Source organism: Scyliorhinus canicula, chromosome 11 (assembly GCF_902713615.1).
Source record: "Scyliorhinus canicula chromosome 11, sScyCan1.1, whole genome shotgun sequence".
Classification (NCBI taxonomy): domain Eukaryota; kingdom Metazoa; phylum Chordata; class Chondrichthyes; order Carcharhiniformes; family Scyliorhinidae; genus Scyliorhinus; species Scyliorhinus canicula.
In genome coordinates this window covers 27,117,516-27,261,694 of record NC_052156.1, presented here as the reverse complement: position 1 = coordinate 27,261,694, position 144,179 = coordinate 27,117,516, and the positions used below count along the sequence as shown (strand labels likewise).

Here is a 144,179-nt window from a genome sequence, read left to right as displayed (position 1 = left end):
GGTGGAAAATATTACAAGGCACAAAAAAGAAAATCAGATATTGCCAAAGCAAAATGACTTCAACTGTGCCTAATTAATTTATTCATGAATGACCCCAGTTCGTTAGGTTATCAACTCACATTGCTAGGTTGCAAAATCAATTCAACAAGTTACAAAATTAGGTAACCGAATGACAAAGTTTGTGTCAGTATTCATTCCCATGGTATGGCTTTCTATCGTCACAATCTCACAAGCTTTCAAACCAATTCTGATTTAATAGTCATTGTATTTCTCATGGCCAGGCTTTTACTTTAGGTGCAAAAAGCACTCAGGAAGCTTTTTAAAGCCGTATCATTAAAATGAATAATAGGTAAGATACAATCTACTTGTGCGAATACTTTTAACTGAAAGTCTTCTGATTATGTTAGATGGTTTAAAATGCAGTGCATTTTTTTTTATGAAGGTCACTTTCTTACATCTCTTCCTTCAAGGCACCACTTCCAAATGAAAAGGACAGTGTATGGTTAGAAATTGTTTCCTTCACCATTTCACTAAAAAATTCAAGACTGCAATCTCGGGTAGCTGTTCGACTTCCCCTGTTTGGTGCCTTCCACTTGTAAATCCACGGGCCGGATTCCCTGAGCCTCTGTGCGCAATCTCGCTCGGCACTGGGGCGGCGAATGGGCGTTGACGCCGAAATTTGGCGTGACGCCACTCCCGCGATTCACCACTCACCGGAGAATCGCCACCAATTGCGCGTGGGCGGTCGACGCAGCGCCGGTCGGGGGGCCATTGAAAAAGGTCCCCACGGCGATTCTCTGCCGGCAATTGGCCGAGTTCCCGCGTGGTTCTTTTTAAAAAAAAAAAATTTTTTATTGGAATTTTTTGAAAATATACAGCAACAGAACAATAATAATAACAATAATAAACACCCCCCCAGCACCCGTAACAACGCATGTAACGAACCCCCCCACCCCCCCAAACCCAATAAACAACAAAATAAATTAACAATAAGCAAATTAACTTAAACAATAACCCTCTGAGAACCCCACCCCCCCCCCCCCCCCCCCCCCCCCCCCCCCCCCCCCCCCCCCCCGGGGTTGCTGCTGCTGCTGACCTAGTTCCTTATCGTTGAGCCAGAAAGTCGAGGAAAGGCTGCCACCTCCCAAATAACCCTTGTACCGATCCCCTCAGGGCGTATTTGACCCTCTCCAGCTTAATGAATCCCGCCATGTCATTGATCCAGGTCTCCACGCTTGGAGGTCTCACATCTTTCCACTGCAGCAAGATCCTCCGCCGGGCTACTAGGGACGCAAAGGCCAAAACATCGGCCTCTTTCACCTCCTGCACTCCTGGCTCCACCCCAACCCCAAATATCGCGAGTCCCCAGCCTGGCTTGACCCTGGACCCTACCACCCTCGACACCATCCTCGCCACCCCCTACCAGAATTCCTCCAGTGCCGGACATGCCCAAAACATATGGGCATGGTTCGCTGGACTCCCCGAACACCTAATGCACCTGTCCTCATCCCCAAAAAACTTGCTCATCCTCGTCCCGGACATATGAGCCCTGTGCAGTACCTTGAACTGGATGAGGCTAAGCCTCGCACATGAAGAGGAGGAGTTCACCCTCTCCAGGGCGTCCGCCCATGTCCCCTCCTCAATCTGCTCCCCCAGCTCCACTTCCCACTTAGCTTTCAGCTCCTCTACCGATGCCTCCTCCACCTCCTGCATCACCTGGTAGATGTCAGACACCTTCCCATCCCTGACCCACACCCCCGAAAGCACCCTATCCGTTACCCCCCGTGAGGGCAGCAAAGGGAACCCCTCCACCTGCCGCCTAGCAAACGCCTTGACCTGAAGGTAAATTAACATATTCCCCAGGTGGAGCTCAAACTTCTCCTCCAGTTCACTCAGACTCGCAAACCTCCCGTCAATGAACAGGTCTTCCAACTTCCGTATGCTTGTCCTGTGCCACCCCAGGAACCCGCCATCAATGTTCCCTGGGACAAACCGGTGGTTCCTCCGCAGCGGGGCCTCCACTGAGCTCCCCACTTCCCCCCGTGTCACCTCCACTGCCCCCAAATTTTGAGGGTAGCCGCCACCACCGGGCTCGTAGTGTACTTCGTTGGAGGGAGTGGCAACGGCGCCGTTACCAGTGCCTTCAGGCTCGTGCCTCCACAGGACGCCATCTCCAGCCGTTTCCATGCTGCCCCTCCCCATCCATTACCCACTTGCGTACCATCGAGACATTAGCCGCCCAATAGTACCCAGAGAGGTTGGGCAGCGCCAGCCCCCCTCTACCCCTGCCCCGCTCCAAAAAGACCCTCCTCACCCTCGGAGTCCCCGTGCGCCCAAACAAATCCCAGAATGCTGCTGTTCACCCTCCTAAAAAAGGCCCTCGGAATGAAAATGGGGAGGCACTGAAACAAAAATAAAAACCTCGGCAGCACCGTCATTTTACCGGACTGTACTCTACCCGCCAACGACAGCGGCAGTATGTCCCACCTTCCCGCATGGTTCTAACATGGTACCACCTGGCGGGTACTTGGAGTGGCGGCTGAGTCCGTGAGGCGTTGGGGGGGGGGGGGGGTCCTTCGGCGGGAGGGGGGTGGCTCCAGTCCGGCCAGGCTTGCGGTCAGTCTATATTGTGGGGGCCGGTCCGCTGTGTGGCTCCGCCATGTTGCGCGGGGCCGCTGCCACAGACGGAGGCCGCGTGCATGTGCGGACCCCCGGCCGGAATTGCAGAGCCCCATAACGGCAGTCGGTACTGTGCGGAGCACTCCGGCGCCCTGCTGGCCCCCTTCAGGTCAGTGGATCGCTGGGCCAAGGGGCCCGTTGATGCCGGTGTGAAAAGCTCCGGTGTTTATGCCGGTGTCAACACTTAGCCGCCGTTTTGGAGAATCCCGCCCCACAGCCATGGGGCAGAATTCTCAGAAAATGGGGCTATGTCCCCACGACCGCGAGAAAACAGGCGCAAATCACTCGGGAATTTCTTGGAGAAAGTCCAGAGTGATTCTCTGGTTTGATGGGGGCCAGCAAGGCCCATGAGCACTGCATGTAACTCTGGCTGCCGATACGGGGCCCTGCACTTCCGGCGGCCCCGTGCAACATGACGGACCCACACAGCAAGCCGGCCGCAACAATATAGCCCCCCCCCCCCCCCACCCTGGAGGCCACCCCCGCTCCCCCTCCCCCCTGGTGACAGATACCCCCACCCCCCCACCAGGGCGGCTGCGGACTCAGCCTGCAGCCGCCACTCCGAGTGCCTGCTGGGTGGAACCATGAGGGAACCACGTCACGGGAACTCGGCCAGCTGCCGGCTGAGAATTGCTGCGGGAGCTTCTTTTAAAGGCCCCTGACTGGCACCGCATCGACCGCGTGTGACTGGCGGCGATTCTCCCGTCCATGGAGAATCGCAGGAAGGCGTCGGACCAGATCACGGGTTTGACGCCCCATTCTCCGCCCCGTGCCTCGCGCGCTTTCGGAGAATCTCGCCCAGAGTCTTTTCACAATGGGATTTGAGTTGAGCTACAGAACTCAGTGTTGTGGGGTTTATTATGTTGTCCCTCCCTCACATCGTACCTCCTCCAGCCCCCCAACTCACCAAGGTATCCATACTTATCTAATTCTGGCATCTCGTCCAACCCTTATTTTAATCACTCCATCCTTGGCAGTCAGGCCTTCAGCTACCAAGACCCTAAGCTCTGGAATATCCTCCCGACACCACTCCATCTTTCTACCTCTCTTTCCTTCTTTTGACAGGCCTTAAAACCCACCTCTTTAACCAAGCTTTTGGTCCTCTGCCCTAATAGCTCTTCATGGTTCAGCGTCTTGTTTTATAATGTCCCTGTAAGGCAGTGTTTTAAAAATGTTTTTTCCCGGACCAATTTTTACCAAACGGCCGTCCTTCAGGTCCCACGCCAGCCGACCATCGTGACCCATGCCACCCAAACTTTGCGACTCACCTTTTTCACTTACCTTTAATACAACAGGTGAGCCTGCTTGGTCCTCAGGATCTCACTTGCTTTGTCATTCAATGTTATATTTCAGCTCCGGTCTTCAGGTGACGATTTAAGTTCACACTGCACCCTTTGAAAAAAATCAAGAGGTTTGTCCTCAAACTCCCCATTCTTAGTCTTCAAGTGCCTTTGAAATTTTGAGCGTTTTAATCTTCCATTTGCCAGTACTTCCCTTCCCTGCATATAACACTCATGGGCTTTGCATCCTGATTTGATTTGGCACAATGAATGAAGCATACCTCAAGAAATCGTCTTTTAGCTCTTTCTTAATGGGCTGTTCATCAGAGGCCCTGGAGCTCACACCAGCACTACTTTGTCCTGCTGTGGACTCTCCTGTAAAGCTGTCTCCAGCAGATTCAGTTGTGAGATCAGAGAATCACAGAATTTACACTGCAGAAGGAGGCCATTCGGCCCATCGCATTTGCATCGGCCGTTGGAAAAAGCACCCTACTTAGCCCATGCCTCCACCCTATCACCATAACTCAGTAACCCCACCTAATCTTTTGGACAGTAACGGGCAATTTAGCAATGCCAATCCACCTAACCTGCATATCTTTGGACTGTAGGAGGAAACCGGACCCCAGATCCCCCCCCCCGCCCGAGGAAACCCGCGCAGACACAGAGAGAAACTCCACACAGGCAGTCACCCGAGGCCGGAATTGGACCCGGGTCCTTGGAGCTGTGAGGCAGCAGTGCTAACCACTGTGCCACTGAGCCGGCCACGATCCTGGCCTGTTTGTGTCTCTGGCCCTCTCCTCCTTATTGCAAATCAATCCATCATCAGTTCTTCACACAGTCCCATTGCGTACTTGTTGGCAGTTACAAAATGGAGGAATCTCTGCTCCATGATTTCGCACCCAGATCACGACATCAGTGTATGGGGCGCATGACCTGCTCTCTGCCGCCGCTTTTGGAGGGAAGGCTGAATAGATTAAAAAAATAATCTGGTTCTGGACCAACATGCTGATGCCAGGAGGAGGCGATCTGCCCCACTGGGCTCTGGGCCTGTGCGCTGCAGTTTGGCTGAGGAGGCACGCATGCGCGGGATGGCCGGCATTCTTGAAAGCCGGTCGCGGCCGACACTTTTAAAAGCCGGTCGCCTCCATTGGGCACTCCTTCCCGTGATTGGGAACGCCGCGCCGACCACTCCGCGACTTTCCTGATTCCCCGCCTGCGATCCACCTGCGGATCCCGACCCTGGGTTTGGAAATGACTGCTGTAAAACACCTTGGGGTGTCTATTCAGCCTTCCCTCCAAAAGGTTTAAAAGTGCCGCAGAGATACCGTTGTTGTTGTTGTTGCTGTCCGCTCTGAGCACTAGAGGGTGCTCACATGCAAGTCAAGACATTCTGAAGTGCCCAAGTGGTTCCTCCTTCACCACAATTTGTATTTACATTCTTCTTCAAAATGTATTTAATTCTGGATTAATCATGTTCTGGGAAAATCCGATGAACATAATAAGAATACAGCTCGTCAAGTTCATGCTAACACACTGTACAATTTTAGGAGCCATATGGTTCGCTAAGGAATGATCTCATTTATTCAGTAGAGACTTATTGATCCGAACGTTAGACAAAAGTAGTTAATGGTTTGAAAGAATAAAGAACACAAATCCACACATTGGAAAGCTGCACATCCCTGTATACTATCTATTAAATATGACTGCAAAGTACAAGCAAGTATTTCCCCAAGGCAATGTATAGTTCAGAAGATACAGTCCTAGACTATTATGTATTCCACATTAAAGGTCAGTTGACTGATATCTTTTGGAGTTAATGCTACTTTACTGTCAATGGTAGCAACAGTCAGATTGACAGCTGAAAGATCTTACTGAAGGGATTTTTGTAACTGTATTTAAGTAATAGATTTAAACCAATGTAATGTTGGTTATGTTGATAATTATTTTTCAAATGTGGTCGTTATGGAGGGACTGAACATTTCAGTCCAGATGTAAGTGAACAGGAGCAAAGTGGAACTCCAGTGTTTATACTCAAATCTTGATCCATATAATCCCTGACCCAACAATGAAATCTATGGATCTTTAATAATTCACTCCAGCTATTCATTAATATCAACTGGATTCTAATTGTTCTTTATGAAAATCACCAATTTATTCTCCTTCGACGATTTATCTTTTCCCCATTTTGGATTATTTTTCTCCTTCCTTTACTGGCTCCATCAGTGGGGGTGTCATGTTACACAGTGGTTAGTACTGCTGGCCTCACAGCGCCAGGGACCCGGGTTCAATACCGGCCTCAGATATCTGTCTGTGTGGAGTTTGCACGTTCACCCCGTGTCTGCGTGGGTTTCCTCCGGGTGCTCCAGCTTCCTCCCACAGTCCAAAGATATGCAGGTTAAGTGGATTGGCCATGCTAAATTGCCCCTTAGTGCTCAAAGGCTAGTGGGGCTATGGGTTTATGGGGGACTGGGCCTGGGCAGAATGCTCTTTCAGTCTCGATGAGCCATATGGCCTCCTTCTACACTGTAGGGATTCTATGAGTCATGTTTGCCAGCCAGAAACTGCCAGACATCAATGTCCCAGTACTTAATAATAATTTTTATTAGTGTCACAAGTAGGCTTACATTAACACTGCAATGAAGTTATTGTGAAAATCCCCTAGTCGTTACACAGCGGCGGCGCCTGTTCGGGTTCACAGAGGTAGAATTCAGAATGTCCAAACTACCTAACAAGCACATCTTTCGCGACTTGTGGGAAGAAACTGGAGCACCCAGAGGAGACCTATGCAGATGCGGGGAAAACGTGCAGACTCCTCACAGACAGTGACCCAAGCCAGGAATCCAATCTGGGTCCCTGGTGCTGTGAAGCAACAGTGCTAACCACTCTGCTACCTTGCCATCCATTACTTTGTTAATGCTTGTCTTCAGCTTGTCTTTAAACTACATGTTGAGCTTTACAATGGAGTTGTTTTCCACCATGGTGTCATAATACAGTTTAGAAGTGACTGACTCCATATTTACTGGTTAAACTGAGTGTTTGGTGCATTTAACAAATATTATGGTGCAACTCAATAGTACCTTCTAACACATACGCAATTTAAAATTATTGAAGAATAAATGTTCTGTTCATTTGTTTATGGATGTCTTTTGTCTTTGATGTCTAAACATTAGCTATCATGCAGATGAAATAAAAATGACAGCTTTAAATATTCTAATTCTATTGATTAATATGACTTGTTTATTTAAAGTAGTTTCTGTTTATTCCGCACTGTAATAAGAACATGAGATTATTTAATTAAGAAACGATTTTAGCCAAAATAAAACTTTTGCCACTGGACTTGATGTATGGCCCACATGTATTTTTTTTATCGTTGGGAAGAATAAAAGAGGAGCTGCCTCTTTAATAGTAGTATGGTTCAGGGTGAACTCGAGAGAAATCAATGTGCTGATCAACGTTGATACCAGAGAATTTCTTCATGGGGAGATCTCGGGGACCTCCTGTTGTTCACAGAGTTCCATCAAACCCAACTCACTCGGGGAAACCTTTCTCTCACACTTGAGAATTGGCCTGGGCTGGAACAGCCAGCATTTCCTGTCCAATCCGATTCCCATCGAGGGGACGGTGGGAAGCTGCCTGGAACCGCTTCACTCTACGCGCTGAATGAGCTCCCACGGTGCCGTGAGGGCATCCCAGGACTTTGACCGTCGATGAGGAGCCAGTGGCTGTTACAGCAAAATATAGATAGATTGGAGAGTTGGGCAGAGAAATGGCAGATGGAGTTCAATCCAGGCAAATGCGAGGTGATGCATTTTGGAAGATCGAATTCAAGAGCGGACTATATGGTCAATGGAAGAGTCCTGGGGAAAATTGATGTACAGAGAGATCTGGGAGTTGAGGTCCATTGTACCCTAAAGGTGGCAACGCAGGTCGATAGAGTGGTCAAGAAGGCATACAGCATGCTTGCCTTCATCGGACGGGGTATTGAGTACAAGAGTCGACAGGTCATGTTACAGTTGTATAGGACTTTGGTTAGGCCACATTTGGAGTACTGCGTGCAGTTCTGGTCGCCACATTGCCAGAAGGATGTGGATGCTTTAGAGAGGGTGCAGAGGAGGTTCACCAGGATTGTTGCCTGGTATGGAGGGTGCTAGCTATGAAGAAAGGTTGAGTAGAATAGGATTGTTTTCGTTGGAAAGGCGGAGGTTGAGGGGGGACCTGATTGAGGTCTACAAAATTATGAGAGGTCTGGACAGGGTGGATAGCAACATGCTTTTTCCAAGAGTGGGGGTGTCAATTACAAGGGATCACCATTTCAAGGAGAGAGGGGGAAAGTTTAAGGGAGATGTGCGTGGGAAGATTTTTACACAGAGGGTGGTGGGTGCCTGGAACGCTTTGCCTGGCGGAGGTGGTAGAGGCGGGCACGATAGCATCATTTAAGATGCATCTAGACAGATCTATGAACGGGCTGGGAACAGAGGGAAGTAGACCTTAGAAAATAGGCGACAGGCTGAGATAAAGGATCTGCATCGGCGCAGGCTGGGAGGGCCAAAGGGCCTGTTCCTGTGCTGTAATTTTCTTTGTTATTTGTTCTTTGTACCAAAGCAGCAGTGTGTGAAATTGTGAGAGCCAGTACATTGCGAAAAGACACGGTTCAATTCTAACATAATTTTACATCTTAAAATGTCAATAAGATAGTAGGATTTGAACTTTGTGTTAATAAATCATAAACCTGTCGCTTAGTGAAGTGTGATAAGTGTCACCACATATCAGGCACACTGGACACCTCTTGTAATGATATCATGGTTGTGTTGTAATTCACTGACTGACCACTCGGAGTCTCATTAGTATATAAGTGAATGTTAGAGTCAGGTGAGCTCAGACTGACTAGGGAGCTGGGAGAGAGAGAGGTTGCTTGTTCATGATCATACTGTTATTCATCTGTTGTTTTGTATATAGTTGACCCACAGTTAATGTTAATAAATCATTTATAGATTTAGCTACAAGTGTCTTTAATATAAACGTTCTCCCCGTGTCTGCTTGGTGCTCTCCCCTTGTCTGCATGGGTTTCCTTCCATGGTCCAAGCATGTGCAGGTTAGATGGATTGGCTGTGCTAAATTGGCCTTAGTGTCTAAAAATGTGTTGGGTTAGGTAGGGTTACAGGGATAGGGTGGAGGTGTGGGGATGGGGTGGAGGTGTGGGCTTGGGTGGTGTGTTCTTTCCGGGGGCCGGTGCAGACTCGATGGGCTGAATGGCCTCCTTCTGCACTGTGGATTCTATGAAATCAGGCTATCTGACAAGAACATTACACCTCCCATGATGGTTTAACCCATTTATGGCTTTATGGTGCACTAAGTTATTGAGATTTTATCATTTCTGCCCCACATCAGGAAACAAAGATGCAGATACTTTGAATGACCTTGTCCATAAATTATGTTAGATATCTGACTGGATTTGAACATTATATATTATAGATTATAGAGAAATACAGCACAGAACAGGCCCCTTCGGCCCATGATGTTGTGCCGAACTTTTGTTCTAGGTTAATCATTGAATTTTGGACACTAAGGGTAATTTATCATGGCCAATCCACCCAACCTGCACATCTTTGGACTGTGGGAGGAAACCGGAGTACCCGGATGAAACCCACGCACACACGGGGAGGATGTGCAGACTCCACACAGACAGTGACCCAAGTCGAAATCGAACTTGGGACCCTGGAGCTGTGAAGCAATTGTGCTATCCACAATGCTACCGTGCTGCCCTTAAGAAGAAATTTATCTACACTCCATTATTCTACCCTAATCCATGTACCTATCCAATAGCCGCTTGAAGGTCCCTAACATTTCCGACTCAACTACTTCCACAGGCAGTGCATTCCATGCTCCCACTACTCTCTGGGTAAAGAACCTACCACTGACATCCCCCCTATATCTTCCACCATTTACCTTAAATTTATGTCCCCTTGTAATGGTTTGTTCCACCTGGGGAAAAAGTCTCTGACTGTCTACTCTATCTATTCCCCTGATCATCTTATAAACCTCTATCAAGTCGCCTCTCATCCTTCTCCGTTCTAATGAGAAAAGGCCTAGCACCCTCAACCTTTCCTCGTAAGACCTACTCTCCATTCCAGGCAACATCCTGGTAAATCTCCTTTGCACCTTTTCCAAAGCTTCCACATCCTTCCTAAAATGAGGTGACCAGAACTGTACACAGTACTCCAAATATGGCCTGACCAAGGTTTTGTACAGCTGCATCATCACCTCACGGCTCTTAAATTCAATCCCTCTGCTAATGAACACTAGCACACCATAGGCCTTCTTCACAGCTCTATCCACTTGAATGGCAACTTTCAAAGATCTATGAACATAGACCCCAAGATCTCTCTGCTCCTCTACATTGCCAAGAACCCTATCATTAACCCTGTATTCCGCATTCATATTAGTCCTTCCAAAATGGACAACCTCACACTTGTCAGGATTAAACTCCATCTGCCACTTCTCAGCCCAGCTCTGCATCCTATCTATGTCTCTTTGAAGCCGACAACAGCCCTCCTCACTATCCACCACTCCACCAGTCTTCATATCATCTGCAAATTTACTGACCCATCCTTCAACTCCCTCATCCAAGTCGTTAATGAAAATCACAAACAGCAGAGGACCCAGAACTGATCCCTGCGAGATCAGTTGTGAATTATGCCAGAATTGGGAGAGGTGTCCCACAGACCAGACATGCAACAGCCTGATGTAGTCATATTTACTGAATCATACTTTACAGACAATGTTCCCGATTCCTCCATCACTATCCCTGAGTATATCCTGTCCAGACCAGACCCAACACAGTGGTCTATATTTAAGAAGGAGTGGCCCTGGGTGTCCTCAAATTCTGAACCTCATGGTATCCAGTCAAACATGGAAAAGGGAGTCTCCTGTTGATCACCACCTACTGGCATCCATCTACTCTCAATCACAGACAAAGTGAGGTGTCATCGACAGTGCTATCAAAATGCACTCAGACGGCAAGCATCTGCTTATCAATGGAAGGTTTGGTTCTACCATACCCACTCAGCTCCTGACTTCATTACATCCAGAAGTGATAGTAGAGTCACTGCCCTTGACATCAAGTCCAGCATTTGACCAAGTGTGGCATCAAGCAGCCCTGGTAGAGTTGAAGCCATGGGAATTGGGCTGGGGCAGGGGACAGTAACTTTCTATTGACTGGAGTCACCACTAACATAAAGGAGTTCCTGAGGGTAATATACTAGGCCTAAACACTTTCAGCTGCTTCATAACTCATCCATTCTCTGTCATGAGGTCAGAAGTGAGATGTTCCAGGCAGCACGGTGGCACAGTGGTTAGCATTGCTGCCTCACGGCGTTCGATCCTGACCCTGGGTCACTGTCCGTGTGGAGTTTGCACATTCTCCCCGTGTTTGTGTGGGTTTCGCCCCCACAACCCAAAGATGTGCAGGGTAGGTGGATTGGCCATGCTAAATTGCCCCTTAATTGGAAAAAATGAATTGGGTACTCTAATAAAAAAGAAAAAAAAGAAGTGAGGATGTTCTGTGAAGATTGCACATCCTCAGAGAATGAAGCAGTGTGTGCCCTCATGCACCAAGATCTGGTCAGCATTTAGGATTGGACCAACAAGGAGGAATTAATATTCATGCCACACAAGCACTAAGCGATGACTATCTCTACCAATAGAGAATCTAACCATCTCCCCTTGATGTTGAATGGCATTACCATCACTGTATCCCCCATCATCGATTTCCTGGGGGTTACCTTTACCAGAAACTGAACTGGACCAGCCATAAAAATACTGTGGGTCTAAGAGCAGAGCAGAGGCTGAAAATTCAGCTTTGAATATTCCGCAAAGCTTTTTCACCATTTAGAAGGCATTAATCAGGAGTATGATGGAATTTTCCCCACATACCATGAAGCATCTAGCTCCGTAAAATCTCATGAAGCTTGACATGATCCAGTACAAAGAAGCTCACTTGATTGGCACCCCATCCACCACCTTAAATATTCAATCTCTCCATCACTGGCACACAGAGGCAGCAGTGCATGGCAACAACTTGCCAAGGCTCATTCGACAGCACCTTCCAAACCCATAAACTCTAGCACGAGAAGAAAAAAGGACAAGAGACGCACTGAGAACACCGCCACCTGTGGGTTCATCTTCAGGTCACACACCATCCTGACTTGGAAATGTGTATTTCGCTATTCCTTCACTGTTGCCAGGTCAAAAACGTGGAACTCCCTTTGTAACGCTGTGGGTGTATCTGCACTACATAGACTGCAGCAATTCAAGAAGGTTAATTACCACAACCTTCTCAAGGGAAATTAAGGGTGGACAATAAATACTGGCCTTGCCAACAATCCTTAAATGAATTGAACAAAAGCATCTCATCCCAGCCTGGAACATTTCATTTCTTCTAGAATTATAGCAGAAGAATAAATCCATATCTATAGCACCTTATCAACATGCATGTCGTAGTTCAGAGATTTAAAAAAAAAATTAAAGTACCAAATTATTTTTTTTTCCAGTTAAGGGACAATTTAGCATGGCCAATCCACCACATCTTTGGGTTATGAGGGTGAGACCCACGCAGACACAGGGAGAATATTAAAACTCCAAACGGGCAATGGCCCGGGGTCAGGCTCGAATCCGGGTCCTTGGTGCCGTGAGGCAGCAATGGTAACCACTGTGCTAGTGAATAGTGACGGCAGAGGCTCCGTTTGTTTCCTATCACATCCAGGAACCTTCTTCACTCTTAGTGCCTGCCATCTGCATGTGTTGAAAGGATTTGCAGATTGGTACTCAACATGTTTGGCTGTGTTATGAACACATCGTCCTTGGCCATCAAATTCTGGACCTGGGTTTGAACCCAGAGGCAGCGACGCTATCCACTGCACAAGATCTCCTCAGCCAGCTCATTATTTAATCATAACTACGGTAAGTCGATGACATAATGCAGCTAAAACCTGATCAATATGTAACCAGTCTGCCAGGAAATGTTACACGTGAATGGGCATTTCTGTGGACTATTTATTGGGATATTGAGTAGTTGTGATGTTTGCCTCTAGGTTAATCATTCTGTTATAACTCTATCTATTTTTCAAATATATTCCATGTGGCCAGTTGTCCCGATGGTGCTCTGTTGAGGTGGGACCTCTGCCCATCGATCTGCTAGACCGCTGACCACCCCCCCACACCCCCATCAATCTCAGGGTCATAATGCCCAACTGTAACTCCACATGCCATGGGATTGCTGTGCTAGGAGAGGTACTCAAAATCTCAAGTGCAACCCTGCCCTATACCCACCCCCACCTCTTTTCCTATCCACCCTTCTCCCTCCAGCACTAGGCTGCAGCTGAGGCATTTCAGGTAAAGACCCATTCAAGGGGTGGGTAGACAGGGGCATAGCCCGGGCCAGAGGCCCAAAGGCCAGGGGCAGTCCTGGAAAGGCTCGGAAATACTAGGGGCCTTTAAAGCAACAGTCAAAGATTTCAGTAGCAGGCTGGGGAGCAGCAGGTTGATGTTACACTTACAGCAAGGCTTTTGTCAGCTATTCAGCAGCTCTAATAGATGGCTCAGGAAAAATCTTGTGGCACTTTTATATTCAAGGATATGTAGGTGGTTACATTTCATTGATTCTGACTTCCATCCATTGATTCTGCAGAAAGTTGAAATAGTTGAAATTTGTATTCTCCCAGTTATTTGTCTTATTAACCTTAATCTTGACTTTTGAGAATACATTTGCACTTAGCAGCAATGCGTGAGGTGCCTGCACTTCACACAGGAGGATCTATCAGACCTGAGTGCTCTCTGAAGACTAGCTGTGGGAACGGACTGCTAGATAGACAAGCTCCCTCACCATTCCCTCTTCCCAGTATCCTACCTTACTTCATCCCTCCACTTGATCTCCTTCACTGCATTCCCCTCATCACTTTTTCACAATTCCCATTTCCTCACTGCACCTTTGTTTTCCTAAGCCACCATTCCTAAAACCTATATTTCCCCCATCCAATCCCACTTCTCTTCTTACTTGCCCTTCTCCCGCCAGCACCCTCTCTTCGCTGCCTTACCATATAGCCAGTTGGGCGTTTTTCTAAAACTGTTTCTTGCAGCTTTGATCGAAGCATCACTGGTAAGGGCCCTTTCCAGGAGTGGAATGGCCTAGCTCAGAAGCCTAAAGGTCAGAGGCATGCCCAGGAAGGTTGAGAAATAATTGGGGTCGTGTGGAGATTGTGAGAATCAGTGTGAGAGTGTGAGAGGGGGCACCAGAAAGTCAGAAATCTCACAGCCAGGAAATAATTCTGTTCTGAGAAATTCAATAGCTGAACGAAACTTTCCTGAAGACTGTAGCGGAAGCCTGAAGTTGCCCTGAAACTGGTTGCCACAGTAACATCAGAAGGCATATTTGGGAAGCAATAGCATCACATCCCTCAGAGACCAGGCCTCAATCAGAGAGAAGTAAAATCAATTGAAAAACTACAGAAATATAGCACTGTAGGTGATGTGATAGTTGTGACTATGATAGCAAAACGTTACAAGAAATAAATGACTGAAGATGCAAATACTTTTAATATATAATCGATAGACCTCAGATTAACTGGCTTGTAGTTAATTTTCAACAGTTTCCGAAGAATTATAAGCTCTGATCAATGCTACACAAATGGGGACAATAGAAAAGCTCAGAAATGGAATCTAGTCACCGCCCTCACTGAGTAGCTCTGTCCTAATTTTTGATATGATGGGATATGATAATCTGCTGATCAGCCCCCATAGTGCTACAGCACTATGCTACCTTTTTAAAGCTAGCGCACATCAAGTACACACCAATCTTAGGCCAGGATTCTCCAATCCCACGGCCAAGTTCAGACGCCGGCGTGAAAAGCAGCGCGAGCCACTTTGGCATCAACGCGCTTCAAGTGGCAGGTATCCACCCCTTCCTAGGGGGCTAGTACGACGCTGGAGTGGGGTCCGCAGCTCCGGCGCCCAAAAGCCGGCACGAGTCCACGCATGCGCGTGGGTTCCCGTCTCCGCACTGGCCCCCGGGCAATATGGCAGAGCCCTACAGGGGCCCAGCGTGGAGGAACATAGGCCCCCCACAGAAATAGCCCGCCCGCTGATCGGTAGGCCCCGATCGTGGGCCAGGCAACTGTGGAGGCCCCCCCAGGGTCAGATACCCCCCCGTCCCTCCACCAGGATGGCTCCCGCAGCCAGAAATAACTCTGAGGCCCCGCTGGGTGGGACCATACGTGACCCACGTTGGCGGGACTTGGCCGAACTCGGCGGGCACTCAGCCCGTCGAGGCCCGTAGAATTGCCGGGCCAACCACTTTCAACAGCCTCCGACTGTCGTGGCGGCGCTCCCACGGGCGCCTGGGAATCGGCACCAGCGAGTCGGCGGGGCGGCGTGGCGTGTTTCATGCGCCCCAACGGTGATTCTCCGACCCGGTGTGGGGTCGGAGAATCCCGGCCTTAGTGCCTCCTCAGTAAAAGATGTAGGCCGGGATTCTCCGCTATCCGGTAGGGCGGGCCGTACCGGCACGAGGAGTGGCATGAAACACTCCGACGTCGGGCCGCCCGGAAGGTGCGGAATCCTCTGCACCTTCAGGGGCTAGGCCGGCGCCGGCGGGGTTGGCGGCGCATCAACCGGCGCTGTAGGGGTTGGCGCCGTGCCAACCGCCGCCGAAGGGTCCCAGCTGGCCGGCGCGAGTTGATGCATGCGCGGGAGCGCCAGGGTGTTCTGGCGTGATCCCAGTGCATGCGCAGGGTGGATTCTTCTCCGCGCCAGCCATGGCGGACCTTTACAGCGGCCGGCGCAGAGGGAAAGAGTGCCCCCATGGCACAGGCCCGCCCGCAGATCGGTGGGCCCCGATCGTGGGCCAGGCCACCATGGCCCCCCCCTCCCCCCCTCCCTCCCGGGGACAGATCCCCCCCCCCCCGTGCCCCCCCAGGACTCCACAGGCCACCCGCAGAGCCAGGTCCCGCCAAAAAGGACCTTGTTTGATTTACGCCGGCGGGACTGGCTGAAAACGGGAGGCCGCTCGGTTCATCGCGGAGCGGAGAATCGCCAGGGGTGGCCACTGCCAAAGGCCCCTGAACGGTCGCGATGTGATTCCCGCCCCCGCCAAAAAACCGGTGTCGGAGAATCCGGCAGCCGGCGCTGGGCCGCACCCCCGGCGATTCTTCGGCTCGGCAGGGGGGGTCGAAGAATCCTGCCCGTGATTCAGAGCAGGGCTTCAATGTGGTCTCAGGATGTAAAATGAGTGGGGGTAAAAAGATTGGCCTTTTTAGCCAAGTTGGTTATCATTTCTACATTTGAATCCGCTTTGTAATTATGTAAAGCAGCTTCAAGCGCACTCGTGGGTTTGATTGCTTATTTCATGAAGCCCTTGGCAGCTTTTTTGTAATACATTTTATTAGATCATAGATCATAGAATTTACAGTGCAGAAGGAGGCCATTCAGCCCATTGAGTCTGCACCGGCCCTTTGAAAGAGCACCCTACCCAAGCCCACACCTCCACCCTATCCCCATAACCCAGTAACCCGACCCAACACTAAGGGCAATTTTGGACACTAAGGGCAATTTAACATGACCAATCCACCTAACCTGCATATCTTTGGACTGTGGGAGGAAACTGGAGCACCCGGAGGAAACCCACGCACACATGGGGAGGATGTGCAAATTTCATACAGACAGGGAACCAAGCCGGGAATCGAACCTGGGACCCTGGAGCTGTGAAGCAATTGTGCTAACCACCATGCTACTGTGCTGCCCACAATTAATTAGAAATGGGTGTTGCTGGCAAGGACAGAATTAATTGCCCAATATAATTGTCCTTGAGAAAGTGGACAAGTGAAAAAGTCCCCAGCTTCCCATCGGAACTTTCTACACTTTCTTAAAGCTGCTCCAGTCTTTAATCATGGGCGTTCCCTGCGGGAGTATTAACTTCTTTCTAAATAATCTCTGGGGGTGGAAATTTGTTTGGGCCTGTTTCTGGGTTCAGTGTAGGCAGTACAGGCTGAAAACACATGCCAGGAGCCTGAGGCACATTTGAAATTCAGCCCATATTATTTTACAAAGCAGGATTTGTGGCACTGTGGGTACCATCCCTGCCCCTGAGCCAAAAGGTCTGGTTTGAGACCCACCCCAGGGCTTGACGGCCAAGGAAGGTGCGTTCATAAAGTTGCCAAACAGGTTTGAGAGTGTCAACCTGCAAATCCTCCCAGTGCACCATCATGCGCCAATGGCTGGCGATAAGAGTGGGAGAGACTCCTGGTCAGCCACACTTGATGTGGAGTGGCGCCCGTCAAGCTATAAGCCCCCAATGACAGACTAGAGACCTCGACCGGGATTCTCCCCTACCCGGCGGGGCGGGGGGTCCCGGCGTAGCGGAGTGGCGCCAACCACTCCGGCGTCAGGCCTCCCCAAAGGTGCGGAATTCTCCGCACATTTGGGAGCTAGGCCTGCGGCGGAGTGGTTGGCGCCACGCCGACTGGCGCCAAAACGGGCGCCAACGGTCGTTGATGCCCGCCAGCCGGCGTCGGGGCTGGCCGAATGGCCTTCGCCGGTTGACGCATGGCAGGCCGTGGCGGCGGCGGAAGAAAAAGAGTGCCCCCATGGCACTGGCCCGCCCGCCAATCGGTGGGCCCCGATCGCGGGCCTGGCCACCGTGGGGGCACCCCCCGGGGTCCGATCGCCCCGCGCCCCCCCCCAGGACCACGGGGGCCCGCTCGCGCCGCCAATCCCGCCGCCACCAGAGGTGGTTGAAACCACGTCGGCGGGATTGGCCTGTCAGCGGCGGGACTTCGGCCCATTGCGGGCCGGAGAATCGCCGCAGGTGACTCGCCGATCGGCGCGGAGGGCACGCCGATCGGCGCAGCACGATTCCCACCCCCGCCAATTCCCGGGTTGCAGAGAATTCCGGCCACGGCGGGGGCGGGATTTTCACCGGTCCCGGGCGATTCTCCGACCCTGCGGGGGTCGGAGAATTTCGCCCCATTCCGGGAATTACAAGCTATGGAAACAAACAAAAGTCTGCCTTAGTGCCCCACTAGGTGCAGGAAGAGAATTGGAATTGGAAAATGATTTTACAAACATATAACATCTTTGTATTAAGTACATCTTAATGCAAGTTATGCCCTGTTGATTATAAGTGCACCAATGTCACCGTGCAGACTAATGCAGCCATCCCACATAATTAGACTTAGAAAATCCGCATTGTCTGAGCCAAAGTATTTAAAACAATTAATAGGCATACAGAAATAAATCAAAAGAAGATAAAATTCAGGAACATTCTTACCATTTTAAAGGCAAACTAGTGGTGAAATTTCCTTTTAAAATGGTTCCAACTGTGCATCACCTTGATTAAAACAGGGAATAAAGAAATCCATGCACTGTTAATTGAAGAGGTTAAGGTCAAGGCATTTCTTTGTACAAATATCTTCCATTGTTGAACATGTCCATAGGGTTTGTATCAAGTTTTTATCCTATTGATCAGAATATTGCAGCATGGCAAGACTGGCTAGTTTCTTGGAATGAACAAAAATAAAAGCAACATAAGAATTATGCTTGCACTTTGTAGTCATGGGTATGAATGTTTGCTTAATGTTTCTGAGGAAATCATGAGTGATGGTGTAAAGATGTATTTTCACAGACTTGGGACGGGATTTACCAGCTGTTCATGCCGGCACACGGGTTTCCCGTCACAAGGGATGCTGTCACCGGGAAATCCCGCTGTCAACGGAGGGGTGGGTAGGTAGATCCCTTTTCCAGGCCGCCTCTGCCACCGGTGGTTGGTAAAATCCCACCCTTCATTTGTGAACACCAAAAGGATTTATTAATAAGAAAACAGCAGACGAATGGCTACAGCTCGTCCATTTATGTTTCCTGCCTAACAGGACTCCACGTCCCCTGATGATACCCACTCTGAATCCCAAATGGTTCCCCCAAGCAAGTTGACCCTTACTCTGCTGTGTTGCCCTTAAAGGGACAATCACCACAGATTGTCGTTGATATTATCGAGATGACTCTGTAAAGATGATCTTTACTCTGTGTAATAATGTAGAGTGGGTGATTGCATACCAGAATTCTATGTTATCTCTTCACCCATTTTTATTTTCACCAAATTCAATGGAACAAAAATCAGGAGAGATGTAAAATGGCTTGCTGATATATTTTTTGCCCGTTTTATTCCCAGTCACTCTGAAATCCTGCTACTCTTCTGAGACCTGTGCCTAAAACATTGCACCGGATTTAGAAGCTATCACATCAAATGATATAAAAGGCCATAAAAGTTATATAGAACTGCATATATAACTACATCACTGCATAAGCTGAGTCTAAAACATTTAATGGGTTCAGTGTTGCATCAGAACGGTGCATGGTAGAAGGACTATTTTTAATTAATCAGCACATTTTTATATCTGCAGTTGAGGTGTTTAGTTGGAAAAATAATTGCTCATTTTGACTCCTGCAAAAGCATTCAAGGTATTGTTTTCCACATCCAGTAGTATCTTACGAGTATGAGAGAGGAAAAAATGTACAGTCAATATAACTTTTGATCATAAGGGCTAAATAAAATCCAGATGTTAAACTTTGGACTTTAAAAACTCTCCCATTTTTGAAGGGTAAGTTTCAGCAATGTGCTCTTTTCTAGAATAATGAAGAGATTTCCTTAACTCTTATCCTCATTCTCTTTATTTCTAGCTATGTTGCTGATAAATCTGGTTAAAAAAAACTTTTGTTTTGGCCGTGGAGGAGTTACTGAGCCTCAACATGTGAGGGAACTGAATTATTCAAAATGGTGAAGCTGGCACATTCCAGGGGTCCCTTTATCAGAGAGCTGGGCATGTGGCCATGTTAAACAATGGTAATTGCACTCACTTTAATAAAATTGCACCCCATTTTCGACACCACTCACTTAATGTCCAACAAGTGACAAACTAGGCAATTATTTTGGGTGTACCATTTTAACAAGTCAAAATGAATCGGGTGCAAATGATGTGATTTGCACTGGTGGCAGTACAGCACAGTAAATAGAGGTGGTGAGAGCCATGGGTGGCACGGTAGCACAGTGGTTAGCACGGATGCCTTGCAGTGCTAGGGACATGGGTTCGGTTCTGGCCTTGGGTGACTGTCTGTGTGGAGTCTGCACGTTCTCCCTGTGTCTACATCGGTTTCCTCCGGGTCCTCCGGTTTCCTCCTACAGTCAAAAGATATGCAGGTTAGGTGGGATAAGGGGATAGGGCTGACGAGTCAGCATAGGTCAGGTGCTCTTTCAGAGAACTGGTATGGGCCAAATGGCCTCCTCAGCACTGTCGATGATCTTTTATGATTCTAGAAGACTGAAATTCATCTCCAGTGAGCAGGAATGGATTGAAATAATAACGCAACACTTACCACCATGACCTCACCAACATCTGAGTCACCACCATTTTGGATGGGGACTTGAAATGGAGGACCAAAGCTCACTTCAAAGAACTAGACATTATTGTTGCTGCTTGCAACTGATAATCACCTTGAACAATTTCTGACCAGTGAGCAATGTGATCAGAAATAAAGCATAATACAAGCTGCCTGTTCAAATTTGAAAGAAATAATTTTAGCACACTGATGGTCATCAGTTTTTAACAGTATACCTGAAAGTAATATAGACTCATAAATCCATAAGTGTAATGCTCTGTTCCTATGGCCATTGAGTAGTTCCTTGTGTTTCACAATGGTGAACCTCATTGCCCCTTTTACAGACAGAGGGAAAATTAGCCAAAGTCCCAGCTCCTGGTCTTTAGATAGTGACCCCCATCAGGAAAGACTGCAGGGGTCATTTTAACTCATTCTCAGGGCAGTAAATCTTTCAGATCAGTGTGAATGAAAGGTTATACTAAATATTAACTTCAGAGTTACTTGGGATGTAAAATCAGTGTTGCCTCCAATCCCATTAGTTTTCCAACTGGCTGGCTTAGATTAAAATTCCCCCCTGTATGTAATCTGGTCAGGCGCGTGAGATTGGGCATCAATTGATGCCCTCCAACACTGCATTAGATTTCCACATTCACTTTCACTTTCGTGATGTTTGGTCAGTCAGTTGGAAGATGACAGCTCCCATATTCCAACGTAAGTCAACAGAGAGAGAGAAAATAGATATGTACAAACTAGCAACCTTGTTAATTTTACAGTTTGTTTGCAGTAATAAAATATTTAAATACCATTTTAAACTAGAAACTGCAGCGCAGGAGGTCTATACTTTTTTCGCCATCTGTGTTGCGTAATGAAGTTCATTAAGAAAATCAGGAAAACTGTTAAATAGTGGGGGGTCACCATGAAGGAAGAAAATGATTGGACTCACCATGGAGAACATAAGTTAACCATTTTACTCAAGTAACAAAGATCTCTGCAGCCATGAAGGATTGTGCGTCCTGCTCTCTGAGCTGGCAGATCCCAGCATGGTGGTAAGTCAAGACGGAGGGGGGGGGGGGAAATAAACTTGGTTCTTCAGGCAAAGGTATAGCCATTGATCGGGGGAAATGCTGTGGAAATTCCTGTTCAATTGTAACCAAATCCCGATTAAAGAACATGTTATTCCCTGACGTGAAGTAAACAGTAAATCAACAAGTCACAAAATAACGTGGAATGATTCTTGGTCTGAATTTACTCAGCAACTCAAGAATGCGAAACCTTCAATAAAACCTTCCTCTCATTCAATTAAATGTTGGGCAAACTCCCAAACTCTCCCAAATCATTCAATATTTTTTGCGCATGATGAACACATTGACACACAGCTTCCCTGGGGATTAGAAACACACTTAACTGCCCCAAGCCACCTTTTCCCATTAAGATTCTAAATGGATGTGGAGTACAGTATTTTTACCCTAACACCTGTTTCACATGCACGTGGATCGTTTGATGTGCTTCTGTTGCTTCAGATTAACTACGTGCTGGTGAATCGTTACTGCTTTGGGTCGACTGCTTCTATCAGCTGGCTTCGAGGCAATTTAAAACAGGAGTTTGGTTACAGCACCAAATGTCTTTTGCCAATAAATCAATGCAAAATTATTCACCCTATGTAAAGGAGCTTGCTCTGAGTGTTCCATAGCTCATCTAATAAGTTCATTCATTTCCCACTTGGTGAACGCCTTGTAGTTTGTTCTGATTACATTTTAGTAAGATAGTTGAGGTAGGAATTGCCCTAATTTTTCTGGTGAAAAGTGGGGTGACGCATACCAATTTTAAAAATCTGCGCTGGCATTGGTTTCAAAGCTAAATTTCTAGGGGGGGTGTCTTATTTAAGAACAAAAGGAATAGGAGCAGGGGTAGATCATTCAGCTCTTTGAGCATGGCCTGCTATTCAACACTATTTTCCTGCACTATTCCATTATCCCTTGACATTTTTAATATGTAAAAATCTATCGAACGTAGTCTTGAACATATTGCTGACTGAGCCTCCACAGCCCTCTGGGGATTTCCAAAGATTCACCAGTCTCCAAGTGAAGATATCACTCCTCATTTCCATTCTAAATAGTTGCCCCTTATTCTGAGACTGTGCCCCCTGTGCTGGACGTCGCATTCAGGGGAAACATCTAACCAAATCGCAGTTGACACCGGGGCGGAGAATCCAGTTTGACGCGGAAATTGGGACTGGAGGCGGTTGGCTGATTCTCCGGGCACTGAAAAGCAGCGTCACCGGAGAGTACGCCGCGCCGCCGGGGGCCATTGTCAGAGGTTCGCTCCGACATTCTCCGTTTGAGGGTAGGGCGCGCGGCCGATTGGTCTACCTTTGTGGGTCTACCTCCGTGGTCCAAGTCCGCCATGGAGCAGGGCGCGGCCGCTGGAGGCTGCCATCGTACGCATGCGCGGGGCCTCTGACCCGGAACTGTGGGGGCTCGTATCTCAGCAAAAGCTGCAAAATTTACACCGGGTCCCTGCCAGCCTCCTGCAGGGCTGGGAATCTGTGTCCCTTTAATCCAGGATTTTCAAGAGTAAAACTCCACCTTTTTGACGCTGGCATGGGGACATAGTCCCAAAAACTGAGAATCCAGCCCCTTGTATGTTTGAAATGAGATCATCTCTCATTCTTCTAAACTCCAGAAAATAAAGGTCCAGTGCACCTAATCTTTCCTCCGAGGAACATCCCTCCATCCCAAAAATTAGTCCGATGAACCTTTGTTGAATTCCCTCAATGGTAAGACTATCTTTTTTCAGATAAGGAGACCAAAACTGCACACCATAGTCCAGGCGCAGTCTCACCAAGGCTCTTTATAATTTCAGTGCGACATCTTTACCCTTTTATTCAAATCCTCTTATAATATAGGCCAACGTACTATGTGCCTTCTTAATTGCTTGCTGTACCTGTATGTTAGTTTTCAGTGACTCATGAACAAAGGCACCCAAGTCTTCTTGATGTTCAACACTTCCCAGCCGATCGCCTCATAAGAAATACTCCGCATTTCTGTTTTTCTTACCAAAGGAGATACCTTCAGATTTGTCCACATTGTATTTCATCAGCCAATTTTTTTTGCCCACTTGTTTAACCGCTCCAAATCTCCTTGAAGCCCCTTTGCTTTCTCCTCACACTTCCACCTCCCCGAACAGGTGCCGGAACGTGGCGACTAGGGGCTTTTCACAGTAACTTCATTTAAAGCCTACTTGCGACAATAAGCGATTTTCATTCATTTTCATTTCACCTAGTCTTGTGTCATCTGTAAACTTGGAAATATCACGGGCGGAATTCTCCTCAAGGTCCGCGCCGTCGTGAAACCTGGAGAGGTTCACGACGGCGTCGGAAGCCTCTCCCGGCCCCCTATTCTCCCCTACCCGGGGGGGATATGCGGGCCGTACCGGGAAACTCGGCGGCCGGGCCTTGTCCCTGGCTTCAAGGCCCGGCGTGCCAAGTATGACGCCGCGGCGGAGCCTAATGACGTCAGCCCCGCAAGACGTGGCGGCCTGATCTTGCGGGGCGGTGGAGGGGAAAGAGTGCGTCCCCTTGAGACGCGGGCCCGACGATCGGTGGGCACCGATCGCGGGCCCGCCCCCTCCCAAGCACGGTCGTGGTGCCCGATCCCTGATCCGCCCCCCCTAGGCCCCACACCTGGCGCGCCATGTTCACGGCGGCAGTGACCAGGTGTGGTTGCCGCCTTCGTGAACAGGTCGGGAACGGCAGGCCGCTCGGCCCATCAGGGTCGGAGAATCACGACGGCCCGCGTTTCTCTGAGCGGCGTGTCGGAAAACTGGACACGCCATTTTGAGGGGTGTGTGTGGGAGAATAGCGGGAGGTGCGGGAGCGGCCCTCCCGCTAACCCATCGTGGTTGCGGAGAATCGCGGCCCACGTTTAGTCCTCATAACCAATTATATGGATCTGTAGATTGTGAATAGCTCCCCATCTCCACCCAGTCCTCTCCACTCCCCACCAACACCACGTCACTCCATCCATCTATCCTCCCAAGAACCATTTGATGGCCACTGTGACTGTGCTAGGTGGCTTGACTATTATGTCTTGTCTCAGGTGACCTGCCTGAGGGGACATGACCAGATAAGCAGCTCACAATGAGTACACTACGAATGCTCGAGGATTATTGCACAGGTCTTCAAGTTCAGAAACTTCAACATCATCAGTTTATTCCCAGTTTATTCAAAAACAAATAGTAAATATTAAAAAAGCACATTGATGCTTGGCCGTGATCAGAATTTCGAAGAGCCTAAGTTGTTGCTAATAGCAACCCTAGTAATCAAACGTAATGGCAGGATGCAACACCACCAGAATATTTACAATAGCATTTTCAAACAATTGAACCTTTATCTGGAACATTTCTGGAGCATCAAATTCTTTGAACCCTTCCAAAAAAAGATTGCAAGTTTCTTCCAGTCGACAGCAATTTAAAATAAATAAATTTAGAGTACCCAATTCTTTTTTTTTTCAATGAAGGGGCTATCCACCTAGCCTGCACATCTTTGGGTTGTGGGGGTGAGGTCCACGCAGACACTGGGGCAATGTGCAAACTCCACACGGACAGTGACCCGGGGACGGGATCGAACCTGGGTCCTCAGCACCGTAGGCAGCAGTGCTAACCACTACACCACCGTGCCGTCCTCTCTGTCTATAGCAATAATGTATATAGCAGGTGCCTTATTTTGCATCAGGAATTGCCTGCGGAACATGATCCAGGGGTGAATGACGGGAGGCCATTTGACAAGGGATGGCGCTCGTTAATTGTATGGAAATGGGTCTCAAGTGGTGACAATTGGTTTCTCGCCATGCTAGGGCGAGATACCGATTTCGCTTATGGGAGCGGGCCGGTTGCATGGCAACCGTTTGCACCTCTCCCGCTAATCACCAGCCTCGTTTTGCTTGAGATAGATGCAGCGAGGATGGAGAATTTCGCCCTTGAATTGTATTCGTTAAGTATTGTGGGGAGGCAGTGGTGTGGTGGTATTGTCGGGGCCGGTGTTGGTTTGACGCCGGTTATTCATGTTCCGCCATCTCCATAATGTTGACTGTGTCCATTTAAAAAATTAATTTATGGGAATGCAGACACTGGCATCTCCTGCCCGTAATTATCCTTTGAGCAGTAGTGCATGCTGGGTCATTTCAGAGGAGGGCTAAGAGCCAACCACATTGGTTTGGATCTGGAGTCACATGTCGACCAGACCAGGTAAGGATGGCAGATTTCCGGATGGGGTTTTAAAATAATCGGCAATGGATTCAGTCACTGTTAGACTTTTAATTCCAGATTTTGTTGCATTTCAATTTGAACCTACACCCAGAACATTATTCTGGGTATCCAGTGACAATACCACCACACCACTGCCTCCCCACAATACTTAACAAATACAATTCAAGGGCGAAATTCTCCATCCTCGCTGCATCTATCTCAAGCAAAACGAGGCTGGTGATTAGCGGGAGAGGTGCAAACGGTTGCCATGCAACCGGCCCGCTCCCATAAGCGAAATTGGTATCTCGCCCTAGCATGGCGAGAAACCAATTGTCACCACTTGAGACCCATTTCCATACAATTAACGAGCGCCATCCCTTATCAAATGGCCTCCCGTCATTCATCGGCCTCCCCAGCAAGTTGGCACGCGGGTGTTGATTTGTACTCCTTTTTAAACCCGTGAACCTGGCAGAAGGGCTTCTGTCAGGAGCCAAGGTGGTGAGTAGCCATCTTTGCTCACAGGCAAAGAGTCCCGGGCCGCTGGGCCTGCCACCCCAGTGCTCGTTGGAGGTTGGGGGACGCTCGACTGGGGATGGAGGACCACTGTCTAGGGGCGGGGGACCCTCCACAGGGGAGGACTGTCATGGGAGGGGGAGGGGAGACACTGGGGGGGGGGGGGCAACCACCCGCAGCACCGCTATGCTAATCCCTGGATCATGTTCCGCAGGCAACTCCTGTCCCTGCCCACCTGCCCCACCGACCAGCCATAACCCCCACCGACTGCCCAGGCCTCTGGTCGTGCGGCTCAAAGCTATCACTAATTAGAAATTGGCAATCATGGTTAAGTGAGCACTTCACACAACCCAAGTGGATCCCTGGGGGCGGGTGGGCCATGTATCATGTGGGAGTCATTGCCTACCATCCCAATAACACCTTGATGCCTGGACACTGTGCTTGAACACTTCGGAGGCAACACCACACGTGCAACGTCCGGGATGGGACACAGCTCTGGGGATATGTCCATGGTCCGAGGCTGGATGAGTGCCACGAGGAGTGGGGGAGGAGATACCTGCAGAGATTGGCCAAGTTTGGAGGTCGGCGTGCATTGCGGAAGAAAGCGAAAGTGGCATTATACTAGTTGTGCACAAAGGCGTTTATTGTGTTTTACAATTCTCCACCCTCTAATAGTGCTTCCTCCTCCCCCACCTCCAGTACCCTCACCCCTACTTAACCCACCCACCCCCTCCCCATGTGCTCTCAGTGATCCTCGATGTGCTTTGCCCTCCTAGCTCTACCGCTACTTGGTGTCTCCCCAGGATGCCCATCTAAGGTGGAGGCAGCCAGCTGCTTACCTCATCACGTGGCTTTCAATGCCCCTGGTGGGCGTCCTCTGGAGGCTCTGGGACCGTAGGGCCTGGCTCACTTGTCGGTGGCACATGTCCCCCCCCCTGTGCTGACCTCAAGATGCAGTCTCATCAGAGAGGTGGAAGTCGGAGGAGCTGGTGGCCACCATCGTCTCTTGGTGGGATGGGTCCAGGTTGGCACCCGGCGCCCCCTCCTCCTGCTTGGTGCCCATAGGGGTCTGAGGTTCACCTTGGGATGGAGAAGGAGCTGGTCCAAGCCCCGGTGCCCTTGCATTATCCGGCTCTGCCAGCCTTGGCGGTTCCCCATGGTCCGTACCATCGTGTCGCCAGCCTCGGCGATGCTCCTCAGTGATTGTGATATGCTCTGCAGGACCTCGGCAATGCCCACTGTGACTGTGACAAGCTCTGCAGTGCCTTGGCCATGCCCATCTGAGAGTGGGACATGTCCCGCAGAACTGCATCAAGGTTGAGCTGGTACTGGGTGACATCCCCCAGCGAGGTGGACATTCTGTCTAGATCCTCAGCCATAGCCGTCACCGACTGCGTGACGCCTTGGACCCCTTCACGCATGGTGCCGGCGTCACGCACTAGGCTCTCCATTGCAGTCGTCACCCTAGCAGTATTGGTCCCGGTGCCACGCATGGCCGGCGACAGCTGCAGCATCCGTAGCCTCTGGGACTCCTCCCAGCGGCTATGGATCTTCTGGACTGATGCTGACATATCCCCCTGAATGTCCCAGCTGAACCCCTAATGTCTCCATCAGCTCCGGGTAATCCTGCACCAGAGGCTCAGCATCAGGCTGGGACCCAGCTTGGTCCTGGGATCCAGCAGTCCTCTGACTGCTGTCTTGCCTGGGGGGTTCCTGCCTCCACCTGATGTACATCAGCAGTAGTGTAGTGCTCACCAGATTATGCTCCAGAAGCCTGACCCACTAACATTTCCCACCGGGGTGCTTATATCTGTGCTAGTGGAGGGTGGGGCTGCCAGCTGTGAAGCCCCAATTGTGACGTTCGGAGGGGGGTCCGACCTGGTGGGGGGCCTCCGATGTGACCTGGCCCGCGATCGGGACCCACCGTTCAGGGGGCCAGCCTCTCTGTCTCCCGGCCTCCTTTCTTCCGCGCCGGAGCCTGTACTCCTGTGCCACATTGGGTCGGGGCCAGCACGGACATGGGAGACACCGCACATGCGCGGAAATCATGCCGGTGGGACTGCACATGTGCGGTTCCTACTGCATATGGCGCCCATTCCACGGCCGGATCAGCAGCTGGAGCGGCATGAACCACTCCAGCGCACTGCTGGCCCCCTGTAGGGACCAGAATTGCTGATCCTGGGGCCGTGCTGACGCTGTCGAGAAACGCGACGGCATTTACGACGGGGTCAACACTGAGCCTCAGGATTAGAAAATCTCGCACCATGTTCGCCGATTGGGTGGAGAATGGGCTCCGATGCTGAAATCGGGACCGGCGTTGGTTTGATGCCGGTTAGTCATGTTCCGCCATCTCCATAATGTTGACTGTGTCCAGTGCCACCATACTCTACCAGGACCCGTGCAGCTGGCCAGAAGGGCATCTGAGAGGGCTGGGGGGGGGGGGGGGACTGGTGGGGGGTGGCCAGTGCATGGGCTGTGGGGGTCATGGATGATGGGTTGGGTCCGTGCACGGCTATCGCCATGTTGTATGGCGCGACTGCTGCAGGTCATCCGCCGTGCGCATCCGAGGTCTGCTGGATCCCAGGACCTGGCCATTCTTCGCCGTGGGTGGCGGGAGTTTCAGTCGGCGCTGGTGCTGGCACCTCACTGGTGCTGTCATCAGTAAGGGGTTCACGCTGAATTTTTGGTCGTAAAGACCACACATGCTATGCTGGCACTGGCACTTAGCCGCTGAAATGGAGAATTCATCCCCCGGCCAATTTATTGAAGACTAGTAGAATAATGGCCGGGATTCTCCCCTACCCGGCCGGGTGGGGGGTCCCGGCGTCCCGGAGTGGCGAGAACCACTCCGAACTACGGCCGGAGTGCCTCCCGCTCCGCCGACCGACGCAAATGGCCTTTGGCACCCCGCCGATCGACGCGAATGGCTGGCCGAAAGGCCTTCGTCGGTCGGCGTGAGTCCGCGCATGCGCCGGAGCGTCAGCGGCCGCTGTGGTCACCCAGGCGCATGCACGGTGGAGGGGGTTCTCTTCCGCCTCCGCCATGGTGGAGTCCGTGGCGGCGGCGGAAGAAAAAGAGTGCCCCCATGGCACAGGCCCGCCCGCCGATCGGTGGGCCCCGATCGCAGGACAGGCCAGCATGCCGGCACCAGAGGTGGTTTAAACCACGTCGGCGGGAGAGGCCTGACAGCGGCGGGACTTCGGCCCATCGCGGGCCGGAGAATCACCGCGGGAGGACCGCCGACCAGCGCGGAGCGATTCCCGCCCCCGCCGATTCCCGGGTGGGAATCCGGCCCCGGGCGATTCCCCGACCCTGTGGGGGGTTGGAGAATTCCGCCCAATATTCCAGAGGCTGGTACTGAAACCTATTGCAAAGTGGAGATAGGTGATTCATTCTGAGCGACCTGACAATCTGGAAAGTGATTTAGACAGAAACTTTTTTGTAAATTGTCTTTTGAGGCTCATAACTGTGGTAACTACCTGAGGACTGACAGATTAATTTGTTAAATTTAATAGGATACATTAAAGCAAACAGAAGCAAATTAGGTATGAATAACCCAGTGGAAACTAAATCCCCAAACTTGTTCTTTTCAGAGATCACGAGATGAAGCCAGAGTGAGATAATCAGCGAGGGTCTGCACTGGGACATTAAATCCGTCACCCCAATCTAGTTACTAAAAGGGAGGTCATCATGAAAAGTGTATTGATGTTCTGTACAGAATAAGAAATGGAAGCCTAAAGCTAAGTGATGGGGTTTTTCTGTGAGCAAACTACAATATGTTATCAAAGGATAACATAACATTTGAAAATTCTATCTGAGCTAAAGCTGCTTCATTAGCATTCAGAAGTCACAGTCCTCTCTCTTTGTATTTCACTACAAAAACTACTTGCAGATTTAACTGCAGTGCAGACAACACATTTTGTTTTACTCAATCAGGCTGGCAGTGCCAAGGTGGGGAGCACCTCAGAGGAGTATCCCAGGCCATTTGAGACCCCGTGACCCACCCACCCGGGGGTCTCTAATGGCCTGCGAGATTCCCCGAGGTGCCAACATGCCCGGTCCATGTTTCTGGAAACCAGTGTTAAACGCCGCTCAGGTGAGGTAACGCAGGCGCGGCCGTTGGCTCCCGGGCAGCAGGTGCATATGGCATATGGCCATCGGGCTGGAAAATCCCATGCATAGGCCTAACTTTTCCATCCCTATTCGCGGTTGGGATTTTCTGGTGCCGCTGAAAGTGAATGGAATTATGGCTGGAACGCCAAATTTTCCGTTCTGACTCGCAACGGGTCCTGCCACAGACGAGACTGGAGAATCCCGCTCTTGGTCTCATTCGTTAACATGGTAAGATGATCCTTCTTGTGGATACGTATGCTGCCAATGCTGCTCCTTGGGTAGACTTTTACAGCTCCATCATGGCGGGACGGGGACGGAAAATACACGAGCCATTCAAAAGTCCATTAACGTCGGCGGGCCTGGAAGATTTCCGCTGCTAGGTTTGGGCTGCAAAATTCTACTTTTAATTTGAGCCATGCTCGAGTAATCTGGTGAGGAATTCACTATTGACCTGATCTTCCTACATCCCACAATGAGCCAGGAAACAGGGAAAATCCCAGAAAAATGTGGCCAGGAAGACAATGTGACCCATTTTGCTGGGGATTCTGCAGCACTCCTGTGAAAGATATGGCGGGAGGTTGGGAGAACCTGCATGGAAATCCTTCCCCTTTACAACTATCCAGACTGAGGCCTTATTGGAGAAGGATTCTTGAAAGCATTGTTTGGAAATAATGGCAGACATAGGAGCAGTGTAATTTACTGCTGATTTGTAGGTTCCCTGTGGTTCCTATCCAACTGTGTTGATATGTGTTAGACATTTAATCCAAGGCACACAAAGAACACTGTGGAGGTCTGTATAATGCGCTCTTCACACAAATGAGACAATTGCACAGAACACACGCAACAGAGCCATGAAAGAGTTGTGGGAACGAGCCAAATAACAATTTAATTTAAAAGCGAAGTAAAATGGAACGAGGGTTCAAGTAAATGATAATGTTCAGTGCTTCACAGTCACTGTAATGTACAGACTTTTCTTCCCAGGAGCTGTGGTTCGATTGCCAATGAAACATCTCCTGTCGGCGTGGGTGCTGGGGGGCAGGTATCTGCAAAAGGAGTTGCTGGAATGCAAAAGGTCAGAAACAGGAATCAACAAGCAAAAATACATCAAAGACAATGCAGATAAAAAGAAAATATTAACGCATGCTAAAGCACCCTTCAGAATTTAAATTTATAATGGGTACGGTAACAAATCCCAGGAGCATGTCATATTTAAACAGGTGAGCAACACTGAAAGGGTGAACACATGAAGTGGCTTACCAATTTTTGCAGATGACCAAATTTATGCTAAGATCCAGACATCTCATGAGACTTAAAGGCATTCTGGTCAAGGGCTCCAAAAGGTTTGCAATTTTTGAACTCAGTGAAGTTGGCACCTTGTGAATTAGGCTCCTGGGCCTACTTGGGCTGCAGATTCATTAAGGCATTTCCAGGATGTTAAGATGCGCTCTCGCCATAATTGAATCAGCCTCATGGTTTTATTAAGGCATCTTTCATTCCCAGCAAGAAATAAATATCTCAGCTTCATTCTTCCAGATGATTTTTAGTGTGTTGCAGCAAGTGCCTCCTCCGAAATCTTCATAAAAAAGGAAATATCCAATTTAATTTAACCTTTCCTTCAGTTTTAGACTGTTTAGTGCTCCATATAAAAGTTTACATTCTTAATCAACAGTACAGTCTATCTAACATTGCAAGTAGTGTTTTGAACAAAATAATACAAATTGGCACCTTTCTTCAAAATATATCTCTAACCATGAAAATGTGAAAAAAAAACAAAATATGAATGTTATTAATATTAAATAGCTGGTGGCTTGAAAGCTATTGTTAAAATTGGAAGCTACAAGTTTAATATAAGGGATAGATAAAAGTCAAACGTAGATTTATATATTCAATTTTCTGCGATCTTCATTTATGATAGATAGAGATAGAGAAATACAGCACAGAACAGGCCCTTCGGCCCACGATGTTGCGCCGAACTTTTGTCCTAGGTTAATCAAAGAATTTCGGACAATTTTTCATGGCCAATCCACCCAACCTGCACATCTTTGGACTTGAGCATATGCCTCTTTTGTAAAAAGTCAGCAAATTTAAAATAATATTTTGATTTGATGTGTTAGCCTGAATGGAACCATCTAAGTGGTTCAATAAACGTTTCTGGGGATGTTGGGAGGCTGTGCCTAACTGTGAGAGACGGAAGGGTGCAAGTGTACTCAAAGTAGGTATTAAAAAGCTATCCATCATTCAGATGTAATGTGAAAGGTGCTTCTGTTTGATCCCTCAGATGAATGTCAACGAAGAACATAAGCATTCTCTGTGATGTCCGAGTTAATATTTATGCCTTAGCATCGCTAAAAGCATATAATCTTATTACGATCACATTGCTATTTGCGGGAGTTTGCTGTGCACAAATTTCCTGCTGCATTTCCTGTGTTGTGCAAAGGATTAATGATAAATATGTAAATAGACATCATCATCATCAGTGGTGGATCATCACATGACAACAGAGCCTACTGAGGGATGGTTCTGTGTGAAGCCTCGTGCTAAGCCTTGTCCTACATATAGCTTGAAGAATGTTTAATGAAAGGTAAAGTTTATGAACAGCCTTGTCTTCAGCAATCGCTGGACAATATTTTCCAAAAATCGCAGAGAGCTGGACCAGGTGAGAAATGCAATGCTGCCTTTTAAGCCAGATCGAACGGCACTCTGCGCAAGTTCAAAGAGTTGGCAGGGATTACACAGCCAGCAGCGGGAGGGGAGGGTGGGGGGCACTAGACTCATCAGCAACCTCATGGTGAAGTTATAGGCCTCCACCATCCCCCCCTCTCCAGACGCCCCCCCCCCCCCCCCCCCCCCCACCACCACCACCCCCCCCCCGGCAGACGAGAGGAAACACCCCGAAATCTCCAACTCAGGGGACAACTTCCCCCAACAGCTCAATTGTCGGGTCAGTCCCCACACCACGCAGGCATCAAGGTGACCTGACAGCATTACTTCACACTAGTTGGGGAGGGGGGGGAAGGAGGGAAGATCTAATGATCCCAAAAGCAACAATGTTAAGATGTTTAATGATATTTAAATTCATGGTAATCAAGGGCGGGTACCTGATTAAAAGCTAATTACTGCGGATGCTGGAATCTGAAACCAAAAGAGAAAATGCTACAAAATCTCAGCAGATCTGGCAGCATCTGTAAGGAGAGAAAAGAGCTAATGTTTCGAGTTCAGATGACCCTTTGTCAAAGGGTACCTGATTACATTGCCAGTGGGGGGAGGGGGGGGGGGGCAGGGGAGATCTCAGACTGAGATCTCAGCGGCACAATTCCCGTTATGGACTCCCGCGAGAGTTAGCAGCCATAACGCGATTTGCGCACGAGGCAAACGGGCCCTGAAAACTTTGCCTACTATCTACCATAACCAAGGATAACATACGCTAAGACCCATAATGGAAGACCCACAATGGAAGACCCATAATGGTGATAACAAATGGTGGCAGTGGGAAAAACAATCGAAAGATCATCGAGTTAACATCCAAACATGACTGGAAATGGAGGGGATAAAGATTCCAGTGGCTGATTAGCAGCAAGCAAAACATATGTGAGGAGAGGACAACCTGAGAACACGCAGAGAGAACTTGAAGAAAAGTTAGAGTGGACAAAAGCCATGGGGAAAATCTTACCTTTGTCAAGATGCTTTGATCATGTAGAAGGGTTGGATTAAACGATGAAGAGATGGAGCTGGCGATATAGATTTACCAAGTACAGAGCTGCAGGACTAGCAGAGAAGCTGAGCAAGGAACAGGTCAATACTTTCCCTTCGCCATTGGCTGTATAGTAAAGATAATATATTAGTCACACAGTGTATTAATGAAGACGGAATGACATACAAAGGTGTTATAAACGTTTTTGATACATATTTCAGCCTGAAGGAAAATTTCAATAGATGCCCCCAAAGATAGCATAGATTCCTTCATTAACGATTTACACCAACTAGCTGAGAATTGTGAATATAGAGCCCTGAAAGATCAATTCAGTTGGCATCGCATTGTTATCGGAGACTTTATCAGATTTTCCACAGTTGAGACAGGATTTAATGCTTTCACAGGCTATGCAGCTAACAAGGCAAGCAGAATCATAGAATTATAGAATTTATAGTGCAGAAGGCCATTCGGACCATCGAGTCTGCACCAGCCCTTGGAAAGAGCACCCCACCGAAGCCCACACCTCCACCCCAACCCCGTAACCCAACCTAACCTTTTTGGACACTAAGGGAAATTTTTTATCATGGCCAATCCACCTAACCTGCACATCTTTGGACTGTGGGAGGAAACTGGAGCACCTGGAGGAAACCTGCAGACACGGGGAGAACGTGCAGACTCCATACAGACAGTGACCCAAGCCGGGAATCGAACCTGGGACCTAGAGCAACTGTGCTAACCATTGTGCTACCATGCTGCCAGAAATGGGAACTGTCATATGAGTGTCCTTTTAAGTAAGGTTTGGTCTTACCACATGGCTTCTAGGACTGCATCAGTGATGTCATTCGCGGGTGGTGCTGGGCTGTGGCTGTCTGGTGAGTGGGGGTTCAGTGTTTGGGTTTCGCTTTCAGTTTGTCGATTTGGACTGCAGAAGAGAAGCAGTGTTTCCCTGTTTTCATTCTAAAGCTGTTCCAGTGAACTGAAAGCACATTGGGTGTGACAAACTGCCATGGTAACTTTAAAGGTAGAGTTGCTTTCTGTAAGGAGTTTTGAATCTGCTGGTTGGAGGCTGGATCTCAGGGAAAGGACCAGTCCCATTCAAGTGAGATTACAGTGTGCTGGGCCACGCCCTTGAAAGGGGGTTTGCTTTAATGGATTTTGTATTGAATTGGAACAGCTACTAAGGGGGATTCATTAAGAGTTATATCCGTAGATTACTGTAGCTGTTGTTTTTTTTTCATGTTTGTAATTGAGAACAACGTCTTGCTAACTGTTTTATATATGTTAACTACATTCTTATAATAAACTTTGTTTTGATTAAAAGCACCAAGGAAGTCTGATGAATTACACCTGAAGTGAAGGCTCTTGGGCTCATCGTAGCCAAATTCAACATAAAAGTTATAGGTCAGCTGAGCTTCATAATGTGGATAGAAAAGACTGAAAGTGCAGTTTGGAGGACACAGGAGTGGCAGCACATCTACTCAATAACAGAGAAGGAGCAGAGAGGGTGTGGTAGCCACAATTACTCAGGTGTTCAAACTGTTGCAGGAAAAGGCAGTATTCACGCAAAGAATGCTGTGTCGAGAATGCAACGTGCCATTCTCGAAAAGAAAGGATGCTTTCAAGCAGCAAAAACTCCCAACATGGAAAATTATGGAGAAAATAATCAAAGTATGCAGCATTCAAGAAATGGAAGATGCGAAAAACAATGAAGTACCATCCTTGGGAAAAATTACAGGATTTTTTACACAGAGGGTAGTGGGTGCCTGGATCTTGCTGCCGGAGGAGGTGGTGGAAGCTGGGACGATAGTGACGTTTAAGGGGCATCTTGACAAATACATGAATAGGATAGGAATACAGGGATACGGAAGTGTAGAAGATTTTAGTTTAGACGGGCAGCATGGTCGGCACAGGCTTGGAGGGCCGACGGGCCTGTTCCTGTGCTGTACTTTTCTTTGTTCTTTGTTTGATCTAATGGGAACCATTGGAGTGCAGACATCATAGTTAACGGACACAACCCAACACAAACTTCAAATTCGACACTGGAGCAGGAGTCATTCAGATCTTTCAGACACAAACCAGTGGCTAAAGTAAGATTTTCTCCTGCCACTGACCATACAACTCCACGATCCAGGAGTCACTCAGCTGAAGAGTGAGAGACAGTTGGCTGTTACACCTCAGTACGAAGGAAGAGAAATCACAGAAACTTTGTACATGATCCAAAAAGAAAGCTGAAAAGCTTGCATGGATTCGCAAATCATCCAAAAGGTAGAAGGACTGGGAAGCCAAGACAAACCAAAAGGATTCAAGACAGAATTTCCAAACTTATTTCGAAGTTTTGAGATGCGCAAAATAGTTGACCATGTCACATTGAGGCCAAATGCCATTTCAGTGTGCTTGTTCACCCAAAGGAAAGGTCCACACCCACCTTTACAGAAGTGAAGCAAGAAATGCGGTCACCACATTACAGGAAGAACCTTATTACTCTGGAGAGAGTGTAGATAAGATTTACTGCAAAGTTGCCAGGGCTGGAGAATTGTAGCTATGAGGAGAGATTGGAAAGGTCGGGGTTGTTCCATAATCAAAAGCCAGTCATAGTGACCATGCTGGAGGTGCGTGGAGCCCCTGGGATTGTGGGCTGAGGCTGGGCAATTCCCCCCGGCACCCTGGCATTGCCCCCGCCTTTTTCGAGAAGTCATTCAAAAATGTACATCTAAGCATATTTATTCCAAAACTGTTTCCAAATACTTTCATTGGCTTAGGTCCTAACCATACTCCTGCATCCAGACCGTCTTCACTCCCTTGGTAATAACAACATGCTGTTTACCACGAGCAAGGGCATGGGAGGTCTACGACTGCTCTTCTTTATATTCATTTTCGAGTACCAAATTATTTTTTTCCAATTAAGGGGCAATTTAGCGTGGCCATTCCACCTACCCTGCACATCTTTTTGAATTGTGGGGTGAGACCCACGCAGTGGAATTGGCCAGTGTTCTGATGAAATGCCTGGGAAGGGTATAATATGCCCTCAAAATTGATAAATTAAACAAATTATTACAGAGAAAATGGAATGGAGTTGAAAATTAAAATGAAAACTTCCTTTACTATTTTATTTCTGGGATTGATTTAATGTTTCCACCATGTGGTAAAAACAGAGGCTTAACACTGAAATCCTTTCCTAACATTGAGCAAGCTCCATAACCTTCTGCGTAATTAGAGTGCATTTTATTCTCGGAAGTCAGCAGAAAGCTCATGTTAGTTCACAATGGGGCCGCTCGTCACAAGAGCTGATGAGCATCTGTAGCTCCCTGTGGCAAAATGTGGGTGAGCATCAAAGTTAGTTGAGGAGGCTGCAATGTGTTTAATGTTCGATTTTCATTGCAGCTGTACACAATCCCACCCTCGCGATCCATTTCTTATATTTGTCATGAAAGGCAATGCCATACAAAATAACCCAGTAAGGATATCATTTGCTGTGTTAATGAAAATCAGATTACCATTTAGCTGATTTTTCTTTGCCCTGGGCTTTTTGACTGACTGAATGAATTAAATGACTTGGTGAGCAAATGCCCCCAGCCACACAGGAGTTAGAAACTTTTGAGTTACATCAGCCCGTTGTAACATGAATGTTTCGTGACATCCTCTTCGGTAGTAAATTTGGGAGGCGGAAGAACGTGTTTCATTGAAAACTCGTTCGAATGATTAGGAATTATTGTACCTTTGTAGGAGCCGCTGTGATAGGCCTCTCCATTGTTGGTGGTGTCATGATTTTTGTAATAATTCATAGGATGTGTGGTCTTCATTGGTAATGGCAACTGTGGTGGCTCGAGACAATGCACTTGAGACTTCCAGTAATGAACAAGGAGGTTTATTACAACAGGGAAAGGCAACTATCTACAGGCACAGACCAATGATGACTAGGTAGTATCTCTCTGGCTCCAGGATCCACTTCGCCTGGGCCCTTGCTCCCAGGGCCCAGTGCTTTCTCCCCATTGGTTAGGGGTCGCGCGCTCTTGCATGGTAGGCCCCAAGTGGGCCGCGAGGGCTCGCTACTTAAAGGGGCCGCCCTTCCATAGCAACATTTATTTGCTGCTCCTAATTGCCATTGAGATAGCTGTGGTGAGCCACCTTCTTGAGGCTTTTGTTGCAGCGGTTTGAGAGGGCAGGAGTGCAGTGTTGGAAGAAGATGAATGAATCAGCAAGGGTACGTGCTCCCTGTCTCCTCTTGATACTTCACCATTCCGTCACCCCGGAATGTTACCTCGCAAGTTTCCAGCATCCGACCACCCAACATCGGACTGATAGCACACCCTCCGACACTCCTCATCAGAACCCCTTCCTCCTTACATGCTGGTTGTCATCAACCTCTAACTCACCAGGCATCCAGTTCATATTAACCCCTTCTGTGTCCCTGCAGGAGAAGATGTCCCACAACCAGAGAGAGATGGAGAAAATGGGCAGTGAAATGCCGGAGCTGAGGATCCTGACTCCATTTGAGGAGACAGCCTTTTGAGGAGACAGCGTAGACCTCTCAGGGGAGGAGCAGGAGTGGGCCTGCACTGACAGTGAGAGTGAGGTTGACCCGCAGGAGAAAAGTGAGGAGCCAATGCACCTTCATACAGATGATCAATCTCAAGTGAGTGCTTTGTTGCCAACTCCTTGACCAGGCCATGTACTAAAACCATATCGCTTGCCTTACGCGAACATCAAGTGAAGAGCCTGGCCCATCAACCAGCAATCCCCCACTGCCCACCCTCGAAAGCACCTTGGTTGAGATATCGGAGGAGGTCACGGATGAAGCGTCGCCGCTATCACCCGCACCATCCACCAGCGCAGAGACACACACCTCGGTGGACAAACATAACAGGCAGGCTTCTGGGTCATTATCTGGTGAGCACCACACTGTTTTTGATGCACATCAGGCGTAGGTAGGCTCATCCCATGTATAGGGCAGCCGGGGTCTGCTGGAACTTAGGACACAACTGTGCCCCAGCCAGGTGCCATGCCTCTGGACAAGTTCATCCCTCAGATGCTTCAGATGCAAAGGGAGAGCCAGGAATACCAGGAGGGATTGGCAGCGACATTCTTATGGCTGGTTAAGGGAGTGGCTGTTTGTGGGGTGCCAATCAAGTGGGTTACATTACCCTGGACAGTGTTGAGCTTCTTGAGTGTTTTTGGAGCTTCACTCATCCAGGTAAAGGGAGTATTTCATCACACTCCTGACTCGTTCCTTGTAGATGGTGGACAAGATCTGGGGAGTCGGGAGGTGAGTTACTTACCGCAGGATTCCTCGCCTCTGGCCTGCTCTTGTAGCCACAGTGTTTAAATAGCTAGTTCAGTTCAGTTTCTGGACAATGGTAACTCTCAGGATGTTGATACTGGGGCATTCAGCGATGGTAATGCTGTTAAATGTCAAGGGGCGATGGTTGGTTTCTCTTCTGTTGGAGAGAGACATTGCCTGGCACTTTTGTGACATGAATGTTACTTGCCACTTTTCAGCCCAAGCCTGGATATTGTTCAGGTCTTGCTGTATTTGGACATGAACTGCTTCAGAATCTGAGGAGGAATGGTGCTGAACATAGTGCAACCATCAGTGAACATCCCCACTTCTGACCTTATGATGAAAGGGAGGTCATTGATGAAGCAGCTAAAGATGATCGGGTCTAGAACACTACCCTGAGGAAGTCCTGCAGTGATGTCCTGGAGCTGAGATGATTGACCTCCAACCACCACAACCATCTTCCTTTGTGCCAGGTATGACTCCAACCAAGCGGAGAGTTTCTCCCTTAATTCCCATAAACTCAAGTTTTGCCAGGCTCCTTGATGCCATACTCAGTTAAATGCTGCCTTGATGCCAAGAGGAAGCAAATGCCACTTGGTAGCACCCCTGTTGACCCCTTCCAGCACTTTACTGATGATTAAGAGTAGAGTGATGGGGCGGTAATTGGCCAGGTTGCATTTGTCCTGCCTTTTGTTTATAGGACATACCTGAGCAATGTTCCACATTGTCAGGTAGATGCCATTGTTGTAACTGTACTGGAACAGCTTTGCAGGGGCGTGGCAAGTTCTGGAGCACAAGTCTTCAGCTCTATTGCTGGAATATTGTCACAGTACATAACTGTTGCAATATCCAATGCCTTCAGCCATTTCTTGACATCACGTGGAGTAAAGCGATGATTAGGACCTCCGGAGATGGCGGAAATGGATCATCCACTCGGAACTTCTGGCTGAAGATCGTAGCTGAAGATAAGTCTCAGCCTTATCTTTTGCACTGATGTGCTGGGTTACCCCATCATTGAGGAGCCTCCTCCTCCAGTGAGTTGTGTAATCGTACGACTAGATGTGGCAAGACTGCAACAATTTAGATCTAACCCGTTGGTTGTGAGGTCCCTTAGCTCTGTCTATCACCCTCTATTTTAGCTGTTTGGCATGCGAGTCATCCTATATTTAGTTGAAAGCCTTCATGGGACAGTTCCAGCTCGCTGCTAACCATTAACCATGCTTCTGACACCAACCTAGACAGGAGCTGTTGATTAGTACACAACATTATACCGAGCTCCCTTTAAGGGTGCTAAAATGGCTTCCATTAGCGATTAATTGTCTAGGTTTTATGAATTACCAACTATGACAGGCCAAGAACTCCAACCCCACCCAGTGCTGCACAATATTAGACTCCACCACAGAGGGAAAAGGAAGTTCAAAAATACAAAGTGTTTACTTTCTGGTTTGGGTAGGGCATGATAATAAAAACATGTGACACAGGGGTGGGTACACTTGGCAACAGCACGCATGCACTGTGGAGCCAGCAGCAACGCCGCACTATTGTTACTTTATACATCCTCCCACATGTTTTCTAAAGCTCTTCGCAAATAAACAAATCTATAAGGAAATACGAACCACGACTGAGTGCACTGTCAAAATGATACTTCTTTGGGAAAGTTTTTGGTTTAACTTCTTATTCTGAAACAACTTGAATATTAATACTGGAATACATGGCTAACTTTGAAAAGCATTTACAGTCAGACCAGGAAGCTGCTTCTTCTTAACCTTCAATGCCAAATGCAAATCGAAATCTACAGTCATCTTTATTTATAAGTCTCCAAGTACTGGAGCAATCACAGTAATCGTTCCAGAAGTTAAATGGGGTCCTGACTTGGACACAATATTTAGAAAAGGTATATGTGCACGAATATTACAGCTTCAATGTGAAATCCAACGTTTGACAACCCAGATAAAAAGGGGTTCTGTCTGTTAGATTATGGGCGCACATTAATCTGTTAGCAGAAGTCATCGACGGTTCATGCAGAGAAGCAATATAAAGTAAAGGGGGTGCAAGAACAGTGAGACTCGGGGTTTATATTGTTATTGGCAGGGGAGGGTTAATTTAAACAGCCCTGATTTCTCCTTTCACCATTTGTCTGTAAGCAGGAAGGTGTTTCCGATTTTTGTTCCCCTTTAGGAGCGGTGGTGTGTTTCCCCAACTGTTCAGTTCTGGTGCGATCCAGTTTTTATTAGTAACTCCACAGCACACTTGAGATAGGGTACAACAATCATAGGGTTCATTTATTTTACACACACTCAGAACGCAGGAAGAGCATTCGCAACATCTCCACCGCCCTTCACCACCTCCCCCCCCCCCCCCCCCCCCCCCCCCGTACATTCATATCATAAATAGGGATAAAGAAAAGGAAGAGGTACAGGGTAAAGACTCCAGAAAGAAATAAGAATTATTGTTTCATGTGAGTCCAGGCTCCAGAATCAGAAGGTCCAATGGTGTGTTCCTTCGCAGAGGTCAGCAGGCTGAAACCCATGCTGGATAACCCACTTTCCCACTGGAGATGACTTCCATGATGAGATGGTCATGCAGAGGCGAATTAGACTTGTTGGCGATCGTACAGAAGTTCAGAAACTCCAGTAGAAACAGCATAAACGGGGCCAGGATTTCAAATGTGGACAGAGCTCTTTGTTCTGAGTTGCTGCTCGGTTGATGGAGAACGGCAGACTGAGCTTTTGAGCTCCACAGGGTAATGTTACAGGTTCCAAAGGTGGGGTGGTGGGGGGGGGGGGGGGGGGGGGTGTGTGTTCATACTACCTGCTGTACCCCCATTGACCCGCTAGCTGTTGGCTTGCAATCTTCTTTTTGTGGCCCCACAGGAGAAGATATCCCACAATAAAAGGGAAAGAGAGAAGATGGACAGAGGAATGCCCGAGTTACGTCTCCTAATCCCCTATGAAGAGAGACCTATAGAGATAGCGGGGAGGTACAGGAAAGACCCGTGAGTGACTGCATGGTCGGCCTGCACCACAGAAGTTTCGATCCACAGAGCCTTCATCCATATGACCTGTTTCAAGTGAGTTCTATGCTGCCCAGACCCTTGATCCTCCCTTTCAATCTTGCAGGATTGACACTGAAGAGCCAGGCCATCTGGAGTGCCCCCCACTCCCCCTGCGGCCTCCGGCAGCACCTCGGTGGAAAGCTCTGAGGAAAGCACCGATCAGGCACCACCAGTGCAGAGACACACACCTAGGTGGGCGATATTAGCAGACAGGCTTCCGGGGTCAATCTGGTCAGCATCACACAGCTACTGATGCACATCAGGTGCAGGAAGGTACCTCTGAGGGATGGGGAAGTCTGAGGTTGGCCCAGTCACAGAGGACTATGGCTGAGGGCCTCGAGAACATGGCCCAGTCACAGAGGACCATGGATGAGGTCCTAGAGAACATGGCCCAGTCACAGAGGACTATGGCTGAGGGCCTCGAGAACATGGCCCAGTCACAGAGGACCATGGATGAGGTCCTAGAGAACATGGCCCAGTCACAGAGGACTATTGATGAGGTCCTAGAGAACATGGCCCAGTCACAGAGGACCATGGATGAGGTCCTAGAGAACATGGCCCAGTCACAGAGGACTATGGCTGAGGTCCTCGAGAACATGGCCCAGTCACAGAGGACCATGGATGAGGTCCTAGAGAACATGGCCCAGTCACAGAGGACCATGGATGAGGACTTAGAGAGCATGGGCTATTGCTTTATAGAAATAAATCTATATCTTCTTCCAATTAAGGGGCAATTTAGCGTGGCCAATCCACCTACCCTGCACATCTTTGGGTTGTGGAGGTCAAACACGTGGCAAATGTGCAAACTCCACACAGACAGTGACCCAGGGCCAGGATCAAACCGGGGTCCTCAGCTCCATGAGGAAGCAGTGCTAACCACTGCACCACCATGCCGCCCTGAGCATGGGCTATTGCTGAGGGGCTTCAGAGCTTGGTCCAGCTGCAGAGGTTCACTGCTGAGGTTTCTCACACCATAGTTCAGACATTTGCAGGCCTCAAAGACTGGCAGCGCCAGGTGACACAGAGACTTCTGGAGCATACTCCAGCTGCCCCGACATCCCATGGAGTAGTCCAGGCACCCATGAGCAATCCAAAGGAGGAGGAAGTGCTGGAGCCCATCCCGGGACCTTCCACCCAGGAGACCCTGTCAGTCTCCAGTCCTTCTGAAACCCCCCTTCCTGACACCAGTGCTTCTTGACACACGATGAAACCAGTGACATCCGAATGTTGACCGGGTCCAGGCCCTCCAGAGGACATCCACCAATTGCATCCCAGGAATGTGAGAGGGCACAAGTCCTTTCAGAGGCAGACTAGGGCTAGACCAATCTGCACTGTGAATACTGGCACACCTCATAATCTTATTGCTGTCAGGCCATAATACCCAAATTACCTGGGCAGTCAGTGCAGGACCTATGACTGAAAGCCCGCCGCGAAGTCACAGATTGCCTTCCTCTCCCGCCCTTTACATGACTGTCCTGTCTTCTCTCTCTGAGTGACATGCCTTTTGGGCTGCCAGCTTTCAGTCTTTAGACTTTTCCCACCCAAATCAGGAGCCTTTCATGATATGTAAACATGCAACCAATGAACACTCAGATTAGGACACAACCAATGGGTGGTCAGGACACTCAGAGGTGGCATCACCACAAGGGGGCATGACATAAACACTATAAAAGGGATGAGGCACTCACACCCTGCCTCTTTCCACAGACAGACATCTAGAGAGTTAGACAGGGTTGATCAGCAGCATCACACCCCAGCACGTGGCTTAGAGCAAGCTGGTACAGTTAGACTGAGTTACTACAGTTAGATTAGCAGAGAGTCGAACTCATTGGAGAACTGTGTTAATAGTTCAATAAACACGTTGAACTCATTTCAGAGTCTGGAGCATCCTTTAGTTAAGACTGCATGAAGTAGCAGCCTGTGTTATCTGAAGCAGCAGAACACAACAGAGGCCTGACCCCCAGGCCATTGGCAGCAACATGGGTAGATTATGCACAGCTTTCTGGCACTCGTAGAGAATAATAGAGGCTGTGATTTCTGAATGGACCCACCTGCTTGTCGGAGCTTAGACAAAACAAGTACGCATTCTAGGAAGCACTCCCGAGTTTATGGAGCATGAAGTGCAGTGTTAATATCGGAAAAGCTCCTTTGATTGAGCCAACAGCTGCCTGACCGGGTGCTTGTAATAGTTAATGGTGGAAGTAAATGGAATGTGAACAAAGGACCATGGAGCTTGTAAAGCAAACAGAGAGCAGAGTAGCCATTGCAACCTGACTAGGCTTTGAAATTGACCCCAAATCAAATACTCCAAAAGATTTTTCAGCAAACAGAGAGAAGACTAGCCACACGGCCCCCATCTCAATGGAGACCCCTAACTTGAGGCCCTCCAACCCTGTCGGAACCCCCTGCCCCAGGGCCCAGTTCCCTTGTAGCCGCCTCATATCTCGGCATGATGGCAGCAGCTGACTTGTCTTGTCCATCCTGGAGGTATGTGGCCAGTGGTACTCACCTCTTTGCTCCCCCTTGGAGTCCATGGCATCTTGTCCCCGCTATTAAGGGCCGGTGGTGATTCATGCCTAGGTGAGTTCCCGCTTGGGGGGGGGGGGGGGGGGGGGGGGGCGGTGGGGGAGGACGCATTCCAGGAGGTCGGAAGATCTTGCATAGAACTCGTTAATCATATTAAAATGCATGCTGATTAGCTTCTCGTTCTTTTTGGGTGATATTCAGCTTATGCCAGCAGGAAAGGCCTGGGAAGATCGCAAACTAATTTGCGCCTGGCACAAATTCTGTTTTTGGCCTTTCCTGTAATTTATCCAACACAGTGGGATCTACGCCGGGCGCAATGTGGCTGGAAAAGCACCTCCACTGTCTCTCACAATACACCACACAGTGTAAGATTATCACAGAAGAAAACCTTTCAGTCCATTGAGTCAGTGCAATTCAAAACTTTATCCCTTGCCCTGCTCACTTCCTGTGCGCCATCTCATCTTTTACTTCCCTCTTAAAAGGTACATCAGCCTCGCCTCGATTATTCCCTATAGTTCAGTATTCCATGCTCTAACAAGTCATTGTGCAAAGAAATTCCACCTAACATCTGTCATCACTCTCTTAGTCACCATCTTCAATTGACTCAACATTAACTCCCCATAAGGGGAAATATCCTTTCCTCTTTGCCCTACTAAAACCTGACATCTCTAATGTTTTTAAAGTGGGAGTGTTCTACATGCTAATGACTGGTGTGCAGAAAGGTGTGAACTGAGGCAATGTTTCCGCTTTTCCTTGAAGAAATTAAAGAGTATAAAAAAATAGAAGTACACAGGCATTTTAGCCTCAATAAATACCACAAAAAAAGGAATTAGCATTAAAAAATACAACTAAAATGTTTTGCTTTTTGGACACTGTCCCCCACATTCATTGATGGCCTCAGAGTTCTCTTCCTTAGGTGACAAGGTGGTTTCTGAGTCATTGGCTTAATTAACTAATCATAACCGGAAAACAATTTTCTGGTAGCTGTCACAATGTGTGGAGCAGACACTGCTAATATAGTTAATAGTTCAAGAGGGTGTGTAGATGCTTTCTCGCTAAAGCCACTCAACAGCTAACCGCCAAAGCACCAGTGGGCAACTATCACTCTGATTCCTCCTTTTCTACCCTGTAAGACAATGACTAAATTAAAAATAAAAATGCCTGGGGTCTGAAATCCTTTGGATGGGAAGCAGCGCTAGTGAGTTCATAGAACATACAGTGCAGAAGGAGGCCATTCAGCCCATCGAGTCTGCACCAACTCACTTAAGCCCTCACTTCCACCCTATCCCCGTAACCCAATAACCCCTCCTAACCTTTTTTTGGACACTAAGGGCAATTTATCATGGCCAATCCACCTAACCTGCATGTCTTTGGACTGTGGGAGGAAACCCACGCAGACACGGGGAGAACGTGCAGACTCCACACAGACAGTGACCCAGCGGGGAATCGAACCTGGGACCCTGGCGCTGTTGAAGCCACAGTGCTATCCTATCCACTTGTGCTGGCCAATATTCTATATCACCCCAAGGCTGATCCCATTGGTGCCCTGCAATGTCACATTCACAGCGCCACCTTTCCAACATTATTTCTTATTCACTGGGACCAAAATGATTTGGTTCGGACTGACTGGAATTGTTATATTTGTGTACTGCCAGCAGCAATATCCAGTATGACTACAACCATCTTGACTGCTAACGTGAGAGCCGTGAAACGCTGTTTACGGCATGGGTTTCCTCCGGGTGACAGTTTTGGCTTCTCACTCAACTCACTGAATGACTGACTGGAAATCATGAATCCCACTCTTCAGTTCCGCAAATAGAAGAAAATGACTACTTTGTGAAAGAAGTGCACTTACAATTTTAGGCCTTGTTCAACAAAATGCGCCGTGAATGAAATAATGCTGACCTGGCAGCGGGCCAGCTGTCACTGTGCATCAGATGTTCAGTCGGCAAGGCCTTTGATGGCACTGGCTCAGTTATGAGGGTAATGAGTCACCCAAGCTTGCCTAAGTGTGGGCTAGAGGCTGTTTGCTGAGAAAATCCTGTTGCACTGAAACAGCACTTTACTCCAAGACGCGATGATCGATTCGTTCTCATATTTTTCCCACTTCCTATTCTAATTACCGTCAAGTTGTACCCATAGCAACCATGCTCTCTTTGCCAGCTTGAGATGAATTCTGCTGGATGAGATTCAATGTGAAACGATTTGGTGGAAACGGCCATTTTTACCTTTTGAGCCATCAAAGACAGTTGGTGGAGCCGCTGCATTCATTTGTCCACCACGAATAGAAAACCTTGGCAAAGGCAAACCCAGAATTGTACATGATTTATGTGCATAATTTTATTTGTGTGAGGCTCCATATGGTACAGGATATTTCACCCTGTGAATGCTCAGTGTGTACAGAACTCATGAACATGCAGGAAATAGATTTTGATTTTCAAATTAGACTGTGGGATAGCCTGGTATTTCTCTTACACTTCCCCGTATTCATGTTTAATATGGTTGGTGACAGATATGGCTAATTATGAAGATATGAATCTAAATGAGTTCAGATTCAATGTAACATCATAAGTTGTTAACCCACATTGAGACAAGTTATCTGTAAAGTACCTTGGAAGGTCCTGGGTTTAACAGTTCAATAGTGAGTGACATCCAGTTGATAAATGTGAAGTTACTTCAAACATCGGAGCATCTAAGAAATGGATTTATCATCGGGAAAAGATTTAAAACTAATGAATGAGATCTGAAGTAAAGTAATTAACTAAGGTTGACGTTTTGAATACTTGCAATGTGTCAATCCTCCCCAGCTCCTGCTTAATAAATATTGGCCAAGGAATCAAATCACATTCTGAGGGCGGAATTTTACCAGAATTTGGCATAGTGCCAGGCCCAGACTGAAAACTGGGCCGGGATTCCCCCCTACCCGGCGGGGCGGGGTGTCCCGGCGTGTCGTGAACCACTCCAGCGTCGGGCCGCCCCAAAGGTGCGGAATTCTCCGCACCTTTAGGGGCTAGGCCCGCGCCAGAGTGGTTTCCACTCTGCCGGCTGGTGTGAACGGCTTTTGGTGCCACGCCAGCAGGGGCCGAAAGGACTTCTCCGGCCCGCGTAAATCCGCGCATGCGGCGGAGCGTCAGCGGCTGCTGACGTCATACCGGCGCAGGCGCAGGGGAGGGGGTCTCTTCCGCCCCCGCCATAGTGAAGGCCATGGCGGGTGCAGAAGAAAAAGAGTACCCCCACGGCACAGGCCCACCCGCTGATCGGTTGTCCCCGATCGCGGGCCTGGCCACCGTGGGGGCACCCCCTGGGGTCAGATCACCCCACGCCCCCCCCCCCCCCCCAGGACCCCGGAGCCCGCCCACGCCGCCAATCCCGCCGGTACCAGAGGTGGTTTAAACCACGCTGGCGGGAAAGACCTGTCAGCGGCAGGACTATGGCCCATCGCGGGCTGGACAATTGCCGCGGGGGGCCTGCTGACTGGCGCGGCGCAATTCCCGCCCCCGCCGAATCTCGGAGGGCGGAGAATTCGGGACACGGCAGGAGCGGGATTGAGGCCGGCCCCGGGCGATTCTCCGCCCCTGGTGTGTAACTCTCCAGTTGCACTGACCAGTTTTCGCTTCAGATCTTGAGCCTCTTAAAAAAAATAATCAGTGAATGTGCTTTACAGTGCGACTCTCGTGAGGAAGGGGGGGGGGGGGGAATGTTGCGACAGAGCCTGCACCCGGCTCCACAGAGAGCGAGGCCCGATCAGTGCTGAAACTTAACAGCCGCCAGCCCCCACCATGGAGACGTTGGGGGCTCACCCCCCCCCCACTGACAATCATTGCCGCCATCCCCCCCCCCCCCACCCCCAGCAATCATCTCAGGCATTTTCTTCCAACCCCCCCTCCCCCCGCACCATTGCCGGGATTGCCCCCCCCCCCCCCAGTGTCTGTTTTGCTCCCCCATCACACGTAGATGGACCCCACCCAATGGGGTTTTCACCAGAGCCCACCCCTGGCACCACCCCTAGCACAAGTTGGCACTGCCAGTTAATAATAATAATCATCACTTATTGTCACAAATAGGCTTCAATGAAGTTACTGTGAAAAGCCCCTCATCGCCACATTCCGGCGCCTGTTCGGGGAGGCCGGTACGGGAATTGAACCCCTGCTGCTGGCATTGTTCTGCCTTACAAGTCAGCTATTTAGCCCACTGTGCTAAACCAGCCCCAACCAAATGAGTTTGGCCGTGGTTGGCATTGTGCCAACCTGGCAGTATTAACATGGCAGTGCCAACCTGTGCTAGGGGACAGTGTAGGAAATGGATTTCTATCTTCAAATTAGACTGTGGGGTATCCTGGTATTTCTCTTACACTTTCGCTCACATACCCACTGCCCGGGCATGTCCCTCTCCCGACCGAGGGCTATAATTACATCCGCACCCGTGGAGGGATCCCTTCGACTGATTGTTATTTGGCCAAATCTGTTATAAATCTCACCGATGTGTATGAATATTTAGTGAGGGAGGCAATCATGTGGCAATGGGGGGTGGGGAGAGGGGTTGGAGATAATAGTACTGGAATTCATTGAAATCTATTTAAATGAAGTTCCTGCCCTTTGTGGGCATGAACCTCATAATGTGGGCAACACGGTAGCATTGTGGATAGCACAATGGCTTCACAGCTCCAGGGTGCCAGGTTCGATTCCGGCTTGGGTCACTGTCTGTGTGGAGTCTGCAAAACTTCCCCGTGTGTGCGTGGGTTTCCTCCGGGTGCTCCGGTTTCCTCCCACAGTCCAAAGATGTGCAGGTTAGGTGGACTGGCCATGATAAATTGCCCTTAGTGTCCAAAATTGCCCTTAGTGTTGGGTGGGGTTACTGGGTTATTGGGATAGGGTGGAGGTGTTGACCTTGGGTAGGATGCTCTTTCCAAGAGCCGGTGCAGACTCGATGGGCCGAATGGCCTCCTTCTGCACTGTAAATTCTATGATCTATGATAATGTTGCCAGTGAGGGACGAGGAAAATAGGGAAAGCCCGCTCTGGAGACAACCACATTTTCCAATTCTGTCCGGATTTTGCACCCATGTTGCCGATCCCACGCACGCTCCTCCAAATCACCCCCTGAGTTTGGTGGCCCGAACCAAAACTGTCCGCTAATCTTGTTAGGAATGTATCCACAAGCTGTAAGGGGGCATTTGCCGCCGGAGAAACAGCTCGCTGATGATGGTGAGGAGACTGAAATCAGTCGACTGGGACACTGGTGAGAGCCTCAAAGGTGAGGGGAGAGGTGTGATGTGATGAATGGTAGTTATGGTCGCACAGTGGTTAGCACTGTTGCTGCACAGTGACAGGGACCCGGGTTCGATTCCCGGCTTGGGTCACTGTGCAGAGTCTGTATGCTCTCCCTGTGTTTGCGTGGGTTTCCTCTGGGTGCTCCAGTTTCTGTCCACAAGTCCCAAAAGATGCGCCGTTAGGTGAATTGAACATTCTGAATTCTCCCTCTGTGTCCCCGAAAAGGCGCCGGAATGTGGCGACTCGGGGAACTTCATTGCAGTGTTAATGTAAGCCTACATGTGATGCTAATAAAAATTATTCTCGTTCTTATTCTTAGTTGGCAGCAGATAGCTGTCTATGCACGAACCTGGGAGCAACACTCCTGATCCTATTGGATTCTCAGTGAGGTAAGTATTGAATGTTTAACTTGCCTTTCGAGTGGCTGCTGAGGGCCTGAAGAAACTGATTGCAGTATGCATGGCGCAAGCTGAAATCATTTGCAAACCAATTTGGGCCTGGGACAGGTGTTAAGTTCAGCATTTGCATATTTAATGGGCTTGACAGCAGCCCACATGCCTACTAACCAGCCCGAGCTCATGTGATGGGTAGTGTACATCCGACTCAGAATGAGCACGTTCATGCCACCCTCCACATTGGATTTGTAGGGCGCACAAACTTTGCATCAAAATGTGCAATCCAATTTTGCGTACTTTGAAGGGCAGTTGTTCCTTCATGAATACCAAATTTTTCAGGAAGAGATTATCAGTCTAATAAGTTAATTACGTTTTGGTTTTTCGTAATGTAGCTAATCGCCGTGCCATATTCCTCAATCCATACACTTGACAGAATCATTGCCGGTGTCTACCCAATTTCCAGTTTCCCCTCAGGTTCACCTTCTTCCTTCTTAATATTGAAATATCTATTTGTTCTCCTCAAAGTCACCTATTGCGCATTGGGAACAACTGCGACTTCCTTTGTTTCCCCCGCTGTTTGGGTTGATGACTCCCAGTGACTGCCATTCCACGGCTTGAGCTGTAATAAGCCAGGGGGAGTGGGTGAAGGGTGGCACGGAGGCACAGTGGTTAGCACTGTTCCCTCACAGCGCCGGGGACCCAGGTTCAATACTGGCCTTGGGTGACTGTGTGGAGTTTGCATATTCTCCCTGTGTCTGCGTGGGTTCCTCTGGGTGCTTTGCTTTCCTCCCACAGGCCAAAGGTATGCTAGATAGGTGGATTGGCCATGATAAAATTGCCTCTTAGTGTCCAAGGATGTGCAAGTTAGGTAGGGCTAGGGGGAATAAGGGGGGAGTGGGCCTAGGTAGGGTACTCTGTCAAAAAGGGTTGGTGCCAGCTCGATGGGCTAAATGGCCTCCTTCTGCACTGTAGGAATCCTGTGGTTCTATTCCAAGCTGTAAAGTGGGGGTAGTTGGTGTAGGGGGCGGTGGGGTGAGGTGATTGGGGCGTAGATCCTATTGCTTAGTAGCACAGAATGGACCTACTGTCCCAAGCAATGCTGGCAAGCCGAGTGATATTTTGTTACAGCAAATGAAACCTTGTTGATTGATTTTCCTTCAGGGTGGATTTCCTCATCAGAAACAGCGATTCATCACAGTCCAGATCCACATTTTTCCTGAAGGGACACTGACAGAAATAAAGATTGAATTGTTCTCATTTTCATTGTTCCAAACAAGATCAAATGGCCAAAGATATCATAGAGTATCTGATGCCTTCAAAGATGAGTTTAGCTCAAAAGACAGCCATGCAAAGATGATTTGAGTAACACAAGCAACGACTTCCATGCTCTCAAGTTTTCCTTGGGTGTCAACAACCTGCTGGCTTGCAGAAGGCACCGCATTTAAAATTCATTGAATGGATAAACGGAATCAGTGTTCCTTTATATAAATATAAAGTTGTTCCAGAGCTTCGACTGTGTAGATGCTTCTGATAAGCCTGATAGTCAGGGTAGTCAGGTTAACTCTAGCTGTCAGGCGGAGCTGGTTCTGCAGAGCTTTAATTGCGCAGACAGGAGGGAATAAAACAACAGACGCACTCTGCTTTAAGACATGTTTCCCATTGACCTGGAAACTGGTAAGCACCAGGCAGAAGCAGGTTCCTGTTCTTCATCAGGAAATCCTGCACAAGGCCCGGCCACGGTTTCGAAATGTGTTGAACATATGAAGAACAAATTCTGTTTATTTAGCATAACATAACCTGATTTCATCACAGAGAGTAGTGTTAAGAAGTAAAAAAAAAATGACAGGGCGATGGGTATTTTCCATCTCATTAAGTACCCCTCCGCACATTTGCCACAGTTGTATACTTTGGAAAAGCTTTTATTAGAATAACTGGAATGAGGGGAACTTCAAGGAAGTAAGGATATTTGTCTGCAGATTAAAGAGTAGGAGATCTTCCATTATATCATTAGTGGTTAAAAGGGCTGTTCTATTTTAATCAGATTGGCACTCAGAACTACGGGTCATGCCAGATAGCATTCAGCTTCACCATTCTGACATTATTGGTTCATAGCAATGCAGGAACCCATCATTACTTGTTCCTGCACTTCTGCCCTCTGTTAAATCTGTACCTAATCTTTCAAAAGACATCCAGTACTTAGTGTTTCATTTCATTCTAAACCAACTAACTGGAGGGTACAACACCCAGTTAATTAGAGCATTGGAAACCACTAGAGGCTCTGAATTTTCTCCTCTTTAACCCTTTGCTTGTGACCAGGCAGCAGATCTGAGTACAGCTCATAGAGTCAGAGGGCTCAACATTTACCCCGTGGTGAGGAGAGAGTCAAAGGAATTTTGCAACAGGGAGCACGCCCCCCAACACACCACGCAAGTGCTCACCACCACTGGCGTCAGAGTGTGCTGCCGTGGAGAGGCGCGGAACTATATTTACATATTTTAATCGAGGCTCTAACAGTGATGGCAGGATGAGGAGCAGCTCTTAAAGGGCAACTGCTCAGCAATAAAGGAGATCTCCGGCGTTGGGCCGGCAAGAGGGGTGAGGTAGTGGGGGAATGGTTCGGTGGCCTTCAGCATGTTGGAAATGGGATAGAGCTATTTTGTTGACCCTTGAGAAGCACAAGTGCAGAGCCTAAAGGGAAAAAAAAGTGAACATTTCCAGGGCTTTGTTTTTGAGTGCCCTCCTGCGGTCCCTTTAAGGAATTCTGGTTAAGCCCCACTTTGTGGCGAGGCGCTGCCAGGCAGATCAAGAGCTGTGCCAGCAGTGCTCACTGGTAGCTGATCTTCACCTCTGGAGCTCTTCAAATGGTGCGGGACCCTGGTTTGCATACCTGCTGGATACTGTTCGGAGTAGAAAGGACTCTTATTTTCCAAAGCAATGGGACAAAGAAATTTTCTGCTTTCACCACCGTGACATTATACAAATGTACAGCATGTGAAGAGTTAATGTTATGTTAAGCCTAGTCACTAGAGGGAGTTAAGGGACAATATTATAAATTGCACTGGCTCTTGGGCTTGGGGGAGGAGATTAGATTGGAGCTGAAGAAGATTCACAGTGTATTGCAGAGCTAGTTAAGATATAATATTTATAGTTAGTATATAGAGATAGTATTAGTGAGTGTAGTTTAATGCTTACATGTATATCTTCTATTTAGAATAAGTGTCAAACTCAAATTTATTAGTGTTAATAAAATTAGTTTCATTCTTTGAAAGAGTTTCATGTATCTTTGTGATCACTACGTCTTCCAACCTGGAAACCCCTCACAAAGATCACCACAACCACAAGGAGTGAGACGTAACTGAGGGGGTGAGAGAAGCTGAGGAGGTGAGAGGAGTTGAGGAGGTGAGAGGAGTTGAGGAGGTGAGAGGAGTTGAGGAGGTGAGAGGAGCTGAGGAGGTGAGAGGAGCTGAGGAGCTGAGGAGGTGAGGGGAGTTGAGGAGGTGAGAGGTAACAGGAGTTGAGGAGGTGAGAGGAGTTGAGGTGAGAGGAGCTGAGGAGGTGAGAGGAGTTGGGAGGAGTTGAGGTGAGAGGAGCTGAGAGGAGTTGAGGTGAGAGGAGCTGAGAGGAGTTGAGGTGAGAGGAGCTGAGGAGGTGAGAGGAGCTGAGGTGAGAGGAGTTGAAGAGGTGAGAGGTAACTGAGGAGTTGAGGTGAGAGGTAACTGAGGAGGAGAGAGGTAGCTGAGGAGGTGAGAAGTAACTGAGGAGGTGAGAGGTAGCTGAGGAGGTGAGAGGTAGCTGAGGAGGAGGGAGGAGCTGAGGAGATGAGAGGTAACTGAGGAGATGTGAGGAGGTGAGAGGTAACTGAGGAGGTGAGAGGTAGCTGAGGAGGTGAGAGGTAACTGAGGAGGTGAGAGGTAGCTGAGGAGGTGAGAGGTAACTGAGGAGGTGAGAGGAGCTGAGGAGGTGAGAGGAGTTGAGGTGAGAGGAGTTGAAGAGGTGAGAGGTAACTGAGGAGTTGAGAGGAGTTGAGGTGAGAGGTAACTGAGGAGATGAGAGGTAACTGAGGAGATGTGAGGAGGTGAGAGGTAACTGAGGAGGTGAGAGGTAGCTGAGGAGGTGAGAGGTAACTGAGGAGGTGAGAGGTAGCTGAGGAGGTGAGAGGTAACTGAGGAGATGGGAGGTAGCTGAGGAGGTGAGAGGTAACTGAGGAGGTGAGAGGTAACTGAGGAGGCGAGAGGAGCTGAAGAGATGAGAGGTAACTGAGGAGGTGAGAGGTAACTGAGGAGGTGAGAGGTAGCTGAGGAGGTGAGAGGTAACTGAGGAGGTGAGAGGTAACTGAGGAGGTGAGAGGTAACTGAGGAGGTGAGGTAACTGAGGAGGTGACAGGTAACTGAGGAGGTGAGAGGAGCTGAAGAGATGAGAGGTAACTGAGGAGTTGAGAGGAGTTGAGGTGAGAGGTAACTGAGGAGATGAGAGGTAACTGAGGAGATGTGAGGAGGTGAGAGGTAACTGAGGAGGTGAGAGGTAGCTGAGGAGGTGAGAGGTAACTGAGGAGGTGAGAGGTAGCTGAGGAGGTGAGAGGTAACTGAGGAGATGGGAGGTAGCTGAGGAGGTGAGAGGTAACTGAGGAGGTGAGAGGTAACTGAGGAGGCGAGAGGAGCTGAAGAGATGAGAGGTAACTGAGGAGGTGAGAGGTAACTGAGGAGGTGAGAGGTAGCTGAGGAGGTGAGAGGTAACTGAGGAGGTGAGAGGTAACTGAGGAGGTGAGAGGTAACTGAGGAGGTGACAGGTAACTGAGGAGGTGAGAGGAGCTGAAGAGATGAGAGGTAACTGAGGAGCTGAGGAGGTGAGAGGTAACTGAGGAGGTGAGAGGTAACTGAGGAGGTGAGAGGTAGCTGAGGAGGTGAGAGGTAACTGAGGAGATGTGAGGAGCTGAGGAGGTGAGAGGTAACTGAGGAGGTGAGAGGTAGCTGAGGAGGTGAGAGGTAGCTGAGTAGGTGAGAGGTAACTGAGGAGGTGAGAGGTAGCTGAGGAGATGAGAGGAGTTGAGGAGGTGAGAGGTAACTGAGGAGGTGAGAGGAGTTGAGGAGGTGAGAGGTAACTGAGGAGATGAGAGGAGGTGAGAGGTAACTGAGGAGGTGAAAGATAGCTGAGGAGGAGAGAGGAGCTGAGGAGGTGAGAGGTAACTGAGGTGAGAAGCAGGATTGTGGTATCCAGGTCATGAATACAATGTAGGCAATGATTGAATGATTTCACCAGGTCGGGAAAAGTGAGTACGTTTGCTGATTCACATGCATTTAACTCCCATCCCCCCTTTTCTCTGCCCTGCGTTCTCCCATCACATCACTCATCAAACCCTTTCAACTTTCATCAGCAGCCAGTTTTCATGTTCCAGGTATTTCAACACCTTCCCATTTACCCATCCATCATTGCCCCTCACCCCAATCCTTTTGCAATATGATGCATTTGTCTAGTCACCATCACTCATCAATCAGATGAAAACCTCACCCTAAATCACTTCTTCACCCCAATTGGCGGAGAGAGCACAAAACAAAAAGAAGAGGACTGAGTTCCTCTCTATCCCAGGGAGCCCACGATGATTGGTGACAGAATTACAAATATTAATGGCAACCATCAATGACTGAACAATAAGTGGATTGAGTACGGTGATTGTCAAGATTGCAATGACTAAATTATGTCCCTTGCTTTTGTCTTAAAAGTCCTCCACATGCACCACAAGTGTTGCAGGACAGTCAGGTGGATGATTCCTCAGAAGATTTAATTTCTTCTGAAAGTGCACCATTGCAGGGAGTACAGCCATGCATTGACATAGACACTCACACGTTGGTGGGTCATCATATTCAGCTAGCTGAGTTTTGCCTGGTGACTTACACCTAGTGGTCTGCACTCAGCTGGTCTACATCAGAGAAGTGGGAATGATGAAGAGGTATGAGATGATGATGAAAGGTGAGATGGAAATGGACAGATTCGACTTCTCACCCTGTACCCCTACCATCCTATAACTGGCACCTGGCAAGCTTCCTTTCCCGCTGATGTTTAAATCTTTCTCTGCATATGTACAAGTGGAACAGACTTTGGCAGGGCACACAAGGGCTCCAAATCGCAGAAGTCATAAGCATCTTGGCAGTCGGAGCAGGGATCTGCGAAGTTGGCCTCAATCCTGGCTGAAGAAAAACACAGTGTACCATTTAAAAATGGAAAGAAGTAGGGCGGCATGGTGGCACAGTGGTTAGCACTGCGCCACTGTGCCACCGTACTGTGTGGAGTTTGCACATTCTCCCCATGCCTGTGTGGGTCTCACCCCCACAACTCAAAAGACGTGCAGGGTAGGTAGATTGGCCACGCTAAATCACCCTTTAATTGGGAAAGAAAAAGAATTGGGTACACTAAATTTACTTCAAAGAATGGAAGGAAGTGTTAGTTTAAGAAATTGTCTTTCATTAAGGGCAATTACATGGGAATTCAATAATAAAGTTCTGTTGTTAAATTTCCATTTTACATTATGTCACATAAAATTTATTGATTAGCACCACTTCCATATCTTGCCCATTATTGCATCCAGAGTGTTAATACATCCTTTCACATAGGGCTGGTCTAGCACACTGGGCTAAACCACCGCTGGCACCGCTGGCTTTTAAAGCAGACCAATGCAGGCCAGCAGCACGGTTCAATTCCCGTACCAGCCTCCCCGAATGTGGCGACTAGGGGCTTTTCACAGTAACTTCATTTCAAGCCTACTTATGACAATAAGCGATTTTCATTTTCATTTCATGTTTCGTGATGTTTGTCAATACATGGCACATGGGTAGATGTGCAATGATGGTTGAATGATTTAAATATTTTTAAAAATGCAAACCACTGAGGTTGTGGTGGTGATGTGGGGGGGGGGGGGGGGGGGGGGGGAGTATGGTTTCCGGTGCAGAATTTTATAGTCTCTCCCATTGGTGGGGTTGGAGCTGGGGTGAGGGCTCAAAATTCTATGAGTTACTTTCCACCGCCTATCCAGCTGCCCTGGACTTGGCCATGATTTTAGAGGTGGGTGGGGGGGGGGGGGGGGGGGGGGGAGAAAGGGGTGATGGTCTTGCCCCAATTAAGGGTCACTTCCCGCCACAGTCGCAATTTATCAGTCAGCGGGACAAGGTAAGTGATGGTGTGAGGCCGGCAGGTTATTCTGATTGGGTCGTGGGAGGGAAAGCGAGGGGGTGCCTCCTTTATGGGCCCCCTTTTCCCAAAGAGGGTGCCCCCCTCTCAAAGATCTGTCTCCCTCCAGTGCACCCACCTCCTCTGACTTTTGCACCTCATTCTTTACCCTCACGCGCCTAAATATTTAACAATTAGCAGCTGATCTCACACTAGGCCACACTTTCCACATTGCAAAAATAATGTTTTATCCAGTGGATGATCTGTCCGAATGCATTTTTAGACATTCCCACAATTACAATGCTGCTCTTCCACTTCAGAGCTGTCACAGTCTGGCAAACACCTACTTATTCCATCGCAGCAGTCATTCTTTTTTATTCTTTGATGAGATGTGCGCAGGGCCAGCATTTGTTGTCCGTCCCTAATTGCCCTTGAACTGTGTGGCTTGCTCGGCCATTTTCGAGGGCATTATAATGGTCAACCACAATGCTGTGGTTCTGGAGTCACATGAAGGCCAAACCAGGTATGGATGGCAAATTTCCTTCCCTAAAAGACAATAGTGAACCAGATGGGTTTTTACGCTGTCATTAAACTTAAAACATTGGCTCCATTCTCTCTCCACCGATGCGGTCAGGCCTGCTGAGATTATCCAGCATTTTCTGTTTTTGTCTCTGAATTACTAGTCAGTGACACTAGCACTACGCCATCGCCTCCTCATCACTAATCAAGCCATAATGCATTGGGCGTGTAACGAAAAAGAAAGGAATCCATTCTGGGTGGGAATAGTGTGGCTGTTCCAGGCGCATGTAGTGCCGGGAACAAACCCGCTCTCCAACGGCACTCTGTTTTTTTTAGTGCCCCTGGCACTGCCATCCTGGCACACTGTTAGTGCACCTGCCAGCCTGGCAGTGCCATCCAGGCACCCTGTCAGTGCCAAACTGGCACCCAGGTGGCACTGTCAGGGTTCTAGGCTTGCAGTGCCAAGGCAACACGGTAGCATGGCGGTAGCACGGTAGCATGGTGGTTAGCATAAATGGGTCACAGCTCCAGGGTCCCAGGTTTGATTCCCGGCTGGGTCACTGTCTGTGCGGAGTCTGCACGTCCTCCCCGTGTGTACGTGGGTTTCCTCCTGGGTGCTCCGGTTTCCTCCCACAGTCCAAAGATGTGCGGGTTAGGTGGATTGGCCATGCTAAATTGCCCGTAGTGTCCTAAAAAGTAAGGTTGGGGGGGGGGGGTTGTTGGGTTACGGGTATAGGATGGATATGTGGGTTTGAGTAGGGTGATCATTGCTCGGCACAACATCGAGGGCCGAAGGGCCTGTTCTGTGCTGTACTGTTCTCTGTTCTATGTTCTATGTAACAGGGTGGCACAGCAGTGCCAGGGTGCCACTCTGCACAGAGGCCGACCACCGGGGGCCTTTGATTGCCTGGGATACCTCTCCAGGTACTGTTCCACCTGGTCCCCATATGTGGCGACCAGTACTGAACGGCGCCCTGCTGGGGTCTCCTCAGCAAAGCCGATGGATGCCGGGTGGCCATTATATCCGGTGCAAGCACAGCCAAATCGAGACTGGGCCCCGGCTACTGTGGGCGGGATCCAGATCATGGCGTCTCTTCGAGGCAAAACGACCATCGGTAATCCCGGGCAGGCCTTTTCCAGGATTTACCGGCCGCTTCTCAATGCGGTTCCAGCGTGATGTGGCCGGTAGATCTTGCCTATTGTCTCTACTTACCAGGTACAATTTAGATAGTCTTTCAAAACACTACCATCTCCATGAAAATTGCAAAGTACTGAAATTCCCTCTTCCTGAATGGCGCTGATAAAATCCAAACAACAGAGACCCACCCCTTTCCCTGCTCCGCTGAACATAACTGAACAGAGAAACGGAAGTACGACTTATCGATCTGTGTTCCAGCCGCCATTGTTTTCTCCCACCTGACTCTGCGCGGTCCAAAATCAGGACCGCAAAACCCAGACCATTATCTATTTAATGCAAAGTGTTCTGAAGGAACTGTTTAAAATGCAACTGTTTGTCATCTTAGGTGTTAGATTATATAAAATATTAGAATAATAATCTTCATAATTTCTAAAATATTTACAATTGTTTCACCTGTCATAACATATGTACCAGCATCTCATTAGCTTTCATCAATAGGATTAAATGCAGATTAAATGATACATTGGGTGTGATATAACGAAAAAATAAAATAAAATTCATATTTAGGCTTAAAAATGAAACATACCCCGATCACGTTTACCCTATTTACATTGCTATCTTTTGCTTTTTTGGCAGACAGTTTGTTGCTTGGGTCACATTCTCTGAAGGAAATGTACATAAAGAAAAACAGTTATATGCTTCAAAGGTACTTTATTGGGTATGAAGTTCTTTAAGGTATCCTGAGAGTGTAATCTTTTCTGTCCTTAATCCTACATTGCACCGTATATCTCTACTCCCTAATTATCCCCCATGTATGTACCAATCAGCCCCGTTAAATGGATTAATATCATGTGCTTCAGCCGCTCCATGGAGTTGGCAAATGGCTACCAATATTGCAAAATGATACGTGTCCAGTCATTCCAAAGGAACTCACATTGAGTCCATGGCTCTGCAATGTTTTCCTAAAGTGCTTGGTTGTGAATATTATTGGAACTGTTTATGAACTCATAGATGATAAGAAAATGCTTGCAAAGTTTATCAATTCAAGCCACATCAAGAGTTTGCTTGGTGATGTGCTAAGTTATATTTATTCTTCCATGTGAATGCCCTTCAATATGAGCATCTGCAGTTTAATAAAGGTAGGTTTATATCATGCCGTTAGAGTTGGTGAAAGTTAAAAGTGACGAGATATCTTTTCCAAATTCATGAAAAGTGCACAAGCAATGAGGCAACTCCAGAGAAAGCAAATCAGCTTTTGGACAGTTCTGCAGGTTAACTAGTTGGGTTTAGATATATCACTGAAATCATTGAGCATTCAGCAAAAAGGACGACACTTGGCTTTTACAATACTTTGTTAGACCATCTCTTGGAATACTGTCAACCATATTTGGGCCGGATTCATGGTGAAGAGTTTTGAGGCGCTGGAGATGTAGAGCAAGACAGCTGGGGCAATATCTAACTTTAGAATGCTCGGTTAATACTATAGGCTTGAAGGGCCATTCACTTGAGAAAAAGTTACTTTTGGAAGGGATACGACTAAGCCTTTCATGAATTCGCAACAGTCATTTAAAAGGAGCTTGATTGAAGAGACATTTCCAATTATAAAAGGTAATCTGCTAGTTAGCTGGGATTGCCAGGAGTTGTGGTGTACAACCACTGTCCTACAGCCTTCATTGACTGTTTTATGATTTGCTCTTGGGATGTGGTTAGTGCGGGCAAGACCACAATTATTGCCCATCCCTAATTGGCCAGAGAAGGTAGTGGTTGACCTTTAGGGAAGAACATTTTAAACAGGCTGCAGGTTTTTTCCTCCTCTGGGTTTTTGCCGCTACCAAGAGATTGCATGTTCAGTGGGTGATCCAATAATGTATGTGGTAAGCCTGATAGGCCTGATGATCTTTTTCTGTCATCCATTCTATGTTTATATGAAGTCAAGTCAGTGTTATTGTAGGAAAAATAAGGAATAAGAGCATAAATTGGCGCATAATCCTGCTCTGAGTGAAAGGTACCTATTTCCTAAACTCTGAAAGTACATGCTGGTGTATGTTATAAATAATAAACACGGTGCGATTTTACTGGACCTTTTATACATGGTGTGACCCAACCACAAATACTCCTATTTATTCTGTCAGTGGATGAATGCAGGAATAAATGCGTATGCTTGCCCCAGTATTGCTTCTATAATAACAGCTACAACTGCTAATGTGCTAGTGGAACGATGGAAAGTATTTTCATGGATTATTTCCCACATCTGTGGTAGGAGTTTCGAACACTGTCTGACTGGTGCGTAATGTGAAAACTATTTCCTTGATTATTACCATGAGCTGATAACCCATGCAAGAATGATTTACACACAGCAGCTCTGTACACCACTTTACTTTCACCACAGTTTCACTGAGCTATAGGATATCGGTTTGACCGAGAGATTTTAATTGATTTGATGAGAAATTTGAAGACTCATTCCCCCAGTGTTGTGGATGCATGGAGCAATTCCGAGCGAAAGCAATTGATGCTGGATTGTTAGCCTGTTCAGAAAGAGGCAAATAATTGGTTGGGAATGGGTTATCAGAATAAATACTGATGGAGATGATCAAATGCTCCACAGTACAATGCCTTGTGCCCAGCAAGGATAGATGAGGCTTGAGGGAGGGGATTTGTCAGGCAACAGCTCACCATATTTGAATAGTGGAGACATAAGGATGAATACAAAACGTTGGTGTTTCATTTGATTGCGTATTGAAGGTCTAGCATTTATGGTTTCCTGTCGATAGTCAATGGCTGGAATAAGATTACTGAAACACGCACGATTGTAAGAGGGCTTGACAGGGTAGATGCTGTGTGGATGTTTTTCCACAACTTCATACTTGTGACAATAAAAGATGATGATTATTATTATTATATGGGAATCTAGAAGTAGGGAGCAGAGTTTTAAAATTTCCCATTTAAGACAAGGAGGAATTTATTCTCTGAGCAGGTCGCTAGCCTTTGGAAATCTGTTCTACAGACAGCAGTGACGGCTACATGGGTCATTGAATATATTCAAGGCTACTTTCCAAAATTTCTGACCTACAAGGGAGTCAACAGTTTTGGAAGAGGGGGAGTGGGGGCGGGGATGGGGGGTGGATGTGCAGGCAGGAATGTGGAGTTAAAGTCACAGCCAGATCAGCCACGATCAGAGTGAATGGCAAAGCTGGCTCGAGGGTTGAATGCTCTACTCCTGATTTAGTATTTTATATGGCATATGGAAAAGGTGGCTTTGTTGAGTAAATGGAAAACGCACCCAGATCTGCCATCCAACCTCCTGCCACAACCAATGTGAGATTGATGGATGTTTTACTACATAAGCTCACTATTTTCAGTTTCCAACAAAAATAATATTTAAGTATCCAAATTGGGTGCATGAATTTACTGACTGGCACATCTGTGCAACACCACTGGATCACAAACATTAAAAACCCAGTTAAAACATTAAAATAATCAAATCTAACTTGGACTGGATGTGACTGTTGGAAGGTCCAACCAGTTGGCAGAAGAATTAATATAAAGTAGATTTCCAAATGGAGTGAACCTCTATTCTTTCAATCCATTTCTCTGTGTTACTGATTACCACTGAGTTCCAAATGGATGCCTTTCTATGTGTGATAACCATTCACAAATAATCCATTGCCAGTGCAAACATGCCACTTGCAGACTTCAACACTTCAAGATGCCAATGTAGTCACTATTAATAGCACCAGCCTGGATTTTCCTCGGTTGGCAGTATCTCCACCTCCTGAACACTTAAGTCCATTTTCCACTCGCTTAGAACATTCAATTGACAGTTTGGCAGTGCCGACTTGTGTTTAGACCAGAATACTGTCCATGATAAGTGGAAAGTTTGGCCAAGGAACGTAGTAGGGATAGGTGACAGACACCAAAATTACTTTGTTCCATGTGCCATTGGCTATACATAGAAAACGTGCCCTATATCTTATGGTCTAATAGAATGGGGATGAGAAAATATTGAATGGCGGAGCAGACTCGATGGGCCGAGTGGCCTAATTCTGCTCCTATGTCTTATGGTCTTATAGTCGTATAACATGGCTGAACCTTAAAGGACGAGTGGGCGTACTACTTTAGTACAATTCGCCTGAAATTGTCCAAACAAGCGGATAAGATCGGGGAATTTTAAGCACAAGTCACAGCGAGTGTAATTTGGGCGGCTGCCAATTTTAACACAGGTTTCAAAAACAGCACACCAAAAAACTGGCCCCACCCACAAAGTAGGCTCTGCTCTCAAGTTGAAAAATGAATATGGTGACTTTCCACTTGGCTGTGACACTGAGAGACATTTCTTTGAGTTGAATTTTTTTTAGGTGCAGAGGCACTAGTTACACCTTTATAAACATATTAAATATAAAAAAATATTCAATTTACCAAGGAATTGAGCAGCATACACCAATGAAACTAGTAAATGGTTCAATAGTTTAAAGTCATTTGTATTGCACTAAAATCAGGTTACTCATGGGTGACAGACTAGACGCTCTCATTAAAAATGCTTCTATTTTGGTAATACACCCATATATGAATAAAACTTTATTAGATTCTCACTCTTGAATACATCAAGGGATATTTTTAATGTACCGGTAATAGGAAAAATGAACAGTTATGCTGCTTGATTATAGTGCACGGTCATGGAAAGTTTTGTGAGCAGGATTTTTCAGATGGCAAGGTTTCCTGCCCCACCCCCGAAGAGATCCCACCAATACGGACTGCCCCACAGCCATTTAAGATTCAGCAGGGTGTTAATTGGCTGGGGATGGGACTGCCACCCTTCACTCAGGTGGAGGTTTTGCCTCAGAGAATTGACGGTCAATTTGACTGACTGGCAGCTCTATAGTCCCAGCAGCGCCAGCAGTGGCCAGGACTGGGACTACAAGCAGTCCCCAGTTTCTAAGCCCTGGAGGCCGGAACCAGATAAGGTCAGAGGGTCTCATGGCAGGGACGGGATGGGAGGCCCTGGATAATGGGGAGAAGGGCTGGTGGTCTGGAGGAGGACATGACAGCAGGGAGTGTTTACTGAGGGGGGCTTCTGCCAAGGTCCGATGTGGAAAGGGGTTCTGCTGGGAGGGTGGGGTGTTGCCCAATGTGGAAAGGGGGTCACTGAGGGCGGTGCACCCCCTCTTCCTGCCTCTGAACTGCACCCACCATCTTAAAATTGAGCCCAGCCCCGAATCAGCCCATTGGCCACATGTAGTGAGACCAGGCAGGCTGCCCTAGGCCCCACTGCACCATGTTAAATTGTGAACAGGTCCGGGGGTTGGTACAAGAGTGGTAGGAACGCTACCAGGAGAATTGTAAAGACTTCCACACCTTCAAATCTGCCAGAGGGGGAAACCACACATTTCTACTCTTTTGTTTGGAATAATGCAAATGGGTGTGACCATCTTGAACCATCACCGAGGCTTTCCAGGCCTACTGTGGCAGGTTTCTCCATGGCAGATGTGATCCATTCAAAACACTGTTGACTCCGATAGGCCCGGAAGATTCCACCAGCAGGAGGGGTTGGAAAATACTGCCCCAAAACAGCGCAATGTCAGGCACAATTTGAGACCAGAAACTCCAACCCTTGGTTTCAGCTATATTGGAAATGAGGATAACTTGACAACAAAAGCACTTTTTAATACAGGCCTTATCTCTGCCTATGTTGAATTATCTGTGTGGTAGTCACCACTGATGTATATATTGTATATGGAGGATGTCGGTGTAGGTGTTTTGTGGTAAGGCCCTGTACTACAGGTACGGGGGTAGTTCCCTGCCTGCTGGCTCTGCCCAGTAGGCGGAGTATAAATATGTGTGCTCCCCGTGTAGCAGCCACTTCGCCAGCTGCTGTAGGAGGCCACACATCTTAGTGTAATGAAGCCTCGATTGCATTCAACTCTCGTCTTTGTGTAATTGATCGTGCATCAATTTATTACACAAATTTTTCAGAAGATGGACCTCCGCATCAAGCCGGATCGCCTGCAGCTGGATCCACAATCAGACAACGCCAAAAAGGACTTTCAACATTGGCTCACCTGTTTCGAAGCTTACATCGGGTCTGCACCAGACCCAATTCCTGAAGCTCAGAAGATTCAGATCCTGTGCACTCGGCTGAGCTCCAACGTCTTTCCGCTTATCCAGGACGCGTCAACCTACGCAGAAGCCATGGTGCTACTGAAAGAAAACTACGCTCAGCGGACTAACACACTCTACGCCAGGCACATCCTCTCCACTCGTCATCAACTTCCCAGTGAGTCAGTGGAAAATTTCTGCCGTACCCTGATTGTGGTGATATGATTTGCATAGCTGTCTGCCATTGGGGCAGAACACCGGCTTACCATTGGCCCTGGTCGGTCATGTGCCTCTCGACCAGTTGGTTGAGACCAGTCATGTGACAGCTCTCCGATTGGTCGAGAGGCTGAGTTAACCACGCCGCCTTGCCGAGGTATAAATAGTCGAAACGCTCTGCGGTCGTCCATTTTATTGTAGACAACCGCAGCCTCCCCGGACAGGCACCGGAATGTGGCGACTAGGGGCTTTTCACAGTAACTTCATTGAAGACTACTCGTGACAATAAGCGATTTTCATTTTCATTTCAGGGCTAAGTTCTAGTTTATTAAAGCCTAACTTTTGTAAAGCAACTCGGCTCTCATGCAATTGATGGCTCGTCAATTTAATAAGCTACATTTTTGAAGATGGCGTTCCGGTTCAAGCCCGAATGTCTCCGCATCAGCCCGCAAACACCAAACTCTGCAGAACTTTTTCAACATTGGCTGACATGCCTCGAAGGATACCTGGAGCCTGCAACCAGCCCCCCCCACCATGGCACAGAAGCTGCACATCCTCCACTCCAGCGTGGGTATCGACGCCTACGCGATATTCAAGGAGGAAAAGGATTATGATGCAGCAATACTAAAGCTGAATGGACAATTCATTAAACCAGTCAACAGGGTATTCGCCCGACATCTGCTGGCCACCAGACAACAGCTCCCTGGTGAGTCACTAAACCAATATTACCAGGCCCTCGCTATCCTGGGGAGGAATTGCTCCTGCCTCGCAGTTTCAGCTACGGAGCACATGGAACTACTGATCAGAGACACTTACGTGGCTGGGATGCAGTCCCCCGCTATCTGCCAGCGGATGCTGGAGAGAGACGACCTCAGCTTAACTGAGGCACGGACTCTCTCCACCTCCCTGGAGGTCGCCGATCAAAACGCCCGCGCCTATGTCCCCAGCCGCGCGGCACCACCCTGGGCCTCCTGGCATGCTTCCCCACCGCCATCCGCCGCTCCCGACCTCCCTCAGGCCTGCGCCGTGGGACGCCCCGACATGTCCACGGGGCCCCGCTGCTACTTTTGCGGGTTCGCGAAACACCCTCGCCCGCGCTGCCCAGCCCGCTCCGCCCTCTGTAAGAGCTGCGGGAAGAAGGGCCACTTCTCCACTGTCTGCCAGGCCAAAACGTTCGCTGCGGTTCCTCTAGACGTCACGCAACACTCTCCCCCCCCCCGCCCCCGGGTCCCTGCGCCCGGCCTGCGTGCCTCCCTCGCTCCTCCGGGCCCTCCCGGTCCCCTCCTAGCCACCGCGCAACACTGTTCCCCCCGCCCCTGGGCCCCCATGCCTGGCCTGCGCGCCTCTCTCTCTCCTCCCGGTCCCCCTCCTGGTCGCCGCGCAACTCTCTCCCCCCCCCCCCCCCCGCCCCCGGGCCCCCGCGCCTGGCCTGCGCGCCTCTCTCTCTCCTCCCGGTCCCCCCCTGGTCGCCGCGCCTCTCTCTCCCCCCCGGCCCCGGCGCCCGACTTGCGCGCCTCTCTCACTCCTCCGGGCCCTCCCGGTCCCCTCCTAGAAGCCGCGCAACTCTCCCCCCCGCGCCCCCGGGCCCCCGCGCCTCTCTCTCTCCTCCGGGGCCCCTCCAGCGCATTGCGCTCCTCTCAGCTCGCCACCCCCGGGCCCCCGTGCCTGGCCTGTGTGCCTCGCTGCCGCCGCTCGCAGCCGCTCCCATCGGCCCGCCGGCACCGCTAGCCCCGCCCCCAGCAACCACGAGGGCCCCACAGGTGCCGCCATCTTGGGGCGCCAACTCCACATGCGGGTCCTGGGCACCGCCATCTTGGGATCCCGACTCCACGTGCGGATCCTGGCCACCGCCTTCCGGGACTGGCACGCAAGGTCCTTCCATCATCTACTCGGACGACGACGACGAATACGGATTTTCTCCACGGCTCGCGGACATTCAGCTCGACCAGTCACGTCCACGCACGCTCGCCAAAACGACGACGCTCATCTACCTCAACGGCCATGAGACGGGCTGCCTGCTGGACACCGGTAGCACAGAAAGCTTCGTTCACCCTGCCACGGTAAGATGCTGTGCGCTCCCTGCCCATCCTGTAAAACACAAAATCGGGTTAACCTCAGGTTCGCACTCCGTCCACATCACCGGGTGCTGCATCGCAGACCTCACGGTCCAAGGGAAGGTTTTTAAAAATTATAAACTCCTTGTCCTCCCTGACCTTTGCGCACCGGCACTCCTAGGACTGGACTTCCAGTGCAACCTACAGAGCTTGACCTTCCAATTCGGCGGCCCTATACCCCCCCTCACTGTCTGCAGCCTCGCGTCCCTCAAAGTGGACCCCCCTCCTTGTTTGCTAATCTCACCCCCGATTGCAAACCTGTCCCGACACGGAGCAGACGGTACAGCGCCCAGGACCGGTCCTTCATCAGGTCCGAGGTCCAGAGGCTGCTGACGGAAGGGGTCATCGAGGGCAGCAACAGTCCCTGGCGAGCCCAAGTGCTGGTGGTCCAGACTGGGGAGAAAAACCGGATGGTCATCGACTACAGCCAGACCATCAACTGGTTTACGCAACTGGACGCGTATCCTCCCCCCGTATTTCCGCCATGGTAAACAATATCGCGAATACAAGGTCTTCTCCACTGTGGACCTTAAGTCCGCTTACCACCAGCTCCCCCTCCGCGCGAGTGACCACAAATACACCGCGTTTGAGGCAGATGGGCGCCTCTACCACTTCCTTAGGGTTCCATTTGGTGTCACAAATGGGGTCTCGGTCTTCAAACGGGAGATGGACCGAATGGTCGACAAATACGGATTATAGGCTACCTTCCCGTATCTTGATAATGTCACCATCTGCGGCCACGATCAGCAGGACCACGACACCAACCTCCAGAAATTCCTCCAAACCGCAAAACTCCTTAACCTCACATACAATAAGGATAAGTGCGTGTTTAGCACCTACCGTCTAGCCATCCTCGGCTACGTAGTGCGTAAAGGAGTGATAGGCCCCGACCCCGAACGCATGCGCCCCTTAATGGAACTCCCTCTCCCCAATACCCTCAAATCCCTCAAACGCTGCCTGGGTTTCTTCGCGTACTACGCCCAATGGGTTCCCAACTACGCTGACAAGACCCGTCCCCTCATTCAAACTACGATCTTCCCGCCGTCGACAGAGGCCTGCCAGGCCTTTATCCGCATCAAAGCGGACATCGCAAAGGCCACGATGCGCTCCATCGACGAGTCCCTCCCCTTCCAGGTCGAGAGCGACGCATCAGAAGTTGCTCTGGCGGCCACCCTGAACCAAGCGGGCAGACCCGTGGCCTTCTTCTTCAGAACTCTCCAGGCTTCCGAACTCCGCCACCCCTCTATGGAAAAGGAAGCCCAGGCCATAGTTGAAGCGGTGCAACATTGGAGGCACTATTTGGCCGGCAGGAGGTTTACCCTCCTCACAGACCAACGGTCAGTAGCCTTCATGTTTGATAATGCACAAAGGGGCAAGATCAAGAATGACAAGATCTTACGGTGGCGGATCGAGTTGTCCACGTACAACTATGAGATCTTGTATCGTCCTGGGAAGCTCAATGAGCCTCCTGATGCCCTGTCCCGCAGTACCTGCGCCAGCACGCAGATAGACCGCCTCCGCTCCCTCCATGCGGACTTCTGCCATCCAGGGATGACCCGTCTCTACCATTTCATTAAGGCCCGCAACCGGCCTTTCTCCATCGCGGAAGTCAGGACAGTAACCCGTGACTGCCGCATCTGCGCCGAGTGCAAACCGCACTTCTACCGCCCCGAGCGCGCACACCTGATCAAAGCATCCCGCCCCTTCGAACGTCTCAGCATTGACTTCAAGGGGCCCCTTCCCTCTAACAACCGCAACATCTACTTCCTGGCGGTTATTGACGAATTCTCCCGCTTCCCCTTCGCCATTCCCTGCCCCGACATGACCACATCGACCGTCATTAAGGCCCTCCTCTCCGTCTTCTCCCTGTTCGGCTACCCCACGTAGATTCACAGCGATCGGGGGTCCTCCTTTATGAGCGACGAGCTGCGTCAATTCCTGCTCAACAGGGGCATTGCCTCTAGCAGGACGACCAGCTATAACCCCCGGGGTAACGGACAGGTCAAGCGGGAGAATGGTACCATCTGGAAGACCATACTAATGGCCCTCTGGTCCAGAGATCTCCCTATTTCCCGATGGCAAGAGGTGATCCCCGATGCCCTACATTCTATCCGCTCACTCCTCTGTACCGCAACAAATCAGACACCTCATGAACGTCTTCTTGTCTTCCCCAGGAAGTCGTCCTCCGCATCCCCTCTCCCGACGTGGCTGGTCACCCCCGGACCCATCTTGCTCCGGAAGCATGTGCGTGTGCACAAGTCCGACCCGTTGGTGGAACAAGTCCAGTTACTCCACACTAACCCGCAGTATGCGTATGTGGAGTACCCCGACGGTCGGCAGGACACGGTCTCCCTCCGGGACCTGGCACCCGCCGGCGTGCGGCCTTCCCCCCCCCTCCACCACAGACCCCCCCCCTGTTTTGTTCCCCCCAGCGCCCCACTCTGGTTCCCCCTTCCCCATCCATGGCGTCTCCACAGCCAGCTCGGGTGACGGAGACGATTCAAGGACCATCGCTCCCGGACTCCAGGACGTCAGCAGAACCACCACCATCGGCTGAACTGACGTCACCTCCTCCACTGCGGCGGTCTGCCAGAACGTCACGGGAAACGAAAAGACTGATCGAATCGATCTAAATTTCAACAGCTCCATGGACTTTGTTGGGGCTTTGTATAATATTGCTTATTGTCTGGGCCAGTGGGAAGCCCCCAAATTTAATAACAGAAAGGAGAGAAAATTTTTGCCCTCTTGGCTGCTACTCATATCACCAGTTCTCTCTCCCCCCCCCCCCCCCCCCCCCCCGGCTCTCATTGATACACACCCCACCCCCCCGGCTCTCATTGATACACCCCCCCCCCCCCCGGCTTCTTTCTCCGCAAGGGGTGAATGTGGTGATATGATTTGCAAAGCTGTCTGCCATTGGGGCAGAACACTGGCTTACCATTGGCCCTGGTCAGTCATGTGCCTCTCGACCAGTTGGTTGAAACCAGTCATGTGACAGCTCTTCGATTGGTCGAGAAGCTGAGTTAACCATGCCTCCTTGCTGAGGTATAAATAGTCGAAACGCTCTGCGGTCGTCCATTTTATTGTAGACAACCACAGGGCTAAGTACTAGCTTATTAAAGCCTAACTTTTGTAAAGCAACTCGTCTCTCGTGCAATTGATGGCTCATCACTGATTCCCCTAGTTAGAGACTGTGACTGCCAGGCCGTCACGGCCACGGAACACTCCAACTTGCTCATGAGAGACGCTTTTGTCACAGAGATAAGGTCCGATTACATCTGACAGCGCCTCTTAGAAGGGTCCACGCTTGATCTCGTGGAGTCTAAAAAGCTAGCGCTCTCGCTTATGGTCGCTTCACGCAACATCCAGGCCTACACCCCCGGGCGCGCGGCCCACCCCTCCTGCGCATCGTGGACTCCGCAGACGGTCGCCCCATCGTGGACCTCACCAATGACTCCTCTCAGCCAACCCCATGCCTGTGCCGCACGGCAGCCAACCAACCCCGGGGGTCCCAAATGTTACTTCTGGGGGCAGCCTAAACAGCCCCGACAGCGCTGCCCGGCCCGGAGCGCCTTTGCAAGGCAAAAAGGGACACTTTGCTACGGTGTGCCAGGCCCGCACAGTCGCCGCTATTGTTCGGACTCCCCCCACGTGCGACCAGTGAGCGCCGCCATCTTCCCCTCCTTGGACCACGTGCGGCCCGTGGGCGCTGCCACCTTGTTCAACCCCCACCACGTGCGGCCCGTGGGCGCCGCCATCTTGTTCTCCTCAGGATCATCAGGCGCCGCCATCTTGTCTTCCTCACGACACGTGCAGCCCGTGGGCGCCGCCATCTTACCAGGACCCATGCCCTCCGGGCACCTCATCACCTGCCACCAGCGACAACCAGCCGCGTCTTGCCTCGGTCACGATTGACCAGTCTCGCCCACACAACCTGTCAACTGCTTCCACCAATGTGAAAATTGATGGGCACAAGATCTCCTGTCTGCTGGACTCGGGGAGCACCGAGAGCTTCATTCACCCGGATACGGTAAGGTGCTGCTCCCTCGCAGTACACCCCACCAACCAGAGAATCTCCCTGGCCTCCGGGTCCCACTCCTTGGCGATCCGGGGCACTGCATAGCCACTCTCACCGTCCAGGGCGCGGAGTTCAGCGGCTTCTGTCTCTACGTCCTCCCCAACCTCTCTGCTGCCTTGCTACTCGTCCTGGACTTCCAGTGCAACCTCCAAAACCTAACACTGAAATTCGGCTGGACCCTACCACCCCTTACTGTGCGGCCTCGCTACCCTAACGGTCGACCCACCTTCCCTATTTGCATACTTAACTCCAGATTGCAAACCCGTCGCCACCAGGAGCAGACGGTACAGCGCCCAGGACAGGACCTTCATCAGGTCCGAAGACCAACGACTGCGTTGGGAAGGTATTATCGAGGTCAGCAACAGCCCCTGGAGAGCCCAAGTGGTAGTGGTGAAAACTGGGGAGAAACACAGGATGGTCGTGGACTACAGCCAAACCATCAACAGGTACACGCAGCTCGACGCGTGCCCCCTCCCACCCATATCTGATATGGTCAATCAGATTGCGCAGTACCGGGTCTTCTCAACTGTGGACCTGAAATCCGCCTACCACCCGCTCCCCATCCATAAGGCGGACCGCCCATACACTGCCTTTGAAGCAGATGGTCGCCTTTACCACTTTCTCAGGGTTCCCTTTGGCATCACAAACGGCGTCTCGGTTTTCCAATGGGAATGGTTGACCGGTACGGACTGCGGGTCACCTTCCCATACCTGAACAATGTCACCATCTGCGGCCACAATCAGCAGGACCACTACGCCACCTTGCCAAATGTTTCCACACAGCCACTCTCTTCAACCTAACTTATAACAAGGAGAAGTGCGTATTCAGCACAAACCGCTTAGCCATCCTCGGCTATGTGGTCCAGAACTGAGTTCTGGGGCCCGATCCCGACCGCATGCGCCCCCTCATGGAACTCCCCCTCCCCCACTGCCCCAAGGCCCTCAAACGATGCCTGGGGTTCTTCTCTTATTATGCCCAGTGGGTTCCAAACTATGCGGACAAGGCCCGTTCACTCATTCAATCCACTCTGTTTCCACTGACGGCCGAGGCCTTCAACCGTATTAAGGCTGACATCGCCAAGGCCACGATGCACGCAGTCGACGAGCAGTTAACACTTCAAGTCGAGAGCGACGCATCAAACGTCGCTCTAGCCGCCACCCTCAACCAGGCAGGCAGGCCCGTGGCATTTTTCTCACGAACCCTACGCGCCTCCGAAATTCGGCATTCCTCCGTCGAAAAAGAGGCCCAAGCCATCGTTGAAGCTGTGCGGCATTGGAGGCATTTACAGGCCAGCAGGAGATTCATTCTCCGTACTGACCAACAGTTGGTTGCCTTCATGTTTAATAACACACAGTGGGGCAAGATTAAAAACAATAAAATCTTGAGGTGGAGGTTCGAGCTCTCCACCTACAACTACGAGATTTTGTATCGCCCCGGTAAGCTCAACGAGCCCCCCGATGCCCTATCCCGAGGTACATGTGCCAACGCACAAGTGGACCAACTCCGGACTCTGCACGACAGCCTCTGTCACCCGGGAGCCACACGTGTTTACCCTTTCATCAAGGCCTGCAACCTGTCCTACTCCATCGAGGAAGTCATGGCTATCACCAGAGACTGCCAGGTCTGCGCGGAATGCAAACCGCACTTCTACCGGCTGTAACACATACTTCCACAGTGTGGTCGATGAGTATTCCAGATTCCCCTTTGCCATCCCATGTCCCGACACGACATCTGCCACCGTCATCAAAGCCCTCAACACCTTCTCGCTCTGTTCGGCTTCCCCGCCTACGTCCACAGCGACAGGGGATCCTCATTTATGAGCGATGAGTTGCGCCAGTTCCTGCTCAACAGGGGCATTGCCTCGAGCAGGATGACCAGCTATAACCCCTGAGGAAACGGGCAGATGGAGAGGGAGGATGGGACGGTCTGGAGGGCCGTCCAGCTGGCCCTACGGTCCAGAAATCTCCCGGCCTCCCACTGGCAGGAGGTCCTTCCCGACGCCCTGCACTCCATTCGCTCCTGTGCACTGCGACTAATGAAACACCGCATGAATGTCTCTTTGCCTTCCCTAGGAAGTCCATCTCCGGGGTGTCGCTCCCTACTTGGCTCGCAGCTCCAGGACTTGAACTCCTCCGTAAACACGTATGACTCCACAAGGCGGACCCGTTGGTTGAGAGGGATCAGTTACTTCACGCCAACCCACAGTATGCCTACGTAGCGTACCCCGACGGCCGCCAGGACACTGTCTCCCTCAGGGATCTGTAACCAGCTGGTTCCCCACACACCCCCCTCCGACCCGGTGCCACCCTCCCCCCTCCGGCATACCCCACCACAGCCCCCGCCCTAGGACAATCCGTCCTCCCCTTGCCCATACCCGAGAATGAAGAGGATTTCGACATGCTCCCGGAGTCACCGACGACCCAACCGACACCGGAATTACGCCAGCACTGCGGCGCTCCTGACGGCAGATCAAGGCTCCGGACCGACTGAATCTGTAACGTGACCTGGACTTTTAAAACACCATCCCTCTGTACATAATTTTCCCTTCCACCCGCTGGACTCAATTTTTTTTGCTCCCTGTACTTTGACCTGTATATAGTTCTCCACCACCCACACCGGACTCAATCTTAACAGGGGGTGAATGTGGTAGTCACCACTGATGTATATATTGTATATAGAGGATAGTAGGTGGAGTATAAATATGTGTGCTCCCAGTACAGCAGCCACTTCGCCAGCTGCTGTAGGAGGCCACACATCTTAGTGTAATACAGCCTCAATTGCATCCAACTCTCGTCTTTGTGTTATTGATCGTGCATCAATCTGATTTCTGCCAAATGGTCTACTCTACTGCATGCCATTGGCAGCAATTGGTCAGCAGCAAAATTATTGATCACAGACTCTTCACTGCAATTTTAATCTTATGCTTCAGAGGAAATCTCCAGACCAGAATTCTGTTCAGTGTATTGCTATTAGGCAGCTAAGTGCAAACAACATTAACCTTGGCCCATTTGGGTCTGGGGCCATAAACACTCCCTTTTGAATTTCTATGAACAATGGGACCCAAGCAATTTAAAGACGCGCCGTGTTTGTGTAATTGAGCCGAGGCTCGAATCCATTTGATAACCTTTTGTGTTTCAGATGATAATCTCTAACCCTGTTTGTGCACTCTATGGGTTGTACTGCAAATGAGGTATGAGTCATTCGAAAACCTTAGAGCCTGTTTACAAGATTACAGTGTTCAGTGCTGTCCCTCCCAATAACCAGTTCTGCCACGTCAAAAACTGCGTTGACTCACTACCTTGCACTTCTTCACTTCCTCCCCATTTCACCAGGTTTAATATAGCACAAAAAAAAGTTCAAAGCAGCTGGTGGCTTTATAATTGAAACCATCATGGGAGGGAGCAAAACTGCCAGCACATTTTCAATACAGCCATATTTTTGTGGATAGATGTTCCATCAGTAAAGGAGTTTGGGGGATTCAGGCTTCCTCCCACTCAATTAAACTCCACTGCATCAGGAAAAAAGACAAGATCACGGAGAAATCTTACGCCTCCCGCAATAACATTTTGTGTTCTCAGACGTTTTTACTTAAGTCACTGAAGGTACATGGATGAAAAGAGAGATCTAACATTTAGAATCTGTCACAGACGTGAGCCCACAATGAGAATTGATATTCAATGGCATTGCCATCACTGAATCGCCCGCAATTGACATCCCTGGGGATTACCATTGATCAGAAACTGAACTGGACCAGCCATATTAATATTGTGGCTACCAGGGCAGGTCAAAGGCTAGGAATCCTATGGTGAGTAACTCACCCCCTGACCACCACCCCCTCCCTCCTAAAACATGTCCACCATCTACGAGGCACAAGTCAGGAGTGTAATGGAATACTCTCCACTTCCTGGATGAATGCAGCTCCAACTGTGTTGACTCGGGACCACCATCACCAAAAGTCTGTCCTGTTCCACTCACGTTGATGCAACAGTCAAGAAAGCCCAACAACGTCTCTACTTCCTACAGAAGCGAAAGAAATTTGGCATGTCTGCATCGACTCTCACAAACTTCCACAGATGTGCGAAAGAGAGCATCCTATCCGACTGGATCACGGCCTGGTACGGCAACTGCTCGGTCCAAGATCGCAAGAAACTGCAGAGTGTGGCGAACTCAGTCCAACACATCACACAAGCTTGCCACCCCCACATTGATTCTGTTTACACCTCCCGCTGCCTCAGGAAGGCAGACAGCATTATCAGAGGCCCCTCCCACCCAAGCATTGCCTTCTTCCAGACCATTCCATCAGGCAGAAGATAAAGAAGTCTGAAGACCCGCACATCCAGACATAGGAACAGCTTCTTCCCCACAGCTGCTAGACTCCTCAACGACTCTCCCTCGGAATGATCTGTCCCCTGTAAGAATACTATTCATGATGCCCTATGCTGCTCTTGCTCATGTATTTGCTTTTTTGGCCCCTTGTTCCACACTGTAACCAATCACTGTTTGTCGATGTACCATTTGTCAATGTTCTCTGTTGATTATTATTTTGTCTACTATGTATGTACTGTGTACATTCCCTCAGCCGCAGAAAAATACTTTTCACTGTACTTCGGTACATGTGACAATAAATCAAAACAAATCAACACTCTAGAAGCTCGACACCAGCCAGGACAAAGCAGCCCGCTTGATTGCTCCTCCTGCCACAAACCTTCAAACCCTCCATCACTGACGAACAGTGGCAACCCTGTGTACCATCTCCAAGATGCACTGCAGAAACTCACCAAGGTTCCTTAGACAGCACCTTCCAAAGCCACGACCACTACCATCTAGAAGGACAAGAACAGCAGATATCTGGGAACCCACCACCTGAAGGTTCCCCTCCAAGTCACTCACCACCCTAACTTGGAAATGTATCACCTTTCCTTCGCTGTCGCTGGATCAACATCCTGGAACTCCCTCCCGAACAGCACAGTGGGCATACATATATCTGAAGAACTGCAGCGGTTCAAGAAGGCAACTCAGCACCACCTTCTGAAGGGCAATTAGGGATGGGCAATAAATGCTGCCTTAACCAGCGACACCCACATCCCGTAAATGAATTTTAAAAAAATAATAAAAATGGAGGCTGCCATCCCTTCAGCAAGGGAAACCACTCCTATCTTTCATTTGTCTATCCTCCCCCAGTGCATTGCAATTGGGCTACACTTACTTGTAATGTTACACACCAGCAAATTGTTCGCTGCATTCTATGTCCTTAACATTGTTTTGGCAAACCTTATATCGTTTCATAGCCCCTGAGAATCGAAGAGATGGAATATTGAGCTCCATTTTTAATTCATTGCTGTGAGTCTGCAAAGATTGGAACCTCTGATGACAGTAAATTTGCATTTCTTCATGAGGGTTAACAAGGCAAACAAGAAGGTTATGTCAAATCTATTTAAGCCATTAGGATCGCAGGAGAATTAGGAACAAGAGTGGGTCATTTAGACCACCTTAATTCCATTAGCTATGACTAATTTTTACCTGCGTTTTACAGATGAAATCAATTTCTAATCATAGCATGTACACAGGAACTGAATTCAATTTCTGTCTGATGGAGGGTCCAAGTGATCATAGAATCATAGAATTTACAGTGCAGAAGGAGGCCATTCAGCCCATCGAGTCTGCAATGGCCCTTGGAAAGAGCACCCTACTTAGGTCCCACACCTCCACCCTGTTCCCCCTTTATCCCCGTAATCCAGTAACCCCACCTAACCTTTTTGGACACTAAGGGCAATTTAGAATAGCCAATCCACCTAACCTGCACATCTTTGGACTGTGGGTGGAAACCGGAGCACCCGGAGGAAACCCACGCACGCACAGGGAGAACGTGCAGACTCCACACAGACAGTGACCCAAGCTGGGAATCGAACCTGGGACCCTGGACCTGTGAAGCAATTGTGCTATCCACAATGCTACCGTGCTGCCCCGTAAAGGATGTAACGGATGAGTAACAGCATCATTTTGCAATAACTCAAGCCTTGAAGTATTAATGGCACAGGTTTTGCAATGGAAATAACAGTGACAATGTCAGCACTCATCATTGTCAACAAGTAAATTGGATAACAACGTCTGTAATAAGATGTTGCGGAGAAACCCAAACTTACCTTGTTGAGCACTGAGGTCAGGAACTCCAATCCTACCAAACGTTTAACCTCCCATGCAGGATGGGAGCAGTCTGCACATGTGCAGTTCAGCATCTTTATGGTCTTCAGGCCCAAGACTGGTCCCCTTTGCCTGGGCCTGGAGGGAAATGAAGAAGGATGCAAAAACCTGGGCCTGGAGGCTGGATGTCAAGCACCACAGTTGGAAAGTGTCCCAGAGAGAGGGACAAGGGAAGGGACAGGGAGAGGTCCCAACAGGAGATCCTAGCTAAGGGACAAAGACAGGGATAGAAACAGCTCCCAGTTAAGTTTGGTTCAAAGGAAGCTGTAGAGCGACAAGCTCCTATTAGAGAAAAGGACTGCGGGGAGCTGACTTTAAGTGAAGTGAACTTGGGAGGAGCTCTGAAGATCCAGAAAGACAGCTGAAGGTTGGTGACTCTGTGCTCTGGGCTGTTGGGGCAAAGGTACCCCTTTGGAGTGGCAGTGTCCTGCTCAGCATTGCTGTAGAGATTAAATTGTGCTTGTAATTTGATGCATGAGTGTACTCGGGAACGGAAATGGAATCTCAGAAGGCGAGATTGAAACCCTGTGAACTGGCCCATTAGTGAAGCTGTCTGAGTTGGAGCAATTTCTGGAGAAAATTCCAAGGCGAGACCTTCAGAGGTGAGGTTTGAGACTCCTTGTGAGAGAGGCGGAATTTCAGCGAGTTTGGTTGACTCACAGTGCTACTGAAATCTGGGTGGGTTGTTGAGAAATCCATGGAATTTGTTTTTGTCCCATCTGTCATTTATTACATAGTGTGGTGTGTCTGACCACAATTTGCTTGTTAGTTCATATGTACCTGGTACTTAATCTGAAAGTTAGGGTATATGATCAGGCATTGTAAATGGTTTTACCTTTCTGATCTTATACAGTAACATTTATTTTTGTTTGTTTAAAACACAAGATGGAATCTTGTGGCTTTATTCTATTGGCAAGTGCCTTGCACTTGGAGCTTTATCTACTTTAAACAAAACATTATTTGTCCCTAACAGGATCTCATCAACAACTTGTGAGTCTGGCCAAGGATCATAGTACAATTGCACAGTCAAACGCTTGTTCTTCCACAAGCTTCATTACTACAGCACCTCACTGGGAGATTCTGCATTGAACACTTGAAGGGCATAAAGCTCCAGCACTTCTGTACGAGATACTCGTTAAACACACTATAAAACATTTGGGCTTGCCCATTCAAGTGTGGATAATTTTTAACCTGTGTGATACATCTTAATTACTATCAAACAACCTCTCTCCATGCCCAACAATTAACGTTGGAAATGTAGAGTCACATTCCATCATATTTTAATTATTACTGGAGATTTATAAAATACTGAATTAAAAAAAAAACTTTTCTTTAACCCTTCCAAGTAATTATATCCCTTGATTTTATCCCATCGTTTTATCTCTTTGTTTCACTTTTGGTCGATGATTTTAAATTGAATTTTCTTGGTTTAGACTTTTGTGCCTTAATTAAGGTTACTCAATCTGAGGAGACAAACGACACAGAACATAGAACATACAGTGCAGAAGGATGCCATTTGGCCCATTGAGTCTGCACTGACCCACTTAAGCCCTCACTTCTGCCCTATCCCCGTAACCCAATAACCCCTCCTAACCTTTTTGGTCACTAAGGGCAATTTTAGCATGGCCAATCCACCTAACCTGCACGTCTTTGGACTGTGGGAGGAAACCGGAGCACCCAGAGTGCTATCCACTTGTGCTACCGTGCTGCCCCTAACAGACACGTGGGTACAAATGTTTCTGTCCCATGGATGGTGGGTTGGGAGGTTGGAGGCCTGTCAATATAGCAGGGAAGACATCAGGAAGGGAGCCCAATCTCTTCCCACCATCATGGCACCTTACCAGCAATCAGAATCTCAGCTGTATGGCCAACCACTGCCGGGAGTGGGGGGGGGGGGGGGGGGGTCAAATTGAGACACATAATTGGCCAATTAAGGGAAATTACTCACCCCCATCATTTTGGCAGGAGGGCCTGCCGCCATGCACACCCAGCAATAGCTGCCCCTTTGGCAACAGCATTTCTGGTGCAGTGATTGCTCTCTTCCTTCCTGACCACCAGGACCTGCCTGGCCTGGCAACCCCAAGCTAACTCTCTTTTTGGGTGTCTTGTAGTGGGGCTGCTTAGGCTGCAAGCTGCCTGTCCTCTGATTGCACCGGTGGCTGTTTGGTGCAGACTGATTGGATGGTGTGCCTGGCAAGGACAATCTGTGTTGTCAGGGGTGCCATCTTTTAGATGAGACATTTAACCAAGGCTATATGTGCCTGTTTAGGTGGCTGTAAACATTTCCATGGCACTATTTTGAAGAAGAGCAAGGGAGTTCAACATCCTGCCTAATATTTATACCTCAATCAACATCAGATTATCTGGCATTATGACTATTTGCTGCATGGGTGTTTGCTGTGCACAAATTGGCTGCCATAGTTCCTACATTGAATTCTCCACCACCCGCCACCGATTGTGGAGTCCCTGATGAGGCGCAGAATCCAGCGTCGGCCAATCCTCCGGTCCCCCACTGGCGGCAGCACCTGGTTCACTCCTCGCGCTGGCAGGAAGATGCAAGTAGGTCAAATTGACCCATTTGCATCCTATTAATGGGCTGGGCACCGGATTCTCAAAGCCTTCCTGCATCTCCATTCGGGATTAATGTGGGCGAGAATTGGTTCCAGTATTTCCCAGAGTGGTCCTGGCGTGGCGAACCTTGTGGTGGGCCAAAGATAACTCTTTTAGTGAGTTGCCCCCAAAGTCCAATGGAGGACCCCCTCCCTCCCAAAATGCATAACCTGCCACCGCACCCCATCCATACCCCCTACCACTGCCCCACCAGAAACCTCCCATAAGAGTGACGCCCACCAGAAACATTCCGATTGCAGAGACCCCTGCCTGAAAGCCTTCCATTATAGAGACCCCTTCCTGAAGCCCCCCATTACAGAGATCACTGCCTGTAAGCCCTCCATTACAAAAAAACCTTGTCTGGAAACCCCCATTCAGAGACACCCATCAGAAACCCCCTCCATAAGAGAGGTCCTCACCAGAAACCGCCCATTATAGAGACCACTGCCTGGAAGCTAGACAGCAGACCAAAGAGAGACAGTGAAAAAAAATACTACTTTAAAACTCACCTGTGTAATACACCTGCTGGCCCAGGCAGATAAAGCAGCGCCTATAAATTCCTGGAAGGGGAAAACCATAGCAGCTGGGTTTAAACCCCTTCAGATTTTGATCTGCACATCAATGTGAAATTAGTTTTACTGTTAGCTGTAAACACCTTTAGACAGCTTGCAAACACCCAGCTATCTAATTGTTTAATCTCATTTCCCTTCACGCTTGAGTGGGTTTCAAGTAGCCAGCTATGAAATTAACTGCAATGTTTATAATCATCGAGCTATGATTGATAGCTCTTGGTCCACATCAAACACAGTTAAGTGCTGTCACTTCCTCTCTTTCTTTGCAGAAAGCCATTTTGAGCAGGCACCTGAAGAGCAGGATTCATGAGGGAATCCCTTGCAATCCTTGTCATACATAAATTTGCATGGCAAGGGATAATGAATCACCTCTGGATTCCTGCTCCCAGCATGAGCGCAAGTCAGAGGCGATTCAACTCTGGTGGGAGGACATAAGCTCCCAAACGGAGAATTCAGCCCATTGCAATACTGTACCATTACAATACTCAGAGGAGGGGGTGAGGAGGCCAGAGATAAAGGCCAGTGCGCTCAGAAAAAATGCAGACTGGCACTTGGGAGGGGCGGAGAGGAGGAGGGGTGGGGGGGGGAGGAGGAGGGGGGAGGAGGAGGAGTGGGGAGGAGAGGGGGAAGGAAGAGGAGGAGGAGGGGAAGTAGGAGGAGGGGAGGAGGAGGAGGGGGAGGAAGAGAGTTGGGGAGAAGAATGGGGTGAGAAGAGGGGGAAGGAGGGGGTGGAGGAGGGGGAGGAGGAGGGAAGGGGAGGGGGAGGAGGAGGACGGGGGAAGGAAGAGAGTTGGGGAGGAGGAGGGGGATGAGGAGAGGGGGTGGAGGGGGGAGGAGGAGGGGTGGAGGAGGAGTGGGGGGAAATTAAATGGAGGACAGAGTTCATGGGCTGAAGTTATGAATTCAATATCTAAGTGTTCAAACCGATAATTGAAAGTTGAGATCAGACCAGATGTACACAATAGTCTCAAAGATCTCTTGTGTGTTATTTGTCACAAAAACATGAAAAAACCTTCTGATCTGAGTCTTCCACTGGAGGCGAGGATACAAGAAAAACATATGTGAGAAATACATCTGCCAGAAAAGTTCCCCTTGTATTTAACAACCACCATCAGATTAAAAAAAGAAAGACACGGAGCCACACGTCACTCATATTGGGTGGAAGTGGCCTTTTAAGAAGCACCATTCAGCCGATGGTTTTACTGTTTTTCATTCGGCTAAGGCCAGTCTACCGCAGGCAAAAGCATGACCAGCATGCATGTATTATCTCATTGATTCTTTCAGTATGAATGAACAGTTTAGACACAGTCACATGAAGGCAGCAGCAGGCTGCCGCACAGCAGACTTGGACAAGGCCCAGCATCATTATGTAGCAATCAAGTTACTGGGGAGGGAGCGTGGTTCCACAGGAAGTATGCTCTTATAGAGATAAGATGGATTTTACAGAAACTGGATCAAGCTGGCTTTATCCTGCAGGGCTGCAGTGCACAGGGGCAGGAATAAGTCAGTTAAGAAAAAGTGTGAAAGAAGTTCAAAAATCATTTTTATCTCAAAAGGTTTGATCATAAATGAATCTTAAATGGCCCCTTACATTCATGGGGACACACATGTGCGTAAATGCCATGCAGATACATAGTAGAAATTAAAAATGTTAATATTTCCTAAATATTATTTATTTGAGACCAAAGAAAGTGTGAAACAATTGTAGCCAGTTGGTAATTTTCTGGGTATTAACGAGGCAGGGGATTACGCAATGTTTTCTCAGATTGGTCGGTATATTTAAGGAATATATGGCACAGAATGATACATTGTTGCTCCAGAATCTCTCTAAATCAGCAACATTGACCAAAGGCTCTTAATTGAAGCTTTGATGCTCTGCAATGAAGTCATGGAAGAAACATCGCAGGCGTGTCAAGGCCTGAAAGTTCCACAATCCTGCTACATTAAGTCTAAATTCTGTGAACCATTCCTTGTGTTGAACTCCAGTTTAGTGAGAATCATCTACGTCGTGGAAATATCCTGTTTAAGCTTTTAGAAATCAGCCAAAAATTAAAACGAGCTGTGTACCTGAGAAGGACAATGGTAACTCAAATGTGAAAATAGGAGCCGGATTATCCGGCCGTTGGGATTCTCGTTTTCCGCCGGCAGCCCCCCCCACCCCCCACGGCTTGGCGTGGCTCCAGTGGGAAATCTCATTGACAAGTGGCGGGAATCTCGCTGCCAGCGAACGGCGCCCCCTGCCGATTCCAGATAATGCCAGTTCACCCTCCCCCTTTCCTTCCTTTCCACTCTACCTCCCTTAAATGATATGAGGAATTGCAAAAGTCAATCTACATCCACTCACCCCCGTGGTGCATTTTTGCAGCCTTGTGAATGGACTTGTGTAGATTTAACAGTGAGTTGTGAGCATGTTGTGCACAAATTCAGGATTGGCATGTACCCTCAACACATAGAGACACTTGGTTAGCTTAATGTTTTTCACAAACTGAATGCGAGTGTTTAATTGTAGCATCCTTAAAGATTGCTATTGTACTCTTGCCAGTGACGTTAACCTACTTCTTTCCACTAAAACAATTTGTTGTTCTTATGCTCAAAATGAAATGATCTTGCGCTGTGTCAGGCCTACTTTCCACTGTGACTAGACTCCAACAAACACTTTACGTTGTTTCAAATTAATTCTTTCGGAAATTTCAACGCTAAAACCTACGGAGTTTTCATTCTTCAGCTGCTTCCAAAAAGAACCAACGGATTTGAAGCTAGAAACATAATAATAATAATCGCTTATTGTCATAAGTAGGCTTCAATTAAGTTACTATAAAAAGTCCCTAGTCGCCACATTCCGGCGCCTGTTCGGGGAGGCCGGTACAGGAATTGAACCCGTGCTGCTGGCCTTGTTCTGCATTACAAGCCAGCTGTTTAGGCCACTTTGCTAAACCAGCCCCTAATTTGGTTGATCATCATGTTTTGCCAATGGTCCCCGATGGTTAAGCCATGTCGTTGCTATTAGTTTTGCAAAGAGGGAATCCGGTCTTCTGTAAAACGTGAGGGGCCTCACGGTAGCATGGTGGTTAGCATCAATGCTTCACAGCTCCAGGGTCCCAGGTTCGATTCCCGGCTGGGTCACTGTCTGTGTGGAGTCTGCACGTCCTCCCCGTGTGTGCGTGGGTTTCCTCCGGGTGCTCCGGTTTCCTCCCACAGTCCAAAGATGTGCGGGTTAGGTGGATTGGCCATGCTAAATTGCCCGTAGTGTAAGGTTAATGGGGGGATTGTTGGGTTACGGGTATACGGGTTACGTGGGTTTAAGTAGGGTAATCATTGCTCGGCACAACATCGAGGGCCGAAGGGCCTGTTCTGTGCTGTACTGTTCTATGTTCTATGTTCTATGTATGCGGCTGCCAACTGTGGTTTTACAATAAACGCAGTCTTTCCTTTCACCTGTTAATCCACAATACATGCCCCACCAAAAACATGTCGAGCCCATCTCATATCCTACCTCTGTGGTTTAAGTGAATGCTCATGTTTTTCACAATTCTGTCCGGACCCCCAGTTGTTTGCTTATTTTCCTGTAGGGGGATGGGTTGCTGCAATTTGTGAGAGGTAAGAGAGAAGTGCTCTTAATCGACACTGTACACAGACTGTGAGAATGAAAGAGGCAACACTGTGCCTGCTTGAGTGTTATAGTGGCTAGAGAGCAGGCTGGTGTTTGGTCTTGTACTTGAGGTGACGTTAAATTTCACACTTGATTGATGTGGTTCTACTTCTATCATTAGAAAATATTTGAACTGGATATGTCAAGCCATTAGCATGCCACTTTATCAGATTGGTTTAACACATGAGGTCAGTGCACATAGCTACATTTGTGATGTTTTCCTCGTTGCCCGCTTTACAAGGTTGTCCATCAATGTCAGCAATCCTCAAGAGCAGCGCCTCACATGTCACCAGAATTGCAGAAGGTGTCAAGAAGTGAATTTAAAACGCGGCAGTATTTAAGTTTAATTATCGCTGAGCACTGTAACACACATTTTCAGTCTGTAGAATTCTTTTTTAAAAATCGCGCAGCAAAAAGAGCTAACCACTGAACAAGATTTACGGGTCAATTATCACCTGAAAAAAAATGTACTTTGGGTGGCATGGCGGCGCAGCGGTTAGCACTGTTGCCTCACGACACTGAGGACCCCAGTTCGATCCCGGCCGTGGGTCACTGTCCATGTGGAGTTTGCACATTCTCCCCATGTGCACGGCACGGCCGCACAGTGGTTAGCACTGTTGTTTCACAGCTCCAGGGTCCCAGTTTCGATTCCCGGCTTGGGTCACTGTCTGCACATTCTCCTCGTGTCTGCGTGGGTTTCCTCCGGGTGCTCCGGTTTGCTCCCACAGTCCAAAGCTGTGCTGGTTAATTGGATTGGCCACGCTAAATTGCCCTTGTTGTCCAAAAAGGTTAGGTGGGGGTTACTGGGTTACAGCGATAGGGTGGATGAGTGAGTTTCAGTGTGGTGCTCTTTCCAAGAGCGGGTGCAGACTCAATGGGCCGAATGGTCTTCATCTGCGCTGTAAATTCTATGATTCTATGTCTGCGCGGATTTCACCCCCCACAAACCAAAGATGTCAGTGGATTGGCCATACTAAATTGACAGTTAATTGGAAAAAAAAAGAATTGAGTACTCTGAACTTGAAAAATAAGTAACTTGCATTTGTTGTTGATAAAAAACTAAATCCAAAAATGAGCGCATAAATGGAGCACCCACCAAATACCTCCCATAATAATAGCTGTGAAGTGGATGTAAACCTTAATTCACCTTCTTTGTTTGCAGTAAACTGTGACAATGGGCTAAAGGAAGACATTTTAACCAGTGTTGTCCTTACGTGAGTGTTTTCCAATCGTGCAGCTTGCCTTCAAAACTTTCCTTTCAGCAGGGAATGGGGCACTGCCCAGTTCAGACACTTTTCCATGACTGGTAACAACAACAGCAACTTATATTTATTTAACGCCTTTAACATCCCGATGCTTCACAGGAGCATTCCAACACAAAATATGACACTGAATCACTTAAGGAGACATTAGGTCAGATGACCAAAAGCTTGGTTAAACTGGTAGGTTTTAAGAAGTGTCTGAGGAAAGCGTGGTATAAAGACAGAGAAGTTTATGTGAGGATTTCCTGATTGGAGCCTAGACAACTGAAGGCACAGCCATCAATGGTGGAATAATTAAAATTAGAAATTCACGAGAACCCAGAGTTGGAGGAGCACAGGTATCTTGGAGGGTTATGGGGTTCGACGAAATACAGAGGTAGGGAAGGACAAAGTCATGGCGGGATTTGAAAATGAGGACGGGAATTTTAAAATCAAGGCATTGCTTGACCGAGGCTCAATTTAGGTCAGTGAGCACAGGGGTTATGGAGGAATAGGGCTCACTGTGAATCAAAATATGGTGGCATGTGTGGCACAGTGGTTAGCACTTCTGCCTCACAGCACCAGAGGCCCAGATTCAATTCAGGCCTTGGGTCACTGTCTGTGTGGAGTTCGTATTTTCTCCCCGTGTCTGCGTGGATTTCCTTCAGGTGCTCTGGTTTCTTCCCACAGTCCAAAGCTGGCAGGTTAGGTGGAATTACAGGGTTACGGGGAGAGGGCGGGGGAGTGGACCGAGGTCGGATGCCCTTTCAGAGGGTCAGTGCAGGCTCGATGGGGTGAATTACCTGTTTCTGCACTTAAGGGATTTAATGGGTAGCAGAGTTAGATTAGATTTAGAATTATTGTCACGTGTGCCGATGGACAGTAAATATTGTTGTGCGCACAGTCCAGGCCGATCGTTCCATATATAGGACGTACGATAAATACACAATATAAATACATTGACATCGACATTGGGTGAAGCATACAGATGTATAATGGTACACAGTAGAGAAGAAGCGTAGAGAGATCAGATCAGTCCATAAGAGGGCCATTTAGGATTCTGGTAACAATGGCGGAAGAAGCTGTTTTATGAATCTGCTGATGGGTGTTCTCAGACTTTTGTATCTCCTGCCCGATGGAAGAGGTTGGAAGAGAGAATAACCCAGGTGGGAGGGGTCTTTGTTTTTGCTGCCCGCTTTCCAAGGCAGCAGGAGGTGTTGACAGAATCAACTGATGGGAGGTGGATTTGTGTGATGGACTGGGCTGTAGTTTCTTACGGTTTGGGGCCGAGCAGTTGCCAAACCAAGCTGTGATGCAGCCAGATAAGATGCTTTCTGTGGTGTATCTGTAAAAGTTGGTAAAAGTCAATGTGGACATGCCCAATTTCCTTAGTTTCCTGAGGAAGTATAGGCGCTGTGGTGCTTTGCTGGTCGTAGCGTCAACGTGGGTGGACCAGGACAGATTGTTGGTGATGTGCACACCTAGGAATTTGAAGCTGTCATCCATCTCTACCATGGCACCATCAATGCAGACAGGGGCGTATAGGCCATTTGATTCCTGAAGTCGATGACCAGCTTCTTACTTTTGCTCACATTGAGGGAGAGATTGTTGTCGTTACACCACACCACTAGGTTCTCTATCTCCCTCCTGTACTCTGACTCATCGTTGTTTGAGATCCGACCCATTATAGGCATGTCATCAGCAAACCTGTAGATGGATCTGGAGCTGAATTTTGCCACACAGTTGTGTGTGCAAAAGGAGTATAGTAGAGGGCCAAGTACGCAGCCTTGCAGGGCCCCAGTATTGAGAACTATCATGGAGGAGGTGTCTTTGTTTATCCTTACTGATTGTGGTCTATGGGTCAGGGTGGCACAGTAGCACAGTGGTTAGAACTGTTGCTTCACAGCGCCAGGGTCCCAGGTTCAATTCCTGGCTTGGGTCACTGTCTGTGCGGGGTCTGCACGTTCTCATCGTGTCTGCGTCGGTTTCCTCCGGTCACTCCGGTTTCCTCCCACAAGTCGCGAAGGACATGCTTGTTAGGTGAATTGGACATTCAGAATTCTCCCTCAGAACAGGTGTAGGAGTGTGGCGACTAGGGAATTTTCAGTAACTCCAGTGCATTGTCAATGCAAACCTACTTGTGACACTAATAAAAAAAAGATCCAGTTCCAGAGGGAGGAGCAAAGTCTTTGGTTTTGGAATTTTGATATGAGTTTGGCTGGGATTATGGTGTTGAAGGCGGAGCTGTAGTCAATGCATTTTTAGTTTCCTGAGGAAGGAGTCCTTGTTGTCGAGATGCTCCAGGGATGAGTGTAGGGCCATTGAGATAGCGTCTGCTATGGACTGGTTGTGGCGGTATGCGAATTGCAGTGGATCAAGGCAATCTGGAAGTTGATGTGTCTCACGACAACCTCTCGAAGCACTTCACAATGATAGATGTCAGGCTCACTGGACAGTAGTCACTGAGGCACGTTGCCTGGTTTTCTTTGGCTCTGTTTGGATAACCGCATGTTTACAAAGGTACTATCTTCTCAGCTGTCCATGGGCAGTATCGAGGTTGAGAAATTTAGTTGCATACAACATTAGTGTATGAGCATATTTTGCATTGGAGTGGCAGGAACAGCAAGTTGCCAATCTTCAACAGGTCATGGGTGAGGTCCATTAATTATGGGCTTGGGCGTCCTCCATAGTTTCCCCATGTCTATTCTCTCTGCTAAAAGAGACTGATTACAGAGAGGCAAGAGCCTGAAAGGAGCTTAGTTAGCTAATCTCTGGGTGGGGAATTGTAAATGGTGCATGGGTGTGAGTACTTATTACCTGACTGAGACAAAACAATTATCTGAAGTGCTGAGAACAACATTGCAAAAGGAAAAGTTTCTATGGAGTCTAGTAATTACAGGTCCAATTTACTCATTAGTTCCTGCTATTAAAATATAGCAAAGATAATTTCCTCAAGGCTGGAAGTATTAGTTACTCCATCTACAATGATTGGGGATTTGCAAGATGAGAATAGTAACCTCCATGAATACCACTTTGAGGATATTGTCCTGGCATAGATCCTTCTTATGGTTTCCTCTATACCAAAAATCATTTCAACCAAATAAAATAACCTACTTCAAAGTGTTGTTCTGGCATTTGTTATCATATAATTCCTACAGTGCAGAAAGAGGCCATCAAGTCTGCACCGGCCTTTGGAAAGAGCACCCTACCCAAGCCCATACCTCCACCCCATCCCTGAAACATTATCACAGGAAAAGTCATTGAGTATCTTTTTGGATTAGAGTTAGGTATCTTGCTTCTTTCCATTAGCGTACAGTAAGAAGCCTTACAACACCATGTTAAAGTCCAACAGGATTGTTTCTAATCGCTAACTTTCGGAGCACTGCTCCTTCCTCAGGTGAATCCATTAGAGTTACTCGGATTAACCTAGTTCATCTGAAATAGCCCCAAGATCTCCCTGTGCAGAGATAATCTTTAATTTCCTTCTTGATTTGATTTGATTTGATCTATTATTGTCACATGTATTAGTATGCAGTGAAAAATATTGTTTCTTGTATGCTGTACATACAATGCATACCGTACATAGGGAAGGAAGGAGAGACTGCAGAATATAATGTTACAGTTATAGCAAGGTGCAGAGGAAAGATCAACTTAATACGAGGTAGGTCCATTCAAAAATCTGATGGCAGTAGGGAAGAAGCTATTCTTGAGTCAGTTGGTATGTGACCTCAAACTTTGGTATCTTTTTCCTGACGGAAGAAGGTGGAAGAGAATATGTCCGGGGTGCGTGGGGTCCTTAATTATGCTGGCTGCCTTTCCGAGGCAGCGGGAATTATAGATAGAGTCAATGGATGGGAGACTGGTTTGCGTGATGGACTGGGCTACATTCATGACCTTCTGTAGTTTCCTGCGGTCTTGGGCAGAGCAGGCTCCATACCAAGCTGTGATACAACCAGAAAGAATGCTTTCTATGGTGCATCTGTAGAAGTTGGCGAGGGTCGTAGCTGACATGCCAAATTTCCTTAGTCTTCTGAGAAAGTAGAGTTGTTGGGGGGCTTTCTTAACTATAGTGTCGGCATGGGGGGACCAGGACAGGCTGTTGGTGATCTGTACACCTAAAAACTTGAAACTCTCGACCCTTTCTACTTCGTTCCCATTGATATAGACAGGGGAATGTTCTCCACTACGCTTCCTGAAGTCGATGACAATCTCCTTTGTTTTGTTGACATTGAGGGAGAGATTATTGTCTTCGCACCAGTTCACCAGATTCTCTATCTCATTCCTGTCTCGTCATTGTTTGAAATCCGACCTACTACGGTGGTGTCATCAGCAAATTTGAAAATCGAGTTGGAGGGGCATTTGGCCACACAGTCATAGGTGTATAAGGAGTATAGTAGGGGGCTGAGGACACAGTCTTATGGGGCACCGGTGTTGAGGGTGATTGTGGAGGAGGTGTTGTTGCCTATCTTTCCTGATTGTGGTCTGTGGGTTAGAAAGTTCAGGATCCAGTCGCAGAGGGAGGAGCCGAGGCCAAGGCCACGGAGTTTGGAGATGAGTTTCGTAGGAATGATGGTGTTGAAGGCTGAGCTGTAGTTGATAAATAGGAGTCTGACATAGGTGTCTTTGTTATCTAGGTGTTCCAAGGTAGAGTGCAGGGCCATGGAGATGGCGTCTGCTGCGGACCTGTTGCAGAGGTAGGCGAACTGTAGTGGATCAAGGCAATCTGGGAGGCTGGAGTTGATTCGTGCCATGACTAACCTTTCGAAGCACTTCATCATGATGGATGTCAGAGCCACTGGATGATAGTCATTAAGGCACGCTGCTTGACTTTATTTTGGTACAGAGATGATGGTCGTCTTCTTGAAGCAGGTAGGGACCTCAGACTGTTGTAGAGAGAGGTTGAAGATGTCTGCGAATACACCCGCGAGCTGACCTGCGCAAGACCAGAGTGCTCATCCGGGCCAGTGGCTTTCCGTGGGTTGACCTTCGAGAAGGCTGCTCTGACGTCTGCAGTGATGATCTCAGATACAAGTTCATCCATGGCTTCTGGGGTGGGGGGCTCGCTCTCGCTGACCTCTTGCTCAAAGTGGCCATAAAGAGCCATAAAATGCCATCGCACTTCTGGCCATAAAGAGCCAGGTGATGAAATGTGGATGAATTTCAATGTACAGAGTAGCTCATGTAGATTTTTTAAAAAGCAGAAGCTCACTAATAAGCATTGAGACAAATTAGAGGACATAAACGTACATATTAATGCGGACTCTTATTGGGCAAACATCTGCGCCCTTTAAATCAGCAAAACAAATCTATGAAGAAGATCCCTTGTCATAGTACCTGAAACTTGTGGGATTGTGTAGTGGAAAGAACTGAAGAGCTTTGCATGGCCCCTGACCTCTCCTTGTCCAGGGATCAATGGCAAGCGCTGCTCGCATCAGTCTGAGCAGAGGCCGTGCTTTCCTCTTGGTTTACAAAATAAGGAGTTTCCCATCCCAGATGGAGATGAGGGGAAATGTTTATGGAAGGAATGTGGAGTTGAGGCCACAATCAGATCAGCCATGATCTTAGCAAATGTCAGAGCAGGCTGGAAGGGCCGAATGGCCTAATCTTTCTTCTAAACCATGCGTCGGTATGGTTCCCAGTGTTAGACCAGGCAATTGATGAGCAGAAGAAAACAATGAAAGATGGGAGGTTAATAGTTCTCACAAAAATGAAAAAGCTGCTAAGTGTGTTGTAATTCAGTTCCAGGAACAAAGAGATCTGGGTGTATATGCGCGTAAGTCATTGAAACTGGAAGGACAGATGGAGAGAGCAGTTAATAAAGCAAAAAGTATTCTGGGATTTATTAATAGAGGTATAGAATACAAGAGCAAGGAGGTTATGCTGAATTTGGGTAGGACACTAGTTAGACCTGAGCTGGAGTTTTATGTTCAGTTCTGGCACCACACTTTAGGAAGGATGTGAACATATTGAATAGTGTGCAGAAGAGGTTTCCCAGGGATGAGAGACATGAGTTATGAGGATAGATTGCAGGAGGTTGGGACTGTTCTCCTCGGAGAGGGGAAGGCTGAAAGGAGATTTGATAGCGGTGTTCAAAATCATGAGAGGGCTGGACAGAGTAGATAGGGAGAAAGTGTTCCTGCTCATAAAAGCATCGAGAACGTGAGGGCACAAGTGTGAAGCGATTTGCAAAAGAAGTGAATGTGATGACAGCAAAAATATTTTTCATACAGTGAGTGGTTCGGGTTTGGAATGCACTGTCTGGAAGTGTTGTGGAGGCAGGTTCAATTGAGGCATTCAAGAGGGCAGTAGATGACTATTTGAATAGACACCGTGCAGGGTTATGGGAAAAAGGGTAGGAGAATAGCACTAAGTCACAATACCCATTTGGAGAGCTGATGCTGACACGATGGACTGAATGGCCACCCTGGCACTGTAACAATATACACAACGATATTACCAATTCAGTGTCTGAAGCATGAAATTAGATAGGTCTTCCAATGTGTGTCTTATCAGATACTCCAGAAGGAACGGATTCTCCGTGGAGTTACTGACATTTCTACAGAGGAGCGTCAGGAGTTAGCACCTCTTAAATTTGTGGGACCAAGACGTTGCCACAATTAAAATGATATTCTTGGATTTGCGGGTTGCCATAAAATGGATTCTTTCATGTCGCGTACAATACTCACTTGCTCGCAGTCTGCTGAAAAGATAGTTAAAGTGCGGGAGCATGAATGGATCAATTGTCATGCAAGAAACTTAACAATAATTACAAGGTGCACACAAAGAGATTTAAATGCAGTCTTTGCAAGTAAGAATCATAAATAAATTATAACATGACGCAGTTCTGAACACAGAGTTTGGGCTTCGGTAGGCATAACAATAAAACCATGGTCTCCACAATAATGGTTATTACTGCAGGGGAAGATGTTCTAACCTGCCATTTTAGGGTTAATTTCTGTACAAATATTTTGTTGACAAGGCTTGACAATCAGCTGTTGTCCTCAGATGAACACTGATGATTAGGTAAATAATCTTGTGTAGCCTGAGTGAATAATGACAGGGGTTCTTGAGCTGTGGTAGAATCATTTATTTCATTCTTTCATGGGGTGTGGGCTTTTCTGGCTCTTTCTTGTCAATCTCTAATTACTCTCGAGAAGATGATGGTGTGAGGCCCTGATAAACCACTGAGCCAATATCTTGAACCATTGGAACAAAGAACAAAGAACAATACAGCACAGGAACAGGCCCTTCGGCCCTCCAAGTCTATACCAGTCATGATACCAACCTTTGCCAAAACCCTCAGCACTTCCTTGTGCCGTATCCCTCTATACCCATCCTATCCATGTGTTTGTCAAGATGCCTTTTGAACGCCGTTAATGTATCTGCTTCCACAACCTCCCCTGGCAATATGTTCCAGGCACTCACCACCCTCTGCATAAAACATCTGCCTCGCACATCTCCTCTAAACCTTGCCCCACGGACCTTAAACTTATGCCTTCTGGTGACTGACTCCTTCACCCTGGGAAAGAATACCTGCCCATCCACTCTATCCTTGCCCTCATAATCTTGTAGACCTCCTTGTAGGTCACCCCTCAACCTCTGTTTTTCACCATTGGTTTAATGGCTTCGGGACACCTACAGTGCTGTTAGGAAGAGGGTTCTTGATTTTTAACCCAGTGACGGTGAAGGAACAATGATATAATTCCCAGTCAGGGTGGTGTGTGGCTTGAAGGGGAACTTGAAGGTGATAGTGTTCCCATGCATCTGCTGTCCTTGTCCTTCTAGGAGGTAGATGTTCCCGTTTGGAAGGTGCTGTCAAAGGAGATTTAGCCCAGTTGCTGCAGTGCATCTTAACTATGTTAAACACTGCTGCCACTGTACACCAGTGATGAAGGGAGTGAATGTGGGAGGATTGAATATCTAAGGAGATCGGTGGGATGCTTTGTCATGGAGGCATCAGGTTTCTTGAGTGTTATTGGAGCAGCACTCATTCAGACAAGTGGTCTTGGATGATTAAACAATAGGTATGCAATTGAAAGTCAAGAGGAGATGGTTGGATTCTGACTTGTTGGAAGTGACCATTGCCTAACACTTATGCAGCACAAATCTCACTTTGCCAGAATTCCCAAGCCAGAATGTCCGGGTCTTGCTGCATTATTACAGTTTGCTGGACCCTTCACAATCTGGCTGTGCAGAGAAGTGAGGCCCAGCCAGAGGGTGAGCTGGAGGGGGAGGCGGAGAAGGAGCCCTCCTCAGGTGATGAAGACGAGGAGGTGCAGGAAGATGAGGGAGAACATGAGCCTCATGATGTCATTGAGGAGGGGGATATATGAGAGTCGTTCCCATGATGCCCTCTTGGCTGAAAGGTTGCAAGAGAAGTGCATCTTTAATTCCAATCATCAGGACACATCTCCTCCAGCCCTGGAAGCCATTTTGTGATTTCTGAAGAAATCGCTGAGAGGACGGGCCCAGTGTTCGCACTTAGGTCTTACGTACTCACGAGTCACTCGCGTCAGGTCTTAGCTGTGGTCATCGGTGTCCTGGTAAATGTCAATTTAAAGTCCAGCAAGGAAGAACAGTGATGTGAGTTCAGACTGCACATTTCCTACAGCATGTAAGGATGACAACGCTGCGGCAAAGGAAGTGCAGACAAGGGTTAGGCTCTCATCCTAAAGTGCATGTCATGGTTTGGGACAGTAACAGTTAGGAAAGCAGATACGCAGAGTCACATATCTGATGAGCCCGTCTCAGTCATTGCTATCCCTTGAGAATTAATGATTGATAACTTACTCATCGTACACTCTGAATAAAGAATTACACACAACTCCCTGACAACGCACAAGGGTACAGCACCAAGTGGCACTGAGGTTGGCATCACATGAATGTTAATCGTAAAAGGGGACACTCCGAGTGTGAGAAATGTTGAATCTCGGAAGAAGAGGATTGCAACAATCCAAACCAAAAGATATACATTCCAATACCCATGGAATGGTTTTCAAAGAGTGCCATTTATTCTCAATGATAGAGCACCCGTGGCCCTGAGGTGACATCAAAACTTTTTAACATTTCTAACCTGACCACTACTCCTCGATGCAGCCCCAACATCCACAGCAGGGGCAGAGGCAGCCTGCTGACTGCTATGACCTGATGCCTGTGATGGCCATGACGGATATTCTCTGGTGGCCTGAATCTTGGGCTCAGGGACAGAATCACCCTCAGCAGCTTGCACTGGTGGAGTTGGTGGGGGCACAGTTAGAGGGGACTCCGAGTGGCTGCACACCCTTGGTGTATGCTGGGTGGAGGCCTCCAGGGCGACCGGCTGATGTTCCTCTTCCCTGTGGTTGCCAGGGGGCCCCAGCATGACTTCTGCAGGAGATGGGGCACCTGGAGGGAGGTTAAGGTGCTCGGTCCCCATTTGGCCTGCATCCTGAGTGGCCATGGAGTGCACGGCCGTACAGAAATCTGGCAGGATCTGCAGGACCAAGGTCTTCATGGTGGTTGCCAACCTTCCCATGGTGGCCTTGAGACACTCGCAGGTCAGGCCACAACATCAGACAGAATAAGGACAGAGTCCTCCGTCATGTGTTCTACTTTGACGAGTGGCCGTGAACCTCATTACGTCACTGGGATGGGGGGGGAAAAGGTAAAGTGAGATCTTGCCACTGCAAATCCTGTCATGACCCTCTTGCAAGAGTTCGTGGCCATAAAGGGATTTGAGCCCGCAGTTAATGGCACAGAACCACAGCTGTCAACTCTGTTTCTCTCTCCACAGATGCTGCCAGACCTGCTGCGTTTTTCCAGCATTTCCCATTTGCATTATGGCATAACCCTCTAGTTCATCCCCTTATGCTTAACCAGCTTCTTCTTAAACGTATCTGTGATATTTCCCTCAAATACCCCGGGCGCGATTCTCCGCTCCCCACGCCGGATGGGAGAATCGCGGGAGGGCCCCCCGAATAATTTCATGACCCCCTGGCGCCCCCCGCGATTCTCCCACCCCCCGCTCGGAAGAATTGGCGCTCGCCGTTTTTCACGGCGACCGGCGATTCTCCGACCTGGATGGGCCGAGCGGCCTGCCGTTCGCGACCGTTTCACGACAGCGGCAACCACACCTGGTCGCTGCCATCATGAAATTACCGTGAGATGCCCGTTTTGGGGGTGCTCGGGAGGGGACAGGCATGCGATCGGTGCCCACCGATCGTCGGGCCGGCGTCTCAATCGGACGCACTATTTCCCCTCCGCCGCCCCGCAAGATCAAGCCGCTACATCTTGCGGGGCGGCTGAGGGGAAAGATGGCCATCGCGCATGCGCGGGTTCGAGCTGTCAGCCGTCGTGACGTCAGCCGCGCATGCGCGGGTTGGAGCCGGCCAACCTGCGCATGCGCGGCTGACGTCACATAGGTGCCGCCATCGTGTCACTCTCGGCGCGCAGCCCGGCGGCCGAGAGCTACGGAGCGCCGCTCCTAGCCCCGCTGGGAGGGGAGAATAGGGGGTGAGGAGCGGCCTCCAAGGCCGTCGTGAAACTCGGCCGAGTTCACGACGGCCCTTCTGATTTTTCCCGGGAGCGGAGAATTCCGCCCTGTGATTCTGAACTGTGTTGTGCAAAAATGAACACAGTTAATGTTATAGCAATATAATATGTAAAGTTTTGTGGTGATCTAGTTAGCAAGTTTGCAGTCATCGTATCTTTTACACAGAAGTAAAATAATTGATTGCCTATTGAACTGCCTGCTAGGTACTTTGGTAAGCCAAGGTTTTAAAGAGTCCTTTTAATTGAGCCAATTCAGGTTGCACTTATAAACTGTAGACACTATTCTAAATCTCAACCCATTATTTTTAAATAAAGATCGATAATTTTTAATATAATTTGCTTTTATGCTGATATATGATCTTCTTTTACATTCTGTTTAATGTGGCTCAGTTGGAAGCACTCTTGCCACCGAGTGAGAAGAGTTCAAATCCCAGTCCAGGGGCTGAATTTTATATGTGTTAAAGTCAAGGGCGTGTCCACCTCTGTTTGGTCGGCTTGTCCTGCAGCCCTTAAATGGCCAATGGCCTTTTAACTCTTCAGTGGTGTGGAATCTGAGAGGAAGTAACTAGCAATGTGGATAAAGGGGAACCTGTGGACGCGCTGTACTTAGATTTCTAGAAGACATTTAACATGGAGCCATATCAAAATAAGAGCTCACGGTGTAATGGGCAACATATTAACATGGGTAGGAGAATGGTTAGCTAACTGGAAACAGGGAGCAGAGATAAATGGGTGCTTTTTGGGTTGGCAAGGTGCTAGAGTCAATTTATATCAATGACCTGGATGAAGGGACTGAAGGTGGGGTTGCTAAATTTGCTGGTGACACAAGGTAAGATAGAAAAGTAAGTTGTAGGAGGACCTAAGGGGTGCGATCGAGTGGCCATGCTGTGCCCGAAAAGCTGTGCGTGTGGTGCAATGTGGCCGATAGAAGCAGGGAGACTCCGCTCCCGGGATCTATCCAGCTCGCAACGCCTTGCGAGATCTAACGCGATCTTGTGAAATGTCGCAATATAAATCCTGACCATCGCGGACAGGATCAAAGAATAAAGAATAGAGAACAAAGAATAATACAGTACAGGAACAGGCCCTTCGGCCCTCCAAGCCTGCACCGACCATGGTACAGGCTTAAACTAGGCACTTATGGAGTCCCTATCCTTCCATTCCCACCCTATTCATATATTTGTCTAGGTGCCCCTTAAATGCCGCTATCATACATATCACTTTGTGGCAAGTCTGCGTATTGGAGTGTGACAGCTAGCCTCACTCTAATATGCAGTATTCCGAGGCATTAGGATCTATCCCCTTTACCTCAGAGACCTCAGGTGAGCACTATTCTGTACAGGTCTCCACAAATGGGGGCCAGACTGAACGGCACTTGTGGGGGTCTCCCAGGGGATTGGAGGCCCCCAGGTGCATGCCACTTGGATAGGGTGGTACCTTGGCACTGCCACCTGGGCACCAGTCTGGCACTGCCAAGGTGTCCAGGTGGCACTGCAAGCTGGCAGGGTCTCTGCCAGGTTGGCACTGCCAAGGTACCAAGCTGGCATTTTCCATGCAATGGCGATCGGGCCAGGGGTGTATTGCGTGGGTGTTGGAGGGAGGAACCTGGAACCCCCTCATAGTGAGTTGGGACTTGCGGGGGGCGGGCGGGGGGGATTCAAGAGTTGAATCGGGGGTTCCAGAAATCAGGATGCCTTACACTGAGTTCTGGCGAGCGGAGGGAGTCAGTGTCGAGGGAGTGTTGTTGGAGCTGCATTCGTCCAGGCAAGTGGAGAGTAATCCATTACACTCCTGACTTGTGCCTTGTAGATGGTGGACAGGCTTTGAGGGGGTTCAGGAGGTGAGTTACTTGCCATAGGATTCCCAGCCTTTGATCTGCCCTGGCAGCCACAGTATTAATATGGCTAGTCCAGTTCAACTCCCAAGATGTTGATAGTGGCGGTTCAGTGATGGTAATGCCATTGAATATATAGGGGCGGTGGTTAATCATTTTGTGAAGGAGATGATCATTGCCTGACACTTGTGTGGCTTAAGTGTAACTTGCCACTTGTCAGCCAAGCCTAGATATTGTCCAGGTCTTGCTGCATTTGGACATGGACTGTTTCATTATCTGAGGAGTCACGAATGGTGCTGAACATTGTGCAGTCATCTGCAAACATCTCCACTTCTGAACTTATGGTGGAAGGAATGTAATAAATAAATAACTAATTTTTATTATTGTCACAAGTAGGCTTACGTTAATATCGCAATGAAATTACTGTGAAAATCCCCGCGTCGCCACACTCCAGCGCCTGTTCGGGTACACTGAGGGAGAATTCAGAATGTCCAATTCACCTAACAGTACATGTTTCGGGGCTTGTGGGAGGAAACTGGAGGACCTGGAGGAAACCCACACAGACACGGGAAGAATGTGCAGACTCCGTACAGTGACCCAAGCTGGGAATGAACCTGGGACCCTGGCGTCATTGGTGAAGCAGCTGAAGATGGATGGGCTTAGGTCACTACCCTGAGGAACTCCTGCAGTGATGTCCTGGAGCTCAGATGATTGACCTCCAATCACCACAACCATTTTCCTTTGTGCCAGGGTATGACTCTTGACAGGGCCAGGCTGGTAGCTCGGCCTCAGTGAAGGGGTTTGGAGGCATGGCTGGAATGAGCTCGTGGGACAATGCAGAAGGCAGATTGACATCTTTTGGGGAGGCCTCCAATAAGCACGGAGTTTACTTCGAGGTGACACCCCTCTCCAGACAGACCAGCACAAAGGCTTGCCAGGTCTGGTATCACCCCTGTTGTTTGGAAAATTGCAGCCACTGTCACGTGACCCAATTTCACAGCCCTGCCTCACTGCTATTCTGTTCCTGTTGGGGCTGTGAATATCTGGCCCAAAACTTGAGCACAAAAATCAAGGTCAACAGTCCAGTGCATCACTGAGGAAGTGCTCGAGATGCAGTATTTCAGGTGAGGCATTCAAACCCTCATGTTGTCTGCCCACTCAGGTGGGTGTAAAAGATCCCACTGCACAATTTTGAAGCAGAATAGGGGAATTATTTCTGGTGTCCTGGCCAATATTTATGCCTCAATCACCATCAGAATAACCAGATTATCTGTCATTAGCATAGTTCTGTTTGTGGAGCTTGCTGTACATTGGTTGCCACATTTCCCTCCTCATTGCAAACATTTCAAAAATACTCAATTGGTTGTAAAACACTTTGGGACGTCTAGCGGTTATGAGATAGACTGTACAAATGCACGTCTTTCATCATTTTTTTGTGAAAAAAGGGACGCAAACATGTTTACAAAATTAAGTCGACGATATTAATCTCCGCTTCCTTCCTTCCTGAGAAAAATGAATCGTGTTGAAGCAGATCGATTAATAGTTTCCAAGTTGCAAGATTCTTTTTGCATTAAACGTAAAGTCGTCATTGTCCCAGATTACCATAGGCTACTTTCCCCTGTGAAGGGGAGAGCTGATTGGTGGTGGTTTAACCTGAGGATCACCAAGGTGGACACCCTGAGGTGCCATTGTGATTGGTTCATTACTTTGTGAACAAGTACCAACTGGCGTCCAGTTGAGGCCTCGCTGGCGAGGCCGGTGAATCCCAGGCACCGGGTGGATTGGGTGATCGCATATTTAAATCAGCCTAATGGGGCATTTAAATATGCGCGCCTGGGTCTCACCCGGATTCAGATCGTGGCGCGCTGCGAGATTCCGTCAAATCCCGCAAGATATTTTGAGCATCGCGAACCTCAATCCAGGCCTCTCGTGAGATTCAATGGCCTCATCCCAACTCCACGGCAGTCACAATGAAGCAACTGAATTGGGTCCTTAGATTCCCAAACAGAGAATCCTGCCTGTGAACTTTGCTGGGTGCAGCAATCAGAGAGTATTGATGAAAGGTTGTTTTCAGACTGGATGAAGTTGGACATTGGAGTTTCCCAGGAGTCAATCGCTGCGTATTTTGATCTATATTAATAAACCAGACTTGAATATACAGGACACAGTTTCAAAATTTGCGAATGACACGAAAGTTGGAAGTAGAGTGAAGTGTGAGGAGGATAATGTTAGGCTTCAAGAGGATATATACAGGCCGGTGGAATGGAAAAATATGTGGCAGCTGCAGGTTAGAAGAGAGAAGTTCAAACAAAATATTTTACTAGGAATGGCAATATAAACTTAAAGGTACAATTCTAAAGGAAGTACAGGAACCGGCAAACCGCGGGGTATGTGTGCATAAAGGTGGAAGGGTAGGTTAATAAACAGAGGATTTATAAACAGCGATATGGGGCATGATCTTCTGGCTCTCGCTCAAGTGAAACGAGGCCGGTGATTAGAGGGAGAGGTTAAAAACAAGATCTGCGCAAGGCGCCAAACAGTTCGCGATGCAACCAGCCCGCTCCCGGAGGCAAATTTGGGATCTTACCGTAGCATGGCGAGAAACCAATTTTCACCACTTAAGCCCCATTTCCATATAACTAACGAGAGTCACCCCTTATCCAACGGCCTCCCATCATTCAGCCACCTCCCCAGGAAGTGCTCAGGCTGGCGCCGATTAGTAATCCTTTTTAAAATCGTGAACCTGGCAGAAGAGTTTCTGTGGGGAGTCGAGGAGGTGAGTAGCCATCTTTGCTCACAGGCAAAGAGTCCAGGGGCGCTGGGCTTGCCGACCTTGTGCTCGGCGGGGGTGGGGTCCCTTGGCTGAGGGCGGGGGACCCTCTGCAGGGGTGGGCTGCCATGGGAGGATTGGGGGGGGGGGGCAACCGCTCGCGGCACCACCGTGCCAACCCCTGGATCGTGTGTACCCATTCCGGGGGCAACCCTTGTCCCTGCCCATCTGTACCAACGACCACCCATACCCCCACCGACAGCTGAGGCCTCTGGCCGTGCAGCTGAAGGCTGGAGCCTCTAGGGAATTGGTTAAGTGAACACTTCACACAACACAACTGTATTCCTGTGGGTGGGGGGGGGGACACGTAGCATATGGGAGTCATTGCCTAGCATCCCAATTAGACCGCGATGCCTGGACAGTGTATCTGTACATTGCAGGAGGCAATACCACACATGCAGCAGCCAACATCCGAACACCTGGGATGTTGGGATACAGCTCTGGGGGTCATGTCCAGGGCCGGAGGGTGGGTGAATGCCACGGGTAGGGGGCCAGCGCCCGGTCCTGTTGATGTTGATGTTGTGAGCAGGTGTCCAGAGTACAGGGTCTGAGGTCCAGTGAGGGGGGCCCGCTGCGGCCGGATGTGCGTGGGCAGGGCGTTCTGTGTGGGGGTATGGAGGGGGATCAGTGGGGGAATGGAGGATTACAGGGTGGGAGTCACCGCTGTTGGTCAGTCTAACACCCTCTTCCAATTCCTTACAGATATTGAACGCTATGGCAAGGATGTTCGACACAGAGGTTGTCCTAGTCATGCTGGTGCTACGCGATGCGGCCAGATGCTGGAGGGGGCGGCAGCATCTGCAGATGCTCGACGCGGCGGCCCATGTGCAGGACACTGCCCCACACCCTGAGGACCTGGCCGTCCATCAGGCAAGGGTAGGACCCAGAGGGGGAGACCCGTGACGGCTTAGGGTGTACAGGTCGTTGGTCCTTTGAATAAATGACGGGCAGCGTGTGACGCAGGAGGGTCCACCTCAACAATATACATTAATGATCTGGCAGAACGAAATGAAGGCATTGTTGCTAAGATCTGTGGAGGTACAGGTAGTAATGAGGAAGCAGAGGGGCTGCAGCAGGACTTGGATATGTTAGGAGAGTGGGCAAAGAAGTGGCAGATGGAATACAATGTGGAAAGTGTAAGGTTATGCACTTTGGGAGGAGGAATGGAAGCATAGACTATTTTTTAAATTTGGAAATGCTCAGGAAATCAGAAGCACAAATGGACTTGGGAGTCTTTGTTCAAGATTCTCTTAAGGTTAACGTGCAGGTTCAGTCGGCAGTTAGGAAGGAGAATGCAATGTTAGCATTCATGTCGAAAGGGCGAGAATATAAGACTAGGGATGTACTTCTGAGGCTGTATAAGGCTTTGGTCTGACCCCATTTGGAGTATTTTGAGCAAGTTTGGGCCCCATACCTAAGGAAGGATGTGCTGGCCTTGGAAAGGGTCCAGAGGAGGTTCGCAAGAATTATCCCTGGAATGAAGAACTTGTCGTTTGAGGGCTAATTGAGGACTCTGCGTCTGTACTCGTTGGAGTTTAGTAAGATGAGGGGGGATCTTATTGAAACTTACAGGATACTGCGAGGCCTGGATAGAATGGACGTGGAGAGGATGTTTCCACTTGTAGGAAAAACTAGAACCAGAGGACACCGTCTGAGACTAAAGGGACGATCCTTCAAAACAGAGATGCGGAGGAATTTCTTCTGCCAGAGGGTGGTGAATCTGTGGAACTCTTTGGGCAGAAGGCTGTGGAAGCCAAATCACTGAGTATTTTTAAGACAGAGATAGATAGGTTCTTGATTAATAAGGGGATCAGGGGTAATGGGGAGAAGGCAGGAGAATGGGGATGAGAAAATATCAGCCATGATTGAATGACGGAGCAGATTCGACCAGCCGAGTGGCCTAATTCTGCTCCTATGTCGTATTGTCTTAACAAGGAGACAGTGCGACACCTATGCCACATCCTCGCGGACTTGGCACCATGTGGAGGAGGAGGAGGACACCCGCTCCCGGTGGCCGTCAAGGGCACTGCAGCCAGAAATGTTATGCCATGGGATCATTCCAGGGCTTCAGCGGGTCCTGTGTGGTATCTCACAGGCCACAGCCCACAGGTGCATCCGGCAGGTCACAAATGCCCTGTGTGCCCAGGCGGAAGACTGCATCATCTTTGACATAGATCAAATCCAGCAAGATGCCCGGGCTGCAGATTCTCCGCCATCGCCAGGGTGCCCCAGGTCCAGAGGGTAATAGATGCCACACACGACACCCTGTGCTCACCGGGCCATCTGGTGGTGCCCTATGTTAACAGAAAGAAGTTCCACTCCCTGAACATACAGCTTGTGTGTGACCACCAAATAAAGATCATGTAAGTGTGTACGCACTTCCCGGGGAGTGTCCACGACAGCTGCATCATGCAGCAGTCGGTCATCCCTGTCCACTTCAAGGAGCACCCCAGGATGGGCACTGGCTCTTGGGGGTAAGCGGTACCACTGAGGACCTGGTTAATGATGCCAGTAAGGAAACTGGAGATTGAAGCGGAGACCCAGTACAACGAGGCCCATGCAGTCACCCGGACAGTTGAGCGGTGCATCGGACTCCTCAAGATGCGATTCCGATGCCTCGACCCCGCTGGTGCTACACTTCAGTCCACCCCCCAGAGGGTGGCCCACTTTGTGGTGGTCTGCTGTGTCCTCCACAACCTCGCAAGGCAGCGGGACGGCGAGATGGAGGTTGGTGATGAGGAACATGTGGCTACCTCCGAGGATGAAGAGGGGGATGAGGATGAAGATGAAGTAAGGGCACCGGATCAGCAGGGGCTGGAGGACAGGCCCAGGGAGGAAGCTGAGGCCCAGACTGAGGCTGCAGGACAGGCGACAGCGGTGAGGATCCAGCAAGCCCGGAGGGCCAGGGAGACCCTCATACTCACCCACTTCACCTAGGACGTGGCCTGGTCCATCATCGCAAACTTATCCACCCCCATTTCCCACCCTCCCAGAATATGTGGCACATCACTCCAGGGTGCTGGGACTGTGTCGGCATTGTCAGTGGGTCACTGTCGAGGGAAGGGGGGTTCATGATAACCCGCAGAGAGCTGGGTGCTGGCGCTCCTCAATCTATGCCATAGTCTGACCCCTGTCTGTCTGCTGAGTACTTGCTCACACCCATCGCCTGCACGCGGTGATGTATTGCGGAAGAAGGTGACAGAGGCATCCTGCTGGTTGTGCACAAGAGTGTTTATTATTCAATACAGGTCCCCACTCTCCCAATGGTGCCAACCCCCCCACCCACCCCCCGCATCCTCCACCCTCCACACCCCCTCACCCCCTACCCCCTCCCTCTCCCCGGTGCCCTTAGTGAACCTCGGCATGCTTGGCCCTCCTAGCTCGACCACTATGTGTTGGTCTCTCCCCAGGATGCACATCTGAGATGGAGGCAGCTAGCTGCTTACCTCGTCCCGTGGCCTTCAATGCCCCTGGCCGGTGTCCTCTGGGGACTCGAACCCGTGCTAAATTGTCTTCTTTGTGTGTTCTTACATGCTTTCATATTTGAAATATTAATTTATTTTTAATTTTTCCATTAATCTTTATTTTTTGTGCCCCTTGCTTCCTTCTCTGCTGATAACATTTGCCTCGAAATTGGATTTTGCCGTGCCCATTTCACAACGTTAAATGAATATCTAAGGGTCCAGTAAGGGGGGTCAGTGCAAAAAGTGCACGACCTACCAAATTGGAGCTTTTCTGTAAGTGCCTAAGATGTATCAGAAGTATTAAAATGCTCATTATAATAGTTAAATAAGGGTTGTAGGACCCTTTGTGAACTGGTTTGCCCTAAGTTCAATGCTTGACTCATCGCCTCGTGAACTCCCTCCGCAAAACCATTGTGGTGACAAGCAGCAAAGACCCCACAGAAGCACTTTTGGAAGGGTTTAGCTGCTCATTACTAGTAAGTTGCAGGTTTATTCGTTTATTTTTGGGTTAATCTCTTTGTTTTTATTTCACAACTGAAATGTGACCTCTGACAAATCTTTGCTGTTGCTGGCCCACTTTTGTCTGCCGTCACAATAGTCATGGGTGGTCTGGTAGGCCTTGTGGAGGACGAAGTAGTTCGTGAAGGAGGCAGGAGAGAGCAGGAGAAAAGAAGACGATAGGAACTACAGGAGGCCCGATCCAGAGTGGGTCTTCAGGTAGCACCTCAACCTCACAGAGCAATCACGTGTTTGGGGCCTTCACTTCATCAAAGAGCAATCACCCACTGCAACCAAAAATGGAACCTCACACCCGGGTATGGCAGCACTGCCTGTGATTATCGCTGTCCATGGTTGTAACAGGGTCTTCCAGGCTGCAATATGTGGCTGCAGTGATATCTCCCAGTCTGCTGCTCCCCACTGTATCAAAGATGACATTGAGCCTCTCTACACCACAAGAAATAACTCTCATCTCTTGTTTGTGGCCACAGACAGCATCTCTTGTTTGTGGCCATCGAACAGGTCTCTCCCAGTTTCCTGGCAACGGTTGTGATTCATTCTTCCTACACCAGACCTCTGTGCAACTTTTAATCCCCTTTCATGATCTCTTCGCGTCCCTGCCACGCAGCGCCCCCTCCACCCCACATGTAGATGTACAGCCAATAAGCAGTGCCGACAGTGATGTCGGCATACTTCACTCGGGTTACCAAGTTGGCAGGGTCAGTTTCTCTTGGTTCCTGTGTGCACATGAACAGATGGTTGTATTGAGGCATCATGTCCCCTGTGTGCCTGTTTTCAGTCATAATCACATTCTGCTGGCATGCGATTGCCTTCTCCTCCCCAAACGGAGTGTTCAATTTTCACCCATGAACCAGTCATCGAGTGTCAGCAGGTTAATTGATGGAAGTTCAGTCCTATCCAGACTGGACCCTGCTCCACATGTTTGCACCTTCCAGCAAGGATTACTGAACATCAACCCAGAGAGGGAGCTAATTTAATCCTATCTAACCAAGGAGTCCTCGGGCCAAAAGAAACTAACACAGCACAGGCAGGAGATCCAGCCTGGGATAATCTTCAAACATCTGCCTCATTTCCTAATTCATTGAGTGACTGAGGATCCTGAAGCCACGTTCTAAAGATATTTTTTGGCAATCATCGGTCACAAACCAGGAATCTAGGACAAAGGTAATTTCCATTCATCCCCAAAGTTATACACAGAACAATAATTCATTCTTACCTTTCACATGGGTGGTCTAGTTAGGCAAAATCTGTCTTTGGGAAATCCAGTTAATATTATGTTTCTGCTTATTTGGCTACTTTTTTCAGCAGAATTGGATTTCCCTGATAAGGGCACTTTCTGAACCATGAGCTGAACAATAGTTTGATTGAACAAACCTAACATGATCTTATTTGGCTCTTTGAACTAATTTGCTGAACAATCCTTCCACACAGCTATTGAATAGCTGCAAAAATCCATTTTATGCAACATCCTGTCCCACATCCTTTTCGCTTTCTTGCAAACATCCTGTGGGTGCTTTTTAAAAAAAAATGTTTTAGATACCGAATGGACTAACACCACGGTCATCTGAACCCTGCACTTTATGCTTTCATTTCAGATTTATTTATATTTAGAAGATTCGCAAATATCACATTTGCCACACTTCAGGTGCCCCATTTTAAAACGTCTCATTTTGTTACTTCTTTAAAGATTGTTTTGCGTATGTATGAAAACAGGAAGGCATTGTCAGTCATATCCTCCAAGTTGTTTTGACCTTGGGGATACGGGCTTTCCAAAGGAAAGAAGCAATTGCTCCATAGCTGACTGCTGTATATTTACATCGAGAAGGACGGATGGACTGACCTGTCAGACAGATGGATGTGTGGGTGTTGTTCAGAGGTGCTTTACAGGCATTGAAGTACAGTAATCATGATTATGTAGGGAAATGCAACAGGGCCCATTGCAGGACATGGTGCCGATCTTATACCCTCCACTACTTTGTTTCTTCCTGAATGGCAGCTAGCCAAAGCTGTGAGTCCAATGTTCCACATGGGGGGGGGGGGGGGGTATATATGAATAATGTGGGCTCCACTCCAAACAAATTTACCCACCAACTAAGCCCTCCCCTCTCTCCCCCATCTCCCACCCTCCCACCCAAAAACTCTTCAAAGCACTCAGTAATGATACCAGGCCTGGCATATACCAATCCCAATCATACTCCCAGGATTTCCACTAATGGTAGGTTAATGCTGGGAGAGTGAAGGAAAGACTCCCGGGTATTGGGGTTAATTATTCGTCCTTACTGACCTATTGAGTAAATGAGTTTTCTGGTGTGCCGTAAAGACTAGGCAGTCCATGGTTCGTTCATAGTTGGAACAGTCATTGCCCTCATCGTGGTCAGGAGAAAATTCAGGAAAGATGAGCACTTTTGATTGTCATCTACAGTGCACTGTTATCCATGAGAAAATAATCTCCCAGCGTCTGTTGTCTGAAGAAGGAACATTTTAACAATGCCTCAGAGGGCTACTCGTTCTCCAGAAATTGTACCTGAGCACAACACACATCTTCAGGGGATGACAGAAGTAAACGAGAGGGGAAAGTCTCTGAATAGTGACTGAATGCATAAACACGTTATTTTATGTGGTAGTGCACCAACAAACCAGCATGAGTGCATCATGCAAAAAAATACCATTGCTTGTATTCACCTTTACTTAACTGAGAATTTCTAAATGTATTTAACCCTTATCATGGCATCAGCATTATTCTGGGTTTGCATTTGCTTCACAGTACCAGGAACCCGGGTTCGATTCCAGGCTTGGGTCGCGGTGTGTGCGGAGTCTGCACGTTCGCCCTGTGTCTGCGTGGGTTTTCTCTGGGTACTCTGGTTTCCTTGCACAGGTCCCGAAAGATGTGCTGTTAGGTGAATTGGACATTCTGAATTCTCCCTCTGTGTACCCCAATAGGCACCGGAGTGTGGCGACGAGGGGATTTTCACAGTAACTTCATTGAAGTGTTAATGTAAGCCTACTTGTGACACTAATAAAGATTATTATTATTACATCTCTCTCTTTCGGTTCTTGGGGAGGGAGCCAGCATAAATTGAAATTGGACATCTGATTGGGTGAGGTCAGTTTTATGGTTTCTACCAATCTACGGAAGAGTTAACAAAGTTTGACCTGGTCGTGTTCAGTTGCATGCTAATCTTTGCCATGGTGTTTGTGGGCTGTGAGGATAATAATAATAATAATCGCTTATTGTCACAAGTAGGCTTCAATGAAGTTATTGTGACAAGCCCCTAGTCGCCACATTCCGGCGCCTGTTCAGGGAGGCAGGTACAGGAATTGAACCTGCGCCGCTGGCATTGTTCTGCATTACAAGCCAGCTGTTTAGCCCACTGTGCTAAATACTCTCCTAAATGCGAAGATACCTATCTCAACTTGCTGGCGGGTTTAAAAGAGAACAATTCACTCATTCAGACATCCATTAGAATTCAGTTGGCTGTGTAATGTAAGATGAGCTTGAGCCTTATGTGATTGCACTTTGGAAAATGGACATTCATTTGTAATGTAGGATTTATTCAGAGTCAGAACGTCACCCTCATCAGCTTGGATAACATGATATTCATGATCCACACTATGATCCACACCATTCACTTCCTAACCAAATGCTGGAGCTTTGAGCCTCAAAAAGGCAGTGACTTCAATTGGCTACAGGTATTGGAACAAATGCTCTCAGTGATGTCTACGGTGTGTATTTTACAGATTGGTGCAACCCTAGCTTCTGGGAAAACAAAAAATTTGGACAATGAGAGAGGAAAAGATGAAAAATATTTCCAGGCCAGCACGCTTTTCCAGTCAGTTTTATCAAGATGTGCTCACAGCTCCATACATGCCCACTTTTAAGCAGACATTGTTACAATCCCAGTTGATGTTATCACTGGACAGGAAGATCCCAGAAGTGAACCGTGGCTCAAAAGACTAGCTTGTGCTCTTTTTTGATAACACATGGAGGAACAGAGTCATAGGGCCACTATTTATTAATTAACAAGAAAAAAACATTTATTAAACATGAAAAAATTGGATTATGCTACAATATGCCCTTCGTTTAGCAATTACATACAGGTTTTAGGATTAACACGAATTACAAAGTACATCTTAATCTACAATTGTCTCGTCAACACAAAGTCCCTTTTAACTACAAAATATGACTGTGGGAAAATGCATTCTCTACTCTGAACCCCATGTGAATGTTTGTGATGCTTCATACTCAACTTTTGAAAGCGAAACCAGTCCAGGATTTCACACCAATCCCTTCAGGATTACTTTGTCTTGACTGTTGTGCAAACGGTTCATAATTACTTTAACTCTCAGTTCCCAGACTGCATTAAAATTGCATCAGACGTTTTATTTTAGGTTCACGTGGGGTTACGGGGATAGGGTGGCCCAAGGTAGGGTGCCCTTTCAGAGGGTCAGTGCTAATTTCTTGGGCCGAATGGCCTCTTTCTGCCCTGTGGGAATTCCATTTAATTTTGAAGTCCCATTTAAATCTGACTATGCAATTGTCTCTTTAACTCAGAACACTCTGTTTACTCTTCCTTAAGTTCTTCTGAACAATACCTTGGTCTCTCTTCACTTAACACCAGTCGTTTTAAACTTTCTTTCTGTCCCAATTTCCTGGTTATCTGGACTGTAACTCGCACTTTCGGAGGCATGTCTCTTTGCAGCCCCCATCCTGTCCAGTGTTTCTTCTGACAGAATGGAGAGATGTTCACTGCCCGAGGTATTGTCTTTAATTGCCCGTAAATACAGCTAAAACTAAAATTTAAAAGTTTTTTTATCTTTACAAGGGTAGCACATCAACCCCTGCTAGTTCCATTTATTCTTCACTCCATTAGCCTCTCTCAGCACAATAGAATCACAGTTGGAATTGAAGCCAACCCCCACACACACAATCACCTTTGTCCAGCATGAATCTAACTATAGGCTTTACCCTTCCAGGCACAGAAACATTAAATTAAACTTACTTAAAACTATACCTTGGGCGCGATTCTCTGCTGCTCAGGCCGGGTGGGAGAATTGCGGGAGGGCCGCTCTGGCACTCCCCGCGACTCTCCCACCCCCCCCCGTTTTTCACAGCGACCCGTGATTCTCCGGCCCAGATGGGCCGAGCGGCCTGCCGTTCCCGACCTGTTCACGCCGGCGGCAACCACACCTGGTCGCTGCCGGCGTGAACATAGCACGAAAGGTAAGTTTGGGGCCTGTGGGGGGGGGGGGGGGCGGAGAGGGGATCGAGCACCACGTCTGTGCTCGGGAGGGGACTGGCCCACAATCGGTGCCCACCAATCGTCAGGCCGGCGTCTCCAAGAGACGCACTCTTTCCCCTCCGCCGCCCCGCAAGATCAAGGCGCCACGTCTTGAGGGGAAGACGGCAACCGCGCATGCGCGGGTTGGCGCCGGCCAACCTGCGCATGCGCAGCTGACGTCAATTGCCGCCGCCGACCACGTCATTATCGGCGTGCCGCCTTGAAGCCAGCGTCAAGGCCCGGCGGCCGTGTTTCACGAAACGCCGCTCCTAGCCCCCCCGGTGGGGGGGGGGGGAGGGAGACTAGGGGGCGAGCAGCGGCCTCGGCCGTTGTGGAGCATTCCGCCCCTTATTTCTAATGTTTACCAGTGCTAATATAAATCCCTTAAAATTACCTTTGTTTTCCTAACAACATTGAAAACTTGATGACAAATTACTTAATGCAATTCAAATAATAACAGTGATGGATACAAATCTGGAGAAGTGTCGACACATGAAACATGAACATGTCTTTTCTTTTTACAGACGCTGACAGTTCAGTTTTTTACTTTCAGGATTTTTTACTTTTTGTTTCAGATTTCAATGGTTAGCGGTTTTTACCTTGTCTCAATTATTTACGTGACTCAGAATCGTGGCTGATATTTCTGATGAAGATCCTAATGAACGGGTAGATAGACCTGAAATGCTAACCACTTCCATCTCCACAAAACATTTCTAGCATTTCCTGTTTTCATTTCATGTCCCCATTATCTGGAGTAAATTGCTTTTGTGTTAATGTTTAATTCACTAACATTTCTCCTCGAGGAATTCCCACCTTGAAGAAACTCTCTTCCTGAATATCATTTCAATCTATCTTTTTGTGCCCAGTTCTGATGAAAGGTCTTTGACCTGAAATGCTGACTCTGTTTTTCCCTCCACAGATGTTGTCAAACTGGCTCAGCAGTTCCAGTGTTTCTGTTTTTATTCATTATGGATATTTTAGCACATATGTTTTGTAAATCGGGGTTTATGCGATGTTTATAGAGGAAATAAACTCCAGTCTTTCCTTGCCTTTCCGCCACTCGTGTGGTTTATTATAGATCAGTCAGGAAGCCCAAGTTGCCGTGGCAACGTGTGCTATTTTTGAGCGCATATGTTGTAATCTGGAGCTATAATGATGGTCGAGTCTCCAATTTTCTTTCTATCATGGCTGACCAGGAATTTCTCCCGGCTGATCACTGAAGGAGAACTCATTAACAACTAACAAAGAACAAAGCACAAAATGAAGTACAGCACAGGAACAGGCCCCTCGGCCCCTCGGCCCTCCAAGCCTGTGCCGATCATGATGCCCTAACTAAAAATGAAACCTTCTCCCCTTACTCCAGGGGTGGGCAAACTACAGCCCGCGGGCCGCCCTTTTTTAAAATAAGGTTAATGGGGGGGGGGGGGGGGGGGGGGGGGGCTGTTGGGTTACTGGTATAGGGTGGATACGTTGACTTGAGTAGGGTGATCATTGCTCAGCACAACATCGAGGGCCGAATGGCCTGTTCTGTGCTGTACTGTTCTCTGTTCTATGTTCTATATGAGGCGCCCAGAATCATAACCGGGTGAAGCGCCATTTTTGAAAAGTAGAGAAAAAGAGGGCTAAAGGCAGGATGCCGCGGGGGGAAGCGCTGAGGTATATGCCTCACGCTAATTGGTTACAACCGGGACTATTAATTAATATACTATGCGGCCCTTTAAAATTGTGAATTTCTGAATGTGGCCCTTGCACGGAAAAGTTTGCCCACCCCTGCCTTACTCGGTAACCTGAAATGGGTGACAATCCTTCTAGGTAGCGCTGCTGGAGGTTTCCTTAATCCTGCTGAATGCACATTTAGGTGTGTAAGATTAAGAGATGGCATTAACTGTGTAGTATCAAGGTTTGAGATTTACAAGGTTAATGTGCCACAGAGTACAGTCACCATCTCAACAAACTGGAGCACTGACGTCAAAAATGATACATTGAGAGACAAATAGAATATCCTCATATCTTAAAGTTCCTTTTTGTAAATGTAAGACAGTCGGTTCCCGTAGCATTTCCCTCATTGTATTGATGACATTCATCAGATCCTGACTCTCTACCCCTCACACCGAGTAGCCTCTGGGAATTGTGCGATAACAGTTCAACTACCAAGCCCAATTAGGACAATCTGGAAAATACCTCTCTGAACTGTCTGGGCCATAACATTTTGACCAGGACACCACATTATCCATGACTTTTGTTATTTTGTACCTCTGTCTTGTATGATCCAATTTCTACCTCAACGAAGAAATGATCTGTCTCTCACTTACAGGTACACAGTGGATCAGTGTTCAGTGGGTAAGACTGCAGCCTGTTGCACAAGTTTGCTAGTCTCTGGGACAACTAGAACTGCCTAATAATAAACCTGTGAAACACATAGATCAGAATATTCCCAAATCTACGACATCCTGTTGAGGGTCAGAGAGCTGGCAGCCTCATAGTCGCTTGAGGCACCCTCAAATGCCAGGGAAGCATTTTTTCTTTGAGGTACTAATTAAGTGCAAGCAGGCATTCACTGGCAATCGAGGGGGTGGACCATCCAGTGTCAGTATCGGAGCCACAAAGGAGACTATTACTGCATGGCCATGGGTAGCTGACGCGCAATCAATAACCACTGAAACGAGGAAGTAGTCCGAATTGAAGGCTTTAATCAACAAGATGTTTTCCCAGCAGCTCAAGTACAGAAAGAAGGTTGGCTGCTAGGAAACACGGGTTCTTATACCCCGCCTCACTTGGTGGAGCTACCTTACGTTCCGACCAATGAAATGCAAACACTTGGGCCAATGAGCAGTGAACCTTCTCCAGCAATGGTAGCTCACACTCCCAGGTACCGTAGTACCTCTAGTCATACTACCACATTCACCCTTTGTTGCGAGATTTCTGGACCGTAGGGCCAGTAGAACGGTTTTCCAGAACGTACCGTTCTCCCTCTCGACCTATCCGTTACCCCGGGGGTTATTACTGGTCATCCTGCTTGAGGCAATGCCCTTGCTGAGCAGAAATTAACGCAGCTCATCACTCATGAAGGAGGATCCCCTATCACTGTGTATGTAGGCGGGAAATCCGAACAGGGAGAAAATGCTGTGGAGGGCTTTTATGCTGGTGGTTGTGGTCATGTCGGGGCAGATGATGGCGAACGGGAAGCGGGAATACTCGTCAATCACGTTGAGGAAGTACGTGTTGCGGTTGATAGAGAGGGTGGGACCTTTGAAGTCCATGCTGAGGCGTTCAATGGGACGGGCAGCCTTTATCAGATGCACTTTTTCGGGGCGGTTGAAGTGCGGCTTGCACTCCGCGCAGATGTGGCAGTCCCTAGTGACTGTCCTGACCTCCTCGATGGAGTAGGGCAGGTTGCGGGTCTTCACGAAATGGAAGAAGCGGGTGACCCCCGGGTGGCAGAGTCCTCGTGGAGGGCTCGGTGGCGGTCCACTTGTGCGTTGGCACAGGTGCCGCAGGACACTGCATTGGGAGGCTCGTTGAGCTTCCCAGGACGATACAAGATGTCATTGTTGTAGGTGGATAACTCGACCCTCCACCGCAATATCTTGTCGTTTTTTATCTTGCCCCGCTGTGCATTGTCAAACATAAAGGCCACTGACCATTGGTCTGTGAGGAGGGCAAACCTCCTGCCGGCCAGGTAATGCCTCCAATGTTGCACAGCTTCTACTATGGCCTGTGCTTTCTTCTCGACCGAGGAGTGGCGGATTTCGGAAGCATGGAGGGTGCGCGAGAAGAAGGCCACGGGTCTTCCCGCTTGGTTGAGGGTGGCTGCCAGAGCTACGTCAGACGCGTTGCTCTCGACCAGGAAGGGGAGGGACTCGTCGATGGCGCGCATCGTGGCCTTTGCGATATCGCTTTGATGCGGCTGAAGGCCTGGCGGGCCTCCATCGACAGGGGGAAAGTGGTAGTTTGTATGAGGGGATGGGCTTTGTCGGTGTAGTTGGGGACCCACTGAGTGTAATAAGAGAAAAGCCCGAGGCAGCGCTTCAGAGCCTTGGAGCAGTGAGGGAGGGACAGCTCCATCAGGGGGCGCATGTGTTCCCGGTCGGGGCCTATCACTCCATTTCGCACTACGCAGCCGAGGAAAGCTAGTCGGTCGGTGCTGAACACGTATTTTTCTTTGTTATAGGTCAAATTCAGGAGTTTTGCGGTTTGGAGGAATTTGCAGACGTTGGTGTCCTGGTCCTGCTGATCGTGGCCGCAGATGGTGACATTATCGTGATACGGGAAGGTTGCCCGTAAACCGTATCGGTCGACCATTCAGTCCATCTCTCGTTGGAAGACCGAGACACCGTTTGTGACACCGAAGGGAACCCTTAAAAAGTGGTAGAGCTGCCCGTCCACCTCGAACGCAGTGTACTTGTGATCGCTCGCGCGGATGGGGAGCTGGTGGTAGGGTGACTTCAGGTCGACCGTGGAGAAGACGTCGTACTGTGCGATCCTGTTGACCAGGTCGGATATACGGGGGAGAGTGTACGCGTCCAGCTGTGTAAACCTGTTGATGGTCTGACTGTAGTCTATGACCATCCTATTCTTCTCCCCGAACTTTACCACCAGAACTTGTGCTCGCCAGGGGCTGTTACTAGCCTCGATGACCCCTTCCGTCAGAAGCCGGTGGACCTCGGACCTGATGAAGACCCGGTCCTGGGCACTGTATCGTCTGCTCCTGGTGGTGACAGGATTGCAATCTGGGGTGAGGTTTGCAAACAGGGAGGGGGGATCGACCTTGAGGGACGCGAGGCTGAGGGGAGGTATAGGGCCGCCGAATTTAAATGTTAGGCTCTGGAGGTCTAACCCCAGGAGTGTGGCTGCATAGAGGTGGGGGAGGACGTAGAGCCTGTAATTTGTAAACTTCCTCCCCTGGACCGTGAGGTCCGCTATACAATACCCTATGATCTCAACCGAATGACAGCCAGGGGCCAGGGAGATTTTTTTGCTTTGCGGGATAGACAGGAAGAGCGCAGCGTCTTACCGTGGCAGGGTGTATGAAACTCTCCGTGCTCCCGGAGTCCAGCAGGCAGGTCGTTTCGTGCCCGTTGAGCAGGACCTTCGTCGCTGCCGTAGTGAGGGTGTCGGGTCGAGACTGGTCCAAGGTGACTGAAGCGAATCGTGGCAGAAGATCGGAGACGTCATCGGGCGGTGCGTAGTCACCCGCGCTGGGATCCTCGGAGCCAATCCAAGATGGCAGCGCCCACTGGTCGCTGGACAAAATGGCGGCGCCCATCCCCCGCACGTGGCATCGGAAACACAAGATGGTGGCGCCCGGAGGCCGCACGTGGCGTTGGGGGATGGGGACAGGGAAGGTCGTGGGTTGCACGGGGCCCTTGGAGAGAGACAGGGTGATGTCCCACAGTCGCTGTCCGGGACCGCGGCAACCGCCGTTGCCTGGCAAATGGACAGAAAATGACCCTTCTTGCCGCTGCCCTTGCACGTTGCCGATCGGGCTGGGCAACGCTGTCGGGGGTGTTTTGCCTGTCTGCAAAAATAGCAACGAGGCCCAGCGGGGTTTCCAGGGCATTTTGCAGCGCAGGCCTGAGGCGATTCAGAGTCCGTAGGGGAAGAGGAAGCTGAATTCCACGCTGCCCAGGGGGCCGCCGCGCGGTCAGGGGCGTATGAACGGGCGTTTCTGTTCGCAACATCTAGAGAGTTTGCGAGGGCCCGTGCCTCCGTGAGGCTCAAAGTTTCCTTCCCTAACAGTCTCTGGCGGATTTGTGAGGACTGCATACCCACAACAAAGGCGTCTCGGATTAAGAGTTCGGTGTGTTCATTAGCAGAAACGTGCGGGCAGCTGCAGGTTCCTCTCCAGTACAAGGAGCGCACGGTAAAAATCATCTAACGACTCACCAGGGATCTGCTGCCTCTTAGACAGCAAGCGCCGAGCGTAAACTTGATTCACCGGCCGGATGAAGTGTCCTTTAAGCAGTTTCTTGGCGGAGCTGTAGTCGGACGTGTCCTCGATGAGCGTGTAGATGGCGGTGCCGACGCATGAGTGGAGGATGTGCAGCTTCTGCTCCCTCGTCGTGCTGAGGTAGCTATTAAAACAAGCTAGCCAATGCTTGAATGTAGCTGCTGCTTTAGTTGCGTGGGGGCTGAGTCGTAGACACTCCAGCTTGATGCGGAGCGCCAGCCTTTAAAATTTTGTTGATTAAATTGATGCGCGATCAATAACCACTGAAACGAGGAAGTAGTCCGAATTGAAGGCTTTAATCAACAAGATGTTTCCCCAGCAGCTCGAGTACAGAAAGACGGCCGGCTGCTAGAAAACACGGGTTCTTATACCCCGCCTCACTTGGTGGAGCTACCTTACGTTCCGACCAATGAAATGAAAACACTTGGGCCAATGAGCAGCGAGCCTTCTCCACCAATGGTAGCTCACACTCCCAGGTACCGTAGTACCTCTAGTCATACTATCACAGTAGCCATAAATGAAGACCCTTCTTGGGAAGTCTTCACGGTTTATAATATGCTGATGGGGACAGGAAGTGGCCATTAACTGGCCAATTAATTGGTTTAATTGGTCACAAGCCTCTGATTGGCAGGCAGCTGTCCAGCAGCCATTCCACTCTTGAGGATATCCCATGGCAGGAAAACATCAGGCTCCCGTCCTGACCAGGCTCTCTGTTCCTGAGCCTGTCTCCAATGGGCTGGTAAAATCCAGCCGATAGTTGACACAGTTCTTTAAGTCTCTCACAGAAACTAAGATGCTTTAAACTGAGATTCCTTCTTGTGGTTCGACCCTGAACCTCTATCAAAGCCTCAATAGCAGCCACCATGTGAGGGGTATGGAATAGCCTAACGGGCTTTAAGCTCTTACACAAGGACAAATGGTATGTTTTGTTTGGTAATGGATAATTCTGCGGACCTAGTATTATTTTTATATTTGTTCACGCGATGTGGGTATCACTGAAGGCCAACATTTATTGCCTCTCGGCATCTGCCCTTGAGAAGGTGGTAGTGAGCTGTCTAAACTGTTACAGTTCTGTTAGGGTGGGAATTCCAGGCTTTGATGCAGCGACAGTAAAAGATGGATGATATATTTCCAAGTCAGTAGGATGCGACTTCATGGAATCATCATAGAATTTACAGTGCAGAAGGAGGCCACCCGGCCCATCGAGTCTGCATCCCACTCAAGCCCACACCTCCACCCCATCCCCGCAACCCCACCGAACCTTTTGTACACTAAGGGCAATTGATCATGGCCAATCCACCTAACCTGCACATCTTTGCCCTGTGGGAGGAAACCCACACAGACACGGGGAGAACGTGCAGACTCCACACAGAAGGTGACCCAAGCCGAGAATCGAACCTGGGACCCTGGAGCTGTGAAGCAACAGTGCCAACCACTGTGCTACCATGCCGCTTGTAGGAATGTTGATGGTGTTCCCACATGCCGACTGCCCTTGTTCTATGAGGCAGTAGAAGTGGTAGTTTGGAAGGTGCTGTTGAACGACGATTGGCTAGCTGCTACAGTGTACATTGTACCATACACACTGTCGTGATGATGTGCAGTGGAAACGGTGAGAGTGCTGATCAAGGGGACTGCTTTGTCCTGCAGGGTGTCAAACCACTTGAGTTATTATTGGAGCCACACTCACGCAGGGAAATGAAGAGCATTTCATCGTTCTGAAGAAGAGTCATAAGTGCTCAAAACATTAACTCTATTTTCTCCATAGATGTTTACAGGGCTGCTGCATTTTACCAACATTTTCTGCTTTTATTTCAGATTTCCAGCATCGGCGGTATTTTGCTTTACTTTAGTATTCCATCGCCCTCCTGACTTGTGCTTTGTAGTAGTGGGCAGGCTTTGGGGAGTCAGGAGGTGAGTCCCAGCCTCTGACCTGCTTTTGTAGCCATTAGTATGTAAATGGTGTTTCAGTTAAGTTTCAGATGTGCTTTAACTTAAGCTTCTCTTCGTTGGCTGTGAATATTTAAAGAATTATGAACTACGATACTGAGTTCTTTTTCTTGCAGACTTCAGTTCAGTTCATCGCAAGCTGCAAGTGTGCAAAGCATTGATCCTGCCGATAAATAATGCTGAACTCCAAGATATCTCGCTCACATAATTCCGACCTCTTGTGCATCCTTGATTTTAACTGATCCACCATTTGATTGGGCCGTCAGTTAGCTCATCCATAAGTTCTGGAATACCATCTCTATTCCGCCTCACCTCTCTATTTGCTTTCTTCGTTTCAGACACTCCTTAAGACCTACCTCTAGCAATTATTTGGTTATGTGACCTAACATTTCCTTATTAAACGTCGTACTGCATTAAAGCTGTGATATAAATATATGTTATAATTTCCTACACACTCACGTACACACGTGCACACACACATGCATTCATGCACATACACACGTGCACACACACATGCATTCATGCACACACACATGTACACACATGCACACATACACATATGCACACACACGTACATAAGAGCGCACATACACACACAGATATGCACAAATATCTTTATTGTCACAAGTAGGCTTACATTAACACTGCAATGAAGTTACTGTGAAAAGCCCCTATTCACCACATTCCGGCGCCTGTTCGGGTACACAGAGGGAGAATTCCGAATGTCCAAATGACCTAACAGCACGTCTTTCGGGATTTGTGGGAGGAAACCGGAGCACCCGGAGGAAACCCACACAGACACAGGGGGAACGTGCAAACTCCACACAGATAGTGACCCAAGCCGCGATCAAACCTGGGACTCTGGAGCTGTGAAGAAACAGTGCTAACTCACAGTGCACATTCACACACACAGACACACACACACACACAGTGCTATATCAAGTGGGGGAAGTATTTGGAGAGGCAGGTGAGGTGAGAATTGCTACTGCTGAGTTAAGTTAGGGTAGAACAGAGATGTGCAGAGAGCAAGAAAGATACAAAGGGATGTCTTAACACCCCTGGTAAGGTGGTTAAATTTCTTCCTACATTGCTGGAACGCTTGTGCCATTTAACTCTCTCCATTACTGATATGAAATAAGATATTTTCCTGGGTATTCAGTGCCCATCACAAGGGTAGAGAGCCTTCCTCCTGTGCTCACTAGCTCATTTAGCACCTTCAAATCCCCACTCGAAGATCAGGGAACCCTGGCTGCAGTCACTTGTTTAACAGATTCGGAAAAAAATGACTGCCATTCAGCAGCATATAAAAAGTGCACCTCCCTATTAAGAGGTGCGTAAAAAGGGGCAGCCCTATTTGATTTCTTGCTTTCTCAATCAGCGAGCTGCTTATAGACGACACCAATAACACAGAATCATAGAATCTTGACAGTGCAGAAGGAGGCTATTTGGCCCATTGAGTCTGCACTGGCCCTCCGAAAGAACACCTTACCTAAGCCTAATCCCCTGTCCTATCCCCGTAACCCCACCTAAACTTTGGCACTGAGGGGCAACGTAGCATGACCAATCCACCGAACCTGGACATCTTTGGCAGTACAAAAACAGAAGAAATAGGAGCAGGAGTCTGACCTGTCCAGCTGCCTGCCATTCAGTATGATCATGGCCAGTCCTGGGCTCCAACTCCACTGTTCCCCATATCCCTTAATTCCCATAAGGCCCAAAAATCTGTGAACATGTTCAACAATGACCGTCCACATCCTTCTGGATAAAGAATTCTAAAAATTTCACAACCCTTTGAGTGAAGTAATTTACCCTCATCTCAGTCCTAAATGATGGATCCCTTATCATGAGACTGTGCCCCTGCATTCTAAACTCCCCAATGGAGACAACCTCTGGGCACCTACCCTAAAACGCCCCTTCAGAATTTTGTAGGCTTCAATAAGATTGCCTTTCATTCCTCTAAACTCCAGAGAACACAAGCCCAATTTACTTAGCCTCTCATCGTAGGACAACCCTCTCATCCTCGTGTAAGCAGATTGTTGATTATATTACGATGAGGCCCATCTATGTAAATGAGTGGAGCATCCTGCCGTTGGAAGTCCAGTTTGCACAAGGTATTAAATCTACCCTCACAGTCTGTAGCGTTATGTGACTGCACTTTGAGTTGAGACGATAATTCAAATAAAGTGCCTGGGAAGAATTCCAGCTCCCAGTGGATCAAATATCTGTTACTGTGTGGAATTGATACAAATGACAAATGCAAAGGTCACGGGCAGCTCTCAGCACTTTAATGAGCGTTTTGCCCAATATTCCACACAAAACATGCTTACTGTGCGAACCAACTCACTGGAAATTGATGTATCAATATTAAAATGGGTGCATTGGATACATTCACATCTTTGGGTGTGAACATAGAAGGACTTTTAACCATGCTGCTTCATTGAAAAAATCTGTATCATCATTATAATTAGTGTAAATGTTGATGCCAATACAAGTAAGTGTTTACTCTGCGAACGCCAATACGTTTTAGCAATTATTACTTGTTGGTCGATTGAATTATAGACATCTTTACAGTTGTGCAAATACACTGCAAGTCACCATTGAAATGTGTTCCCAGAGCATAATATCAAACTTTAGTAGTATTGTGGTATCATAGCTGACTATCAGCTGTTAATATGGCTTTGAAGTCATGTTTAAAAATAGCAAGCTAAATGTAGAAATAGACATCTTTATCCTTAAAGGCCTTCACATTACAGAGATGAGAAATTATATTCAGTCCAATTCTGGTATGTGAAAAGACTCTGTGAGATACATACCTTTTATGAATGGGTTATTTCACACGGGTAGAAACGCTATCTTATGGATGGTGTTCATTGTTATCATGGGATGCATTCAACGACAAGTCAAGGCTGAATGCTCCCTGGAATGTCTAAAAAAAGAAACACCGTTCGTTGTACAAATTGATTACTTCTAGAAAAAGGGCAGCAAGATTGTCTAGAAAAACAAATGATTCCACGTGAATGCTGTGTACTGTTTCGTCTTGAATGCCTACTCAGATATCTAAAAATTGGATTTCTCCTGTTGTCATTTCAATGTCGGGAAAAGACAATTTTCTGACAAGCTTTCCATTAGGGGTATCTTTCAAATGTTCCAAAATGTACGCAGGCGAGAATTATAAAAGATATTGACATTTATTCTGAGGAACAATCACCAATTTTGGTCAGTCGATAATTCTTCACGTCCTCCAGCTGCTTCACACAGCTGGACTAAGCATTGCTACAATTGGAATCAGATAGTAATACTTAACGGCCCTGACATTACACTTGCTTTGCTCCAGTTCAAGCTTGAGGCACGCTAGGTTAACACTGCAACAAACCTAACATTTAAAGGAGTTAGGTTTAACAAAACTCTGTCTGCCAAGAACAGGGAGGTGGCTGATCTAACTCTTGAAATACTCTGCTAGCTGCCCATGACTGCATAAGTCCGACTCATTCCGTTTGATTCACAGTTATGTGAGGTCCAAGCAGAAGGCAGTTGTTTTAATAAGGTATGTAAATTGGGATTCTGTAATGTCAATGGAACCCCAATGCCATTCTTGCTCAAGGGCGACACAGACATGAAATGACCAACTGGGTCGGGTATTGAAAGGGGGGCTCCATTGCAAGCACTCAGACCATTGTGCGAGTGTGCAACTGAGCTGCCTGGGTTTCTTCAGGAATCCTTGCATTAGAATTGGCTGCATTTTATTACTGTTCAGCTTCTTCACCTTCAAGAGGCACAAGGCTCAAGGTCGAGGTCATCAAAAGAAACAACAGGAGCAGCAGGAGGGCAGGGGAGTGCAAGGAGCAACACCAGAACGCTCGGGAGACTACAGTTATGAGGAAGGGCTGCTCGCAGGCGCCTTCACCTAGTCAATGGAGTCTATACGGCCAGTGTGAGTTACCTTCAATCACATGAGGAGCAGTGTATCAGGAGGCTATGCTTCTCCCTCCTTTAGAAGCTGCTCACTAGAAGACCTGGGAACCCACTCTTCTATACAATGCGGCATCGCCTGTGGCAGCCAAAGGGACTGCAGACCATTTTTTTTATTGCCTTGGACTCACTCTAGGCTGCAGCAGATGTCAGTAGATGCTACAGAAGGCAATCATCTGTACATACCTGCAACAAGCAATTCGCTGATGTCTTATTTGCCAATCACTGTTGTTACAACCCCCTGGGATAGTACTGCAATCAATTCAAGCCCCACTTGACCCGGAGTCACAACACGATTGAAATTAATAAATAATTTTCAGAAAGCATCCAAAGTCTTTGGCGCTCAACTGCCCAATAGCTACAGTCACCAGGTTTGTAAATTTAATCACAATTATGTTTATTAATTGCAACAACTATAATTAACCATGCAGCAAATACAACAGCTTAATTATTAGCTAATTCCTACCCCCCACTTAAACCCATCCCACCCTCTACACACACACATAAATACACACAAGACAGACAAACACAGAGGGGAGAAAAGGGGGGTAAAATAATAATGAAGGTAAAAAGATAAGAACCTTTGTTTCAGATGGTTCTCTTATAGCACTTTCCTTCAATTTAGGCTTTCAGTTTGAGGTTTTCACTGTAGATTCATTCAGGTCTCTGCAGTTTCAGAAATACAGCAGACGTACAGCTTCTCTAAAAAAAACGAGAGAGAGAGAGAGCTCCTTTCCCCTGAGTATCCAGGACCGGACTGCTTCCCTGGCTCCCTAAAAACCATCCCACTCAGGCCGGACTCAATCACTGCCTGTTCCCAGGCAGAATACAGCCGTACGGCCAATTCATTGGACACCTGCCAACCAAACGAACCAAGTCCCACCAATCTCTCGGGTGCCGAAAAGTCTGAGTTCTGCTGTCTGAAGGCAAGCACAGATTTCTGTTTTGTAACGTTTGAATTCCTCACTTCTCCTGCTTGACTTAAAGATATGTCCATTATGCATCTAAGGGTCAAAATGATAACTTCCAAAATAAAGAATGGGGAAATAAGGGAATCAACAGGAAGGGGCCCTACACTGTACATGAATGCCAACGGTTGGTAGAAAGGGCTGTGTTCTTTGCTTCAATGGCAAGCTTCCAATTTGCAGTTTGTCATTGATACATGTAAACTTGAGGGCACCTCCTACTCAGCCAGCAGGCTTCATGAATAGGAGAGGACACTCCATCAGTGCTGAGGTGAGTCACGCAGATCTGTTCTTTGCTGTGCTCAGCCGTCACAATACCTTCATAGTACACCAGCCCACCATGCCCCTATTATTTGACCCAGTTCAGCACGTCAGAGGCTAGTTGCTAGGCAAAAAGGGCTGCCCTCTACACATATTTCACATAATCTGCACCTGCAGAGCAGAGATAAGGTGGGTAACCCTGCTTCTCTTGATATATATACATGACCTAGACATGGGGGTTCAGGTCAGGATTTCAAATTTTGATGCAAAACTGGGAAGTATTGTGAACTGTGAGGAAGATGTATGAAACTTTAAGAGGATATAGGCTGGTGGAACGGATAGATAAGTGGCAGATTGAATTTAATGTAGAGAAGTCTGACATAGTTCATTTTGGCAAGAAGCACAAGGGAAGACAATATAAGGGGAGTATAGTTCTAAAGTGTGTGCAGGTACAATGGGATCCAGGGACATAAATCATTGAAGACAATAGGGAAGTTCAGAAAGCATTTAACAAAGCATGTGGGATCCTGGGCTTTATAAATAGGGGCACAAGAGTACAGAAGCACAGAAGTTATAATAACCCTGTATAAAACACTAGTTCGACCTCAACTGGAGTCTTGTCCAATTTTGGACCCTACACTTCTGGAAGCATGTGAAGGCATTAGAGAGGATGGAGAAAAGATTCACGAGAATCAGGGATCAGGGGCTTCAGTTACATGGATAAACTGGAAAATCTGGGGCTGTTCTCCTCAGGAAAGAGAAGATTAAGAGGAAATCTGATGGAAGTATTCAAAATCATAAGGTGTATGGCCAGTGATGTAAGGATTGAGAACCAGAGGGAACTGGTTTAAGGTGATTAGCAACGATGACCTGAGGTACAACCTTTTTAGGCAGTGAGCGGCTAGTATTTGGATTGCACTGACAGTATGATGGAGGCAGATTCATTCATGGCTTTTAAAGTAGAATTGGATAACTATCTGAAGAGAAAACAATTGCAAGGCTACGGGAGAAAGATAGGGGAGTGGGACTAGATGAGTTGCTCTTGAGAGAGCCAACATGAACACGACAGGCCAAATGCCCACCTTCTAAACTGTTACCATTCTACAAGCCATGGGACAATGAAACAGGCATAGAGTACACCACCAGACTACTCAAACTATCGTCTTGTTGCCTGTTCATCTCTGCAGGCCCTCTCTGCAGTACAGCCCCGCAGACTGAGTGCCACCAGTTTGAAAATTGATCAAAGCTACAAGAGCTGTCGACACTGATTCACAGTCGGACGTCTCTGCAGTGCCCATAGAGATCGGGACAAATGTCATGCTACACTGCAGAGTGCTGAGGCCATGCACCAGAAACCACATTATCTGGACATGGATACCTCTCCACTCTCAGACAGATTCTCAGCAGCAGTTCCAAAACCTCATCAGATTACATTTGTGCGGCAAGTTGCTTTGTTTTGAAGGCTGGGACTCAAGCTCTTCCATTTGGCAAACCATCTCCAGCCTGACCTTTCTGCTGACCCTTGCCTTGTTCACCTGACATTCTTCAATGACAAGGATGCCAATTTTCGCACTGGTGCCTGGGAGGGATGGAGTTTGTTATTTGACTGAAGAATTGTCCTTCTCCCGTAGTTCTTCAGGCTCTAGCTCTTGAAGAAAAAGGGGGGAAAGGGTAGGAATTCATCTGCCATGGAGCAGTTAGGCAGTAACAAAACATTTACAGTGCAACATAGCACTAAGCTGCCATGTTGTCTCAATAAAAATTGCCTGAGGAAAAGTGGGCAGCATGGTGGCACAGTGGTCAGCACTACTGCCTCACAGGTCCTGGGACCCCGGGTTCAATTCCGGCCTTGGGTGACTGTATGTGTGGAGTTTGCACTTTCTCCCCGTGTCTGCGTTGGCTTCTTTCGGGTACTCATTCCAGGCGCCGAGCGGGGACCTTGTCCGGCATCTCACAGGCATCGGTGCACCAGTGCATCCGAGCAGTGACAGACGCCCTATATGCATTGCAGACCGCTACATCCAGTTCCCTATGGACCGGGCCAGCCAGGATGCCCGGGCAGCGGGCTTTGCTACCGTGGCCGGGTTTCCCATGGTCCAGGGCGCGATCGATGGGATGCACATCGCCGTGCGGCCACCTGCAGATAATAGGTCCGTGTTCACCAATAGGAGGGGGACCTATTCCATGAACATTCAGGTGGTCTGCGACCACCGCATGATGATCCTGCACGTCTGCGCCCGGTACCCGGGAAGTGTACATGACTCACTCGTATTGGCGCAATCTTACATCCCCGGCATGTTCGAGGGACGCCAACCCCTGCTGTGTGGCTGGTTGCTGGGCGACAGGGGATTACTCGTTGCTGTGGTGGGAGATGACGTCTATGCAGAGGCCACAGACTGACACGGAGAACAACTACAACGATGCCCATGCAGCGACCAGGGGTGTGACAGAGAGGTGTTTTGGCCTGCTAAAAATGCGTTTCAGGTGCCTGGACCTCTCTGGAGGGGCCCTCCAGTACCCGCCAGATAGGGTCGGCCGCATCATTGTGGTCTGCTGCGTCCTGCACAGCATAGCCCAGCAGAGGGGCGATGTGCCGCAGGCAGAGAAGGGGGGGGGAGTGGAGGAGCAGCAGGACGAGGCGCAGTCCTCCCCAGATGAGGAGGATGGGGGCAATGGTCAGGACAGACGGGTTGGACATCGGCAGGAGGCTGCCCACTGTTACCGGCTGGGCCAGCGGGCACGGGACAAGCTGATAGCCACCCGGTTCACTAGGGGGGGGCATGAGAATTGCCGAGTATGGGGCACAGACTGCACACCATGGCACCAGCTGACCATCCTCACCCCCCCACCCACCCACCACCAACACCCTCACCATCCACCACCCATCCACCACCAACCACCCCCACCCCACCCGCATGCACACCACCCCTCCATTTCACATCCACCTGCGGCACAGCGGGCTGGGCTCACACGGTCGCCGGTAGAAGCGTGTCTATTGCAGGCCATGGAGGATGATGACGACGTGCTCTGCGATGAGCTCCTGGCTCTACATCATTGGACAATGTCTGACCCATGCAGAACTAGGGGGCATAGCCTCAAAATAAGGGGAAGTAGATTTAGGACTGAGTTTAGGAGGAACTTCTTCACCCAAAGGGTTGTGAATCTATGGAATTCCTTGCCCAGTGAAGCAGTTGAGGCTCCTTCATTACATGTTTTTAAGTTAAAGATAGATAGTTTTTTGAAGAATAAAGGGATTAAGGGTTATGGTGTTAGGGCCGGAAAGTGGAGCTGAGTCCACAAAAGATCAGCCATGATCTAATTGAATGGCGGAGCAGGCTCGAGGGGCCAGATGGCCAACTCCTGCTCCTAGTTCTTATGTTCTTATGTTCTTATGGCCACAGTACCACCATCCACCCGGACCATCCCTGCATGCGGCTGTGACATTGCAGCACACGGTCCCGTCCTCTGCTTAGAGGGATGGCGAGGGTGACCAGGGGTAGTGGGGGCACACTCACCTGGGGCCGACGTAATACCACCCCTCACAAACACACTGGCGCTCACCTCACACCACACCCCCGCACACTTCGGATAGAGCACAAAGGCAGATTAGTATGTGTGAAAGTGATTTTAATGACAAACAGTCCATACACGTGCCCTAGCCCCTAAAACTAGTCAGTGCCCTGCACCCGTGCCAGCTTACTCAGTGTCTAATTATTTGGCCTTACAGGCCCTTTGACTACGTCTAGGTGGTTACCCAGACGGTACAACAGAACTGGAGGTGGACTCCTGTGATTCCTGCCCTGTGACGCGGGATCCCTTTGACGGCCGTTTCCTGGGGTGGCCTGGCCTCGATGGGCCAGGCTGCGGCTCGGGCGACTGGGATGGTGAGCTGCCAGCCTGTCCTGCCTGTTGGCCACCAGATGCACCTGGGACAGAAGGTAGTCCGAGATGCTGCGGTGTTCCGGAATCTCCCCTACAGGGGGACCCGGGATGGGCCCCAGCACCTCCTCCTCCCTCGGGGTGCCCAATGGCCCCCGGGGCCTCTACATGGGTCGGGGGTGGAACGGACCGGCCATCCAACGCCCCCCCGACACTTGGCGCTGCCAGTCCTGGAGGCCCACCCTGGTATTGACAAGGGTCTGCAAGTTTGCAGCCATGGAGCTCCATGAGTTGGCCATCCCTGTCTGTGTCTGGGTAATGCAGGACAGCACATGGGCAATGGCGCCTGTGTGTTGGGTATGCTGGGTCTGCGAAGACTGCGTTTACCATAGCAGTGAGAGAGACAGGCTTCCAACACTTGGAGAAATGCAACTCTATTTTATTGAACTACCAACTGTTAAACATACTTAAACTGTGGGTTGACACCATGCTGAGTTGACTGGAGACCTGAGACTAACCTGACCAGACCAGACATGGTGGATGTTCGTGTTGTTGCTCACAGGCTCTGGCTGTCTCAGAGGCTGCATCCCAAGAGAGCGGGAAAACTAGTGCCCTCTGGCTTTATAGTGGCCGTGTCCTGTCTGCTGATTGGCTGCTGTGTTCTGTGTGTTCATTGATCATCCTGTGAGTCAATCAATGTCTGTCTGTGCACCATCATATACTTGTGTGTATATTATGACATCTCCCCCCATTTAAAAAATGTGCATATGTCAATAAATAGTGAGTATGTGAAGGTGCCTGACTATGGCAGCACGGTAGGATTGTGCTTAGCACAATTGCTTCACAGCTCCAGGGTCCCAGGTTCGATTCCAGCTTGGGTCATTATCTGTGTGGAGTCTGCACATCCTCCCCGTGTGTGCGTGGGTTTCCTCCGGGTGCTCCGGTTTCCTCCCACAGTCCAAAGATGTGCAGGTTAGATCGATTGGCCATGCTAAATTGCCCGTAGTGTCCAAAATTGCCGTTAGTGTTGGGTGGGGTTACTGGGTTATGGGGATAGGGCGGAGGTGTTGACTTGGGTCTTCTTTCCAAGAGCCGGTGCAGTCTCGATGGGCCGAATTGCCTCCTTCTGCACTGTAAATTCTATGAATGTACAAAGTATGTGAGCCTATTTACATGACTAGGAACCTGACTATATACAAAAAATATGAACGTATTTACATGGGAAGGTGTCTGGTGCAGATAACAAATTATAAAGAACAATGGGGCTGGTTTAGCTCACAGGGCTAAATCGCTGGCTTTTAAAGCAGACCAAGCAGGCCAGCAGCACGGTTCGATTCCCGTACCAGCCTCCCCGGACAGGCGCCGGAATGTGGCGACTAGGGGCTTTTCACAGTAACTTCATTGAAGCCTACTCGTGACAATAAGTGATTTTCATTTTTTTCCCAATATGTACAGGTGAGTAAACGAAGAACAAGGTAACGAAACATTCAGTCTATAAATTCAGTCTCTGTGGCGGGCGAGGAATTCTGGTTGACCGCCTCAAAGGGGGGTCAGGGGCCGCCTGCACTGGAACGGGCGGAGCTGCATCGACTGTAGAGGGAGGCAAAAGAAGAGGCAGATCGGTGACTTCTTGGAAGGGTGTGTCCTGATGAATCATCAGGCGAGGCGGGGTATCACGTTCAGGTGGCGAGCGTGGAAGCAGTTACAGTGCCCGCCTATTACGCCGAAGAAAAGAGCCATCATGCATGCGAACGAGGAACGATCTCGGGGCCACTTGCTTGACCACCACAGCTGTGGCAGACCAGCCACCGTCAGGTAGCTGAACACGAACTTGGTCAGCAGGGACGAGAGCAGGGAGATCTGTGGTGTGGGCGTGTACGCCGACTTGCATTGGACCCGAGACAGTTGCAAGGTCTGGGATATGGACTGCAGGCACCGTCGTCCGTAGTGTGGTGGCTCATTAGCAGCTGTGCTGGGGACAGGCCAGCGGACAAGGGAGTCGCCCTGTAGGCTAACAGCGCCAGGTTAAAATCTGAACCCGAATCAGCTGCTTTACACAGCAGTCCTTTGACAATGTGTACCCCCTTTTCAGCTTTCCCATTTGACTGGGGGTAGCGGGGGCTCGAGATGACGTGCGTGAAATTGTACCGTCGGGCAAAATCGGTCCACTCCTGACTGAAGAAGCACGGGCCATTATCAGTCATGACCGTGAGTGGAATGACATGACGGGCAAAGGTCTCTTTGCACGCCCTGATGACTGTTGCTGATGTGAGGTCAGTCAGTCTGACCACCTCGGGGTAGTTAGAGAAATAATCCACAATGAGGACGTAGTCCTGGCCTTTTGCGTGAAAGAGATCAATGCCAACCTTGATCCATGGGGACGATACCAGTTCATGCTGCTGCAAAGTCTCTTTCGGCTGAGCCGGCTGGAACCGCTGACATGTTGGGCAATTGAGGACAGTGTTGGCGATGTCCTGATTGATGCCAGGCCAGTGTACTGCCTCTTGGGCTCGCCGGCGACACTTTTCACCCCCAGGTGACCCTCGTGGAGCTGGCCAAGGACGAGCTCCCACATAATCTGTGGTATTACTATCCTGTTCAGTTTCACCAGTATGCCATCGGCCACTGCCAGATCATCTTTTATATTGTAGAACTGTGGGCACTGGCCCTTTTGCCACCCATCTGTGAGATGGTGCATGACCCGTTGGAGTAGAGGATCCTTGGCCGTTTCATGACGAATCTGCACGACCCTTTCGTCAGTGGCGGGAAAGTTGGATGCGCAGAACTCAACATGGGCATCGATCTGGCAGACGAAGTCCAACTGCTTGCACGGCGTGGTGATGGAGCGAGAGAGTGCATCGGCCACAATGAGCTCCTTGCCCGGGGTGTAGACCAGGTCAAAATCATAGCGCTTGAGTTTGAGGAGGATGCGTTGTAGGCGTGGCGTCATATCGTTATCTGTATGATGTGAACCAGTTGCCTGTGGTCCGATTCAACTGTAAATTTGGGGAGATCATACACGTAGTCATGGAATTTGCCAATCCCTGTGAGGAGGCCCAGGCACCCTTTCTCGATTTGAGCATAGCGCTGCTCAGTAGGTGTCATGGCTCTAGATGCATATGCGACTGGGGCCCAGGAGGAGGATTCGTCGCGCTGGAGGAGTACTGCCCCAATGTCAGACTGGCTCGCATCAGTGGAGATCTTCATCTCCTTGGCAGGGTCGAAGAATGCCAGTACCGGGGCCTTGGTGAGTTTCGCCCTGAGCTCACGCCACTCTCGCTGATGAGCGGGGAGCCACTGGAAGTCGGTGGTTTTCTTTACAAGATTGCGGAGAGCTGTGGTGTGAGATGCAAGGTTGGGGATAAACTTCCCAAGGAAGTTGACCATCCCCAGGAAGCGGAGGACCGCCTTCTTGTCCTCCGGTGTCTTCATAGCATTGATCGCCGCCACCTTATCTGCATCTGGCTGCACACCGAACTGCGAAATATGGTCGGCGAGGAACTTTATTTCTGCTTGACCGAACGAGTATTTGGCTCTGTTGAGTCGGAGGCCATGCTCGTGGATCCTCTGGAACACTCGCTTGAGGCGATCGATGTGTTCCTGCGGAGTCGTGGACCAGACAATGATGTCATCGACGTACACCTGCACCCCCTCGATGCCCTCCATCATTTGCTCCATTATTCGGTGGAACACCTCTGAGGCGGAGATGATACCAAAGGGCATCCGGTTGTAACAATACCGACCAAACGGGGTGTTAAAAATGCAGAGCTTCCGACTGGATGCGTCAAGTTGTATCTGCCAAAACCCCGTGGGGGCATCCAGCTTCGTGAAAAATTTGGCGTGAGCCATTTCGCTGGTGAGCTCTTTGCGCTTTGTAAATGGTAGTGTTCCCTCATGATGTTATGGTTCAAATCTTTGAGGTCGATACAAATGCGCAGTTCCCCTGACGGTTTTTTGACACAAACCATGGAGCTGACGCAGTCCGTGGGTTCCGTAACCTTAGAAATGACGCCCTGGTCCTGGAGGTCTTGCAGCTGCTGCTTGAGGCGGTCCTTAAGGGGCGCCGGCACCCGACGGGGTGCAAGAACCACAGGCGTGGCATTCGGTTTCAAAAGAATCTTATACCTGTAGGGGAGTGTGCCCATACCCTCGAAGTCGCTGTAGTATCGTGCAATGATGTCATTTAATTGTGTTTGGAGGTTGGCATCTGGCGAGGCTGATGCCTCAGTGGGCGACATGGAGTGAACCCGCTGTATAAGATTCAGGATCTTGCAGGCCTGAGCACCGAGCAAGGAAGCTTTGTTGGACCCTACAATTTCAAAACGCAGGGTGGCTCTTAAGAAACGGTGCGATACCACAAGCTGGCATGAGCCACTGGCAGCAATGGCATTGCCATTGTAGTCGAGAAGCTGGCAGGCCGATGGAAGAATGTTCGGCTTGACGTGGATGGTATCCAGGTCAGACTGCGAAATGAGATTAGCTGAAGCGCCGGTGTCCAGCCTGAAGCGTATGCGAGATTTGTTGACCGTAAGGGTGGCACACCACTCATCGTCCGGATCAATGCTCATCACTGGGAGGGGCTTGGCCTTTTTTGAGGAAAGCATCGTATGCTTGGTGATGATGCCCACCCGAATGGGGATGTGAGATCCTCGGTGTCGGGATCTGGAACCATGCCGGAGTCGGAGTCTGCAATGGGTTGCTGCAGGGACCGGACGTTCCTGCGCTGCTGCTGGGATCGATGTGAGGTGAGGAGTTTAGCAGATCTGCGTAGTGTCCAAGCTTGCCATACTGGAGACAGCGTCGGGATTTCGCGGGACATTGCCGCTTTAAGTGGGAGGAGCCACAGTTGTTGCACGTCATGGCGCAGGTGCGGTCAAACGATGTGCGCACCTGTGCAGTTCGGTCCTCTGCCTCGCCGTCCCCTTGGTCGTTGCACGCATGCGCAGGAGCCCGGGAAAAGCGTGCAAAATGGCTGCCCTCATCCAGACTCAGGCCCTGGAGCTGTTGTGCGGCCTACACCCGCTCCGCATCGTGGGGGCCTTCCTGCGCCGTCTCTGCCATCTTAATATGGGAGTACCGGTTAGTAGCGTGCTCATGGAGGACGCAGGTCTCGATGGTAAGGGTGACCTGCTTAACTTTAAGGAGCTGCTGGCGAAGGGGGTCGGAGAGGACCCCGAAAACGATCTGGTCGCGGATCATGGAGTCAGAAGTGGAGCTGTAGTTACAGGATTGCGCGAGGATGCGGAGATGGGTTAAGAAGGACTGAAAAGGTTCATCCTTACCCTGAAGCCTCTGCTGGAACATGTAGCGTTCAGGGGTGTCCTGCGGGCGGTCGGCATCCGCGGGGACGGGTGGCTCGACGTTTGGTCCTGCAATACACAATACAGCACGCATGGTTAGACACACAGGCGGTGATCGGGGGAAATGGGGGTGGGGGTATATGGGGTATATGGGGGAGGGGGGATATGGGGGAGGGGGATATGGGGAATAGGGGGGAGGGGGATATGGGAGGATATAGGGAGAGGGGATATGGGGGAGGGGGGATATTGGGGTATATGGGGGAGGGGGATATGGGGGAGGGGGATATGGGGAATAGGGGGGAGGGGGATATGGGCAGGGGGATATGGGAGGATATAGGGAGAGGGGATATGGGGGAGGGGGGATATTGGGGGAATGGGGACGGGCCGTGGGGGGTTTCACTTGGTGGTGCGCCCCCGATCTCTGCATCGGCAACCTCCCGGTCCTCGAGTCCACCTGCCTGTTCCAGGGCCCTCTCCTCATGAACGGTGAGTGGTCTCTCATCAGCTGTGCCCCCTCCGGTCCTCTCACGCTCCCTGTTGTTGTGTGCGCGCTTCTCCTGTTGGGGGGGGGGGGGGGGAGTGGTGGCAGGGATAAAGGGCAACAGTGTTAGGCAGGGATATAGATAGATAGATAGAGAAATACAGCACAGAACAGGCCCTTCGGCCCACGATGTTGCGCCGAACTTTTGTCCTAGGTTAATCATAGAATTTTGGACAATTTGTCATGGCCAATCCACCCAACCTGCACATCTTTGGACTGTGGGAGGAAACCGGAGTACCCGGAGGAAACCCACGCAGTCACGGGGAGGATGTGCAGACTCCACACAGACAGTGACCCAAGTCGAAATCGAACTTGGGACCCTGGAGCTGTGAAGCAATTGTGCTATCCACAATGCTACCGTGCTGCCCTTAAGAAGTTAACCTACACTCCCTTATTCTACCCTAATCCAAGTACCTATCCAATAGCCGTTTGAAGGTCCATAAATTTTCCGACTCAACTATTACCACAGGCAGTGCATTCCATGCCCCCACTACTCTCTGGGTAAAGAACCTACCTCTGACATCCCCTCTATATCTTCCACCATTTATCTTAAATTTATGTCCCCTTGTAATGGTGTGTTCCACATGCAGGCCAGCGATTGTGCGTATATTGGCATAGGTACGCAGCACATTAGGGTTAGGGTTGGTTGCATCTGGGGGTGTGCTGCACATGGCGGGGGGTGGGTACTCACCCTGGCTGCCCTGACGAGGTCATTCACCTTCTTGTGGCATTGTGCGCCTGTCCTTGGTGTTACAGCCATCTCCCTCCACAGGCGCCGTCTGAGGCGTGGGGCAACCCTGCGGCTGTGTCTGGGGTACAGGGCCTCCCTCCTCTGCTCTACTGTGTCCAGGAGCGTCTCGATGTCGCGCTCCTGGAACCTCGGGGCTGCGTGGTGGCCGGCCATCTTTGTGGGTCTTCCGGGGGGGAAGACCCGCTGTGACGCCGTTCGGTGTCAATGACGGCGTGCGTCCACGACGGGTGGTGCCGTCACGAATGGCGTCACGCCGCTACTAGCCCACTCCGGGCCGGAGAATTTGCGCCGTTTATGGGGGCCCGACGCCAGAGTGATCCGCACCGGGTCCCGGCCATCGCGCCGATTATCGGAGAATAACGCCATAAGGGGCAGTTTAGCATGGTCAGTCCACCTAACCTGCACATCTTTGGACTGTGGGAGGAAACCGGAGCACCCGGAGGAAACTCACACAGACACGGGGAGAAAGTGCAAACTCCACACAGGCACCAGAGCTGGAATCAAACCCGAGCCCTGAGCATTGTGCAGCAGCAGTGCTAACTAAGGTACTGGTGGTTCTTCATCTTAAAACACTGCCAACAGAATGCTGCTCTCATGATGATGCTTTGTCGATTATTCAAGGCTTTTGACTCATCAACAAGGAAGAAATTATGTTGTTTATTCAAATCAGGATTGTACATGACGGAGGAAACTTCGAAGCGGTGGTAGTCGTGATCAGCAGGCTCAGGTTATGCTATGATAACAGGCTTAGTAATGAACATATTCCCAATTTCAAGGGGTAAGAGGTTTAGAAGACTGTTGTATAAGAGAATAAGGTTTAACACCTGTGCCTTTACCTCTTCCATGCTTAACATCCCAGGCCCAAAACACTCATTCCAGGTTAAGCAGCGTTTCACTTGCACCACTTCCAATTTGGTCTACTGCATTCGCTGCTCCCAATGTGGTCTCCTCTATATCGGAGAGACCAAACGCGGACTGGGTGATCACTTTGCTGAGCATCTTCGGTCTGTGCGCATCTTCGGTCTGTGCGCATTCAGGTCCCTGACCTTCCCGTTGCTTGCCTTTTTAACACAAGACCCTGCTCCCATGCCCCCCCATGTCTGTCCTTGACCTGCTGCAATGTTCCAGTGAAGCTCAACGCAAAATGGAGGAACAACATGTCATCTTCCGGTTAGGCACGCAACAGCCTTCCGGTCTCAACAACTTCAGATGATTAGCTCTACCCCACCTCAACCCATTTGTTTTCATCCCATGTCATTTTAACTGTCTTTTACCATTTCTTTCTTTCTTGTCTTTCTTTATATCTATTCACACACCCTCCCCCCCATCTTACCGACCTTTCCTTACCCTTTCTCCCCTTTGCTTCCCCTTCCCCTCCCCCCACATCTCCATCTGTCACAGTTCACCCTGTGATGTTAGTTTCTCTGCTGATTGGCCTTTCACACCCTTTATTCTCTCTGGGGACTGCCATTAGCACTCTTTCCTCTTGGTTTCTGTGGCTATTAGCACCCCGTTTCCCTGGGTTTTTGTGGCTTTGACTCATCTTTCATTCTCACTCCACAGTATAAATATCTCCCACTTTCTCTCGTCTTTTAGCTTTGTCAAAGGGTCACCTGGACTCGAAGCGTGAGCTCTTTTCTCTCCCGACAGATGCTGCCAGACCTGCTGAGAGTTTCCAACATTTTCTCTTTGGTTGTATAAGAGAAGAACCCTGCTTCAGTTGGATAACTTTGAGAAACTTGAAACTGCCGTTAAGTCTAGAGAGAAATACCAAACGATCTTCCACATTGCCATTGAATAAGCTCCTACAAGGCTTTGACTCACCACTCTGTCATCCTCCCTCCCCTCCCACATGCGCACACGCAGCTGAGTAAAAGTACAAACCAAGTCCTCCTCCGCTTTTTGTTACCTCTTATACATCCTGTCAACTACACAAGGAATCCTGCTTGTAAAAATGAATAATGTTCTATAAACAAACCAAAGTGTTTCCATTAATAGCGTGGTGACACACCGATGAATGTTTCATGTCTTCACTGAAAATCAGTTGGAGAATATTGCTGGGCTGCAGAAATATAACTCATTTCGATTTCTGAATTCATATTTACGCAGCGTTGATAGGGCCTAAATTAATACCAAGATTGAAAATTAGCAATGCAAAATTAACTAATGACAGACAATGATCCCTCGTAACAGTTATTAACTTGAATGAAAGCTCGAAGATGAGATCTTGATATGTACGGTACAGGTTTTGCAATATTGCATTTTGAAAATGTGACATAGTTATGCAAATTTGGGTCCACGAACAGTGGTTGATCTGAATAGAATTAATGTTAAAAATGATCATTCTTGCATCCAAAGGGGAGGCAGAGAGCATAGAGTCTCGCTCAATGCAGATGATCTGCTCCTCTACATCTCGGACTCTCAAAGCAGCATGGAAGGAATCATAGGTGGATTGGCCATGATAAGTTGCCCTTAGTGCCCAGAATTGCCCTTAGTGGTGGGTGGGGTTACTGGGTTATGGGGATGGGGTGGAGGTGTTGACCTTGGGTAGGGTGCTCTTTCCAAGAGCCGGTGCAGACTCGATGGGCCGAATGGCCTCCTTCTGCACTGTAAATTCTATCACGCTCCTGAAATAGTTTGGTACCTTCTCGGGTTACAAACTCAACATGACCAAAAAGCGAGATCTTCCTGGTGAACCCACAAGGGGGAGCGACAGTGCTGAGGGGGCTGCCTTTTAAACAAACCTGACACAAATTCCGCTACCTGGGGATCCAAATCGCTCACGACTGGGCGGGGGTTCACAAGTGGAACCTGACCAGTCTGACAGAGGAAGTCCGCAAAGGTGGAACACACTACCACTCTCCCACGAGGGGAGAGACCAGACGATCAAAATGAACATGCTGTCCCAGGTACCTCTTCCTACTTAGATCTATCCCGATCTATATCCCCAAGGCCTTTTTCAACTCACTGGACAAATTAATCATGGCGTTTGTATAGGGGGAGCAGGGGTAGAATGCTAGGATCCCAAAGAAGGTCCTACAGAAAACAAAGTCCAGGGGAGAGCGGGTACCACTGGGCGGCAACAGCAGAATGAGTAATGGGATGAATTAAGGAGCCAGAAGCCATGTGGGTGCGCGCGGAGGAGGCCTGCAGGGGGACCTCACTCTGGGCCCTCACCACGGCGGTACTCCCATTCCGACCCAGAAAACACTCCAGCAGCCCAGTGGTGGAGGGTGGTAGCCACCCTCCAGACCTGGAACCAATTAGGCCAGCAATTCGGCTTGACCGAAAGGTCCGACAAAGCCCCCATCTGCAACAACCATAGGTTCGTGCCAGCGTTCACTGACGCCACCTTTAAAAGGTGGAGACAGGATAGGGGGACACTGACAGCTAGGAACCTATACACTGACGGCAGAGTCACAACACTGGACGAACTGACGGAGAGATTCCAGCTAGCTAAGGGCAACAAACTCAGGTACCTGCAGCTTAATAACTTCCTACGGAAGGAGACAAAGACATACCCACGACCACTGAGACCGACACTGCTTGAGAGATTACTGGATGCAAACATTCTAGGTAGAGGAAACTGTAGCGACATGTACGATCGGCTGGTAGAGAGTGCTGACACTGTACTGGACACAATGAGGAGGAATTGGGAGGAAGACTTGGGGTTCAAAATAGGTTGGGGGCTATGGAGCGAAGCATTACATAGCGTCAACTCCATCTCCACGTGCGCAAGACTCAACCTAATGTCACTAAAGGTGGTACATAGAGCCTACTTAACAAGAACTCGAATGATTAGATTCTTCCTGGTGCCAAGGAAGCCCGGCTAACCGCGGCCACATGTTCTGGTCTTGCTCCAGATTTGCGGGGTACTGGACAGCCGTCTTCGAGGCAATGTCCAAAGTGGTGGGGATGATGGTGGAGATGTGCCCGAAAGTGGCCATCTTCAGGGTATCAGACCAGCCAGATTTCTTGATGGGGAGGAGGGCGGGCGCCCTTGGCTTTGCCTCCCTGATGGCCCGCCATAGAATCCTGCTCGACTGGCGGTCAGTAGCACCACCTAAAGCTGCAGACTGGCTGTCCGGCCTATCGGAATTTCTCCAAATGGAGAAAATCAAATTCGCCATCCAGGGGTCAGAAGGTGGTTTCTTCAAATCAACAACAGTGAAAACTGACCGGGAGAAGCAAGGTACATCAGGGGCGCCGCCCTGGCGCCCACCCAGTTTTGTTTTGTTTTGCTTGTGCTGTATAATGAAATTGTCTCTTTGTTGCATCTATGTATATACACTTCCCCAGTTTCTGCTTTCCCAACCCTTGGTTTTTTAGTTATGTCGTGTTTCTGTTTTTGCTATCTCTCTTTTTGGTTTCTGTTTGTGTACATCTGTAAAGACACCATGTATAAAAACCTGATAAAAAACATTAAAAACAAATTACAATTCTTGCAAAGCTATAATTTGACGTGTGTGAATTTTGCTCTTGTGCTAAATTAAGCTCCTCAGAATGTGAGAATGTTTGGCAGATACCACTCTCACACTTGGGAGCTGAAAATGTATTTGTTTATTTAATTAAAAACTTGCAAGATGCAAACCAACAGAAAATCATTTTTCTTCTCTTGTAGGTGTCTGACTTTCATCAAATGAGGGATGGCTAAGTGAATATGCAGCCACATGGGGTACATGCTCATAGAGATGCCTTTCAAGGACTTTAAGGCACTTTCCTCAGAAGACATGAGTGTGCCACTTCTGGCAGGTGGTAAGCAGATTCAATGCCCTGTACAGGACCGGAAGAGCCTCCGACGGAAGCCCACTACCCACCATGACCAACCAACATATCATTAATAGGCCCAAGATTACTTGCCACAAAGTTTCACCAGTTCCACCAGAGTTGGTACCAAATTTGTGGTCTTGCCTGAATTTAGAAATGTCTCTTACATCTCATGCATTTTTAAGCTTCAAGACGAAAAATATTGTTGAAAGATTTGCTGCACACATCTCTGCTCCAGGAGTTAACAGCAGGAGTTCCTCAGAGTAGTTTCCTAGGCCCAACCATCTTCAGCTGCTTCATCAATTACCTCCCTTCCATCGTAAGGTCAGGAGTGGAGATGTTTGCGGATGACTGCACAATGTTCAGCACCATTCACGACTCCTCAGATAATGAAGCAGTCCAAGCCCAAATGCAGCAAGACCTGCACAATATCCAGGCTTGGGATGACAAATGGTAAATAACATTCATGCCACGCAAGTGCCAGGCAATGACCAATGACCTCCTACAAGGGAGGATCTAACCACCGCCCCTTGACATTCATTGGCATCACTATCGCTGAATTCCCCCACAATCAACATCCTGGGGGTTACCAGTGATCAGAAATTGAACTGGACTAGCCATATTAATACTATGGCTATCAGAGCAGGTCAAAGGCTAGGAATCCTGCGGCGAGTAATTGACCTTCTGACCCCCCCCCCCCCCCCAAAGCCTGTCCACCATCTACAAGTCAGGAGTGTAATGGAATACTCTCCACTTACCTGGATGTGTGCTGCTCCAGCAGCACACAAGAAGTTCAACACCATACAGACAAAGAAGCCCACTTGATTGCTCCCCCTTCTAAAAACATTCAATGCCCCCACCACTGACAAACAGTGGCAGCCTTGTGTACCAACTACAAGTTGCACTGCAGGAAATTGCCACGGTTCCTTCGGCGACACCTTCCAAACCCACAACCACTACCATCTAGAAGGACAAGAGCAGCAGATACCTTGGGAACCACATTATCTGGAGGTCCCCTGCAAGTCACTCACCACCCCAACTTGGAAATATATCGCTGTTCCTTAATGTCGCTGGGTCAAAATCCTGGAACTCCCTGCCTAACAGCACTGTGGGTGTACCTACACCTCAGGCAATGCAGCGGTTCAAGAAGACAGCTCACCACCAGGGCAACTAAGGGTGGGCAATAAATGCTGGCTTAATCAGCGATGCCCACATCCCATAAATTAATTTTTTTTAAAATCTGTCAAGGCTATAGCACCTAAAAGCATTGCAAATCGAGCTAGCTTGCGAAAGCACAGCCCTTATTGACCCTAAATAATATCGGAAGATGCTGGACATACACAGCAGCTCTGGCAGCATGGGCAGAGAGAGAAGGAGAGTTATCATTCCAGGTCAAAGACCTTTCTTCAGAACGGAAGGATGATACGAATGTCACAGATTTAGTGCAAGGAAAGCAAGGAGTGGGGAGGATAAATAAAAGCGAAGGCCTGAGACAGGGTAGAGAGCAGGAGAGATTAAATGACACCATATTTTATGGTACAAATGGCAAAGCGAGTGGTAATGGTTGTAGTAAAGAATCAAAAGATTTGTCCAGAGTGGGTATGAATGGCAGAATAATGATTAGCTGTGAATATGAAAAACAGGATTAAGACCAGTGCATGCAAAAGAAATGAAAGAAAAAGTGGGAGAAAGAGTTTACAATCTGAAATTGTTGAACTCAAAGCTTCGTCCAGAATGCTTAAAGATCTGAATCAATAAGGTGTTGTTCCTTGGGCTTGCATTGAGCCCAGGTGGAAAATTGCAGCAAGCAGAGGTCAGAGATAGCAGCCTGAGAGCAAGATGTAGAATTAAAATGGCGGGAAGCTGGAAGCTCGGGACTGAGTGGAAGGGTTCTGCAAAATGGTCACCCAATCTGCATTTGGTCTCCCCCGTGTATTGTGAGCAGGAAAATCAGTATACTGAACTACTAGACCTGGAATGAGTGTTTGGGGTGTTGGATGGTGAGAAGAGAGGAGGTAGAAGTTCAATTTGTGTTTACATGAGAAAATGCCATTGTCATGTGTTGAGGTGTTTGGGGTGAATGTGGAGTGGACCCGGCTGCCACAGAGGGAACGGCCCCTTCAGAATGGTAACAGCCGAGGGGAGGGGAAACCTTCTTTCATGGTAGCATCACACTAGAGGTGGCAGGAATGGCGAAGGATGATGTGTTGAATGCAAAGGATATAGATGGACGGTGAGGACATTATCACCGTTCCGGGGAGAGGCGAAGGGGTGAAAGCAGTAGTATGGAGATTGGGTTGGAATGATTGAGAGGCCCGGTAACCACATTTGGGGGGGGAGCAGGGGAGAGGGTAGCTGGGGTCATGAGAGTGCGACTAGGGGGCTCGTCCTTCTTTAGGGAAATAGGAAAGCCTGCCAGAGTGCTGCTGTGGAAAGTTGCAATATCAGAAGAGATTCAATGGTAACGGAGAAACTGGGGGTGACCAGAGTGGAGTCCTTACTGGAGTTCTTACTGGAGGACCTGTGCCTGGAAGCATATCCTTTGCACTTGTCAGTGGGTATTAAATAACAGCCCTGAGACACAAATTTCAGATTGAACAATTGCAGTGCTCTATTGCATTAAAAGCAACTTACTAACAAAATACCAAAATTACATAAACTAAAACAATGCCTGTGTGTGTGTGTGTGTGTGTGTGTGTGTGAATGTGACATTACTCCACCTGTCCTCAGGTTGATCAGTTCGGGTGGAGGACTTAGCGAAGTCTCAACTTCGGGCTGTCTTCTGGAGAGTTGATCCCAATCGCACTCTCTCTGTGGGTTTTACTGACTGTAACTGTCGGAAACATTCTTTGATTCCCCCTTTTTCCCAGGCACTGGAATTTGACTTATTAGTCACATTGTACCGTTAATCGATTTCGTTCCTGGGCCCATCCTGCTGAGTGACCACAGTTAGTGACTCTCATCTCTTGTCCTATTCTACACAATGGGGCACAATGTATCCACCTCCTGGTCGGGACATCCCTGGCTCCAAAGGTAATAAATTCTGTTGAGGTGTTGTACAATACTCCAGAAAATACCAAATCTTGCAGTTTGTTTCCAGTGAGATCATTTTCTTTCAGGAACGTGATCAGCAGTCTCTGGTAATGAGATTAGCTTCTTGTTGGGTATCACATTAGGTTGTGAGGAAGCGTAGTCACTGTAGTTGTGGGAATCGGTGGGCTTATTTTGAATATTAGTTGATAGCCTGTCCCCAGTAATGGAGCTGAAGAAGTCAGAGAAGGGAAGTGTGTGATTATGGGCCATGCGGGGGTGAAAGAAGGGTGGAAGGTTGATGAACTTTTTCAGTTCCAGTCAAGGGAAGAAAACAGCTCCAATACATTGATCAACGTATCAGAAGACGAGTTGAGGGAGGCAACCGGAGTAGAACTGGACCTTGAAATGTTGCACATATAAGGCACAGAGAGGACTCATGCAGGTACCCATAGCAACACCTTTTATTTGGAGGAAATGAGATGAGTTAAAGAGGAATGAGAAAGGTTAGTCAGGTGGAAGAGTGTGATGATAGATGGGGACTGGCAGGGCCTCCGATTAAGGAGCAACAAAGAGCCCTCAGACCATCTTGGTGGGGGATGGAGATGTAAACTGATTAGATGCCCGATTGTGAAGAGGAGGCAGTTAGTTAGGAAAGCTACTGAAGCTAAAGAAATTTGGCATGTCTGCATCGACTCTCACAAGCTTCTACAGATGTGCAATAGAGAACATCCTATCAGGCTCCATCACAGCCTGGTATGGCAACTGCTCCATCCAAGATCGCAAGAAACTGTAGAGTGTGGTGAACTCAGCCCAATACATCACACAAGTTTGTCACCCCCACATTGATTCTGTATACACCTCCCACTGCCTCAGAAGGAAGACAGCATTATCAGAGACCCCTCCCACCCAGGCATTGCCTTCTTCCAGACCCTTCCATCAGGCAGAAGGTACAGAAGTCTGAAGATACGTACATCCAGACATAGGAGCAGTTTCTTCCCCACAGCTACAAGACTCCTCAACGACTCCCCCTCGGACTGATCTGTTCCCTGTAAGAACACTACTCACCATGCCCTATGCTGCTCTTGCTCATGTATTTGCCCCTTGTTCTGCACTGTAACCAATCACTGTTTATTGATGTACCATTTGTCAATGTTCTCTGTTAATTATTCTCTTTGTCTACTATGTATGTACTGTGTACGTTCCTCAGCTGCAGAAAAATACTTTTCACTGTGCTTCGGTACATGTGACACTAAATCAAATCAGATCAAATCAAAGCGGAAATTGTTGATATGACCTAGGGCATCAAAGTGTCACAAACATAGGTGGGGAGAGACTGGACAAGGGGAGAGCAACAGAGGAAAGAAAGGAAGAAATCAGTTTGATGGAACAGGAAGAGGCTCAAACGATGGATATATCAGGGTGGTCTATGGAGGTTGAAGCAGGTTGTTCAGGGTTGGGGGACTATGAGGTGGGACGTTATTGGAGGGAAGATCTCCAGTGGAAATGAGGTCAGTGACAGTGGTGGACCAAAACAATGGCTAACACTAGGCAGGTGTACAGCTTGTGCATATGTCTGTCACTGTGACTTGTTATGGTAAATATACCATGCTATGCAAGTGTTTCTGCAGCTGCCTAGCAATAATGCAATGTTCTAATTGTCCCCAATCGCATTGTTTCTGATTCCTCCTGAAACGTTAACATTAAGCAACCTCACCCACCAAAACACCTTCTGAGTATTACCATCTTACCAACACCTTACCATCGTGGAACAGACCCCAACATTTGCTGGGGTACCGGACAGAAGCCCCAGTACTTTTCTTAAATTTGTAAAACAATGAAGAAAGGATACTTCACTCTTGGAATGATTTCAAGCAAAAACAGGGATATGGTATATTAAAACAGATTTTATTATTCATACAGTATTCACCTTAACGTCACAGGAATATAGGTTACAATTACCAGTTAAACAATGCTTAACAATAAAAGGAACCACTTGAACGATGGATGAGAACACACGTGACCGATGCCGAGTACGCCTCTTTGGAGGCGTGGGGGGGGGGGGGGGGGGGATCGTGAAAGTGGCGCCACCCCAGATTTGGTTGGGAACTGTTAATCTCCGGAAAATTGCCGAACACAATTTCACGTCAGCGACCGGAGAATCCAATCCAGAATTTACCTGATGTACACTTGAATAGAGTTTATTTTAAAATACTTATTGGAGAGAGAGAGAGATCCTGTCAGGAAACAACCTTCAGAGTTTTGTCTGTGTCAGACTACTGCTGAACCTGACAGCCATTTTGCGGAATCTG

At 48.8% G+C, this 144,179-nt stretch overlaps 1 long non-coding RNA gene across 1 annotated transcript; it reads right to left on the bottom strand.

The window, feature by feature from the left end:
- Nucleotides 1–31,108: 31,108 nt before the first annotated feature.
- LOC119973953 lies at nt 31,109–106,595 on the bottom strand. The gene is made up of 4 exons (XR_005462425.1): nt 106,445–106,595; nt 33,919–34,065; nt 31,506–31,821; nt 31,109–31,306 (listed from the first exon to the last, which is right to left on the bottom strand). It is a non-coding gene; the product is annotated as an uncharacterized LOC119973953 (long non-coding RNA).
- Nucleotides 106,596–144,179: the final 37,584 nt, after the last annotated feature.